Source organism: Sinohyriopsis cumingii, chromosome 6, assembly GCF_028554795.1.
Source record: "Sinohyriopsis cumingii isolate HCF-2022 chromosome 6, ASM2855479v2, whole genome shotgun sequence".
NCBI lineage: Eukaryota > Metazoa > Mollusca > Bivalvia > Unionida > Unionidae > Sinohyriopsis > Sinohyriopsis cumingii.
Genome location: NC_142966.1, coordinates 75,808,743 through 75,952,921, shown reverse-complemented (window position 1 = coordinate 75,952,921; position 144,179 = coordinate 75,808,743). Strand labels below are relative to the sequence as shown.

The following is a 144,179-nucleotide window of genomic DNA, read 5'->3' as shown; positions in this document are numbered from 1 at the left end:
ATATATATATATATATATATATATATATATATATATATATATATATATATATATATATATATATATATATATATATATATATATATATATATATATATATATATATATATATATATATATATGACTTTCCACTCAGGAACATTTTCAGTTTTCATGACGGATGCCATATAACTATAGTGGACATCAGACCAGCACCATGTTCATATAGTATCAACCAGACATTATAACACATGTTTTAGTGAAACCCCCATTCACACAACCATCTACTCAGAAGGAGCAGTGGTACGATTTTCAAGATGGTAGCTGCAGTGAACATACTGAATGTCTGAGCAGCACTTTGTTCATTTAGGACCTTCTAGACATCAATACGTGTCAAGTTTCATGGCAATCCTCCAAAAAGTTTAGGAATAGGACTAATAAACTTGTTCTACTGGACACGTTGACAAACAACAGGCCATCCCATAAGCTCTTCAAGTCCATGACCAGTAGAACGAAAAACTGCAATCAAGTTTCATTCAGAAGATTCTAATATATTATTCAGCTGCAGGTCGAATATGGTAATATATGCAACAACACATCGAGGAAGCATAGCGGTTTCTTGATGGCAGACATCTTCATATGACTGCCAACACATGTACAAAGTTTCATGATGAGCCACTAAAACCAGACAAGATTCTGTCATATACTAAAGACAACTCCAAGTCGAAAAGAGTAATAACTGGGGAAAAATAATTAAAACAATAATCTGTCTAGATGTGCATCTTTATATGATAACAATATGTAAAAAGTTTCAGTGATCAATCAGAAACTGAGACCAGTTGAAATCATAAGATTCTGTCAGACAACGTATTCAGCTGCAATGTGATTTTTTTCTTGTACACATCTTATGAGGAGGACCATAAAATTCTCGAAGTATCATTCTGATCCATCAAGAAAATCCAGGGCATTGGTCAAAACCCCACGTCACAATGTTCATCCATTCATCGGGAGTAGCGATATTAGACATAAAACTGGAACCATTTTCAGTTAGGACCAACCAGGCATCAGAAGAAGACTACTACTGAAAACTGCACACTGATATAGCCATCCATTTGAGAGTAGAGATCAACAATATGCTTAGGATAGCTAACATGGTGTCCATATTAAGGGTTAGTCAATTTCATTTAGGACCAAGCCGACACCATGAGAGCTCTTTGATAAAAATCCCAGGCCATACCAACTTTCCCTTGAAGAAGAGTACTTACAAGATTTTCAGACAGCCACATATAGGATGTCAGATCAGAGCCTTTTTAATTTAAGATCAAGAAAATAATGTCTGTTAGTGAAAGCCACATGATGAGATGACCATTCATTCGGAAGATAAGAATTTCAAGCTGGCGATTGTTGTAGCCATGTTACACATACATTAAGCACCAATCTCAGTTAGAACCAAGTAAATATCATAAGAAGACTTTCAGCAAAACCCCATGTTGATATGACCATCAAAGTAGGAGTAGTGACAACAAGATTTTCAAGATGGCCATTAAGGCCGCAATGTGAGATTTGCAAGCAGTATCATTTTCATCCAGAACCAACTAGACCATGGCATGAATGCGTGAAAACCTTCATGGCAAACCTTCAAGTAGTTTGGAGAAGTAGTGATAATAAACTTGGGCTAATGGACAGATGATGGACAATATACCATCCCATCAGCTCTTTAGGTCTAAAGCTAAGGCAAAATAGGACACTGCTACTATACTTATTTTGTTCTTTAAACTTGAAAAAGGGGAACTTAAGGGACCTTTTATCTTGGAAAACTAAAGAAGACACTGTAAACTACTTTCCTTACAGAGGCTGGGTAATAGATGATCCAAATAGCTTCCTAAGGTGAAGAAAAAATGGGAGGTTTTGTCATTACCTCCTGAATATGACTGGAATGAACTGTGACTGGCATCAATAGCTACGGAAATTGGACCAATATTAGCAACAGCTTGCTGCAAGGCTGATTCACTGCCACTCTCGATATCCACACAGCCAGTGTCCTTTGCGGCTACCTTGGAGGAACTATACTTGCATTTTTGATCCTGTTAAAAATATAAAGAAACATTGATGGTAAAGATATCAAAGATTTTCATTTCAAATCTTCACTGGTGTGATGAGTTACATTTCAAACTTGTCTGTGTGAAATTCCCTCTAAGGATTAGCACTTTACTGGCAAAAAATAATTTCCAGGAAAACAAAGATAGGACTGTTTCTTTGTTTTCATGGCCAAAAATTCTTCAGCAATAACAAGATTTCCAAGCTGGATGTAAAATCTGCACCGTTTTCAGTTAAGTCAATGCAGACATCATTAGAAGTCTTGTAGTGAGAACCTATATTCACCGGGTAAACTATTAAGAAGAAGCAATAACAAGATTTTCAAGATGGCCACCATATCAAGATGTCTGCCAAATTAAGCAGTTTTGCAAAAAAAATTATGCAATTCTAAAAACAAAACAGATTAGTTGCGAAACATATATCCCAACATTAGCAGGGTAGATCCAGATCTGCTGTTGCATTATGTAACAGCTGATCAGGGTCATTGTTGTACATGTTATTAATGATTTCCAAAATAAAGTAAGCACTAAACACCATACATGTTCAATTGCTTTTGTATACGTGTATACTACTATGAGCTCTGATATTGTTGTACAATATAAACATGGATTATGATGACTGTTGAACACTCTATTCATATTTACAATGGAGTACTGGACCTTGACCTGCTGTTCACACTGGGTGTGTATAATAAAAAGATAAAGTGCTGTTCCATTTGATCACACATGGTATCCAGAGAAGGCTCAAACAGGGTACTCAGATTAATCAATCAGTTCAATATGACAATCCAAAAGAAATTTGACATTGCATCATTGGAAGACTACTCCACAATATAAGTGCCTTCCCTGTGTCCAAAGTATGTTTTATTGGAACAGCCCTAACACAATTTCAGACAGGTACCACATGACACAGTGTTCACAGAGTTTTTACCATTTTGTACTCTTGCTGGTGAAAAGTGTTCTTGAGTGGAATTAAGAGAGATATTGCTTGGACTCAGGAAAAATATGGATTCATATGCAATACACAAATCGCTGTCTCATCTGCAACATGTACTACCACATAATCTTCCTGGAGATACCTATAATAAACCTTTTACACAGAATGTTATGCTGCATGATAGCTGATCATATGTTGTGATACATATGTTCAGCCATTTCCTAGTGAAGGCAAGACAATTAAATATATATTTATACCTTGGCTTTGTATGGGTATGCCTCCCCTGTCTCTATATCATACTTCTTGATGTACTCAAAGGCCTGGTCCATCCAACCGCCACTACAGCCCTGGGTTCCGAAGTCACCAGAGCAATCGACCAGCTGCTGTTCACTAAGACTGATCAGCTTACCGGTCTTGTGGAAGTTCTGACCCTCCAGTGAACCTGTCTGAGAAAGAGAAGAGCAAAGCAATTTAAACCCTTTAGTTTTGTCCCATAATTCAGACATTTGTCAAGAAAAGAATATCATTAAATCCCCTCTCCCACATATAATATTCTTTTTTAATATTCTTTTTAATGTCAAAGTCTTTGAAACTTGTTTGCCCTTGTTCTCATTTCATATCCTCAGTGGCTCAAAGTCTAGACTTGACTTACTACCCCATAATATATGGCAGGTTGGCTGGGAAAATAACTCAAATGGCTGACTGATACGAGTCAAAAACACTGCAAAACTGCCTATGCTGTAAATCACCAATCATTTACATGTCATTTGTTTAAACTGATTGTCCATATGGACCAAAAAAATCCTCATTCATTATAACTGATATTCTGAATAACGGATTTTTGGACAAAATAATCGTCACCTGAGGAGTCTAAAAAACTGGAAATTTAATCAATTTTTGTGCATAGTAACAGTGAAACAACTTCAGGAAATGGAAACTATCACGTTTCTGATGTAAGAATCCAGAACTGCAAACATGTACTGTAAAAATACTTACTGTGCTGAATGACCAGCATGAGCCACACTGACCCTGAAAAGGGAAAGATAGTAAATATTAAGAACAGGCTGAAAACCCAGATTTATCTCAAACTGTAATTTATCAGACCTGGGCATGATTGGCTTCTTTTCAATGTGAAATATATATAAAACTGCACACATTTTTATTTACAAGTTGGTAAACAGAAAGTGTCCGATATGGCAGAAAGATGTCAAGGCTGCCATGCTGAAATGCATTCAAAAGCCAAATCAAGCGTGTTCTCCTACGCACCACCAATGGTGACAAAATATAAACATGGTTTTGTATGTATTACATAACTCATATTTTACACTTTTGGAATATTCATAGCTTTAAACAATTTGGGATTTGTGAAAGTCTGATTCACTGTATCTAAACATATTAACATGAAGTTGTCAAAGAGACACCAATTAAGCTCCAATCTGGGTATGTGATACAGAAGCAGACTAATTATCTGAATAAAAATACCAGATCAACCATGTTACGGTTAAATGGGTACGAAATAATAATGTATACTGCTTGACTTTTACATTTAATAGATAATCTATAAGGAAACAAAGTATGAAGTGTGCAAGCTTAACTGGGAAGAAATTGTTTTTATAAATATATTCAACTAGTGTCCAACTCACATTCTAGGATTTCACAAAATTGTTTTTAAAACATTTTATTGTGAGAATCTTGTACATGCCACAAAATTTATACGAGGACTTTACTCTGCATGTTTCATAACTGCAAGAACTCTAATCCTAACCTTAGTTCTAACACTAGTCAAATAAGAATGTCTTAAATTCCATCACAAGAAGAGAGTAACACTCCTTAGAGGCAGCATTTCTTAATGTTCTGGTTTAGCTAGAAAGGGTGAGAATGCGACAGGTTGAGGAAATGAAGTTTAATTATCTATCCATATTAAACATGGTGTACAAAACAGTATCCATTAGTTTACTTTTTCCTAGTAATGTTGACTAATTAGCCTACTTACAGTCACTTGGCACAAGCAAAATACTTTATCATGTCATTCACTGTGCTGGGGAGTTACCAAAGTCAACCCACCAAATAGACCACAATACAGAGCTACTTTCTTCAATGACATCTCAATTTAGACTCATGCTAAATTAAAATCTCTCTTTAAATAATTAATCTCTTAACTTTTAAAGTCAGGGTTTCAAAACCAACAAGTCAGACCTGTGTAAAAATGATACTAAGCATATTTATAACTTTTTCAAAATAATTAGGCGTAAAACTGATCAAAGTGGTGGACCTTCAGATGTCCGTTTCCCCTCCACATTTCTGCGAGAAAATTACAGTTTATTTAATCCTCACTTTGTTCTTAAATTCACTCTATCTTTAGAGTTAAAAGTTAATGATGATGATTATTCAAACAACACTTTTAGTAACAGCGATGCTAATCTCTGCTATGTGTCCTACACGTGCGACAACAAAAGACTTGCTATTCTTAAATTAACAAGATGGTTATAACTCGTTAATATGTACTTTCACGATGCCTGACCCATGTAAAACGCATTTTTCTTGGCAGGTAAGTGGTTCTAAAACTTTATCATGTCCAAAAATATGCCAGTGGTCATGTAATCCAATCTCTGAACCCTTGAACATGCAGCAATTACATGTCCTTGGATGTCATCATGAGTGAATTAAATTTTTGTTCTGTTCTGCACTCCAGCAAATGTTTTCACACAGTAAACCAAGAATAACAACAACAGTCCCAGCATACCTGGTCCTTAACAGGTGTTACATATCCCTTCTCTCTCCAGTCGACTTTATCAGGCAGCATCACATTATGTGGGGGTAGGAATGTACTGCAGGTAGTATCTGTTAGATTGACTTTCATCTTTACACATCCACTATGCAGTGCTTTGAACTCTTCTGCTTTCTGAAAAAGAGAATACCATTCATAAACATTATATGAACGTATAGCATAGCTCTGAGTTGTGAGATTGCCAGCATCTAACCCTTCAAAGTTTGTTTCTAAAATCTATTAGTTAGCGAGGCATCCTTGTCCTGCAGTTTTTAAGATAGGATATTGTACCTTAATAACTGAATTTCCAATAAGATGTTTTCTGTGAACTGTCCAAAATCCAAATAAAATCTGATCACCAATTTTATTTTACATTCTATATAGACAGGACAATTTTAAGAAGTATGCATAGGTATCCAGAAGAAACTTGGGTAGCTGAAACTTTTCAATTCAATTCATTATATCTGAAAAAGGTATTGCTGAGAAGCAAGTACAAAAACATTCAGTGACCTATATTGTATAGTGTGTGTATGATTTTTATTTTTATTGTAGCTTTAAAAAAATAAATCAGTCATATCACTACAATGTCTGCAGTGTGGCCATTTATAGTGATGTTTAGCACTGGGGCATCATGCTGCAGACATGTAGCATGATGTTACACCCAGTCACATTATCCTGACACCAGGCCAACCAGTCCTAACACTAACCTCTTAATGCTGAGTGCCTAGCGAGACAGCTGTAAGGACCATTCTAATAAGTCTTTTGTATGACTCGGCCAGGGTTCAAACCCACGACCTCCCACATCTGAGGCGGAGGCTCTAACCACGAGGCCACTGCAGTGGTCATATGGTGTAGTTGAAGGTTATTAATTTTCCTCCGCTTAGTCAACATTTGGTCTAGTATTCTATCCAGTCCTATTTACTATCACAGTCCGGATTTGCTATTTCGGCCACGTTGCTTTTGAATCCTCCAATATGCTTTTATGCTATTTTGTTTTCAGCTAACCTCTAAAAGACGTTCTGTTAAATAAGCATTCTGTACCTGATTCCAGGCTGCATCACTCAATGATACATTTTCTTACAACTTCCTGGATAAGTATTTAAGATAATCGAGGATAATTGCCCCGCTACTTAGCCATTATCTTCATACCAGGATTGAGCAAACTGCTGGTGAGCAACCTATAATGCTGGTTGAAACATGACATTCATGTGATCAGCCTAAAAAGATGTTGGGGGTGGGTGGGTTGTTTGATGGGGGCCTACTGATAGTGTGTGCTATATTACAGTCATTTCCACTATCAGCTCAATAGGTATGGTACATACTGCCTTTCAAGTTGGTAAAATTCTCCAAAATGGTTCATCTATGGATGTTCCCTTACAAGACAGTGACCTTTCTTTTTCGCTTTTTGCACAAGAAAGTTCCCCCATAGCATCCATTAAAAACCCCATAAAGATAAACAAATCACCACAGCTGATTTTAGACTGATTCCAAGCTTACTGAATAGACCGATCATAGCAAAACAAGCATAACAAATAATTTTCATTCACTCACAGAAACATCTTATAAGCTGATTTTACAATAACCAAATCAAAGCATATAACTTCTATAAAAAAATTGATGGAAAGGAATATTCCTGAAGTCAATTATGTTTCTTAAACAATCAACTAACACAGGAAGCACGTGTTTTACTCTGACAGAAGTTAAGGTTTATTGACAGCCTCTTGAATGTCAACAAATTCCGTCCTAAAAAGCCCTGATCAATTAATTACAATTTTCAACTTCCTTGCATACAAATCTTATTTAAACCACACAGTGAGCTTCACTAAATAAGTTTGCAAATAGGGCCTACAAATAATCCATAAAACAGATATTTTGTTGGAATACAGGATGTAATGCCAAGCTGCAGGTTAACTTTTCTAGGTAAAACAAATTCTCTAACAAATTTTACATTATACTGCATCATCAGAAAATACTTTACCAGATCTGAAAAATTGTTCACTCCCATCCAGTAACTTTTCTCTCCTTTCTTGTATTTCTGGTTGTGGATCTCAATTTTCTTCATGTTCTCAGTAAAAACAGAGCGCCTGTAGGCTTCCTCTTCTATGCTCTCATACTGTTTGTCTAAAAAGGTAGAATAAACCAATACTAAAATCTACAGATCTAAGAAAAGGAGAGATTTCCTAGTACCCATAGGCTATAAATAGGCTCTGTCCAAGTAAGAAATATTTTAAAATCACCCTGAATTTCTAATTTTAGCGATTAACACCCCTCCATGTATTCTGTTGTTTTTACTTGCTCAATACAATGCCCCCTTCATATTCACCTCTCAATACAATGATGGCTGTTGTATTAGTCATACTAGATACAAGTCTGGCACCCTTTTCATTTAGGCCATTCAAAAGAAATAATGAAAGCCATTCAAAAGGAGTAGTGATAGCCATTCAAAAGGACTAGTGATAGGATTTTCAAGATGGCTGTTGTATTAGTCATACTAGATACAAGTCTGGCACCCTTTTCATTTGGGCAGTTCAAAAGGTAGTAATAGGATTTTCAAGATGGCCATTGTATCAGTCATATATCGATGTAAGACTGGCACCATTTTCATTTTGGACAACATAGACATCATAATAAGTCTTCTGGTGAAAACTTCATGTTGTTATGACTTTTCATTCAGTAGGAATGGCAAAACAATATTTTCAAGATGGATGCTATGGTGGCTATATTGGATGCCAAGCTAGTGCCATCTGTATTTAGGACAAACCGGATACCTAACGAATGCTTTGTTGTAAACACTTTGACAATATGAGCAAGATGGCTGCCAAGTAGGTCAGATCAGCGCTATTTTCATTTAGAACCATGTAAACACCATAAGAAGACTTCTGATGAAGACCCCATGTCAATAGAACTTTCTGTTTAGGATAAGTGGGACTAACAAGATTTTCAAGATGGATGACAGTGACTATATTTGAAGTCAGAATGGCAACATTTCCTTTCAAAGTAACCAGACATCGCAAGGAGTCTTTTGGTGAAACCCCATGTCAATACAACTTTCCATGCTGGAGGAGATCAAGCAAGAGGCTTTACAAAATGGCCATCATGGTGTCAATATTTGAAGTCATATTGGCGCAATCCTTATTTACAACAAACTAACCATAATAAATCTTCTGGAGAAACCCATGAAAATATGAAGAACAACAATAACAGGATCTTGTGCCAGCAAACTTCAAACTTAGGATCTTTTTCAGTCTTCAGTTTGTGAATGTGTAGAATTATAACAAACATAATTTTAATATTTCAATTCTGAAGATTGCCTAACAATGCTGACATGTCAAGCACTGAAAAAGTAAAACTGGTTAATGCTAATAAACATTATAGCATGCAATTTTTCTGATGCTCAAGTTCACTTTTGATGGAGTTAGATATACATGTATGTAACTAATGGACAAAATTTGTATACAAAAACGGATAAAACGTCTGACAGTACATTTCAGAATACTGACAAAGCAATTCAACTTTCTGTTGGTAAACAAAACCAACAACCTATACATGAGCAACCAATGATTTGTTACGCCTTTGTGATCCATATCCAATATGAAGTTCGGACTATCACTGGTTGTGATCTCTCTATTAATTTAAAAACATTTTCATGATTTTGGTACGGTCTGCACTGCCATAAATATATGTGAATGAATTTCACCACAGTGAATGGAATCGCCAAATAATGTCTTAATTGCAAGTCAAAATGGTAAAGTGAAAAGAACATGATGTCTTAGAGCTGTGCATTCTTGTCATTCCAACTGGATGGGTTCAGCTGTTTCAATGTCTACACGTGCAGTGGCCTTTTTGTGTAGTATGCAGATTTACCCTACACTACATGTAGCGAGCATTGGTGGTATAGATTACAGACCCTTCAAAAGCAAATCAATTAAAGGATATTTCCTCTCACCAACTCTCTCACTTGGAGTCGGTTAAGTGATTAAGTGATTACTTCCCAATTTTATCATGAGACATTGTGTGACAATGGTACAATTAAATCACTCACAGAAAATTGTTTCCCTCACTGATCTGTCACTGATACATGATGGTTAGTCAATTATATTCTCCCTCTGAGAATGGACACAATAAACTGCCACACTGCAAATATCATAGCGATATGATTGAAAAATTGTTAAAGCTATGATAAAATCCCAAATCACACACACACATGTTAAACATGTAATCACTGTTTTACACTGTAACGTAATGTACAGGTATGCATTAAATTACACTACAAACTATCAGTTAAACACATGCATTGAATGCGATCCCAACTCTTTACATATAACCTGAAGGATGTCAACCGAACATTTTCTTCAGTTAACTGACCTTTCTTGATAATGTATTTATTGTTTGACACGGCCACACACTGTGGTCCCTGTCCTCTGTAAGTTACAACTTGTTTTCACATATTAACATAATATGCACCATGTCTGGTGAATTTTAGCTTGACAACCTCCTAGCATCTATGCAAGAGAGTCAAGTTACAGGCAGACAGTGATCAAAGAAAAACAAATTGACAAAGGCGCAGGGCAGGTGACATTTACGAAATACACAAGTGCTGACTCAGATTCCACAACCACTGACTTCAGGTAAAGTATCCCCAAAATTTCCACTTTTTGAATATTATTTGTCACACATTGTAGCAATTACTACACTTCAAATATAAATTTCGTAGGGTTCTAAGGTAATGCAAGTGTCATTGGTCTCCTCACTACATTCAATAGATATGGACTAATACTAGAGATCAAATTTCAATGGATCCTCCAAGTCACTCTTGTCAAAACTGTGATGCAGTCTGAGAATAAAGTATTCTCATCTTTTTAGAAAAAAGAATACACATCACATTTGGGCCTGATCTATTGACTGGGTAAGTCGGGGATAATATTTTCAACTTTAATGAGGCTTTACAGGTAATACAGCAGTCACAAATGCATCTGTACAGTACAGGTGTCAATACTTTATCAACACATATAAACTTTGCAAACAAGCGTGTGCTTATTATTGTTTTGCAGTCATTGTCAGGGCTATAATCAACATGAGAAACATAGGTCAATGAATGGTTAGTATTTTAACAAGATAATAATAAAGAGAACAAATATGACCGTTCAATTCAGCGTGGTGCTCCTATTCCACTATGAGATCTTGCCTATGCAAATTAACCAAATGCGATCATCCACTAGAGTCTCCAAACACATCTCACCAGCTATTGTCAGCCAGTTCAGTAATATGTAAACTTGTGCTTTATATCTGACCTCTATGCCTTTTCATTGTTGCTATTTAAACTGCCCAAATGATAGTTTTACATCAGCTCCAATCACGACTATTTACCATTTATGCATACTAATGTAATAGGCATACACTCAAGAGGTGGGGTTTATTTTTCTTTCTATATTCAAATATTACTGAAAACTGTTTTTTAAACATGATCCTGTCAGGAGGTTTGAGAATTCAAAATTAATTTTATATCTTGATACGCCATGTTACAATCTGATTAAAATCGTATCTCCACTTCATGTAGGACAATGAAGATCTAATTTCAATAAGATTGCACAAGGTTAGGACAGGTATATCAACATCTTGAAAATACATTCTGGATTTCAGTGTGATCAAAGTTTTCAAAGTCAAATAACTTTTTATACACTGACAAGCCTGACAGGCACCACACTTAGAATACAGGAGGGTCCCAATATGAAATTAGAGGGGGACCAGGCATTGGGCTACTGATGTTACAGCAATGGACAGACAAAGGTTATCAAATATTCCCTAGCCAAAACTTAAAGCAAATTTGACTTACTGTATTTTGTCTTGAACAGCTCCCATGACTCTACAATTATCTGTACATGGATTTCATTGGCTGGCTCAGTTTCTAAAAACAAATGTACATAACTGAGATCTCCTGGTGCTGCTGCCACCAAATATGCTGCCACAACAAATGTCAGAATACTTGCATACATCATTATGGTTTTCAATTCCAAGACTCTGAAAATACAAAAAAATAATATTTTAAGTTTTATGCCTTCTGTACATGAGAATAGCAAATGAACTATACCTTTTACCAAAAGATTTTTACCATCTTGACAAAAAACAACAAGTTATGCTGACTTTCCATGTACTCGGTACCACACAGAACAAAATTAACAATTAATTTAGCAGTCATTGTTCAAACACTTGTCCAAATTTTCATGTCAAACTGTATCCAAAAGTGACATTTCAAAAAATGCCCGATTGTTGCATCAGAAACTAAAATAAATTTTGTATACAGTGGAATGCATAAAGTCTATTTGCAGTACCAGGGTTCTCAACAGAGTATAAAATCTAAAGTTCATGACTCCCTCCTTGAAACAAATAAAGAGTCCCAGCTCTGAAAATACGAGACCCAATGATAATGCATTTATTTCCCTTGCAATTATTCAGAAAATTATGAGTGTATTGTTCGACCACTAACACAGAAGTCATCAGACTGCTAATTCTCATTAACTGTACCAAATTTTGTACTACTGTATAGAATGAAAAACTAGGCAACTGAGAACAGTGATAATTATCTTGTGATGCAACAACTAGAAGGAATCCACTAAGAGATTTCACTTTAGTTTGAAAAAATATCTGATTTTCATGAAGATTTATGACAATTAACATGGGAATTTGTATATCATTGACAACTGGTACTATTTTTCTTAATATGGTCAATGATAAAATGCAAGTGTTCCAAACACCACGGATAGGTTAAGCTTACTCAAGTTAGGTGTTTAATGTCTTTTGGATATGTCTTTTGCTCAAATTAATATGTGCCAGCAATCAATTAACAGGTGTCTTAACTTCCTTGTCTGCTAAGATCTAACCTGTTCATCTTTACCTTCATCCTTTAAAATCACTAGACCGTTGTTTGATAGTCAACACACTACATGACTGATACTTGCTCTCTATAAATGGGTCAAATGCAAGAGAAGTGTTCCAATCCCATAACTTGTATGACTTGGCAGTTGGATTTTTCATGCATCCAAAATCAAAATCTGGCATACCTTTATGCAGATTTCTGTGTCTCAGAGAACCTCATGTACTCACATATTTGTAGCAAAAGCTGCATATGAAATAATATATATCATTAACTCTCACAACTATCATAATGATGCTTATACAACTACTGTATACACCGTCAAAGGCAACTTCTCATCAAATCCGAGTGCAGACTAAAGCTTTATCTACAAATCAGTTTCTGGACAATTTACAATACGGAAGCCAATGTCATAAATAAGTGTTACATCCAACAAGGTTTCCCAAAATTTTCGTCCTTATTACAAGTTGCCCACGTTACTCAATTCTGATACAGCAGACTGGGTGCAATTTATTTCCATATAACGCAGCTAGTTTCTTGTTGTTACTGTGTAAATAAGATGAACATTTTGGGGATGAAGAAAAGTATGCAACACATGACACCAATGGGTTCTTTGACCTACTAAATTCTCAATGCCAATAAAATATATCCACCTGAGGTCAAAGAAAACCAATATTACTAGCTTGAAGAATAAGAACAATGCATAAAAACAAATGACGAATCCCAAAAGAATGAAAAGCAAAGTTCCGACTGAATCAAGTAACAACAGAAAGCATTTAAATAGCTTTTACTTAACAGTGGATGACACTATTACCACGTGACCAGCCTAGCCAATGAATCCTGCTCACGATTCCCACTCCCTAGGCTACTAAAAGTGCATATCAGTACCTACTGTCACAATAACGGTATACGGTCTTGTGACTTCACTTTATAGGCACCTCACATGATGAACAAATTAAGAACATCACATGAGTGTCACACAGTATGTATTAAACGATCTTTTTTTAAATTATTCCAATACATTTAAACTCTCAACAAGCAAAGTTGAATTGCCCTCTTATCCGTCATCATTTGTTCTTTGGGCGTCAGTCAGTGCTCGAACACACGTTTGTTATCGCTACTCGTATTAAACTACTTCGAGGATTGTCACGAAAAGTTCACAACTCAACTTTCATCCCAAAATGAAACTGGTTCTGAAAGAAATGCGTGCATTAAGACATCCAATATGGCCACCACACGGGCCCCCTTGGCAACCTTGTGATCGCTACTCCTTCTAAATGGATGATCAAAAAAAACATGGAATTCTGACACAAATTGAAGCCATCTTTATAATTATTGTTATCATTACTCCTCAAGGACGGAACTGCGATATGGGGTTTCCCTATAAGGACTTTTATGATGTCCATTTAGTCCTAAATAAAAATGGTGCCGATTGGACAGCCATTGTGGTCACCTGCCTAGCCATCTTGAAAATCCTGCTACAGCTACTCCTCCTAAACGGAAAGTCATTATACCTGTGATAATATGACATTTTCACCGAAAGACTTCTTGGGATTTTTGTTGGTCAAAATATTAAAAATGGTGCCGATCTGGTTCTAGTATGGCCTCCATATTTCCACTAAACTTCTTATGACGTCTTGTTGAATCTGTAAAATGGGTTCTAATCAGAAATCCAATATGGCCAGTGAAGCAGCCATTTTAATAATCTTGTTAGCACCACTCCCCTTAAATAGTGTGATTTTGATTTTTAAAGTAGCTTTAACAATTTTTAAGTCATATCGCTACGATTTCTGCAATGTGGCAGTTTATAGTGATGCATAGCACTAGGGCATCATGTCGCATGATGTCCCACCCAGTCACATTATCCTGACACCAGGCCGACCAGTCCTAACACTAACCTCTTAATGCTGAGCGCCAAGCGAGGCAGCTGTTAGTACCACTTTTGTAAGTCTTTGGTATGACTCGGCCGGGCATCGAACCCATGACCTTTCGCATCCGAGGTGGACGCTCTAACCACTAGGTCACCGGAGCGTCCCCCCCCCCAAATAGATGGGCGTATCGACAATGTGTTTTCTCAAATAGGCATCTCACGGGAATCGAACCCACGATCTCCCGCATCCGAGGAGGACGCTCTAACTATTAGGCTACCGGAGCGGTCCCCCTCCCCCCAAAAACAAAAAAGGAAGGGCGTATCGACATGGTGTTTTCTCAGAATGGCGTCTCACTGTGTCTAGTTGGCGCAATTTGAAAATGTTGATCAGTTAAAATGAATAAATATTCTTATATTGGATTCCTGGAATTTCTTTTCGGTCAGTAATGTGTTGATCCCTTCTACAGAGATTTGTTCCACAATATGGATCACAACCATAAATATATTCGACTGAAATATTTATACTAATAATAAGCAGCAGAGGGGGAGAACAGACCGAAACTAACTTTTTAAACAAAAACCCTTTATGAAACTATTCTTCGATTTTGACGAAATAAACCCTTCTATTCAGAATACAGGACAAAAAAAAATGTCCCCCGAAAACTCGAAGAGTTTCCAGGGACAAACTCGTTGAGTTTGCACTGACAACTTGGGTTACTTCAATAAATCTGAAACAGTTTCCGTGGCGGGGTCGTTATTGAAAAATCCATGGGTCGGGTCCATCCCCTCTGCTGCTCTACGAAATGAGTTTCCAAGGAAAAACATTTTTATGTTAGCGGAATTAAATCATTGACAAATAAATAATGGCAAATATTGGAGAAGCACATACGACTAGATTAGCTCGAGAACGTCTCGAAGCAATTCAGAAATTTCTTCCTGTCCGTGATAGTGTCAGACAAAAATTACAACTAAGACAGCAAGCACGGGAAGGCTTTGCAGAGACTACGGAGGAATTATTTAAACCCGTGACCAAAGCTACTGAAAAATCCGCAGCTGTTACCAAAGAGGCTTTAATAGAGCAAAGGAAAATTTTACAGGATATTTCAGCTGGACTTAAACCCCCGCCTCCACCCGATGAAGTTGTTGTGTCAGTACCTGCTGGTAAGCGAGTAACAGGGAGAATTACTGACCCCGCCAAAAGATTTACGCCGGATTATATTGAACTTCTTAAAAATGTACCAGAAGAGAAATTACCTGAGACAATACTGTTAGGATTGATTAGAAGAGATGTGTCTTTAAACCCAGAACACGGTTCTATGACAGATGATAATTTTATCAAATATTCGTATCGTATACGTGAAAATAAAAAACAAATCAGCAGGGACGATACAAAATACGATAGACTTGTAGATGCTATACGTAAACTTGAAATTCCACCATCGCAACCTCAAGAAGAAAAATCACCGTTGCAACACACAGAACGACAACAATATCCTTCACGGCGAAGAGCAATAGATCCTGACCTAACTCCGTTAAGTGAATACGAGGCTGCATCTGAAGGAAGTCCGCGGGGCCAAAAATTCAAACAAACTAGGTCGCCGATAATTAGCTTAACAACATCTTCTGAAAGTTTGCCTCAAGACATTTTATCCCCAAGAATTGTACCATCAACAGGGGAGGGTTTAGGATCCGGTTTTATTGCCTGCCCTAATAATATCATCGATGATGTATCACGGTTGGAAGTTCTCATCGGAGGAAGACGTGCCGGAAACAATTCTCCGGAAATTATAAATGAAGCCGCAGATATCTGTCAGAGACTATTTCAGCGTGGCATCATGGATATCAGCATCTACCGGGGGCTCATTGATGAACTCGCAGACGGTTACCACAGCGACTAATAATTAAATTTGCTAGCAAATTCAGTTAGATAAACAATAATTAAATAAAATGATACTACACGATTCTTTTCGCAGACCAAGAAGTGTCAGAGTAGTAAACTCACGATTACCAGTATACGAGGTTGTTTACGGAGATGGAGTCGGTGATGTTGTTAGGGATTTAGTCACAAGAATCGCTCCGAAAGCTGGACCGTTAGCAAAACAATTCGCGATGAAAGCCGCTGATGTTGTCAAGGATAAAGCCATTGGCACTGTTGGTAGTCTTGCCGGGAAAGCATTTCAATCAATCAAGGATCGACTAGCACAGCTGATACGAAAAAAAAACCCAGTCGAGAGGTTGGTGCCAGTAAAACTACCATCCACTGAAGCTATGCCGGCAAATGTTAGTAGCGTAGTAAATAAGGCCGTAAATCAGAAATTAGCTGAGATCGCAACAGCAGGAATTACCTCCAAAGCGTTGCAAGATAGTGTAACTGCTAATTTGATAGCTGGTAGTGGTTTCCGGTGACGATAACATTTTAATTAGATCATCACAAATAATAATAATGTTTGCACGAAAATCCAATGACGCGTTTGATATGTCCAAACCAGTACTTAAAGATGATTCTGTACGTGATTTTCAATATTATTCTTATGAAGCACGTGATCCTAACCAACGCGGAAGAATTGAACTACAGGTCCAGGATACAAGTAGATACTTCTTGCCCGCTGAGGCCTTCATCGAAGTTGAAGGTAGGCTTTTAAAGAATGATAACACTAACTACGGAATCGGCGACCGAGTTGGATTTGTTAACAACGGCATCATGGCGTTATTTAAATCCGCTATTTACATGATAGATGGAAAAGAAATTGAAACAATTCATGATAACGTCGACGTTGCCACAACAATTCTCGGGTTGGCGAGATACTCGGATGATTACACCAGATCAGCCGGACCATCAATGATGTTTGCAAAGGATATAACCGACAGCCCCGAGAACAGGAATGTAACAATGAATAATGCCGGTGACGCAGTTGCATCGATGAACGAAAATTTTAATTTGGGTTTTGCAACACGTAGATCGATGTTAAGTGGAGATGAAGAGTTCTCAGGTGTGATTCCATTGTCTCACATCTTTGGATTCTGCAGAGATGTCCACAAGGTCATATTCGGTGCCAAACACACAGTTGTACTTGTGCGAAAACCTGATGATAATGACGCTATCTGGCGAGATGCTGCTGTTGCCCCTGGTCAGGTAATACTAACTAAACTGTGGTTGTGGATGCCAGTGTTGTCTCCGTCAATCACCGAAGAACAACGACTGTTGTCTTTCATGGACACGGGCGGTAAATCACTGCTATCCTGGAAAACAACAACCACAGACGTTATTCAGGGTGATAATGGTGGGTTGTTTACATGGCATATATCATCGCAACAAGGAGTATCAGCACCACGACATATTTTCATTGCATTTCAATACCGTGCTAGAACAGATAGCCAGGAAAGAAATCCAATGGTATTTGATACACTTGGAGTTTCTGAAGTTTCGTTGAGAATAAATGGGCATCAGGAGCCATCTGAGGATATATTAATAGATTTCGAACATCATCGTGTCGCACGCGCGTATCATCGTCTGATGTCATTTATGGGGCGCGACCTTAATGTAGACACTGGCCTGCAAATATCACAGCGAGACTTTATGAGTTTATATCCGATTTATTACTTTTCGCTGGAACATCTTGATCTGGTTAAACAATCTGTTGTCGACCTACATTTCCGAGCTCGTGTAGGTGTTCCTGCTGGTGGTTACAGAGCGATTGCTGTCATACTCTCCGATAAAGCAATGCTGCTTGAAGGTGTTGGCGGACGAATGAGGGTCATCGACGCTCCAATCGAGAATATGTAACGCAATTAAAATCAAACTTAGGATATAATGTCATACAGTCATGTTAATGTCACCTTGACTTCCGGTCAAACGAAGAAATTGCAATCAAAGAACGCAAGCACGTGCGGGACATCAATAACACTAAAACGAGATCAGATTACTGGTGGTCCAAACAAATTGTCGTTGACTAATACTCAGCTTAAACATTTTAATAAGGCACTAACAGCAAAAACCGGTGTCCGACTTGATTTCTCTGCTGCAGCTATCAAGGACATGACTAAAACCGGTGGAATATTTCCTCTTCTCGCAGCAATACCGGCGTTGATTGCCGCGGCAGCACCAGCCGTAGCAAAAGCCGCAGCACTCGGTGCAGTTGGAACTGTAGCTGGAATGGCACTAAAAAAGGCAACGGGAAAAGGATACAAGAAAAAAAAGGGACGCGGTCTAAGACTACCAGGAACTCCACCATCATGGTATCCAAAAAAATTCTAACGCCGTTGAGCAATTTTGATTTACTCGATGCTGTTAAAAAATTGCGTGTAAAACATTTCAGAGGCGTATTTATGCGAGATCAATTACCGCAACGACCGAATAATCCAGAAACTGGCATTATCAATCTCGACAACAAAGATGGTCCGGGAACTCACTGGGTTGCTTACGCGATCGATCCACGTGGAATTATCTATTTTGATTCGTACGGTTTAGCACCGCCAGTTGAGTTTCTCAAGTATGTCAGCAGATTTTCTAATGTTCCAGTGTGGCAGTCGACGTTACCAACACAAACATTAATTGATCCGCCCATTTGTGGGAGGGAGGTTTTAAATGTTCTTGATGCAATCTCAAGAAATCCAGCAACTCCTCCTCATAAAGTAGTGTATGAATATACCGCATCGAGAAATGCTAGCATTTGAAAAACAGCAATAAGAATAATGGTGGATATTTACGGAAGACCTTTCACACGAGGAGGTAAACCAAGCACAGATGCTGATCTCTCAAAATATGCGACCAAAGATGAAGTCGATAATCTTTTGAATATAGCTGGAGTTGACCCAGATGAAGTTGCTATTTTCCAAGACAGGCAAGGAAAACTAAGAACGAGCAACATTAAGTGGAATGATATAATTCGCAGAGTTCTTGGAGCTACCAAGGATAACTTCGTTGCATTTAGTGATGGCGGCCGGATCAAGGACTCGAATATATCAATCGCAAGCATCAAAGACAGTATTGATAAAGGTGTTGATAAATGTGTGAAAAAAGCCGGTGACACGATGACAGGCGAACTCAGCATGAGCGGCAACAAAATAACCGCGTTAGCGAATCCCGAATCCGACCAGGATGCGTCAAACAAACAATACGTGGACATCGTCAACGGTAAACTAAATACGCTGCGTGCAGAGCATGATGTTCACGTGGGCGCGTTTACAAGATTTCGAAGAAACTTCGTAAAAACTGATGAGGTCGTGGATAAGTTCTTTGGGACTCCTCCAGTCGTCGATGTAAAACTCGCTGATGTAAAGACCGACATTAACACGATCAAACAAACACAGCAGGATATCGTATCGGGTATTCCTGATATCGTTAACAAAACCAGTTTGATTAAAGTTCCCACTGGAGTTACTCCGGGGCATATCACCAACATCGTATTCACGGTATCATCGGGATTCGCAACATGGTCACGACAAAATAACACTATCAAATATACAGCAACAGCCACCGGTGTTTACAGGTTGTCTGTGTTTTCAGCCGCTAAATTTGAAATCTTCACAACATATCCTTGGAGACATTCCACCGATAAGTATTCCGGGGTTTGCACTGTAATACTAAACAGCGGAACCGAGGAAACATTTATGCTTGAAGCCGAGGACGATAGTTTAACAGCAACATCTTACTGGTTTTGTTTGGAATTCGTCGCTGCAACGCCTCAATTGGTTACCGCGTAATTGAATAATGTCAACGACGCCAGATGCTCAACAATATCGATACAATCAAGTCCGTGAGTGGCAATCTGAGTTAAAAACTGTCATCGAAGTAACTAGTCAAAAAGTAAAAAAATACAAGCGCCGCATAACAGTGCTGGATATTATGGTTTATTCAGTATCTGCCGTTGTTGCATCTGCCGGAGCAATACTATCAGCGGTCACTCCGGTAACTGCAGCAGTCGCCGCCACGATCTGTGTTTCCGCGGCCACAACAACAGCTGGAGTTTTCGGCATCATAGCAAAAAAAATATCATCATGTGCTAACACAAAATTACACGATTACACGACAAAATTAAATACAGCCACGACCGCATATCAGAAATTATCATCGCTGATATCATCATCGTTAGACGTGCAAAGTAGCGACGCTACGATATCAGATTCTGAATTCAAACTAATGTCAGATGCGTACAATGACTATTTGAAAACTAAACAAATAAATAATGTCAATAGAACTGCTTCAACAAATAGTCACAAACACAACACCGGTAAGGACCACAATGATCTCAGTGTCCTCGACGACACCAGAATTCGGTATTAATTTTCGAACTCCAATTCCAGTGAGTGAAATCGCGTTAGCAAAGCTCAGTGTGTATCACAGCTGGCCCAATGTTAGGTCGGCATCATTTGGTGGTCTGCAGCCAAATAATTCATTCGTGTTCGGGAAAAGCAAAGCCGACTCCGGCGAACAGGGTGAACTTGACTGGAATACAATTACACTTCCCACTGGGAGTTATCAGATCGAAGAAATCAATAATGAGATACAACGCCAAATAAAACGAATCACCGGCAAGGAAGCCAAAATATCTATAACAGCTCATGAACCAACGCTGTCTGCGGTCATTGAAATCTCAACGCCAGGATACGCCGTGGATATTTATAACAGCTCAATCCGAACATTATTAGGATGGCCAAAGGCCCCCGAGGTTAAACCTCGTCCACCAAAACCTGAAAAATCGGATTTTATGACCTATAAAGAAGCACTACACGACCTCGAGTACAATTATTATTTACTCCTTGCAGATCAATTACTAGCAAGAAAAAGTACTTTAATGCCCGATACTTGGAGTATAGAAGCTCCACGTGTTAAGGGGGGGCAGGAGCTCCGTGTTTACCGTCTAGATGATATAGAATCTGAATTATTTATTCCGATCAATCTAGTACATAAACAACAGCTACAACTGCTGCGAGTATATTTCCAAGATTATATTTCTGATTTAACAAGTCCGCGTGATAATATTATCACAACCATAGAAAAACTAAACAAACTCGCATCGGCCATGGAAACTATAAATCTAAGAATAATTCAGGCTTTACTGGATCTTAAAGACTATATCGATGATAATTATAGACAGATAGCCAGAGCAGATTTTGCAATTAAATATGGTATTCAAGTGAATGATATTTCAGATTTTAAATTTCCTGGATATAACGTGCCCGAGCTGAGAAAATCAGTCTCTGATCTCATCGATCAATCTTTCGAAGATATTCTTGCCGCGTACGAACGAATAAAACCACAACCTGTTATTCTCAAGCACGACAACAGTACAGCATCCGATGGCAGACACATCTCACCCGGGATCGTAAATATCACAGATGTTATTGCGGTCAATCTTGTATGTGACGTCATCGATGGCAGTTACAGCGCATCAGATACTACGACGGCACAACAGGGGTTTATCCTGTATACGTTCACACCAAGAGACCCCCCTGGTTTTCTGATTGTGCAAGAACCAATCAATCCGGTCTATCTACGGTGTCATAACCCGTGGTTGTCAACGATAAATTTCAAACTCACCGACCAGAGGGGGAATTTGTTGGACCTGCGTGACGAGACTGTTAGTATAAACTTACTGGTGAAGTCCTAAGTCAAGGGATCCATAATATTTATAATAGTTTTTTTTTCTGCACTGATCCATTTTCGTCATTTTATCGTGCAAATACCCTATCAAAACCAGCATAAGTTATCGTTGAAAGTGCTAGCACGCATTTAAAAAAAAACGGTTGTGTATAATGTATCAACCCGAGTACATTCATGCACGAGTTCATATTCATGATAAGCAAATTCTTTACGAGGCAATAAAAACCGCATTTCAAATACAGACATTCCCAGAACAGTATTTCCCCGTTAAAATAGTTATTGACGTGTATGGTGACGAAGACTTCTTGTTAACTCCGTCACAATTAACAGAGCTACAGCAAAATCATATGATCATAGTTTGGTGTCAACGAGAACAGATTATGAACTATTCTCATTCCTGTATTGATGTTGAAACGCTTAAGCAAATCCTGAAAATCTGAAAGCGCCCTTCACTTGAGAAACTCTTTGAGTTTCCAAGGGCAAAAAAAATAATACACTTTTTTTTTTACCCGTGGAAATGTGCTTTACACTCCAAGCGGGGGGGGGGGGGCGCTAGCGTTCTCAGGTTCTACTTTCACTTTGTGCTGTGAGTCACACGCTATGCGGTTTATACTTCCTTGTCGGCCTCGTAGTCAGAAACACTAGTATTTTTGTCAGAAATGCAAGGCATTTCCGTGTCTAGATTCTTTATATAACCTTTTAACCGTCTCACCCTGGTGCTAATTAATTTTCGAGTCTCATACTCTTGTGACAATCCAAGACGAATCTTCTCAACTGCACGGCACAGTGGAATAAATTCAGATACCTGATTTTCAGTTATCCCGGCAAGTGATCTGTAAACACGATCTTGCAAACCCTTAATGAACCTATAACGAGCAGGGAGATTGTTCTTCCCCAAGCGTGATAGCTCATTCAAGGATTCAAAATCTGACATAATTGTTTCAGTGTCTAGTAAAATATTAAAACCTCGCTGTTGTAATTCTTTAATTTCAACAAGTATGGTATTTATATTTTCGTGATTCATATTATTATATATTTTTATATTTTTAATAGAAACACTTTGCATGAGAAACGCTAGCTTTCCAAAACAAAACGAGACAGTCGGAAACATTTATCCCCTGCAAGGGCCTAGATCGTCAAATAACGTTCTAGAACCCCACGAGGACTGCTTCCGACATGACAATACAACATGTAACACGAAACACTTTATCCCCTGCAAGCCTCTAGATCGTCAAATAACGTTCTATAGGCTCAAGAAGACGTGTTTAGTGAATTGACAAGGACAAACATATAACACGTAACTTATCCTAAGGACGGACCCCTCTGACTGCCAAGTGACTCAGAGGCACATTTATTTACAAGACGAGACAGCCCTGGCTTCTAGGATCGAGTTCTCTAGCAGGCCCGGCAAACATTTATTTGACAACACAAACAACCTTTACCTCTGATTCGAGTATGACAGCAAGTAAAGGCACAATGAACATGTAATCTTATCCTAAGAGACGGTACAGAACAGACAACCTTTACCTCTGATTCGAGTATCACAGCAAGCAAAGGTACAATGAACATGTAATCTTATCCTAAGAGACGGTACAGAACAGACAACCTTTAACCTCTGATTCGAGTATGACAGCAAGTAAAGGCACAATGAACATGTAATCTTATCCTAACTTATCCTAAGACCTTATCCTATGACGACACAAACATACACAGGTGGGTCATTTTCTACGGTCAGCAGCAGAGCAAAACCATCCATTGAATCGACCATTGGATGGTGCACAAAAGACACCCGCCATTGGCGGATTAAATTTATGGTTTTGCTTGCGCGTGCTGACTTTCGATCGACCCAAAGGTCTTAGGGAGCGATTTCGTATATAACCCAACTGTTACTTGCGAGTTGGAAATTCGCTCTAGCAGTGGGCGGGACTTGTTTAAAATATTTTAATTGTATGTTTTCTTAAGCGCGGTCATATAACAAGCACAGAAGAGCAAAACAGTCGGATATATTCAGTAAAACGAGGATATTGTTTGTAAAAAAATATATATTCTACGGTAAATAAATGATTACATGTTATGAACTCGATAAAATATTTTATCAAGGTGGCTTTCTTAGGGGGAGCAAATCCTCTGACCAGCAACGACAACTCTGCAAAGCGTTACACACTCTCGGAGGAGTTATCGTCGTTTGTGTCAACGATAAGAGTTATATAACAGAATGAAATCTTCTGTTTGAGCTTCTTTGAAAATGCTGTTTTGTAGATCCCATCTGCGACATGCTGTACAGAAGGTGGACAAATACCGAAATACCTACCGGCGGCGTTTATTGACTGGAATACAATTTCTTCACCTGTAATTGCGTTTATAGATTTAATAGCTCTTCTTGCAACTGTTTTACAACGCCCTGTGTTACCCAGTAGGCAGTTCTTGCTCTGAGTGACCACGCGAAGATTGTTTATAGAGTTATCAAGTATGTTACCGTTAATGTGATCAATGACAAAACCCTTAGGGATCACTCCAAAGAAACATTCGTAAATAAAACGATGACATAAATACCTCTTTCCGCACGTGGCAGTAAATCTTGAATAACCACCATTATCAACTCCACCAACTGGTCGTCTTCGCGTGCAGTGTCGTACTATGCCATCTCGGTTTGCCTCATAATTTGGAATAGTTGGATGTCGGACGAATTCTTGATTCATTATACTATAAGCAAATCATTTGTCTAATTCATAATTTGTCTGAAAACTTATTTATGTAATCACGCTCCGAGAGAGCGTTATCACAGTCTGGATTTTTTTTATCATAATACCGTTTTAGTTCTCGATAGCGTTTTCCCCCACACGCTGAACATAATTGCGTTTTTCCTCGTACTCCAATGCCGCATCTGATACACGGTATCGGTCCTAGACTCCCACCGCGGACCTGTTGAGCATGTTGTCCACAGTATTCGCCTCTGCAGGGTTTGCTACACGGCGCTGATGAATTTAGTTTGATCCACTTGCATGAGAAACTCTTTGAGTTTTCGTTCATTATATATAATATTTTTGTCTATTTAAATACTTGTCTTAATTATAATATGGAGGAATTTGAAAGACTATCCAGAATAAAACCCATATCAGGTTCTCGATTCGATCTTGACCGGTTAACCGCTGATCCACGACGAAGAGAGTTAGCAACGGTAATTGGTGTTATCAAGAATGCCAAAGAAGAGTTTCGTCGTGATGGTGCCGCACACACGTGGTCTTCGTATAAAATTATCCCCGACGCGGGCATTTCTCGTGACCGTATCATTGATGCTACCATGAACGATACAATCGCGCGTAACATAATTGGGTATCTCGACGATAGAAGATATTTCATACAGATAAAATTTATTGTTGGAGTCGACGACGGAAAGTGGATTATCAGAGACAAACTAGACCCTGTTCTTGATGCCAGAGGCGTTCGTGGAAAAACCATTCTGTTAAGTAAAGACTCAAAACCGGGAGTACTTGTTGGGATTGATATACCATATTATGCCAGAGCGTATCCTGTGACCGCAGTTGTTTATGGAATTTATCCGATGAAGAAACCACGCGTTGATAAACTCAAACCGATGAAGGTGTCGCCGTTGACAGAGTCAAGGATGAATTGTGTAGCTGAGCGAGTAATGGAACATTTTAAAAATGCAATGCGAGGAAACGGCCTAACACCGCTAAGACAAACTAAAATAACAGCGTGGGCGACACGAGTAGCGGATAAAGGAGCGTCAATAAATGATGTTGCTGAGCTAGAGCGATTACTAAAATTTCCTATAACGGTTTCATCGTTAACCGGTGAGGTATTGTATGAGTGTAAATACAATTCCCGTGGAACACCAATAACTATTATCGATCATAACAGTCACGCCTGGACTGACTCGGTTAGGATATTTCCGCAAGACCGTGTTGTGAAGTATTATCCGGAATTGCAAAGCAATTCTGGGAGCATGTTTGATTTTATTTATCAGATAAGTAAAACCGATCCAGTGTCTGTGTGGTTATTCAGAAGTAGCGAAGATGGAGAATATGATCAGTTTGTGAGACCCAACGGGGAAATATACAGAACAATGGCGTTACAGCAGGAAATGAAAAAACTCGCAGAAAAATATCATGCTGGCAACACTGATACGTTACTGACACACTGTTTTACTGTCCCGGGTGTTGTCGCGCATGTAGCCCGGGAACGAAATTCATGGAGACCAACTCCGAAAAGTTTTCTTGCTGATATCCAGCAGAGCTGTGTCGAATACGGACACGGCGGTTTGTGGAATACTCAGTATGATCACCGCGGTATGATATCCGTGGACATGACGGCGTGTTATCCAGGAAGTTTCCTTGGGCGTGGAGAATGCAGCGAATATTTTAAACGGTTTGGCCACGCTGGCAATACCATGACAAGAGTAGCTGTCAACGGTGTTTTACCCGATTTTGACTTGACCGGATTTGCTTGTGTGTCGTCGTTTAAATTCGCTAAGGATTTACATCCTGTGTGTTATGTTTGGTTTGGCAGACATTTCGTTGAGAAGCGATGGGCACCGATAGTGTTATTGCGATACATGCTTGACAGTCGAATACTGTTGTCGCTGACGGTCAGCGAAGCGATTATATGTTATTGTCGTCAAACCGAAGTTTGGTTGCCAACTCCAACGCCGGTTACGTTAGAAGAAGTCATCGAAGATTGGTCACGAGAATATCCAGAAACTTCTATCGACGCTATCATCAAGAAAGCTCCTGAAGTACTTAAAAGCAAACTCAGAAATGATGAAAGCACAGCAAAAGATCTAGGACGAAGAATAATAGGGAAATTCACTCAAGGTGGAGCGTATGATCATAAACAACATCACAGTCGATTAATCATGGACAAGACTGAATTGGATCTTATTGTCGCTGATGCAGCCACGAACAACATGTTCTGTAACCGCAAAGATGTGTTTCTGTCAAACGGGGAAAAACTAGGGACTGTTTTTAGTTATATTGACGGAGAATCATCTCAGTACATACATTTGAGATCTTCGATGCTGGCTTATGTATCCATAAATTTGTTGTCGATGATCAATAGATTCCCTGTTGCCGCAGTGAGAGTTGCAACGGATTCATTTTATATTGATAAAAAACACTCAGCGCTGTTGGATAATGTTATATCGGATGATCCATCGTGGGGCTCGTGGAGAATAAAGAATGAAATGTTACACGGATATTGTAAATCGGCTGATGTTGAAATCGAGGATGAGTATCGCAGCGCAGAAATATCTTCGATGGTTTCGTCGGGGGCAACTTCGTTGTTGCCGCCGGTGCACGATCCTGTTACAAGACACAAAACAGTTTATCTGAACGGTCCTGGTGGTTCTGGTAAAACAACTCGAGCGATTGAATTATTTAGAAACTCTGACATGATTGTGCTAACACCCACACACAGACTTGCCAGGGAGATGAGACAACGGGATGTTAACGCGTGCACGTATCACAGTTTTTTCAAATACAGCGGCGGCACGTGGACACCTGAACGAATGGGAACGAAATATATTCCCGAGAAAATCATCTGGGATGAGATAGACACTGTGCCGTTGGATACATTAAAACAGTTTCTGGATTGGCTGCTAAAGAAAAATACCGCAGTGGTGATGTGCGGCGATCATGGTCAACCACCCCCATTTACAGGTGAATCTCCACACGAGTGGCTGAAAACTTTTGTAGATTATTATGAGGAAATAACTAACGATGTTAGAGCACTCGATGAAACGCTGAAAGAGTTTAAGGCACTGATCAGGCTACAAACCAATAAAGTCCAGTGTGAGATAATGCGTGAAATAATTCCAGAGACTTCGCTGAGCGACTTTTGGGAAACGTGGAAACCAGGTGATTTAATTGTGGCAAGTAGAAAGATAGTCAGGGACACACTTCAGCAGCGGTTATTTCAGTTACATCAGAAGAAATTTCCCATGTTGCCAGTGCCGTTGTGTTATAGACCAGCTGATACGCGATTGCAGAATATTGATGTTGATATTCCAGGGCGCCTGACTGCGTCGGGTCCGGAGAAACAGAATTTAGTATTAAATGATATTGTCACAGTTGATGTTGATGCTGTTGAACAGGCACTGAAAATGAGCAAATCCCCGTGGACGCTAGGATACGCTATGACCATCCACAGTTCGCAGGGACTAACTATTTCAGATACAACAGTTTGGATTGTTGATGATCGCATCGAGTGGTCAAATTTAGTTTATTTAGCCGTGTCAAGAGTAAGAAGGATAGGTCAGTTACGAAGAATTGTATTAGATGATGTTGTCAACGACAGCTCAATCGCTGATGACACAATAAGAAAGAAATTAGCCGGTTACAAACAGAGCGACAAAAAAAATGGTAGAGAGTTTGATCCCAAACAAAGTTTGGATGTTGAATTTGTAATACAATTACAACAACAGCAGAATAATCACTGTGCGAGTTGTAATTGTTTATTGCTGTGGCAGTATTCGAAAAACGACCCAAGGCAATTCACCGTAGATAGAATAGATAGCAGTCGCGGTCATACACGTGAAAATGTGATGTTGACCTGTCTTGAGTGTAACCGACGCAGAGGTGTTGCTGCAGTTATTTAAATGATTGAATCACTTCAGTGAGGATCACTTTAGTGATCGGGGTGGTAATTGTGTATCCTCGGGAATCACCTGAAGTTGCTCGCGTTTAAATCCGCGTTGAGGAGCAGTTGAATCTAATCTGTAGATTGCGTTTCTCCCAGTTGATCTTGTTATGCTGGATATCTTATGTGTAGTAACACTCCATGTGGGATCGGTTGCTCTTTTTTTTCCTCCTTCTAGTTCGCCTGGTTCGTATAAATACCTAACGGTGACATTACCCAGCAGTGGGGACGCTAGCGTCCCTGGCTGCGTTGAAACATTTTGTTGCTGTTGTCCGCGTTCACTGACGCGGGGTATATATTTTTTTGTGATTGCATTTACAGGTCTCATGTTTGTTGTTCTGGTAATTTCATTATTCAGTGCGGCTATCACGTTTGGCAGTCTTGCAACCCATTCACGAGATCTCGTATCGTAAATGAATTCCCTCGCGTACTGGTATCCGAATAATCTCTCAGCGAGTGTTCTATTAAATCGCTCAACAATTGCCTGATCCCGATGAATTTCAGTATGTCCTCGTCGTATGGTAACGTTATGCTGCTTTGTCAGTGATGACACCGCGCCCTGAAATTCCTTGCCAGGATCAACTTGTAATAATCGTGGCCAGTTTAGAGGTCCTCGTTGATAAATTCGTTTAAACGCAGAGGCGACTTCGGACGCTGTTTTAGTCGCTAACGGTTCTGCTTCTTTGTATCTACTGGCAACATCAACTACTGTTAGCGCGTATTTGTATATTTTTCTACGGACAGTATCATGAGGCAGGAATAGTATGTCAGCCTGATGAACTTCATTGGGCACACTAACATCAAAATGTGCAAAGTTGATTTGTCGAGGTGGTGGTAAGTAGATTTGCCATATTGCTTGTTTTGATAGCCAATTTTTGGCAACCTCGCGTGTTACTGATGCCGCGTTGGCGAGTTTATTAATTGCTGAGTTACCTCTCCAGTATCCGATTGGGGAATAATAAATCGCTTGCATTTTTATTTAATTATCCAGCGCCTAATACTAATTTAGATTTCATCGCTGATCTTACTAACCAATTAGCGAGTGACTCCTTAAATGATTTATTTTTTATGGCGCTTAGTGCATGAATTAATTTCACATCCGCGATATGCCTGTCTTGTAGATCTTTACTTCGATAAGCAACATCATGTATGTGACACGCTGCGTCGATAGCGTTTATCGGATACTCTCCCGGTTTTGGTTTAGATTGTTCATCAAGTCTGATATCTAGTCGGGTCCCTGGACCGCAGTAATTGTATCCTGGGAGATGTTTTTCTCCGGGATACTTTGCCCAGGGAGTTCCGGGGAGCTTTCCAAGTTTGGCTGCAATGTCACCTCCGCTAAATTCTCGCTTTTTTTTTGAAATCTAAATTTTTTTGTGCCACATCGCGTACACTTACCAGAAAGTGCTTGTCTGTTATTTTTTGTTGTAATGGTTGTTAGATCATTCGTAGGGGTTCGTGCCTTACACTTCACACAATATAGATCCATAATTATTATTCTTTATATACAAATGGAAATTACAGATTTTTCTGCGACAAAAAAGAAAGAGCCAGTTAAGCATAATTCAGTGCTACCAAACTCTATCCGCGCGATTATAATTGGGCCATCCGGTTCAGGTAAAACACAGCTGTTGCTGAACTTGATAATGAAGTGGATGAAATGGGATAAACTGTATTTGATAGCTCCATCTGTAGATGATCAACGATGCTATAACGTTATAAAAGATTTTAATGAGAGTGCAAGCGCGCTGAGTAAAGACGGTGAGGATGTTGTTGAATTTATCACTGATATCGAAGAAGCCCCCAGCGTCGAGGATCTTGATGAATCAATTAACAACCTAGTAGTGTATGATGATGTTATGTTGGACAAGCAAAAAAATCCCGCAAGAATATTTTCCCGGGGACGTCACAAAAACACTGATGTGATTTATGTTACTCAGCGTTATACACAAATTCCTAAAGTAATCAGGGATAATTGTAATCTTCTTGCGATATTCAATGGAGTTGATACACATACACTGAGAAATATTCATCAAACCTGGTGTGGTGGCGATATGGATTTAAATAAATTTAAAAATTTCTTCAGTCATGCTCAAAGAAAACCTCACGGATTTGTGACAATAAATTTACACGATCCCAGAACAAGATACCGTATTGGACTTGATACACTATTTGCATAAAAATGTTTTTCCTTGGAAACTCATTTCGTAGAGCAGCAGAGGGGCTGGACCCGACCCATGGATTTTTCAATAACGACCCCGCCACGGAAACTGTTTCAGATTTATTGAAGTAACCCAAGTTGTCAGTGCAAACTCAACGAGTTTGTCCCTGGAAACTCTTCGAGTTTTCGGGGGACATTTTTTTTTGTCCTGTATTCTGAATAGAAGGGTTTATTTCGTCAAAATCGAAGAATAGTTTCATAAAGGGTTTTTGTTTAAAAAGTTAGTTTCGGTCTGTTCTCCCCCTCTGCTGCTTAATAAATGCAGAGTTTTACTGTAAGGGGGATGCGACAATTGACAGGCGGGTAGAAAATCAACAATTAAAGCTTAGAAAACCGAATAGCATTGTTTGCCAAGTTAATATAGAGTGACAATTGTAGTAGACGTTTGCAGTTGTATAGCACATCCCAAATCTTCAAGGCTCATTAGTGAAATCATAAAAGTACCCTTTTGGCATATCTGAGACTTAACGTCTGGTCCCAATAACGCAATGCAGAAACTGGAAACATGTGTTGGCTAACCTATACATTTTTAACTCATTTTCTTGTACCATCGTGGTCAGCTTATTTGCCTTTTACAACACTATCTTGCCCACAATGTGCTTCACTTCAATGCATGAGAGAGTACCCTGAATAGTATATTTTATGCCTACCCCAATAGCCCATTTCATACCGAATTTAACCGAGTTGCTCCGAAATTATCCGAATAACCTCCCGAGTTACTTTATACTCCAGCCAATCAAACGTTCGTGGGTACATGTACATAACAAAATGGCGTCCATTGATGTTTAGAAATATTTCAGAAATAAAATTAATTAAATGATTGAAATTTATAGGTAAATTAACCACAGACTTTCAAAAACAAATCTGATAAACTCGTATGAAACGCATTTTATTATAGTGACGTTTCGGATGCACAGAAATAGTTTGAACAACTTGCTCTTTGATTGTCAGGATTAAATTTACTTCGACACCGTTTCCTTACTTACATGTACATGTCCACTGTACATGTCCAGATGTAAACAGATCAAAGCTACTCTCTCGTATGGGTTTCAAATCCGTCCTAGTTTCCAGAAAATAAGACAGGATGGTTCCAATATTAAATTTCGTCCATATCTGCGGCAGCATCGCTGTTGAATATGCATTTCTCAACTTGATAAACGATGTTGAAGTAGTTACAGAAATTGATGCTGATGCTAAAGCATTAGCCATATTTTGACAACCACCTCTAGAGTAGCTATTACGATCAGCTGACCACCCGCCACGTGATCAAAGTTCAGAGCAAATTGAAGTCTGCATGAAATGGGCTATGGTCCTCTTTGAAGGCAATAGTAAGAACTGGATGACTCTGGAGATTCCTAACGAAAAGCTCTGAATGACCTTCACCTTTTTTATAGGCACTTGGTCTTAAACTTAACATGCTGTGCAGAAACCATTATTTTTGTATCAGTCTCTCCTAGACTTTGACAAATGACCTTTCGACTCCCATTTTATTTCTTGCTCCATGTGCAACCCATTATTCAATGAGTCACAGTAACTCTTGACATTTGACTTTAAAATCGCATGGCCTTTTCCTTCAAATGCAAGCCATCCACAGGCTTTGGTCACAGCACAAAGTCTAAACCAATTTACTGAACATAAACAATTTTTCTTCTTTAACTTTCAGAAATCACGACCTCTGAATTTTTATTAGGCTTCATAAGTGCAAGCCTTCCACAATCTTTGGTGAAAGTGCAAGATAAAAAACTGAATGAGCAAAACTCATTTTTAGATAGGTGACCTCAAAGTGTGAACCATCTACAGTCCCGGTCTTAAATAATGATGTAAAACCAAAGTTGTCATGCAGAAATTATGCGACCGTAACCAAAAACCATAAGACCCAGATATCAAGGCACTTATTCCTGCCGCAAAGTCAAGACAATATATTTACAAAGTTTGGTAATGGTAGATGGAGAACTAGATTTATCATGCGGTAATGAAATAGTTAAGAGAGACATATAGATGTTTGTCACAATCTACATTTCACTGTATGTCAGTGATATGAAAAGTAACCAGTTTCTTCAAAGCCAGGTCATAGTCATCAGAACCTAACAAGGTATTGGGCCATTCTCAAGATATCTGCATACAGAATCACACATTATTTCCATCATGGTAATCTCTAAGTTTTGTTTACAAACTCCAACATCTTGCACCTTCTTAAAGTCCATCATATGGTCAATTGTTACAGGAACAAATAAATACAACTGGGTGATGGATAGAGAGAAAGAAAACAAAAGTAATGTGAAATTAAGTAAAAATTTTAATTTGGTTCATCACAGCTCAAAACTCATAAAATATAATTTATCCTTAATTGTGAACTAAAACAGCTTTAAATAATTTTACATTGGGAATCTCACACATACAAACACGCATTACATATCCAGTTTTTTTTTACATCTACACAGGAGATTCACAAAATTCAGAGCTATATAATTCTACATATACAAAATGTTTCTAAAGGAGAAAATAACTGCACTTAAAAAGATAACTTTGCTACAACCAGCAGACTAGAATATGGAGTATTTCATCTGTTTATATAAAAAAGACATACTTTATGAACTCTATATAATATGACAAAATGACAGATACACTACTTCTAATTGTTTATGTGGCAGCATTTACTACAGTCCACAAATCAGTGCCAATTCCTGCTATCTTTTCGGGTCTTGAAAATCTTTTCTCATAAAGGTTACTTCTCCATGGACAAAGAAATATTAGACTATTACATTCGTTCATACGCATCTTAACAATAAACATGTTCTGTTAAGATTACCATATTAATTTTCACCTCAAGTAAAACACAACACATAAAATCTATTGCATGTTTTAGTCCTATGATTATGAACTATGAGATATGTTGCCCAAATGGTACTTCTATATCTTATCTTTACCAATGGATATGCCATATCAATATAATTTCTTTCTCATGTAAAAATTAAAATGTCCCAGTCGATGGGCAATGGGAATTCTTGATGGCTGACAATTTATTTGCAAATCAAGGCTTGTAATGACACAAATTAATTACTGGAATAATATGGAAGCATCACTTGGTGTTCTATATATAAAAAAAAACTTTTTATAAGGAAACAATTCAAAGACGAACACAACACATATCCATGGATGTACTTATTCAGATGATGAATCCTATATAAAAGGAGATCAACTGTGCGAGTCCACAGGTATGAAGAAACATTTAATTTAGAGAATTCATGTTAAATTACCATCCCTGAAACCTAAACTGAATGTTCTGCAAAATACACAAAACAGAAAATTTACATCAAATATTCAGTTATATGCATACAAAGGTATAACATTATTTAAATTAAAATATTAAAGGTTTTGAAAATATTAGCAAAGAAGCTGAGAGTATAATTCTTTATTATGTGGCATCACAAAGTTTAAGATATAAACACAACTCTCTTGTAGAAATGCAGAAATTTCAAAAAATGGTGCCATATTATCAGTTTATCGATGAAATAAACCAATATGCAATATTCTGATAATGGTGAAATTTTTTAATATCTTAAGATCATCCAAAACTAGTAAAGACTGGTAGTATTCACATCGAAAATGGTCCTAATTGTAAGATCTATTAATTATAAATGAAATTTTAGAAACAAGATCTTTAATGCAATAATTCTCATCCTTAATGATGTTCTTTGTTGTCTGAATATGAAGATCATTTATTTTTCAGAACGTCTCAGCAGCTTCAACAGTTTTTCATCCAAAAAATGCACCAAACAAATACAGGATCTACACTTGAACATAGGGGCTTGCTTCCGGAACAAACGATGTTTAAGGAACTTCATCTTAGCTTTCGGTAGTAGCTCTTGGAATTAGGCCATAGTTTAAATCTTCAAGTGATACACGTGACACTGTTCTCATCTGAAAAATATCAAAACAGAGATGTCTTAATACAAATCCTTCAGTAATTCTTAATGGGAAAGTCCATGAGAATGTTTACTCCATCTGATAGATATTAGCTTCTAAAATAGTGAACATGTAAATTAAGCTAACAAAAGTTTGCGCTTATTAAATATTTTTCCTCCAACTTTTGAAAATCTAGCTTATCAATACCATGCTGGCAATTGCACAAATTGTCATGGTAACATGTATGAATGATATGAAAGCATCCAAGTATCTCAGGCTGGTTCGTTGGTCAGTTTGTGTTAAAAAATAGTGAATAAATAAAACAACAAATTTAACCACATAAATTTTCAAGGTTTGTTTGTTATTAATCCAAGTTTTATTTACCAAAACGGACCTAGTTTGTGAGTGAAAGTACAAAGATGACATGATTGCTGGAACAATCACTTCAAAACATATAAATCGTACCAAAATTTAAAAGCATCAGCACAGCACCTATTTAGCATCAGCATCAGGAATGTCAACTAGCATCTAAACAGTTTGTAATGTTCAGCATGTAAGTACTGTAATCCCATCCATTAAATGTGTAGCAAAGTGAACAATACTTAGTCATGTCATTGGTAGTATCCAATGAAAGTCAAAGTGACAGTGATAATTTCTTACCTTCAAGCAATTTACTTTATAGAACATATTTTCCATTCTAGAATTGAAACAACAGGTCTCCTAAATATGATATATGTAAATTATTAAATGCAACATTATCTTTTTCTTTCAAGATTCCATTACTAGTGAAAAGCATCATGCCCCCACCCCCAAATCGATGGGTTCTATCAAAATAGCTTGTTATACACAGGTTGCCAACTAACAGGTAAAAAATAATTTGTTGATGATAAACTTTTTAAAATAAAAGATACATGTATCTGTACGATTGTAAATACTGGAGAGCAGACATTTGTTTATCTTAAAGTTCTAAATGGGATCTATGGTGTGATTGCTACATTCAAACCCACCATGTAGTGATTTATGCTATAATGAAGGAGAAATGTTGTACATCACTCCCACTATGAATTAACACTCACCTCTCATCTTTCGTCTACATTAATGGATAGCTGGATGATGTTGCTATACCACACATATTTTGCTTATTTCTGGCCATCTTGATGTAGCCATGGTCTCCCCAGCTTTCACCCCAGCTGTAAAGAAAATACACAAATTGATGAATTTGCTTCCCTGCTTATTATATATAGTGAAGCCATGAAAATTCACAACCGTGAGATCTATGATCTTGAAGAAAGTGCTATAGAGTTACAGTGCAGACATCAAAAGAAACCATGTTTTAATTGTTGTATCTTAAACATCATAGGAGAAAAAGTGCAGAAAAGGTTGGGTTTAAAAAAATAAATTAACTGACCTTGAAGATAAAACTTTTACTCTTTTACTGTGATGAAGGAGATGCCAACAAAATGAAATGCATAAACACACTATGGTTAATCCCTGTACCTCAAACAACTTTAATCATATAAAGGAGAAACAAAAGAAACCTTAATATTTTGGGGTGTGGCCTTGACCCTTGACCCTGAACAAGCAATGCAAACATATCCTAGTGACAATAAACAAATATACCATGCTTTGTCCATTTATCTTAACAAAGCTGTTAAGTCAGAAAGCACAAGTGCAAATTTGACTTGCACAATGTGACCTTAACCCCGAAAACATGATGCACAATGTGGTACACGAGATATCTTCTAGTCATACATTTCTGACCTGTGACCTTTAAGACAGCACCAAAATGTGGTATGTGACACCTAGCAATGATGCACATTTATACCAAGTTTCATCCACTGATCGCAAACTGCTGTAAAGTTATGGAGTAGCATACTGAGCTGTTTCCTTGACCATGAAGATAAACTAACCCTTCTAAATATACCAAGACTGATCTCTTAGTTTTAAAAAATTATAGTTACGCAGCAGAAAGGAAAGTGAGACAAGTTATGATACTAGTGTGCTTCACGTTTCTTTGAAAAAGCAGGGAACAAAATGAGAAAAATTACAGTGGTTATGTTACTGTACAAGTCTTTTTTTCTTCAAATATTTGAATGAAAGCTTAGGTGAATAAATAATTTCTGACAATTTCTTGTGACATTATTACAAAATCATCAAGATATGCCAAATATGAATATACAATTTTCAGAAATGAGGAGAACTCTTGTCTGAGACTCTTTTTCATGATACAAATACATACCATGTTTTATGAAGATATCTCAAATGGTTCACAAGATATAGCTGAACAAGTGTATGATGGATTGACTGACCCAGTTTGTAATAAAAATGGGAATAACATTTTTACAACGTCCGGTCATGATAGAAAATCATGCAGAGTCTCAAAAAGATATCTTGATGATTCAGGAGAAATTAATTAATCAAAAGCATGACAGACAAATGGAAAAGCCACCCATTCATGTATACTCCCCAAAACGTTGTTGGAGGGTGGGATGGGTATGAATAAAGTCCAATCAACGTAGTGTATTGGTATTTTAATTCCCAAACCCTGAATTTGACCAAAACAATAAAAAATAAACTTTAGTTTTCCCCACAAGATATATGCATCTTCCTTTTCTTTTCATCCTGCCACCATTTTTACATACTAACAGTCGTTTTCTTGCAATGAATATTCTGATTTATACATGAGATACATGTATCACACTGATGCTACATATAAAACTGCTGCTAAAAAAAAATTCGTAAATAATTTTTATTTGTAAGGCTTTTGGCAAAATGAAGAATTTTCGCAAAAATTTCATAATTCTGCAAAATCTGAAATTGTTGTCTTCTCTGCATTTCAGATAAAGAGTTTAGTGATTCCAATCTAATATTTTAAGTACTGTAAAAATGCCTTAAAATGCACAGCTGTAACCCAGCTTAAGCAGACTGGATAAATGTCTTTTTCCCCACATGTGCTTCGTAATGATTTCAGAACTAATGCTGATAAGCATCATGACAGCTCCCATTCCACCCACCCCTGAATTACTGACCACCTGCCTACACTTGGGACCATGTGTCAATATTCTTAGATGAACCAAATCAAACTGGTATAAATTTGTTTTGAATTAAACCGACACTGAACAGTTAAAATGATCTGGAAAGTGTTAAAATATTAATAATACAAAACTACATTTTTGTTTTGTTCGAAGACAGCTGAAAGAACTGGTTTGATAAAGTGTATATTCCTATGTCATAAATCTTGTTTACACTAGCTCAAAACAAGATATGTATTTACTTGTGTGCATGTCTCGTCCAGGAAAAGTTTGAGTAATACAGAAATGTTTGCGGTATTATACCAAACATTTGTAGGATATGGTGCTAGATCTGGATGAACCAAACTCGTTTGGGATGTGGTGCTGGTATTGGATTACCAAATATTGTAGGATGTGTTGAGGGTATTGTATGTACCAAATATCAGTGGATATTGTGCTGGTATTGAACGTAACAAACCTTTGTTGAATGTGGTGCTGGCATTGGACATACCAAACATTTGGATAACTGATAATAAACATTTGGATAACATAAACTACACTGTACATCATATTCATACCTATTTTTCACAAGCCAGTAATCTTTACCATCCTCTGTGCCATATCCCACAGCTAGGACACCATGGTCCAAGTCTGTACTGCTGCATTCATCCTCCTCATACACTCCTAAAATGTAAAATAAAACACCTATGTGCTTTTTCTTGTTTAAGACAGAAGGTATTGGATCAACCTGGAATTTTTTTATTTCCAGTCTGGATTGTTACAGCAGAAATAATTTTATGAGTTAATGTCCATTTGGTAAAAATCCTTCTTGATATGACAGAACCATTCATAAGAATTAGGGACCAGATTATCAATTCGTTCATTGTGGCAGCCACATTAAGGACCAACCTGATATCATAATATGTCTTCTGGTGAAAGCCCCACACCAATATAACTTTCCATTTGGAAGAGAGAGAGAGAATGTGTGCATGTGTGTTCTTTGGATTTTTAATGTACCTTTACCAATTTTCCAGTCATATCACTACTATGCCTGCCATGTGGCAGTTTATAGTGATGTTTAGCACTGGGGTATCATGCTGCTGGCATGTAGCATTATGTTCCACCCAATCACATTATCCTGACATCATGCCGACCAGTACTAACACTAAAATTTTAATGCTGAGCACCAAACAAGCGAGATCACAACCTCCTGCATCTGAGATGGACACTCTAACCACTTTGGCAACTGGAATGGTCCATTTGGGAGAAGCAGAGATAACATTATTATCAAGATGGCTGCCATGCCAGCCATAATGATGTCATGTCAGCATAATTTTCATTTAGGACCAACCAGACATCATAACAAGTCTTTTACTGAAAACCCTGTGTTGATATGACAATCCATTCTTCTGGAGTAGTGATAACACTTTCAACATGACAGCAAAACCATTTGAATTTAGGACAATCTTGACACCATAAGATGTTGTCTCGTGAAAACCCACTCTCTCTCTCTCATCTCTGTCTCTCTGTCTCTCTCTGTCTCTCTGTCTCTCTGTCTCTCTCTCTCTCTCTCTCTCTCTCTATATATATATATATATATATATATATATATATATATATATATATATATATATATATATATATATATATATATATATATATATATATATATATATATTACTATATATGACTTTCCACTCAGGAACATGACGGATGCCATATAACTATAGTAGACATCAGACCAGCACCATGTTCATGTAGTATCAACCAGACATTATAAGACATGTTTTAGTGAAATCCCCATTCACACAACCATCTACTCAGAAGGAGCAGTGGTATGATTTTCAAGATGGCAGCTGCAGTGAACATACTGAATGTCTGACTAGCACTTTGTTCATTTAGGACCTTCTAGACATCAATCTGTGTCAAGTTTCATGGCAATCCTCCAAAAAGTTTAGGGATAGGAATAATAAACTTGTTCTACTGGACACGTTGACAAACAACAGGCCATCCCATAAGCTCTTCAAGTTCATGACCAGTAGAACGAAAAACTGCAATCATGTTTCATTCAGAAGATTCTTATATATTATTCAGCTGCAGGTCAAATATGGTAATATATGCAACAACACATCGAGGAAGCATAGCGGTTTCTTGATGGCAGACATCTTCATATGACTGCCAACACATCTACAAGGTTTCATGATGAGCCATTAAAACCAGACAAGATTCTCCAAGTAGTTTGGAGAAGTAGTGATAATAAAATTGGGCTAATGGACAGATGATGGACAATATACCATCCCATCAGCTCTTTAGGTCTAAAGCTAAGGCAAAATAGGACACTGCTACTATACTTATTTTGGTCTTTAAACTTGACAAAAGGGGAACTTAAGGGACCATTTATCTTGGAAAACTAGAGAAAACACTGTAAACTATTTTCCTTACAGAGGCTTTCTTATAGATGATCCAAATAGCTTCCTAAGGTGAAGAAAAAAATGGGAGGTTTTGTCATTACCTCCTGAATATGACTGGAATGAACTGTGACTGGCATCAATAGCTACGGAAATTGGACCAATGGTAGCAACAGCTTGCTGCAAGGCTGATTCACTGCCACTCTCGATATCCACACAGCCAGTGTCCTTTGCGACTACCTTGGAGGAACTATACTTGCATTTTTGATCCTGTTTTAAATATTAAAAAATCATTGATGGTAAAGATATCAAAGATTTGTCATTTCAAATCTTCACTGGTGTGATGAGTTACATTTCAAACTTGACTGCGTGAAATTTTCTCAAAGGACTAGCACTTTACTGGCAAAAAATAATTTCCAGGAAAACAAAGATAGGACTGTTTCTTTGTTTTCATAGCCAAGAATTCTTCAGCAATAACAAGATTTCCAAGCTGGATGTAAAATCTGCACCGTTTTCATTTAAGTCAATTCAGACATCATTAGAAGTCTTGTAGTGAGAACCTATATTCACCGGGTAAACCATTAAGAAGAAGCAATAACAAGATTTTCAAGATGGCCACCATATCAAGATGTCTGCCAAATTGAGCAGTTTTGCACAAAAAAATTGGTGCAATTCTAAAAACAAAACAGATTAATTGCGAAACATATATCCCAACATTAGCAGGGTAGATCCAGATCTGCTGTTGCATTATGTAACAGCTGATCAGGGTCATTGTTGTACATGTTATTAATGATTTCCAAAATAAAGTAAGCACTAAACACCATACATGTTCAATTGCTTTTGTATACGTGTATACTACTATGAGCTCTGGTATTGTTGTACAATATAAGTATGGATCATGATCACTGTTGAACACTATTCATATTTCCAAGGGAGTACTGGACCTTAACCTGCTGTTCACACTGGGTGTGTATATTAAAAAGATAAAGTGCTGTTCCATTTGATCACACATGGTATCCAGAGAAGGCTCAAACAGGGTAGTCAGATTAATCAATCAGTTCAATATGACAATCCAAAGGAAATTTGACATTGCATCATTGGAAGACTACTCCACAATATAAGTCCCTTCCATGTGTCCAAAACATGTTTTATTGGAACAGCCCTAACACAATTTCAGACAGGTACCACAGGACACAGTGCTCACAAAGTTTGTACCATTTTGCAGTCTTGCTGGTGAAAAGTGTTCTTGAGTGGAATTAAGAGATATTGCTTGGACTCAGGAATAATATGGATTCACATGCAATACATAAATCGCTGTCTCATCTGCAACATGTACTACCACATAATCTTCCTGGAGATACCTATAATAAACCTTTTACACAGAATGTTATGCTGCATGATAGCTGATCATATGTTGTGATACATATGTTCAGCCATTTCCTAGTGAAGGCAAGACAATTAAATATATATTTATACCTTGGCTTTGTATGGGTATGCCTCCTCTGTCTCTATACCATACTTCTTGATGTACTCAAAGGCCTGGTCCATCCAACCGCCACTACAGCCATGGGTTCCGAAGTCACCAGAGCAATCGACCAGCTGCTGTTCACTAAGACTGATCAGCTTACCGGTCTTGTGGAAGTTCTGACCCTCCAGTGAACCTGTCTGAGAAAGAGAAGAGCAAAGCAATTTAAACCCTTTAGTTTTGTCCTATAATTCAGACATTTGTCAAGAAAAGAATATCATTAAATCCCCTCTCCCACATATAATGTTCTTTTTAATATCAAAGTCTTTGAAACTTGCTTGTCCTTGTTCTCATTTCATATCCTCAGTGGCTTAAAGTCTAGACTTGACTTACTACCCCATAATATATGGCAGGTTGGCTGGGAAAATAACTCAAATGGCTCACTGATACGAGTCAAAAACACTGCAAAATGCCTATGCTGTAAATCACCAATCATTTACATGTCATTTGTTTAAACTGATTGTTCATATGGACCAAAAACATCCTCATTGATTAAAACTGATATTCTGAATAACGGATTTTTGGACAAAATAATCACCATCTGAGGAGTCTAAAAAGCTGGAAATTTAATCAATTGTTGTGCATAGTAAAAGTGAAACAACTTCAGGAAATGGAAACTATCTCGTTTCTGATGTAGGAATCCAGAACTGCAAAATATACTGTAAAAATACTTACTGTGCTGAATGACCAGCATGAGCCACACTGACCCTGAAAAGGAACAGATAGTAAATATTAACAACAGGCTGAAAAACCCGATTTATTTCAAACTGTAATTTATCAGACCTGGGCATGATTGGCTTATTTTCAATGTGAAATATATATAAAACTGCACACACGTTTATTTACAAGTTGGTAAACAAAAAGTGTCCGATATGGCAGAAAGATGTCTAGGCTGTCATGCTGAGATGCATTCACAAGTAAAATCAAGTGAATTCTCCTCCGCACCACCAATGGTAACAAAATATAAACATGGTTTTATACTTGTTATATAACTCATATTTTACACTTTTGGAATATTCATAGCTTTAAAAAAAATTGGGATTTATGAATGTCTGATTCACTGTATCTAAACATATTAACATGAAGATGTCAAAGAGACACCAATGAAGTTCCAATGATTGACTTTTACATTTAATAGTTAATCTATAAGGAACAAAGTATGAAGTGTGCAAGCTTAACTGGGAAGAAATTTTTTTTAATAAATATATTCAACTAGTGTCCAACTCACATTCTAGGATCTCACAAAATTGTTTTTAAAACATTTTATTGTGAGAATCTTGTACATGCCACAAACTTTCAACTAGGACTTTACTCTGCATGTTTCATAGCTGCAAGAACTTTAATCCCAACCTCAGTTCTAACACTAGTCAAATAAGAATGTCTTAAATTCCATCACAAGAAGACAGTAACACTCCTTAGAGGCAGCATTTGTTAATGTTCTGGTTTAGCTAGAAAGGGTGAGAATGTGACTGGTTGAGTAAATGAAGTTTAATTATCTATCCATATTAAACATGGTGTACAAAACATTATCCATTAGTTTATTTTTTCCTATTAATGTTGACTAATTAGCCTACTTACAGTCACTTGGCACAAGCAAAATACTTTATTATGTTATTCACTGTGCTGGGGAGTTACCAAAGTCAGCCCACCAAATAGACCACAATACAGAGCTACTTTCTTCAATGACATCTCAATTTAGACTCATGCTAAATTAAAATCTTTCTTTAAATAAATAATCTCTTAACTTTTAAAGTCAGGGTTTCAAAACCAACAAGTCAGACTTGTGTACAAATGATACTAAACATATTTATAACTTTTTCAAAATAATTAGGCGTAAAACTGATCAAAGTGGTGGACCTTCAGATGTCCGTTTCCCCTCCACATTTCGGCAAGAACATTACAGTTTATTTAATTCTCACTTTGTTCTTAAATTCACTCTATCTTTAAAGTTAAAAGTTAATGAGGATGATTATTCAAACATTACTTTTAGGAACAGCGATGCTAATCACTGCTATGTGTCCTACACGTGAGACAACAAAATACTTGCTATTCTTAAATTAACAAGGTGGTTATAACGCGTTAATATATACTTTCATGATGCCTGACCCATGTAAAACGCATTTTGCTTGGCAGGTAAGTGGTTCTAAAACTTTTTCATGTCCCTAATAATGGCAGTGTACATGTAATCCAAACTCTGAACCCTTGAACTTGCAGCAATTACATGTCCTTGGATGTCATCATGAGTGAATTAAATTTTTGTTCTGTTCTGCACTCCAGCAAATGTTTTCACACAGCAAACCAAGAATAACAATAATGGTCCCAGCATACCTGGTTCTTAACAGGTGTTACATATCCCTTCTCTCTCCAGTCGACTTTATCAGGCAGCATCACATTATGTGGGGGTAGGAATGTACTGCAGGTAGTATCTGTTAGATTGACTCTCATCTTTACACATCCACTATGCAGTGCTTTGAACTCTTCTGCTTTCTGAAAAAGAGAATGCCATTCATAAACATTAGATGAACGTATAGCATAGCTCTGAGTTGTGAGATTGCCAGCATCTAACTTTTCAAAGTTTGGTTCTAAAATCTATCTGTTAGCGAGGCATCCTTGTCCTGCAGTTTTTAAGATAGGATATTGTACCTTAATAACTGAATTTCCAATAAGATGTTTTCTGTGAACTGTTAAATGTCCAAATAAAATCTGATCACCAATTTTATTTTACATTCTATGGAGACAGGACAATTTTAAGAAGTATGCATAGGTATCCCGAAATCTGGGTAGCTAAAACGTTTCAATTCAATTCATTATATCTGAAAAAGGTATTGCTGAGAAGCAAGTACAAAAACATTCAGTGACCTATTTTGTATAGTGTGTGTATGATTTTTACTTTTATTGTAGCTTTAAAAAATAAATCAATCCTATCATTACAATGTCTGCAGTGTGGCCATTTATAGTGATGTCTAGCACTGGGGCATCATGCTGCAGACACATGATGTTATACCCAGTCACATTATCCTGACAACCTCTTAATGCTGAGTGCCTAGCGAGACAACTGTAAGGACCATTTTTATAAGTCTTTTGTATGACTCGGCCAGGGTTCGAACCCATGACCTCCCACATCTGAGGCGGAGGCTCTAACCACGAGGCCACTGGAGTGGTCATATGGTGTAGTTGAAGGTTATTAATTTTCCTCCGCTTAGTCAACATTTGGTCTAGTGTTCTATCCAGGCCTATTTACTATCACAGTCCGGATTTGCTATTTCGGCCACTATGCTTTTGTATCCTCCAATATGCTTTTATGATATTTTTTTTTCAGCTAACCTCTAAAAGACGTTATGTTAAATAAAAATTATGTACCTGATTCCAAGCTGCATCACTCAGTGATACATTTTCTTACAACTTCCTGAATAAGATAATCGAGCATAATTACCCTGCTACTTAGCCATTATCTTCATACCTGGATTGAGCAAACTGCTGGTGAGCAGCCTATAATGTTGGTTGAAGCATGACATTCATGTGATCAGCCTTACAAGATGTGGGGGTGTGTTTGATGGGGGTCTTCTGATAGTGTGTGCTATATTTCAGTCATTTCCACTATCAGCTCAATAGGTATGGCATATACTGCCTTTCAAGTTGGTAAAATCCTCCAAAAGGGTTCATCTGTGGATGTTCCCTTATAAAACAGTGACCTTTATTTTTCGCTTTTTGCCCTAGAAAGTTCACTCCATAGCATCCATTAAAAACCCCATAAAGACAAAATATCACCACAGCTGATTTTAGACTGATTCCAAGCTTACTGAATAGACCGATAATAGCAAAACAAGCATAAAAAATAATTTTCATTCACTCACAGAAACCAACTTATAAGCTGATTTTACAATAACCAAGTCAAAGTGCATAATTTCTATAAAAAATTGATGGAAAGGAATATTCCTGAAGTCAATTATGTTTCTTAAACAATCAACTAAGAGAGGAAGCACATGTTTTACTGTGACAGAAGTTAAGGTTTACTGACAGCCTCTTGAATGTGAACAAATTCAGTCCTAAAAAGCCCTGATCAATTAATTACAATTTTCAACTTCCTTGCATACAGAACATTTTCCAGATCTTATTAAATTCACACAGTGAGCTTCACTAAATAAGTTCGCAAATAGGGCCTACAAATAATCCATAAAACAGATGTTTTGTTGGAATACAGGATGCAAGGCCAAGCTGCAGGTTATCTGGCCTAGGTAAAAAAAAATTTCTAACAAATCTTACATTATACTGCATCATCAGAAAATACCTTACCAGATCTGAAAAGTTGTTCACTCCCATCCAGTAACTTTTCTCTCCTTTCTTGTATTTCTGGTTGTGGATCTCAATTTTCTTCATGTTCTCAGTAAATATAGAGCGCCTGTAGGCTTCCTCTTCTGTGCTCTCATACTGTTTGTCTGAAAAGGTAGAATAAACCAATACTAAAATCTACAGATCTAAGAAAAGGAGAGATTTCCTAGTACCCATAGGCTATAAATAGGCTCTGTCCAAGTAAGAAATATTTTAAAATCACGCTGAATTTCTAATTTTAGCGACAAACACCCCTCCGTGTGTTCTGTTGTTTTTACTTGCTCAATGCTATGCCCCCTTCATATTCACCTCTCAATACAATGATGGCTGTTGTATTAGTCATACTAGATACAAGTCTGCCACCCTTTTCATTTAGGCCATTCAAAAGGAATAATGATAGCCATTCAAAAGGAGTAGTGATAGCGATTCAAAAGGACTAGTGATAGGATTTTCAAGATGGCTGTTGTATTAGTCATACTAGATACAACTCTGGCACCCTTTTCATTTAGGCAGTTCAAAGGGTAGTAATAGGATTTTCAAGCTGGCCATTGTTTCAGTCGTATTTCGATGTAAGACTGGCACCATTTTCATTTTGGACAACACAGACATCTTAATAAGTCTTCTGGTGAAAACTCCATGTTGTTATGACTTTCCATTCAGTAGGAATGGCAAAAACAATATTTTCATGATGGATGCTATGGTGGTTATATTGGATGCCAAGCTGGCGCCATCTGTATTAAGGACAAACAGGATACCATAACGAGTGCTTTGGTGTAAACACTATGACAATATGAGCAAGATGGCTGCCAAGTAGGTCAGATCAGCGCTATTTTCGTTTAGAACCATGTAAACACCATAAGAAGTCTTCTGATGCAGACCCCATGTCAATAAAAATTTCTGTTTAGGAGAAGTGGGACTAACAAGATTTTCAAGATGGATGACAGTGATTATATTTGAAGTCAGAATGGCAACATTTCCTTTCAAAGTAACCAGACATCGCAAGGAGTCTTTTGGTGAAACCCCATGTCAATACAACTTTCCATGCTGGAGGAGATCAAACAAGAGGCTTTACAAAATGGCCATCAGGGTGTCAATATTTGAAGTCATATTGGCGCAATCTTTATATACAACAAACTAACCATAATAAATCTTCTGAAGAAACCCATGAAAATATGAAGAACAACAATAACAGGATCTTGTGCCAGCAAACTTCAAACTTAGGATCTTTTTCAGACTTCAGTTTGTGAATGTGTAGAATTATAACAAACAGAATTTTAATATTTCAATTCTGAAGATTGCCTAACAATGCTGACATGTCAAGCACTGAAAAAGTAAAACTGGTTAATGCTAAGAAACATTATAGCATTCATACTTTCTGATGCTCAAGTTCACTTTTGATGGAGTAAGATATACATCTATGTAACTAATGGACAAAATTTGCATACAAAAACGGATAAAACGTCTGACAGTATATAGCAGAATACTGACAAAGCAATTCAACTTTCTGTTGGTAAACACAACCAACAACCTCTACATGAGCAACCAATGATTTGTTACGCCCTTGTGATCTATATCCAATATGAAGTTCGGACCATCACTGGTTGTGATATCTGTATTAATTTAAAAACATTTTCATGATTTTGGTACGGTCTGCACTGCCATAAATATATGTGTATTAATTTCACCACATTGAATGGAATCGCCAAATAATGTCTTAATTGCAAGTCAAAATGGCAAAGTGAAAAGAACATGATGTCTTAGAGCTGTGCATTCTTGTCATTCCAACTGGATGGGTTCAGCTGTTTCAATGTCTACACGTGCAGTGGCTTTTTTGTAAAGTATGCAGATTTACCCTACACTACATGTAGCGAGCATTGGTGGTATAGATTACAGACCCTTTAAAAGCAAATCAATTAAAGGATATTTCCTCTCACCAACTCTCTCACTTGGAGTCGGTTAAGTGATTAAGTGATTACTTCCCAATTTGATCATGAGACATTGTGTGACAATGATACAATTAAATCACTCACAGAAAATTGTTTCCCTCACTGATGCACAATTATATTCACCCTCTGAGAATGGACACAATAAACTGCCACACTGCAAATATCATAGCGATATGATTGAAAAATTGTTAAAGCTATGATAAAATCCCAAATCACACACACACACACACACACACATATTAAATATGTAATCACTGCTTTACACTGTAACGTAATGTACAGTGGTATGCATTAAATTACACTACAAACTATCAATTAAGCACATGCATTGAATGCGATCCCAACTCTTTACATATAACCTGAAGGATGTCAACCGAACATTTTCTTCAGTTAACTGACCTTTCTTGATAATGTATTTATTGTTTGACACGGCCACACACTGTGGTCCCTGACCTCTATAAGTTATAACTTGTTTTCACATATTAACATGATATGCACCATGTCTGGTGAAATTTAGCTTGACAACCTCCTAGCATCTATACAAGAGAGTCAAGTTACAGGCAGACAGTGATCAAAGAAAAAAAAATTGACAAAGGCGCAGGGCAGGTGACATTTACGAAATACACAAGTGCTGACTCAAATTCCACAACCACTGACTTCAGGTAAAGTATCCCCAAAATTTCCACTTTTTGAATATTATTTGTCACACATTGTAGCAATTACTACACTTCAAATATAAATTTCGTAGGGTTCTAAGGTAATGCAAGTGTCATTGGTCTCCTCACTACATTCAATAGATATGGACTAATACTAGAGATCAAATTTCAATGGATCCTCCAAGTCACTCTTGTCAAAACTGTGATGCAGTCTGAGAATAAAGTATTCTCATATTTTTAGAAAAAAGAATACACATCACATTTGGGCCTGATCTATTGACTGGGTAAGTGGGGGATAATATTTTCAACTTTAATGAGGCTTTACAGGTAATACAGCAGTCACAAATGCATCTGTACAGTACAGGTGTCAATACTTTATCAACACATATAAACTGTGCAAACAAGCGTGAGTTATTATTGTCTTGCAGTCATTGTTAGGGCTATAATCAACATGACAAACATAGGTCAATGAATGGTTAGTATTTTAACAAGATAATAATAAAGAGAACACATCTGACCGTTCAATTCAGCGTGGTGCTCCTATTCCACTCTGAGATCTTGCCTATGCAAATTAACCAAATGCGATCATCCACTAGAGTCTCCAAACACATCTCACCAGCTATTGTCAGCCACTTCAGTAATATGCAAAATTGTGCTTTATATCTGACCTCTATGCCTTTTCATTGTTGCTATTTAAACTGCCCAAATGATAGTTTTACATCAGCTCCAATCACGACTATTTACCATTTATGCATGCTAATGTAATAGGCATACACTCAAGAGGTGGGATTTATTTTTCTTTCTATATTCAAATATTACTGAAAACTGTTTTTTAAACATGATCCTGTCAGGAGGTTTGAGAATACAAAATTAATTTTAAATCATGATACGCCATGTTACAATCTGATTAAAATCGTATCTGCACTTCATGTAGGACAATGAAGATCTAATTTCAATAAGATTGCACAAGGTTAGGGCAGGTATGTCAACATCTTGAAAATACATCCTGGATTTCAGTGTGGTCAAAGTTTTCAAAGTCAAATAACTTTTTATACACTGACAAGCCTGACAGGCACCACACTTAGAATACAGGAGAATCCCAATATGAAATTAGAGGGGGACCAGGCATTGGGCTATTGATGTTACAGCAATGGACAGACAAAGGTTATCAAATATTCCCTAGCCAAAACTTAAAGCAAATTTGACTTACTGTATTTTGTCTTGAACAGTTCCCATGATTCTACAATTATCTGTACATGGATTTCATTGGCTGGCTCAGTTTCTAAAAACAAATGTACATAAGTGAGATCTCCTGGTGCTGCTGCCATCAAATATGCTGCCACAACAAATGTCAGAATACTTGCATACATCATTATGGTTTTCAATTCCAAGACTCTGAAAATACAAAAACATAATATTTTAAGTTTTTTGCCTATTGTACTTGAGAATGGCAAATGAACTATACCTTTTACCAAAAGTCTTTTACCATCTTGACAAAAAACAACAAATTATGCTGACTTTCCATGTACTCGGTACCACATAGAACAAACGTAACAATTAATTTAGCAGTCATTGTTCAAACACTTGTCCAAATTTTCATGTCAAACTGTATCCAAAAGTGACATTTGAAAAAATGCCCGATTGTTGCATCAGAAACTAAAATAAATTTTGTATACAGTGGAATGCATAAAGTCTATTTGCAGCACCAGGGTTCTCAACAGAGTATAAAATCTAAAGTTTATGACTCCCTCCTTGAAACAAATAAAGAGTCCCAGCTCTGAAAATACGAGACCCAATGATAATGCATTTATTTCCCTTGCAATAATTCAGAAAATTATGAGTGTATTGTTGGTCCACTAAGACAGAAGTCATCAGACTGCTAATGCTCATTAACTGTACCAAATTGTGTACTACTGTATAGAATGAAAAACTAGGCAACTAAGAACAGTGATAACTATCTTGTGATGTAACAGCTAGAAGGAATCCACTAAAAGATTTCACTTTAGTTTGAAAAAATATCTGATTTTGATGAAGATTTATGACAATTAACATGGGCATTTGTATAATATTGACAACTGGTACTATTTTTCTTAATATGGTCAATGATAAAATGCAAGTGTTCCAAACACCACGGATAGGTTAAGCTTACTCAAGTTAGGTGTTTAATGTCTTTTGCATATGTCTTTTGCTCAAAACAATATGTGCCAGCAATCAATTAGCATGTGTCTTAACTTCCTTGTCTGCTAAGATCTAACCTATTCATCTTTACCTTCGTCCTTTACAATCACTAGACTGCTTGTTTGATAGTCAACACACTATATGACTGATACTTGCTCTCTATAAATGGGTCAAAACCAAGAGAAGGGTGCCAATTCCATAACTTGTATGACTTGGCAGTTGGATTTTTCATGGATCCAAAATCAAAATATGGCATACTTTTATGCAGATTTCTGTGTCTCAGAGAACCTCATCTACTTACATATTTGTAACAAAAGCTGCATATGAAATAATATATATCATTAACTCTCACAACTATCATAATGATATTTATACAACTACTGTATACACCGTCAAAGGCAACTTCTCATCAAATCCGAGTGCAGACTAAAGCTATATCTACAAGTCAGTTTCTGGACAATTTACAATACGGAAGCCAATGTCATAAATAAGTGTTACATCCAACAAGGTTTCCCAAAATTTTCATATTTATTTCAAGTTGCCCACGTTACTCAATTCTGATACAGCAGACTGGGTGCAATTTATTTCCATATAACGCAGCTAGTTTCTTGTTGTTACTGTGTAAATAAGATGAACATTTAGGGGTTGAAAACAATTATGCAACACAAGACACCAATTTGTTCTTTGTCCTACTAAATTCTCAATGCCAATAAAAAATATCCACCTGATGTTTAAGTAAACCAATATTACTAGCTTGAAGAATAAGAACAATGCATAAAAACAAATGACTAATTAGTTTGTAGCTGGAGATGTAACTAGACAATGTTTTAACAATAAATCATGAAATGCATTTGAGGATCCTCCAAATCAATCATCATCTTCAAACATATGAATGCTGGCACAACATTTTAATGGTCTGTGGTTATAAACAAATATTCAGATATCGTATATCTCATGCAATAGCAAGCACTTTGATAGACATAACACTGTCTTTCATTTGTAAATATCAATCAAAACATTCAACTTACCCAGTCCCAAAAGAATGAAAAGCAAAGTTCCGACTGAATCAGGTAACAACAGAAAGCATTTAAATAGCTTTTACTAGTCAGTGGATGACACAATTACATACGTGACCAGCCTACGCACCTCACATGATAAACAAATTAAGAACATCACATGAGTGTCACACAGTATGTATTAAACGATCTTTTTTAAATTATTCCAATACATTTACACTCTCAACACGCAAAGGTGAGTCGCCCTCTTAACCGTCATCATTTGTTCTTTGGCCGTCAGTCGGTGCTCGAACACACGTTTGTTATCGCTACTTGTATTAAACTACTTCGAGGATTGTCACGAAAAGTTTACAAGGCAACATTCATCCCAAAATTAAATTAGTTCTGAAAGAAATGCGAGAATACAGACATCCAATATGGCCACCACACGGGCCCCCTTGGCAACCTTGAGATCGCTACTCCTTCTAAATCGATGATCAAAACAACATGGAATTCTAACAGAAATTGCAGCCATCTTTATAATTATTGTTATCATTACTCCTCAAGGACGGAACTGCGATATCGATATGGGGTTTCCCTATAAGGACTTTTATGATATCCAGTTAGTCCTAAATAAAAATAGTGCCGATTGGACAGCCATTGTGGAAACCAGCCTAGCCATCTTGAAAACCCTGCTACAGCTACTCCTCCTAAACGGAAAGTCATTATACTGTGATAATGTGACATTTCCACCAAAAGACTTCTTGTGTATTTTGTTGGTCAAAATATTAAAAATGGTGCCGATCTGGTTCTAGTATGGCCTCCATTTTTCACTAGACATATTATGACGTCTTGTTGAATCTGTAAAATGGGTTCTAATCAGAAATCCAATATGGCCAGTGTAGCAGAAATTGTAATAATCTTGTTAACGCCACTACCCCTAAATAGTGTGAGTGTGTGATTTTGATTTTTAACGTAGCTTTAACAATTTTTCAGTCATATCGCTACGATGTCTGCAATGTGACAGTTTATAGTGATGCCTAGCACTGGAAAATCATGTCGCATGATGTCCCACCCAGTCACATTATTCTGACACCGTGCCGACCAGTCCTAACACTAAAATCTTAATGCTGAGCGCTAAGCGAGGCAGCTGTTAGTACCACTTTTGTAAGTCTTTAGTATGACTCGGTCGGGGATCGAACCCACGACCTCTCGCATCCAAGGTGGACGCTCTAATTACTAGGTCAACGGAGCGGTCCCGCCAGCCCCCACCCCCACCCCCAAATAGAAGGGCGCATCGACATGGTGTTTTCTCAAAACAGCGTCTCATGGGATCTCCCGCATCCGAGGCGGACGCTCTAACCATTAGGCTACCGGAGCGGTCCCCCCACCAAGAAAGGAAGGGTGTATCGACATGGTGTTTTCTCAGAACGGCGTCTCACTGTGTCTAATTGGCGCAATTTGAAAATGTTGATCAGTTAAAATGAATAAATATTCTTATATTGGATTCATGGAATTTCTTTTCGGTCAGTAATGTGTTGATCCCTTACATAGAACTTTGTTCCACAATATCGATCACAACCATAAATATATTCGACTGAAATATTTATACTAATAATAAATGCAGAGTTTTAATGTACGGGGGATGCGACAATTGACAGTGTAGAAAATCAACAATTAAAGCTTAGAAAACCAAATAGCGTTGTTTGCCAAGTTAATATAGAGTGCCAATTATAGTAGACGTTTGCAGTTGTATAGCACATCCCACCACTTCAAGGCTCATTAGGGAAATCATAAAAGTAGCCTTTCGGTATATCTGAGAAATATTTCAGAAATAAAATTAATTAAATGATTGAAATTTATAGGTAAATTATCCACAGACTTTCAAGAACAAATCTGATAAACTCATATGAAACGCATTTTATTATAGTGACGTTTCGGATGCACAGAAATAGTTTGAACAACTTGCTTTTTGATTGTCAGGATTAAATTTACTTCGACACCGTTTCCTTACTTACATGTACATGTCCAGATGTAAACAGTTCAAAGTTCCTCTCTCGTATGGGTTTGAAATCCGCCCTAGTTTCCAGAAATTAAGACAGGATGGTTTTAATATTAAATTTCGTCCATATCTGAGGCAGCATCACTGTTGAATATCTATTTTTCAACTCGACAAACGATGTTGAAGTAGTAACAGAAGTTCATGCTGATGCTAAAGCGTTAGCCATATTTTGCCCACCACCTATCGAGTGGCTAAAACTGTCAGCTGACCACCCGCCACGTGATCAAAAGTCCGAGACAATTACGAAGTTCACCGAAGTCTTCATGAAATGGGCTAATGACTTGACCTTTTTTTATAGGCACTTGGTCTTGAACTTAACATGCTGTGCAGAAACCATTATTTTTCTATCAGACTCTCCTCGACTTTGACAAATGACCTTTTCACTCCCATTTTATTTCTTCCTCCATGTGCAACCCATGCAGAATTTTGTCAAGAAATTTACTAAAAAACAAATTGTGGCAAACCCATTATTCATTGAGTCACAGTAACTCTTGACATTTGCCTTGTTGGCTTTAACATTGCATGGCCGTTTCCTTCAAATACAAGCCATCCACAAGCTTTGGTCACATCATAAAGTCTAAACCAATTTACTGAACATAAACAATGTTTCTTCTTTAACTTTCAGAAATAACGACCTCTGAATTTTTATTTATCTTCATAAGTGCAAGCCTTCCACAAACTTTGCTGAAAGTGCAAGATAAAAAACTGAATGAGCAAAACTCATTTTAGATAGGTGACCTCAAAGTGTGAACCATCTACAGTCCCGGTCTTAAACAAAGATGTAAAACCAAAGTTGTCATGCAGAAAGTATGTCCCTCTTTGCCACCACTGCGACCGTAACCAGCAACCTTAAGACCCAGATATCAAGGCACTTCTTCCTGCCGCAAAGTCAAGACATTATATTTACAAAGTTTGGTAATGGTAGATGGAGAACTAGATTTATCATGCGGTAATGAAATAGTTAAGAGAGACATATAGATGTTTGTCACAACCTACGTTTCACTGTATGTCAGTAATATGAAAAGTAACCAGGTTTTTCAAGGCCGAGTAAAAGTCATCAGAACCTAAGAAGGTATTGGGCCATTCTCAAGGTATCTGCATACAGAATCACACATTATTTCCATCATGGTAATCTCTAAGTTTTGTTTACAAACTCCAACATCTTGTACCTTCTTAACGTCCATCATGTGCTCAATTGTTACAGGAACAAATAAATACACACTGGGTGATGGATAGAGAGAAAGAAAACAAAAGTAATGTGAAATTAAGTAAAAATTTTAATTTGGATCATCACAGCTCAAAACTCGTAAAAAATAATGTATCCTTAATTGTGAACTAAAACAGATATAAATAACTTCACATTGGGAATCTCAGATATACAAACACGCATTACATATCCATTTGTTTTTACACCAATGCAGGAGATTCACAAAATTCAGAGCTATATAATTCTACATATACAAAATGTTTGTAAAGGAGAAAATAACTGCACTTAAAAAGATAACTTTGCTAAAACCAGCAGACTAGAATATGGAGTATTTCATCTGTTTATATAAAAAAGACATACTTTATGAACTCTATATAATATGACAAAATGATAGATACACTACTTCTAATTGTTTATGTGGCAGCATTTACTACAGTCCACAAATCAGTGCCAATTCCTGCTATCTTTTCGGGTCTTGAAAATCTTTTTTCATAAAGTTTACTTCTCCATGGACAAAGAAATATTAGACTATTACATTCGTTCATACGCATCTTAACAACAAACATGTACTATTAAGATTACCATATTAATTTTCACCTCAAGTAAAACACAACACATAAAATCTATTGCATGTTTTAGTCCTATGATTATGAACAATGTTTGATATATGTTGTCCAAATGGTACTTCTATATCTTATCTTTACCAATGGATATGCCATATCAATATAATTTATTTCCCATGTAAAAATTCAATTGTCCCAGTCGATGGGCAATGGGAATTTTTAAAGGCTGGCAATTTATTTGCAAATCAAGGCTTGTAATGACACAAATTAATTATTGGAATAATATGGAAGCATCACTTGGTGTTCTATAAAAAAAAATCCTTTTAATAAGGAAACAATTCAAAGACGAACACAGCAAATATTTATACATGGATGTACTTATTCAGATGACGAGTCCTAAATAAAAGGAGATTAACTGTGCAAGTCCAAAGGTATGAAGAAACATCTAATTTAGAGAATTCATGTTAAATTACCATCCCTGAAACCTAAACTGAATGTTCTGCAAAATACACGAAACAGAAAATTTACATCAAATATTCAGTTATGCATACAAAGGAATAACATTATTTAAATTAAAATATTAAAGGTTTTGAAAATATTAGCAAAGCTGAGAGAATTATTCTTTATTATGTGGCATCACAAAGTTTAAGATATAAACACAACTCTCCTGTTGAAAGGCAGAAATTTCTAAAAATGGTGCCATATTATCATTTTATCGATGAAATAAACCAATATGCAATATTCTGAGAATGTTGAATATTTTTAATATATTAAGACCATTTAAAACTAAGCAGTAAAGATGGGTAGTATTTACATCGAAAGTGGTCCTAATTGTAAGATCCATTAATTATAAATGAAATTTTAAAAACAAGATCTTTAATATAATAATTATCATTCTTAATTATGTTCTTCGTTTTCTGAATATGAAGATCATTTATTCTTCGGAAGGTCTTAGCAGCTTCCACAGTTTTCCATCCAATAAAAGCACCAAACAAATACAGGATCTACACTTGAACGTAGGGGCTTGCTTCCGGAACAAACGATGTTTAAGGAACTTCAACTTAGCTTTCGGTAGAAGCTCTTGGAATGAGGCCATAGTTTAAATCTTCAAGTGATACACATGACACTGTTCTCATCTGAAAAATATCAAAACAGAGATGTCTTAATAAAAATCCTTCAGTAATGTTTAATGGGAAAGTCCATCAGAATGTTCACTCCATCTGATAGATATTAACTTTTAAAATAGTGAACATGCAAATTAAGTTCCCAAAAGTTTGCGCTTATTAAATAGTTTAGCTCCAACTTTTGAAAATCTAGCTTACCAATGTCATGCTGACAATTGCACAAATTGTCATGGTAACATATAAGAATGATATGAAAGCATCCAAGTCAATCAGGCTAGTTCGTTGGTCAGTTTGTGTTAGAAAAAGTGAATAAATAAAACAACAAATTTAACCACATAAATCTTTAAGGTTTGTTTGTTATTAATCCAACAGTTTTATTTACCAAAAAGGACCTAGTTTGTGACAATTTCCAATCTGAGTGAAAGTACAAAGATGACATGATTGCTAGAACAATCACTACAAAACATATAAATCGTACCAAAATTTCAAAGCATCAGCACAGCACCTATTTAGCATCAGCATCAGGAATGTCAACTAGCATCTAAACAGTTTGTAATGTTCAGCATGTAAGTACTTTATTTTATAGAAGAACATATTTTCCATTCTAGAATTGAAACGATAGGTCTTCTAAATATGATATATGTAAATTATTAGATGCAACATTATCTGTTTCTTTCAAGATTACATTACTAGTGAAAATCATCATGCTCCCACCCACCAACATAGATGGATTTTATCGAAATATCTTCTTATTAAACACAATGGCTCGCATCGGTCATATACACAGGTTGCCAACTAACAGGTAAAAAATTAATTTGTTGATGAGTAGCGTTTTGAAATAAAAGATACATGTATCTGTAAGATTGTCAATACTGGAGAGCAAAGATTTGTTTATCTTAAAGTTTTAAATGGGATCTATGGTGTGATTGCTACATTCAAACCCACATGTAGTGAACTATGCTAAAATAAAGGAGAACTGTACATCACTCCCACTATGAATTAACGCTCACCTCTCATCTTTCCTCTACACTAATGGATAGCTGGATGATGTTGCTATACCACACATATTTCCCTTATTTCTGGCCATCTTAATGTAGCCATTGTCTCCCCAGCTTTCACCCCAGCTGTAAAGAAAATACACAAATTGATGAATTTGCTTCCAGTGCTTATTATAGTGCAGTCATGAAAATTCACAATCCTGAAATCTATGATCTTGAAGAAAGTGTTATAGAGTTACAGTGCAGACATTAAAAGAAACCATGTTTTAATTGTTGTATTTTAAAGATCATAGGAGAAAAAGTGCAGAAAAGGTTGGGTTTAACAAACAATTTTTTTATCTGACCTTGAAGATAAACTTTTAATGTGATGAAGGACATGCCAACAAAATGGAATACATAAACACACTATGGTTAATCCCTGTACCTCAAACAACTTTAATCATATCAAGGAGAAACAAAAGAAACCTTAATTGGGGTGTGGCCTTGACCATTGACCCTGAAGACCTCAAACATCTCCTGGTGACAATAAACAAATATACAGTGCTTTGACCATTTATCTTAAAAAAGCTGTTAAATTAGAAAGCACAAGTGCAAATTTGACTTGAACAATGTGACCTTAACCCCGAAAACATGATGCATAATGTGGTACACGACATATCTTCTAGTCATAAATTACTGACCTGTGACCTTTAAGACAGCACCCAAATATGCTATGTGGCACCTAGAAATGATGCACATTTATACCAAGTTTTAGCCATATATCGAAACTGCTGTAAAGTTATGGAGAAGCATACTGAGCTGTTTCCTTGACCCCGAAGATAAACTAACCCTTCTAAATATACCAAGACTGATCTCTTAGTTTTAAAACATTATAGTTACGCAGCAGAAAGGAAAGTGAGACAAGTTATGATACTAGTGTGCTTCACATTTCTTTGAAAAACAGGGAACAAAATGAGAAAAATGACAATGGTTACGTTACTGTACACGTCTGTTTTTTTTTTCTTTAGATATTTGAATAAAAGCTTAGGTAAGGAAATAATTTCTGACAATTTCTTGTGACATTACAAAATCATGACGATATGCAAAATATGAATATACAATTTTCAGAAATGAGGAGACAACTCTTGTCTGAGACTATTTTTCATGATACAAATACATACCATGTTTTATGAAGATATCTCAAATGGTCCACAAGATATAGCTGAACAAGGGTATGATGGAGTGACTGACCCAGTTTGTAATAAAAATGGGAATAACATTTTTACAACGTCCGGTCATGATACAAAAGCATGCAGCCTCAAAAAGATATCTTAATGATTCAGGAGAGATTAATTAATCAAAAGCATGACAGACAAATGGAAAAGCCACCCATTCATGTATACTCCCCCAAAACGTTGTTGGAGGGTGGGATGGGTATGAATAAAGTCCAGTCAACGTAGTGTATTGGTATTTTCATTCCCAAACCACGAATTTGAACAAAACAATACAAAAATAAACGTTAGTTTTCCCCGCAAGATATATGAACCTTCCTTTTCTTTTCATCCTGCCACCATTTTTACATACTAACATTCGTTTTTTTGCAATGAATATTCTGATTTTTATACATGAGATACATGTATCACACTGATGCTACATATAAATCTGCTGCTAAAAAAATCTTACGGAATTTTTATTTGTAAGGATTTTGGAAAAAATGAAGAATTTTCACAAAAACTTTATATCAATTTTGCAAAATCTGAAATTGTTGCCTTCTCTGCATTTCAGATAAAGAGTTTATCGATTTCAATCTAATTTTTTAAGTACTGTAAAATGCCTTAAAATGCACAGCTATAACCCGAGCCTAAGCAGACTAGATAAATGTCTTTTTCCCCACATGTACTTCTTAATGATTTCAGAACTAATGTTGAAAAGCATCATGACAGTCCCTATTCCACCCACCTCTGAATTACTGACCATCTGCCTACACTTGGGACCATGTGTCAATATTCTTAGATGAACCTAATCAAACTGGTATAAATTTGTTTTGAATGAAACCGACACTTAACAGTTAAAATGATCTGGAAAGTGTTAAAATATTAATAATACAAAACTACATTTTTGTTTTGTTCGAAGACAGCTGAAAGAACTGGTTTGATAAAGTATATATTCCTATGTCATAAATCTTGTTTACACTAGCTCAAAACAAGATATGTATTTACTTGTGTACATGTCTCTTCTAGGAAAAGTTTGAGTAATACAGAAATGTTTGCGGTATTATACCATACATTTGTGGGATATGGTGCTAGTTTTGGATAAACCAAACTCATTTGGGATGTGGTGCTGGTATTGGATGTACCAAATATTGTGGAATATTTTGCAGGTATTGGTTGTACCAAATATTTGTGGAATGTGGTGCTGGTATTATATGTACCAAATATCAGTGGATATCGTGTTGGTATTGAATGTACGAAACATTTGTTGGATCTGGTGCTGGCATTGGATCTACCAAACATTTGGATAACTGATAATAAACATTTGGATAACATATACAACAATGTACATCATATTCATACCTATTTTTCACAAGCCAATAATCTTTACCATCCTCTGTGCCATATCCCACTGCTAGGACACCATGGTCCAACTCTGTACTGCTGCATTCCTCCTCCTCATACACTCCTGAAATGTAAATAAAACATCTATGTGCTTTTGCTTGTTTAAGACAGAAGGAATCGGATCAACCTGGAATTTTTTTATTTCCAGTCTGGATTGTTACAGCAGAAATAATTTTATGAGTTAATGTCCATTTGGTAAAAATCCTTCTTGATATGACAGAACCATTCATAAGAATTAGGGACCAGATTATCAATACGTTCATTGTGGCAGCCACATTAAGGACCAACCTGATATCATAATATGTCTTCTGGTGAAAGCCCCACACCAATATAACTTTCCATTTGGAAGAGAGAGAGAGAATGTGTGTATGTGTGTTCTTTGGATTTTTAATGTACCTTTACCAATTTTCCAGTCATATCACTACTATGTCTGCCATGTTGCAGTTTATAGTGATGTCTAGCACTGGGGTATCATGCTGCTGGCATGTAGAATTATGTTCCACCCAATCCCATTATCCTGACATCATGCCGACCAGTACTAAAACAACAATCTTAATGCTGAGCACCAAACAAGCAAGCCCACACCCTCTTGCATCTGAGACGGACACTCTAACCACTGTGGCAACTGGAATGGTCCATTTGGGAGAAGCAGAGATAACATTATTATCAAGATGGCTGCCATGCCAGCCATAATGATGTCAGATCAGCATAATGTTCATTTAGGACGAACCCAAACATCATAATAAGTCTTTTACTGAAAACCTTGTGTTGATATGACAATCCATTCTTCTGGAGTAGTGATAACATTTTTGACATGACAGCAAAACCATTTGAATTTAGGACAATCTCGACACCATAAGATTTAGTCTGGTGAAAACCCACTCTCTCTCTCTCTCTCTCTCTCTCTCTCTCTCTCTCTCTCTCTCTCTCTCTCTCTATATATATATATATATATATATATATATATATATATATATATATATATATATATATATATATATATATAACTTTCCACTCAGGAACATTTTCAGTTTTCATGACGGATGCCATATAACTATAGTGGACATCAGACCAGCACCATGTTCATATAGTATCAACCAGACATTATAAGACATGTTTTAGTGAAACCCCCATTCACACAACCATCTACTCAGAAGGAGCAGTGGTATGATTTTCAAGATGGCAGCTGCAGTGAACATACTGAATGTCTGAGCAGCACTTTGTTCATTTAGGACCTTCTAGACATCAATATGTGTCAAGTTTCATTGCAATCCTCCAAAAAGTTTAGGAATAGGACTAATAAACTTGTTCTACTGGACACGTTGACAAACAACAGGCTCTCCCATAAGCTCTTCAAGTCCATGACCAGTAGAACGAAAAACTGCAATCAAGTTTCATTCAGAAGATTCTAATATATTATTCAGCTGCAGGTCGAATATGGTAATATATGCAACAACACATCGAGGAAGCATAGCGGTTTCTTGATGGCAGACATCTTCATATGACTGCCAACACATGTAAAAAGTTTCATGATGAGCCACTAAAACCAGACAAGATTATGTCATATACTAAACACAGCTCCAAGTCAAAAAGAGTAATAACTGGGGAAAAATAATTAAAACAATAATCTGTCTACATGTGCATCTTTATATGATAACAATATGTAAAAAGTTTCAGTGATCAAATCAGAAACTGAGACCAGTTGAAATCATAAGATTCTGTCAGACAACGTATTCAGCTGCAATGTGATTTTTTTCTTGTACACAGCTTATGAGGAGGACCATAAAATTCTCGAAGTATCATTCTGATCCATCAAGAAAATCCAGGGCATTGGTCAAAACCCCACGTCACAATGTTCATCCATTCATCGGGAGTAGCGATATTAGACATACAACTGGAACCATTTTCAGTTAGGACCAACCAGGCATCATAAGAAGACTACTACTGAAAACTGCACACTGATATAGCCATCCATTTGAGAGTAGAGATCAACAATATGCTTAAGATAGCTAACATGGTGTCCATATTAAGGGTTAGTCAATTTCATTTAGGACCAAGCCGACACCATGAGAGCTCTTTGATAAAATGCCAGGCCATAGCAACTTTTCCTTGAAGAAGAGTACTTACAAGATTTTCAGACAGCCACATATGGGATGTCAGATCAGAGCCTTTTTAATTTAAGATCAAGAAAATAATGTCTGTTAGTGAAAGCCACATGATGATATGACCATTCATTCGGAAGATAAGAATTTCAAGCTGGCCATTGTTGTAGCTATATTACACATACATAAGCACCAATCTGAGTTAGAACCAAGTAAATATCATAAGAAGTCTTTCAGCAAAACCCCATGTTGATATGACCATCAAAGTAGGAGTAGTGACAACAAGATTTTCAAGATGGCCACTAAGGCCGCAATGTGAGACTTGCAAGCAGTATCATTTTCATCCAGAACCAACTAAACCATGGCATGAATGCGTGAAAACCTTCATGGCAAACCTCCAAGTAGTTTGGAGAAGTAGTGATAATATAGTTGGGCTAATGGACAGATGATGGACAATATACCATCCCATCAGCTCTTTAGGTCTAAAGCTAAGGCAAAATAGGACACTGCTACTATACTTATTTTGGTCTTTAAACTTGAAAAAAGGGGAACTTAAGGGACCATTTATCTTGGAAAACTAGAGAAAACACTGTAAACTACTTTCCTTACAGAGGCTGGGTAATAGATGATCCAAATAGCTTCCTAAGGTGAAGAAAAAATGGGAGGTTTTGTCATTACCTCCTGAATATGACTGGAATGAGCTGTGACTGGCATCAATAGCTACGGAAATTGGACCAATGGTAGCAACAGCTTGCTGCAAGGCTGATTCACTGCCACTCTCGATATCCACACAGCCAGTGTCCTTTGCGGCTACCTTGGAGGAACTATACTTGCATTTTTGATCCTGTTAAAAATATAAAGAAACATTGATGGTAAAGATATCAAAGATTTTCATTTCAAATCTTCACTGGTGTGATGAGTTACATTTCAAACTTGTCTGTGTGAAATTCCCTCTAAGGATTAGCACTTTACTGGCAAAAAATAATTTCCAGGAAAACAAAGATAGGACTGTTTCTTTGTTTTCATGGCCAAAAATTCTTCAGCAATAACAAGATTTCCAAGCTGGATGTAAAATCTGCACCGTTTTCAGTTAAGTCAATGCAGACATCATTAGAAGTCTTGTAGTGAGAACCTATATTCACCGGGTAAACTATTAAGAAGAAGCAATAACAAGATTTTCAAGATGGCCACCATATCAAGATGTCTGCCAAATTAAGCAGTTTTGCAAAAAAAATTATGCAATTCTAAAAACAAAACAGATTAGTTGCGAAACATATATCCCAACATTAGCAGGGTAGATCCAGATCTGCTGTTGCATTATGTAACAGCTGATCAGGGTCATTGTTGTACATGTTATTAATGATTTCCAAAATAAAGTAAGCACTAAACACCATACATGTTCAATTGCTTTTGTATACGTGTATACTACTATGAGCTCTGATATTGTTGTACAATATAAACATGGATTATGATGACTGTTGAACACTCTATTCATATTTACAATGGAGTACTGGACCTTGACCTGCTGTTCACACTGGGTGTGTATAATAAAAAGATAAAGTGCTGTTCCATTTGATCACACATGGTATACAGAGAAGGCTCAAACAGGGTACTCAGATTAATCAATCAGTTCAATATGACAATCCAAAAGAAATTTGACATTGCATCATTGGAAGACTACTCCACAATATAAGTGCCTTCCCTGTGTCCAAAGTATGTTTTATTGGAACAGCCCTAACACAATTTCAGACAGGTACCACATGACACAGTGTTCACAGAGTTTTTACCATTTTGTACTCTTGCTGGTGAAAAGTGTTCTTGAGTGGAATTAAGAGAGATATTGCTTGGACTCAGGAAAAATATGGATTCATATGCAATACACAAATCGCTGTCTCATCTGCAACATGTACTACCACATAATCTTCCTGGAGATACCTATAATAAACCTTTTACACAGAATGTTATGCTGCATGATAGCTGATCATATGTTGTGATACATATGTTCAGCCATTTCCTAGTGAAGGCAAGACAATTAAATATATATTTATACCTTGGCTTTGTATGGGTATGCCTCCTTTGTCTCTATACCATACTTCTTGATGTACTCAAAGGCCTGGTCCATCCAACCGCCACTACAGCCCTGGGTTCCGAAGTCACCAGAGCAATCGACCAGCTGCTGTTCACTAAGACTGATCAGATTACCGGTCTTGTGGAAGTTCTGACCCTCCAGTGAACCTGTCTGAGAAAGAGAAGAGCAAAGCAATTTAAACCCTTTAGTTTTGTCCCATAATTCAGACATTTGTCAAGAAAAGAATATCATTAAATCCCCTCTCCCACATATAATATTCTTTTTAATGTCAAAGTCTTTGAAACTTGTTTGCCCTTGTTCTCATTTCATATCCTCAGTGGCTCAAAGTCTAGACTTGACTTACTACCCCATAATATATGGCAGGTTGGCTGGGAAAATAACTCAAATGGCTGACTGATACGAGTCAAAAACACTGCAAAACTGCCTATGCTGTAAATCACCAATCATTTACATGTCATTTGTTTAAACTGATTGTCCATATGGACCAAAAAAATCCTCATTCATTATAACTGATATTCTGAATAACGGATTTTTGGACAAAATAATCGTCACCTGAGGAGTCTAAAAAACTGGAAATTTAATCAATTTTTGTGCATAGTAACAGTGAAACAACTTCAGGAAATGGAAACTATCACGTTTCTGATGTAAGAATCCAGAACTGCAAACATGTACTGTAAAAATACTTACTGTGCTGAATGACCAGCATGAGCCACACTGACCCTGAAAAGGGAAAGATAGTAAATATTAAGAACAGGCTGAAAACCCAGATTTATCTCAAACTGTAATTTATCAGACCTGGGCATGATTGGCTTCTTTTCAATGTGAAATATATATAAAACTGCACACATTTTTATTTACAAGTTGGTAAACAGAAAGTGTCCGATATGGCAGAAAGATGTCAAGGCTGCCATGCTGAAATGCATTCAAAAGCCAAATCAAGCGTGTTCTCCTACGCACCACCAATGGTGACAAAATATAAACATGGTTTTCTATGTATTACATAACTCATATTTTACACTTTTGGAATATTCATAGCTTTAAACAATTTGGGATTTGTGAAAGTCTGATTCACTGTATCTAAACATATTAACATGAAGTTGTCAAAGAGACACCAATTAAGTTCCAATCTGGGTATGTGATACAGAAGCAGACTAATTATCTGAATCAAAATACCAGATCAACCATGTTATGGTTAAATGGGTACGAAATAATAATGTATACTGCTTGACTTTTACATTTAATAGATAATCTATAAGGAAACAAAGTATGAAGTGTGCAAGCTTAACTGGGAAGAAATTGTTTTTATAAATATATTCAACTAGTGTCCAACTCACATTCTAGGATTTCACAAAATTGTTTTTAAAACATTTTATTGTGAGAATCGTGTACATGCCACAAAATTTATACGAGGACTTTACTCTGCATGTTTCATAACTGCAAGAACTCTAATCCTAACCTTAGTTCTAACACTAGTCAAATAAGAATGTCTTAAATTCCATCACAAGAAGAGAGTAACACTCCTTAGAGGCAGCATTTCTTAATGTTCTGGTTTAGCTAGAAAGGGTGAGAATGCGACAGGTTGAGGAAATGAAGTTTAATTATCTGTCCATATTAAACATGGTGTACAAAACAGTATCCATTAGTTTACTTTTTCCTAGTAATGTTGACTAATTAGCCTACTTACAGTCAACTTGGCACAAGCAAAATACTTTATCATGTCATTCACTGTGCTGGGGAGTTACCAAAGTCAACCCACCAAATAGACCACAATACAGAGCTACTTTCTTCAATGACATCTCAATTTAGACTGATGCTAAATTAAAATCTCTCTTTAAATAATTAATCTCTTCACTTTTAAAGTCAGGGTTTCAAAACCAACAAGTCAGACTTGTGTAAAAATGATACTAAGCATATTTATAACTTTTTCAAAATAATTAGGCGTAAAACTGATCAAAGTGGTGGACCTTCAGATGTCCGTTTCCCCTCCACATTTCTGCGAGAAAATTACAGTTTATTTAATCCTCACTTTGTTCTTAAATTCACTCTATCTTTAGAGTTAAAAGTTAATGAGGATGATTACTCAAACAACACTTTTAGTAACAGCGATGCTAATCTCTGCTATGTGTCCTACACGTGCGACAACAAAAGACTTGCTATTCTTAAATTAACAAGATGGTTATAACTCGTTAATATGTACTTTCACGATGCCTGACCCATGTAAAACACATTTTTCTTGGCAGGTAAGTGGTTCTAAAACTTTATCATGTCCAAAAATATGCCAGTGATCATGTAATCCAAACTCTGAACCTTGAACATGCAGCAATTACATGTCCTTGGATGTCATCATGAGTGAATTAACTTTTTGTTCTGTTCTGCACTCCAGCAAATGTTTTCACACAGTAAACCAAGAATAACAACAACAGTCCCAGCATACCTGGTCCTTAACAGGTGTTACATATCCCTTCTCTCTCCAGTCGACTTTATCAGGCAGCATCACATTATGTGGGGGTAGGAATGTACTGCAGGTAGTATCTGTTAGATTGACTCTCATCTTTACACATCCACTGTGCAGTGCTTTGAACTCTTCTGCTTTCTGAAAAAGAGAATACCTTTCATAAACATTATATGAACGTATAGCATAGCTCTGAGTTGTGAGATTGCCAGCATCTAACCCTTCAAAGTTTGTTTCTAAAATCTATTAGTTAGCGAGGCATCCTTGTCCTGCAGTTTTTAAGATAGGATATTGTACCTTAATAACTGAATTTCCAATAAGATATTTTCTGTGAACTGTCCAAAATCCAAATAAAATCTGATCACCAATTTTATTTTACATTCTATATAGACAGGACAATTTTAAGAAGTATGCATAGGTATCCAGAAGAAACTTGGGTAGCTGAAACTTTTCAATTCAATTCATTATATCTGAAAAAGGTATTGCTGAGAAGCAAGTACAAAAACATTCAGTGACCTATATTGTATAGTGTGTGTATGATTTTTATTTTTATTGTAGCTTTAAAAAAATAAATCAGTCATATCACTACAATATCTGCAGTGTGGCCATTTATAGTGATGTTTAGCACTGGGGCATCATGCTGCAGACATGTAGCATGATGTTACACCCAGTCACATTATCCTGACACCAGGCCAACCAGTCCTAACACTAACCTCTTAATGCTGAGTGCCTAGCGAGACAGCTGTAAGGACCATTCTAATGAGTCTTTTGTATGACTCGGCCAGGGTTCAAACCCACGACCTCCCACATCTGAGGCGGAGGCTCTAACCACGAGGCCACTGCAGTGGTCATATGGTGTAGTTGAAGGTTATTAATTTTCCTCCGCTTAGTCAACATTTGGTCTAGTATTCTATCCAGCCCTATTTACTATCACAGTCCGGATTTGCTATTTCGGCCACGTTGCTTTTGAATCCTCCAATATGCTTTTATGCTATTTTGTTTTCAGCTAACCTCTTAAAGACGTTCTGTTAAATAAGCATTCTGTACCTGATTCCAGGCTGCATCACTCAATGATACATTTTCTTACAACTTCCTGGATAAGTATTTAAGATAATCGAGGATAATTACCCCGCTACTTAGCCATTATCTTCATACCTGGATTGAGCAAACTGCTGGTGAGCAACCTATAATGCTGGTTGAAGCATGACATTCATGTGATCAGCCTAAAAAGATGTTGGGGTGGGTGGGTTGTTTGATGGGGGCCTACTGATAGTGTGTGCTATATTACAGTCATTTCCACTATCAGCTCAATAGGTATGGTACATACTGCCTTTCAAGTTGGTAAAATTCTCCAAAATGGTTCATCTATGGATGTCCCCTTACAAGACAGTGACCTTTCTTTTTCGCTTTTTGCACAAGAAAGTTCCCTCCATAGCATCCATTAAAAACCCCATAAAGATAAAAAAAATCACCACAGTTGATTTTAGACTGATTCCAAGCTTACTGAATAGACCGATCATAGAAAAACAAGCATAACAAATAATTTTCATTCACTCACAGAAACCATCTTATAAGCTAATTTTACAATAACCAAATCAAAGCATATAATTTCTATATAAAAAATTGATGGAAAGGAATATTCCTGAAGTCAATTATGTTTCTTAAACAATCAACTAACACAGGAAGCACGTGTTTTACTCTGACAGAAGTTAAGGTTTATTGACAGCCTCTTGAATGTCAACAAATTCAGTCCTAAAAAGCCCTGATCAATTAATTACAATTTTCAACTTCCTTGCATACAGATCTTATTTAAACCACACAGTGAGCTTCACTAAATAAGTTTGCAAATAGGGCCTACAAATAATCCATAAAACAGATATTTTGTTGGAATACAGGATGTAATGCCAAGCTGCAGGTTAACTTGTCTAGGTAAAAAAAAATCTCTAACAAATTTTACATTATACTGCATCATCAGAAAATACTTTACCAGATCTGAAAAATTGTTCACTCCCATCAAGTAACTTTTCTCTCCTTTCTTGTATTTCTGGTTGTGGATCTCAATTTTCTTCATGTTCTCAGTAAAAACAGAGCGCCTGTAGGCTTCCTCGTCTGTGCACTCATACTGTTTGTCTAAAAAGGTAGAATAAACCAATACTAAAATCTACAGATCTAAGAAAAGGAGAGATTTCCTAGTACCCATAGGCTATAAATAGGCTCTGTCCAAGTAAGAAATATTTTAAAATCACACTGAATTTCTAATTTTAGCGATTAACACCCCTCCATGTATTCTGTTGTTTTTACTTGCTCAATACAATGCCCCCTTCATATTCACCTCTCAATACAATGATGGCTGTTGTATTAGTCATACTAGATACAAGTCTGGCACCCTTTTCATTTAGGCCATTCAAAAGAAATAATGAAAGCCATTCAAAAGGAGTAGTGATAGCCATTCAAAAGGACTAGTGATAGGATTTTCAAGATGGCTGTTGTATTAGTCATACTAGATACAAGTCTGGCAACCTTTTCATTTGGGCAGTTCAAAAGGTAGTAATAGGATTTTCAAGATGGCCATTGTATCAGTCATATATCGATGTAAGACTGGCACCATTTTCATTTTGGACAACATAGACATCATAATAAGTCTTCTGGTGAAAACTTCATGTTGTTATGACTTTTCATTCAGTAGGAATGGCAAAAACAATATTTTCAAGATGGATGCTATGGTGGCTATATTGGATGCCAAGCTAGTGCCATCTGTATTTAGGACAAACCGGATACCTAACGAATGCTTTGTTGTAAACACTTTGACAATATGAGCAAGATGGCTGCCAAGTAGGTCAGATCAGCGCTATTTTCATTTAGAACCATGTAAACACCATAAGAAGACTTCTGATGAAGACCCCATGTCAATAGAACTTTCTGTTTAGGATAAGTGGGACTAACAAGATTTTCAAGATGGATGACAGTGACTATATTTGAAGTCAGAATGGCAACATTTCCTTTCAAAGTAACCAGACATCGCAAGGAGTCTTTTGGTGAAACCCCATGTCAATACAACTTTCCATGCTGGAGGAGATCAAGCAAGAGGCTTTACAAAATGGCCATCATGGTGTCAATATTTGAAGTCATATTGGCGCAATCCTTATTTACAACAAACTAACCATAATAAATCTTCTGGAGAAACCCATGAAAATATGAAGAACAACAATAACAGGATCTTGTGCCAGCAAACTTCAAACTTAGGATCTTTTTCAGACTTCAGTTTGTGAATGTGTAGAATTATAACAAACAGAATTTTAATATTTCAATTCTGAAGATTGCCTAACAATGCTGACATGTCAAGCACTGAAAAAGTAAAACTGGTTAATGCTAATAAACATTATAGCATGCAATTTTTCTGATGCTCAAGTTCACTTTTGATGGAGTTAGATATACATGTATGTAACTAATGGACAAAATTTGTATACAAAAACGGATAAAACGTCTGACAGTACATTTCAGAATACTGACAAAGCAATTCAACTTTCTGTTGGTAAACAAAACCAACAACCTATACATGAGCAACCAATGATTTGTTACGCCTTTGTGATCCATATCCAATATGAAGTTCGGACTATCACTGGTTGTGATCTCTCTATTAATTTAAAAACATTTTCATGATTTTGGTACGGTCTGCACTGCCATAAATATATGTGAATGAATTTCACCACAGTGAATGGAATCGCCAAATAATGTCTTAATTGCAAGTCAAAATGGTAAAGTGAAAAGAACATGATGTCTTAGAGCTGTGCATTGTTGTCATTCCAACTGGATGGGTTCAGCTGTTTCAATGTCTACACGTGCAGTGGCCTTTTTGTGTAGTATGCAGATTTACCCTACACTACATGTAGCCAGCATTGGTGGTATAGATTACAGACCCTTCAAAAGCAAATCAATTAAAGGATATTTCCTCTCACCAACTCTCTCACTTGGAGTCGGTTAAGTGATTAAGTGATTACTTCCCAATTTGATCACGAGACATTGTGTGACAATGGTACAATTAAATCACTCACAGAAAATTGTTTCCCTCACTGATCTGTCACTGATACATGATGGTTAGTCAATTATATTCTCCCTCTGAGAATGGACACAATAAACTGCCACACTGCAAATATCATAGCGATATGATTGAAAAATTGTTAAAGCTATGATAAAATCCCAAATCACACACACACATGTTAAACATGTAATCACTGTTTTACACTGTAACGTAATGTACAGGTATGCATTAAATTACACTACAAACTATCAGTTAAACGCATGCATTGAATGCGATCCCAACTCTTTACATATAACCTGAAGGATGTCAACCGAACATTTTCTTCAGTTAACTGACCTTTCTTGATAATGTATTTATTGTTTGACACGGCCACACACTGTGGTCCCTGTCCTCTGTAAGTTATAACTTGTTTTCGCATATTAACATAATATGCACCATGTCTGGTGAATTTTAGCTTGACAACCTCCTAGCATCTATGCAAGAGAGTCAAGTTACAGGCAGACAGTGATCAAAGAAAAAAAAATTGACAAAGGCGCAGGGCAGGTGACATTTACGAAATACACAAGTGCTGACTCAGATTCCACAACCACTGACTTCAGGTAAAGTATCCCCAAAATTTCCACTTTTTGAATATTATTTGTCACACATTGTAGCAATTACTACACTTCAAATATAAATTTCGTAGGGTTCTAAGGTAATCCAAGTGTCATTTGTCTCCTCACTACATTCAATAGATATGGACTAATACTAGAGATCAAATTTCAATGGATCCTCCAAGTCACTCTTGTCAAAACTGTGATGCAGTCTGAGAATAAAGTATTCTCATCTTTTTAGAAAAAAGAATACACATCACATTTGGGCCTGATCTATTGACTGGGTAAGTCGGGGATAATATTTTCAACTTTAATGAGGCTTTACAGGTAATACAGCAGTCACAAATGCATCTGTACAGTACAGGTGTCAATACTTTATCAACACATATAAACTTTGCAAACAAGCGTGTGCTTATTATTGTTTTGCAGTCATTGTCAGGGCTATAATCAACATGAGAAACATAGGTCAATGAATGGTTAGTATTTTAACAAGATAATAATAAAGAGAACAAATCTGACCGTTCAATTCAGCGTGGTGCTCCTATTCCACTATGAGATCTTGCCTATGCAAATTAACCAAATGCGATCATCCACTGCAGTCTCCAAACACATCTCACCAGCTATTGTCAGCCAGTTCAGTAATATGTAAACTTGTGCTTTATATCTGACCTCTATGCCTTTTCATTGTTGCTATTTAAACTGCCCAAATGATAGTTTTACATCAGCTCCAATCACGACTATTTACCATTTATGCATGCTAATGTAATAGGCATACACTCAAGAGGTGGGGTTTATTTTTCTTTCTATATTCAAATATTACTGAAAACTGTTTTTTAAACATGATCCTGTCAGGAGGTTTGAGAATTCAAAATTAATTTTATATCATGATATGCCATGTTACAATCTGATTAAAATCGTATCTCCACTTCATGTAGGACAATGAAGATCTAATTTCAATAAGATTGCACAAGGTTAGGACAGGTATATCAACATCTTGAAAATACATTCTGGATTTCAGTGTGATCAAAGTTTTCAAAGTCAAATAACTTTTTATACTCTGACAAGCCTGACAGGCACCACACTTAGAATACAGGAGGGTCCCAATATGAAATTAGAGGGGGACCAGGCATTGGGCTACTGATGTTACAGCAATGGACAGACAAAGGTTATCAAATATTCCCTAGCCAAAGCTTAAAGCAAATTTGACTTACTGTATTTTGTCTTGAACAGCTCCCATGACTCTACAATTATCTGTACATGGATTTCATTGGCTGGCTCAGTTTCTAAAAACAAATGTACATAACTGAGATCTCCTGGTGCTGCTGCCACCAAATATGCTGCCACAACAAATGTCAGAATACTTGCATACATCATTATGGTTTTCAATTCCAAGACTCTGAAAATACAAAAACATAATATTTTAAGTTTTATGCCTTCTGTACATGAGAATAGCAAATGAACTATACCTTTTACCAAAAGATTTTTACCATCTTGACAAAAAACAACAAGTTATGCTGACTTTCCATGTACTCGGTACCACACAGAACAAAATTAACAATTAATTTAGCAGTCATTGTTCAAACACTTGTCCAAATTTTCATGTCAAACTGTATCCAAAAGTGACATTTCAAAAAATGCCCGATTGTTGCATCAGAAACTAAAATAAATTTTGTATACAGTGGAATGCATAAAGTCTATTTGCAGTACCAGGGTTCTCAACAGAGTATAAAATCTAAAGTTCATGACTCCCACCTTGAAACAAATAAAGAGTCCCAGCTCTGAAAATACGAGACCCAATGATAATGCATTTATTTCCCTTGCAATTATTCAGAAAATTATGAGTGTATTGTTCGACCACTAACACAGAAGTCATCAGACTGCTAATTCTCATTAACTGTACCAAATTTTGTACTACTGTATAGAATGAAAAACTAGGCAACTGAGAACAGTGATAATTATCTTGTGATGCAACAACTAGAAGGAATCCATTAAGAGATTTCACTTTAGTTTGAAAAAATATCTGATTTTCATGAAGATTTATGACAATTAACATGGGAATTTGTATATCATTGACAACTGGTACTATTTTTCTTAATATGGTCAATGATAAAATGCAAGTGTTCCAAACACCACGGATAGGTTAAGCTTACTCAAGTTAGGTGTTTAATGTCTTTTGGATATGTCTTTTGCTCAAATTAATATGTGCCAGCAATCAATTAACATGTGTCTTAACTTCCTTGTCTGCTAAGATCTAACCTATTCATCTTTACCTTCATCCTTTACAATCACTAGACCGTTGTTTGATAGTCAACACACTACATGACTGATACTTGCTCTGTATAAATGGGTCAAATGCAAGAGAAGTGTTCCAATCCCATAACTTGTATGACTTGGCAGTTGGATTTTTCATGCATCCAAAATCAAAATCTGGCATACCTTTATGCAGATTTCTGTGTCTCAGAGAACCTCATGTACTCACATATTTGTAACAAAAGCTGCATATGAAATAATATATATCATTAACTCTCACAACTATCATAATGATGTTTATACAACTACTGTATGCACCGTCAAAGGCAACTTCTCATCAAATCCGAGTGCAGACTAAAGCTTTATCTACAAATCAGTTTCTGGACAATTTACAATACGGAAGCCAATGTCATAAATAAGTGTTACATCCAACAAGGTTTCCCAACATTTTCGTCCTTATTACAAGTTGCCCACGTTACTCAATTCTGATACAGCAGACTGGGTGCAATTTATTTCCATATAACGCAGCTAGTTTCTTGTTGTTACTGTGTAAATAAGATGAACATTTTGGGGATGAAAAAAAGTATGCAACACATGACACCAATGGGTTCTTTGACCTACTAAATTCTCAATGCCAATAAAATATATCCACCTGAGGTCAAAGAAAACCAATATTACTAGCTTGAAGAATAAGAACAATGCATAAAAACAAATGACGAATCCCAAAAGAATGAAAAGCAAAGTTCCGACTGAATCAAGTAACGACAGAAAGCATTTAAATAGCTTTTACTTAACAGTGGATGACACTATTACCACGTGACCAGCCTAGCCAATGAATCCTGCTCACGATTCCCACTCCCTAGGCTACTTAAAGTGCATATCAGTACCTACTGTCACAATAACGGTATACGGTCTTGTGACTTCACTTTATAGGCACCTCACATGATGAACAAATTAAGAACATCACATGAGTGTCACACAGTATGTATTAAACGATCTTTTTTTAAATTATTCCAATACATTTAAACTCTCAACAAGCAAAGTTGAATTGCCCTCTTATCCGTCATCATTTGTTCTTTGGCAGTCAGTCAGTGCTCGAACACACGTTTGTTATCGCTACTCGTATTAAACTACTTCGAGGATTGTCACGAAAAGTTCACAACTCAACTTTCATCCCAAAATGAAACTGGTTCTGAAAGAAATGTGTGTATTAAGACATCCAATATGGCCACCACACGGGCCCCCTTGGCAACCTTGTGATCGCTACTCCTTCTAAATGGATGATCAAAAAAAAACATGGAATTCTGACACAAATTGAAGCCATCTTTATAATTATTGTTATCATTACTCCTCAAGGACGGAACTGCGATATGGGGTTTCCCTATAAGGACTTTTATGATGTCCATTTAGTCCTAAATAAAAATGGTGCCGATTGGACAGCCATTGTGGTCAACTGCCTAGCCATCTTGAAAATCCTGCTACAGCTACTCCTCCTAAACGGAAAGTCATTATACCTGTGATAATATGACATTTTCACCGAAAGACTTCTTGGGATTTTTGTTGGTCAAAATATTAAAAATGGTGCCGATCTGGTTCTAGTATGGCCTCCATATTTCCACTAAACTTCTTATGACGTCTTGTAGAATCTGTAAAATGGGTTCTAATCAGAAATCCAATATGGCCAGTGAAGCAGCCATTTTAATAATCTTGTTAGCACCACTCCCCTTAAATAGTGTGATTTTGATTTTTAAAGTAGCTTTAACAATTTTTAAGTCATATCGCTACGATTTCTGCAATGTGGCAGTTTATAGTGATGCATAGCACTAGGGCATCATGTCGCATGATGTCCCACCCAGTCACATTATCCTGACACCAGGCCGACCAGTCCTAACACTAACCTCTTAATGCTGAGCGCCAAGCGAGGCAGCTGTTAGTACCACTTTTGTAAGTCTTTGGTATGACTCGGCCGGGGATCGAACCCACGACCTTTCGCATCCGAGGTGGACGCTCTAACCACTAGGTCACCGGAGCGTCCCCCCCCCGCAAATAGAAGGGCGTATCGACAATGTGTTTTCTCAAATAGGCATCTCACGGGAATCGAACCCACGATCTCCCGCATCCGAGGAGGACGCTCTAACCATTAGGCTACCGGAGCGGTCCCCCTCCCCCCCAAAAGAAAAAAGGAAGGGCGTATCGACATGGTGTTTTCTCAGAACGGCGTCTCACTGAGTCTAGTTGGCGCAATTTGAAAATGTTGATCAGTTAAAATGAATAAATATTCTTATATTGGATTCCTGGAATTTCTTTTCGGTCAGTAATGTGTTGATCCCTTCTACAGAGATTTGTTCCACAATATTGATCACAACCATAAATATATTCGACTGAAATATTTATACTAATAATAAATGCAGAGTTTTACTGTACGGGGGATGCGACAATTGACAGGCGGGTAGAAAATCAACAATTAAAGCTTAGAAAACCGAATAGCATTGTTTGCCAAGTTAATATAGAGTGACAATTGTAGTAGACGTTTGCAGTTGTATAGCACATCCCAAATCTTCAAGGCTCATTATTGAAATCATAAAAGTACCCTTTTGGCATATCTGAGACTTAACGTCTGGTCCCAATAACGCCATGTACAAACTGGAAACATGTGTTGGCTAACCTATACATTTTTAACTCATTTTCTTGTACCATCGTGGTCAGCTTATTTGCCTTTTACAACACTATCTTGCCCACAATGTGCTTCACTTCAATGCATGAGAGAGTACCCTGAATAGTATATTTTATGCCTACCCCAATAGCCCATTTCATACCGAATTTAACCGAGTTGCTCCGAAATTATCCGAATAACCTCCCGAGTTACTTTATACTCCAGCCAATCAAACGTTCGTGGGTACATGTACATAACAAAATGGCGTCCATTGATGTTTAGAAATATTTCAGAAATAAAATTAATTAAATGATTGAAATTTATAGGTAAATTAACCACAGACTTTCAAAAACAAATCTGATAAACTCGTATGAAACGCATTTTATTATAGTGACGTTTCGGATGCACAGAAATAGTTTGAACAACTTGCTCTTTGATTGTCAGGATTAAATTTACTTCGACACCGTTTCCTTACTTACATGTACATGTCCACTGTACATGTCCAGATGTAAACAGATCAAAGCTACTCTCTCGTATGGGTTTCAAATCCGTCCTAGTTTCCAGAAAATAAGACAGGATGGTTCCAATATTAAATTTCGTCCATATCTGCGGCAGCATCGCTGTTGAATATGCATTTCTCAACTTGATAAACGATGTTGAAGTAGTTACAGAAATTGATGCTGATGCTAAAGCATTAGCCATATTTTGACAACCACCTCTAGAGTAGCTATTACGATCAGCTGACCACCCGCCACGTGATCAAAGTTCAGAGCAAATTGAAGTCTGCATGAAATGGGCTATGGTCCTCTTTGAAGGCAATAGTAAGAATTGGATGACTCTGGAGATTCCTAACGAAAAGCTCTGAATGACCTTCACCTTTTTTATAGGCACTTGGTCTTAAACTTAACATGCTGTGCAGAAACCATTATTTTTGTATCAGTCTCTCCTAGACTTTGACAAATGACCTTTCGACTCCCATTTTATTTCTTGCTCCATGTGCAACCCATTATTCATTGAGTCACAGTAACTCTTGACATTTGACTTTAAAATCGCATGGTCTTTTCCTTCAAATGCAAGCCATCCACAGGCTTTGGTCACAGCACAAAGTCTAAACCAATTTACTGAACATAAACAATTTTTCTTCTTTAACTTTCAGAAATCACGACCTCTGAATTTTTATTAGGCTTCATAAGTGCAAGCCTTCCACAAACTTTGCTGAAAGTGCAAGATAAAAAACTGAATGAGCAAAACTCATTTTTAGATAGGTGACCTCAAAGTGTGAACCATCTACAGTCCCGGTCTTAAATAATGATGTAAAACCAAAGTTGTCATGCAGAAATTATGCGACCGTAACCAAAAACCATAAGACCCAGATATCAAGGCACTTATTCCTGCCGCAAAGTCAAGACAATATATTTACAAAGTTTGGTAATGGTAGATGGAGAACTAGATTTATCATGCGGTAATGAAATAGTTAAGAGAGACATATAGATGTTTGTTACAATCTACATTTCACTGTATGTCAGTGATATGAAAAGTAACCAGTTTCTTCAAAGCCAGGTCATAGTCATCAGAACCTAACAAGGTATTGGGCCATTCTCAAGATATCTGCATACAGAATCACACATTATTTCCATCATGGTAATCTCTAAGTTTTGTTTACAAACTCCAACATCTTGCACCTTCTTAAAGTCCATCATATGGTCAATTGTTACAGGAACAAATAAATACAACTGGGTGATGGATAGAGAGAAAGAAAACAAAAGTAATGTGAAATTAAGTAAAAATTTTAATTTGGTTCATCACAGCTCAAAACTCATAAAATATAATTTATCCTTAATTGTGAACTAAAACAGCTTTAAATAATTTTACATTGGGAATCTCACACATACAAACACGCATTACATATCCAGTTTTTTTACATCTACACAGGAGATTCACAAAATTCAGAGCTATATAATTCTACATATACAAAATGTTTCTAAAGGAGAAAATAACTGCACTTAAAAAGATAACTTTGCTATAACCAGCAGACTAGAATATGGAGTATTTCATCTGTTTATATAAAAAAGACATACTTTATGAACTCTATATAATATGACAAAATGACAGATACACTACTTCTAATTGTTTATGTGGCAGCATTTACTACAGTCCACAAATCAGTGCCAATTCCTGCTATCGTTTCGGGTCTTGAAAATCTTTTCTCATAAAGTTTACTTCTCCATGGACAAAGAAATATTAGACTATTACCTTCGTTCATACGCATCTTAACAATAAACATGTTCTGTTAAGATTACCATATTAATTTTCACCTCAAGTAAAACACAACACATAAAATCTATTGCATCTTTTAGTCCTATGATTATGAACTATGAGATATGTTGCCCAAATGGTACTTCTATATCTTATCTTTACCAATGGATATGCCATATCAATATAATTTCTTCCTCATGTAAAAATTAAAATGTCCCAGTCGATGGGCAATGGGAATTCTTGATGGCTGGCAATTTATTTGCAAATCAAGGCTTGTAATGACACAAATTAATTACTGGAATAATATGGAAGCATCACTTGGTGTTCTATATATAAAAAAATCTTTTAATAAGGAAACAATTCAAAGACGAACACAACACATATCCATGGATGAACTTATTCAGATGATGAGTCCTATATAAAAGGAGATCAACTGTGCGAGTCCACAGGTATGAAGAAACATTTAATTTAGAGAATTCATGTTAAATTACCATCCCTGAAACCTAAACTGAATGTTCTGCAAAATACACAAAACAGAAAATTTACATCAAATATACAGTTATATGCATACAAAGGTATAACATTATTTAAATTAAAATATTAAAGGTTTTGAAAATATTAGCAAAGAAGCTGAGAGTATAATTCTTTATTATGTGGCATCACAAAGTTTAAGATATAAACACAACTCTCTTGTAGAAATGCAGAAATTTCAAAAAATGGTGCCATATTATCAGTTTATCGATGAAATAAACCAATATGCAATATTCTGATAATGGTGAAATTTTTTAATATCTTAAGATCATCCAAAACTAGTAAAGATTGGTAGTATTCACATCGAAAATGGTCCTAATTGTAAGATCTATTAATTATAAATAAAATTTTAGAAACAAGATCTTTAATGCAATAATTCTCATCCTTAATGATGTTCTTTGTTGTCTGAATATGAAGATCATTTATTTTTCAGAACGTCTCAGCAGCTTCAACAGTTTTTCATCCAAAAAATGCACCAAACAAATACAGGATCTACACTTGAACATAGGGGCTTGCTTCCGGAACAAACGATGTTTAAGGAACTTCATCTTAGCTTTCGGTAGTAGCTCTTGGAATTAGGCCATAGTTTAAATCTTCAAGTGATACACGTGACACTGTTCTCATCTGAAAAATATCAAAACAGAGATGTCTTAATACAAATCCTTCAGTAATTCTTAATGGGAAAGTCCATGAGAATGTTTACTCCATCTGATAGATATTAACTTCTAAAATAGTGAACATGTAAATTAAGTTCCCAAAAGTTTGCGCTTATTAAATATTTTACCTCCAACTTTTGAAAATCTAGCTTATCAATACCATGCTGGCAATTGCACAAATTGTCATGGTAACATGTATGAATGATATGAAGCATCCAAGTATCTCAGGCTGGTTCGTTGGTCAGTTTGTGTTAAAAAATAGTGAATAAATAAAACAACAAATTTAACCACATAAATTTTCAAGGTTTGTTTGTTATTAATCCAAGTTTTATTTACCAAAACGGACCTAGTTTGTGAGTGAAAGTACAAAGATGACATGATTGCTGGAACAATCACTTCAAAACATATAAATCGTACCAAAATTTAAAAGCATAAGCACAGCACCTATTTAGCATCAGCATCAGGAATGTCAACTAGCATCTAAACAGTTTGTAATGTTCAGCATGTAAGTACTGTAATCCCATCCATTAAATGTGTAGCAAAGTGAACAATACTTAGTCATGTCATTGGTAGTATCCAATGAAAGTCAAAGTGACAGTAATAATTTCTTACCTTCAAGAAATTTACTTTATAGAACATATTTTCCATTCTAGAATTGAAACAGCAGGTCTCCTAAATATGATATATGTAAATTATTAAATGCAACATTATCTTTTTCTTTCAAGATTCCATTACTAGTGAAAAGCTTCATGCCCCCACCCCCAAATCGATGGGTTCTATCAAAATAGCTTGTTATACACAGGTTGCCAACTAACAGGTAAAAAATAATTTGTTGATGATAAACTTTTTAAAATAAAAGATACATGTATCTGTACGTTTGTAAATACTGGAGAGCAGACATTTGTTTATCTTAAAGTTCTAAATGGGATCTATGGTGTGATTGCTACATTCAAACCCACCATGTAGTGATTTATGCTATAATGAAGGAGAAATGTTGTACATCACTCCCACTATGAATTAACACTCACCTCTCATCTTTCGTCTACATTAATGGATAGCTGGATGATGTTGCTATACCACACATATTTTGCTTATTTCTGGCCATCTTGATGTAGCCATGGTCTCCCCAGCTTTCACCCCAGCTGTAAAGAAAATACACAAATTGATGAATTTGCTTCCCTGCTTATTATATATAGTGAAGCCATGAAAATTCACAACCGTGAGATCTATGATCTTGAAGAAAGTGCTATAGAGTTACAGTGCAGACATCAAAAGAAAACATGTTTTAATTGTTGTATCTTAAACATCATAGGAGAAAAAGTGCAGAAAAGGTTGGGTTTAAAAAAATAAATTAACTGACCTTGAAGATAAAACTTTTACTCTTTTACTGTGATGAAGGAGATGCCAACAAAATGAAATGCATAAACACACTATGGTTAATCCCTGTACCTCAAACAACTTTAATCATATAAAGGAGAAACAAAAGAAACCTTAATATATTGGGGTGTGGCCTTGACCTTGACCCTGAACAAGCAATGCAAACATATCCTAGTGACAATAAACAAATATACCATGCTTTGTCCATTTATCTTAACAAAGCTGTTAAGTCTGAAAGCACAAGTGCAAATTTGACTTGCACAATGTGACCTTAACCCCGAAAACATGATGCACAATGTGGTACACGACATATCTTCTAGTCATACATTTCTGACCTGTGACCTTTAAGACAGCACCAAAATGTGGTATGTGACACCTAGCAATGATGAACATTTATACCAAGTTTCATCCACTGATCGTAAACTGCTGTAAAGTTATGGAGTAGCATACTGAGCTGTTTCCTTGACCATGAAGATAAACTAACCCTTCTAAATATACGAAGACTGATCTCTTAGTTTTAAAAATTATAGTTACGCAGCAGAAAGGAAAGTGAGACAAGTTATGATACTAGTGTGCTTCACGTTTCTTTGAAAAAGCAGGGAACAAAATGAGAAAAATTACAGTGGTTACGTTACTGTACAAGTCTTTTTTTCTTCAAATATTTGAATGAAAGCTTAGGTGAATAAATAATTTCTGACAATTTCTTGTGACATTATTACAAAATCATCAAGATATGCCAAATATGAATATACAATTTTCAGAAATGAGGAGAACTCTTGTCTGAGACTCTTTTTCATGATACAAATACATACCATGTTTTATGAAGATATCTCAAATGGTTCACAAGATATAGCTGAACAAGTGTATGATGGATTGACTGACCCAGTTTGTAATAAAAATGGGAATAACATTTTTACAACGTCCGGTCATGATAGAAAATCATGCAGAGTCTCAAAAAGATATCTTGATGATTCAGGAGAAATTAATTAATCAAAAGCATGACAGACAAATGGAAAAGCCACCCATTCATGTATACTCCCCAAAACGTTGTTGGAGGGTGGGATGGGTATGAATAAAGTCCAATCAACGTAGTGTATTGGTATTTTAATTCCCAAACCCTGAATTTGACCAAAACAATAAAAAATAAACTTTAGTTTTCCCCACAACATATATGCATCTTCCTTTTCTTTTCATCCTGCCACCATTTTTACATACTAACAGTCGTTTTCTTGCAATGAATATTCTGATTTATACATGAGATACATGTATCACACTGATGCTACATATAAAACTGCTGCTAAAAAAAATTCCTAAATAATTTTTATTTGTAAGGCTTTTGGCAAAATGAAGAATTTTCGCAAAAACTTCATAATTCTGCAAAATCTGAAATTGTTGCCTTCTCTGCATTTCAGATAAAGAGTTTAGTGATTCCAATCTAATATTTTAAGTACTGTAAAAATGCCTTAAAATGCACAGCTGTAACCCAGCTTAAGCAGACTGGATAAATGTCTTTTTCCCCACATGTGCTTCTTAATGATTTCAGAACTAATGCTGATAAGCATCATGACAGCTCCCATTCCACCCACCCCTGAATTACTGACCACCTGCCTACACTTGGGACCATGTGTCAATATTCTTAGATGAACCAAATCAAACTGGTATAAATTTGTTTTGAATTAAACCGACACTTAACAGTTAAAATGATCTGGAAAGTGTTAAAATATTAATAATACAAAACTACATTTTTGTTTTGTTCGAAGACAGCTGAAAGAACTGGTTTGATAAAGTGTATATTCCTATGTCATAAATCTTGTTTACACTAGCTCAAAACAAGATATGTATTTACTTGTGTGCATGTCTCTTCCAGGAAAAGTTTGAGTAATACAGAAATGTTTGCGGTATTATACCAAACATTTGTAGGATATGGTGCTAGATCTGGATGAACCAAACTCATTTGGGATGTGGTGCTGGTGTTGGATGTACCAAATATTGTAGAATGTGTTGATGGTATTGTATGTACCAAATATCAGTGGATATTGTGCTGGTATTGAATGTAACAAACCTTTGTTGAATGTGGTGCTGGCATTGGACATACCAAACATTTGGATAACTGATAATAAACATTTGGATAACATAAACTACACTGTACATCATATTCATACCTATTTTTCACAAGCCAGTAATCTTTACCATCCTCTGTGCCATATCCCACAGCTAGGACACCATGGTCCAAGTCTGTACTGCTGCATTCCTCCTCCTCATACACTCCTAAAATGTAAAATAAAACACCTATGTGCTTTTTCTTGTTTAAGACAGAAGGTATTGGATCAACCTGGAATTTTTTATTTCCAGTCTGGATTGTTACAGCAGAAATAATTTTATGAGTTAATGTCCATTTGGTAAAAATCCTTCTTGATATGACAGAACCATTCATAAGAATTAGGGACCAGATTATCAATTCGTTCATTGTGGCAGCCACATTAAGGAGCAACCTGATATCATAATATGTCTTCTGGTGAAAGCCCCACACCAATATAACTTTCCATTTGGAAGAGAGAGAGAGAGAATGTGTGTATGTGTGTTATTTGGATTTTTAATGTACCTTTACCAATTTTCCAGTCATATCACTACTATGTCTGCCATGTGGCAGTTTATAGTGATGTCTAGTACTGGGGTATCATGCTGCTGGCATGTAGCATTATGTTCCACCCAATCACATTATCCTGACATCATGCCGACCAGTACTAACACTAAAATTTTAATGCTGAGCACCAAAAAAGCGAGCCCACAACCTCCTGCATCTGAGATGGACACTCTAACCACTTTGGCAACTGGAATGGTCCATTTGGGAGAAGCAGAGATAACATTATTATCAAGATGGCTGCCATGCCAGCCATAATGATGTCAGATCAGCATAATTTTCATTTAGGACCAACCAGACATCATAACAAGTCCTTTACTGAAAACCCTGTGTTGATATGACAATCCATTCTTCTGGAGTAGTGATAACACTTTCAACATGACAGCAAAACCATTTGAATTTAGGACAAACTTGACACCATAAGATGTTGTCTGGTGAAAACTCACTCTCTCTCTCTCATCTCTGTCTCTCTCTCTCTCTGTCTCTGTCTCTGTCTCTCTCTCTCTCTCTCTCTCTCTCTCTCTCTCTATATATATATATATATATATATATATATATATATATATATATATATATATATATATATATATATATATATATATATATATATATATATATATATATATATATATATATATATTACTATATATGACTTTCCACTCAGGAACATGACGGATGCCATATAACTATAGTAGACATCAGACCAGCACCATGTTCATGTAGTATCAACCAGACATTATAAGACATGTTTTAGTGAAATCCCCATTCACACAACCATCTACTCAGAAGGAGCAGTGGTATGATTTTCAAGATGGCAGCTGCAGTGAACATACTGAATGTCTGAGTAGCACTTTGTTCATTTAGGACCTTCTAGACATCAATCTGTGTCAAGTTTCATGGCAATCCTCCAAAAAGTTTAGGGATAGGAATAATAAACTTGTTCTACTGGACACGTTGACAAACAACAGGCCATCCCATAAGCTCTTCAAGTTCATGACCAGTAGAACGAAAAACTGCAATCAAGTTTCATTCAGAAGATTCTTATATATTATTCAGCTGCAGGTCAAATATGGTAATATATGCAACAACACATCGAGGAAGCATAGCGGTTTCTTGATGGCAGACATCTTCATATGACTGCCAACACATCTACAAGGTTTCATGATGAGCCATTAAAACCAGACAAGATTCTCCAAGTAGTTTGGAGAAGTAGTGATAATAAAATTGGGCTAATGGACAGATGATGGACAATATACCATCCCATCAGCTCTTTAGGTCTAAAGCTAAGGCAAAATAGGACACTGCTACTATACTTATTTTGGTCTTTAAACTTGACAAAAGGGGAACTTAAGGGACCATTTAACTTGGAAAACTAGAGAAAACACTGTAAACTACTTTCCTTACAGAGACTGGGTTATAGATGATCCAAATAGCTTCCTAAGGTGAAGAAAAAATGGGAGGTTTTGTCATTGTCTCCTGAATATGACTGGAATGAACTGTGACTGGCATCAATAGCTACGGAAATTGGACCAATGGTAGCAACAGCTTGCTGCAAGGCTGATTCACTGCCACTCTCGATATCCACACAGCCAGTGTCCTTTGCGACTACCTTGGAGGAACTATACTTGCATTTTTGATCCTGTTTTAAATATTAAAAAATCATTGATGGTAAAGATATCAAAGATTTGTCATTTCAAATCTTCACTGGTGTGATGAGTTACATTTCAAACTTGACTGCGTGAAATTTTCTCAAAGGACTAGCACTTTACTGGCAAAAAATAATTTCCAGGAAAACAAAGATAGGACTGTTTCTTTGTTTTCATAGCCAAGAATTCTTCAGCAATAACAAGATTTCCAAGCTGGATGTAAAATCGGCACCGTTTTCATTTAAGTCAATTCAGACATCATTAGAAGTCTTGTAGTGAGAACCTATATTCACCGGGTAAACCATTAAGAAGAAGCAATAACAAGATTTTCAAGATGGCCACCATATCAAGATGTCTGCCAAATTAAGCAGTTTTGCACAAAAAAATTGATGCAATTCTAAAAACAAAACAGATTAATTGCGAAACATATATCCCAACATTAGCAGGGTAGATCCAGATCTGCTGTTGCATTATGTAACAGCTGATCAGGGTCATTGTTGTACATGTTATTAATGATTTCCAAAATAAAGTAAGCACTAAACACCATACATGTTCAATTGCTTTTGTATACGTGTATACTACTATGAGCTCTGGTATTGTTGTACAATATAAGCATGGATCATGATCACTGTTGAACACTCTATTCATATTTCCAATGGAGTACTGGACCTTAACCTGCTGTTCACACTGGGTGTGTATATTAAAAAGATAAAGTGCTGTTCCATTTGATCACACATGGTATCCAGAGAAGGCTTAAACAAGGTAGTCAGATTAATCAATCAGTTCAATATGACAATCCAAAGGAAATTTGACATTGCATAATTGGAAGACTACTCCACAATATAAGTCCCTTCCATGTGTCCAAAACATGTTTTATTGGAACAGCCCTAACACAATTTCAGACAGGTACCACAGGACACAGTGCTCACAGAGTTTTTACCATTTTGCAGTCTTGCTGGTGAAAAGTGTTCTTGAGTGGAATTAAGAGATATTGCTTGGACTCAGGAATAATATGGATTCACATGCAATACATAAATCGCTGTCTCATCTGCAACATGTACTACCACATAATCTTCCTGGAGATACCTATAATAAATCTTTCACACAGAATGTTATGCTGCATGATAGCTGATCATATGTTGTGATACATATGTTCAGCCATTTCCTAGTGAAGGCAAGACAATTAAATATATATTTATACCTTGGCTTTGTATGGGTATGCCTCCTCTGTCTCTATACCATACTTCTTGATGTACTCAAAGGCCTGGTCCATCCAACCGCCACTACAGCCATGAGTTCCGAAGTCACCAGAGCAATCGACCAGCTGCTGTTCACTAAGACTGATCAGCTTACCGGTCTTGTGGAAGTTCTGACCCTCCAGTGAACCTGTCTGAGAAAGAGAAGAGCAAAGCAATTTAAACCCTTTAGTTTTGTCCTATAATTCAGACATTTGTCAAGAAAAGAATATCATTAAATCCCCTCTCCCACATATAATGTTCTTTTTAATGTCAAAGTCTTTGAAACTTGCTTGTCCTTGTTCTCATTTCATATCCTCAGTGGCTTAAAGTCTAGACTTGACTTACTACCACATAATATATGGCAGGATGGCTGGGAAAATAACTCAAATGGCTGACTGATACGAGTCAAAAACACTGCAAAATGCCTATGCTGTAAATCACCAATCATTTACATGTCATTTGTTTAAACTGATTGTTCATATGGAAAAAAACATCCTCATTGATTAAAACTGATATTCTGAATAACGGATTTTTAGACAAAATAATCACAATCTGAGGAGTCTAAAAAGCTGGAAATTTAATCAATTGTTGTGCATAGTAAAAGTGAAACAACTTCAGGAAATGGAAACTATCTCGTTTCTGATGTAGGAATCCAGAACTGCAAAATATACTGTAAAAATACTTACTGTGCTGAATGACCAGCATGAGCCACACTGACCCTGAAAAGGAAAAGATAGTAAATATTAAGAACAGGCTGAAAACCGCGATTTATTTCAAACTGTAATTTATCAGACCTGGGCATGATTGGCTTATTTTCAATGTGAAATATATATAAAACTGCACACACGTTTATTTACAAGTTGGTAAACAAAAAGTGTCCGATATGGCAGAAAGATGTCTAGGCTGTCATGCTGAGATGCATTCTCAAGTCAAATCAAGTGAATTCTCCTCCGCACCACCAATGGTAACAAAATATAAACATGGTTTTATACTTGTTATATAACTCATATTTTACACTTTTGGAATATTCATAGCTTTAAAAAAATTGGGATTTATGAATGTCTGATTCACTGTATCTAAACATATTAACATGAAGATGTCAAAGAGACACCAATGAAGTTCCAATGATTGACTTTTACATTTAATAGTCAATCTATAAGGAACAAAGTATGAAGTGTGCAAGCTTAACTGGGAAGAAATTTTTTTTATAAATATATTCAACTAGTGTCTAACTCACATTCTAGGATTTCACAAAATTGTTTTTAAAACATTTTATTGTGAGAATCTTGTACATGCCACAAACTTTCAACTAGGACTTTACTCTGCATGTTTCATAGCTGCAAGAACTTTAATCCCAACCTCAGTTCTAACACTAGTCAAATAAGAATGTCTTAAATTCCATCACAAGAAGAGAGTAACACTCCTTAGAGGCAGCATTTGTTAATGTTCTGGTTTAGCTAGAAAGGGTGAGAATGTGACTGGTTGAGTAAATGAAGTTTAATTATCTATCCATATTAAACATGGTGTACAAAACATTATCCATTAGTTTATTTTTTCCTATTAATGTTGACTAATTAGCCTACTTACAGTCACTTGGCACAAGCAAAATACTTTATTATGTTAGTCACTGTGCTGGGGAGTTACCAAAGTCAACCCACCAAATAGACCACAATACAGAGCTACTTTCTTCAATGACATCTCAATTTAGACTCATGCTAAATTAAAATCTTTCTTTAAATAAATAATCTCTTAACTTTTAAAGTCAGGGTTTCAAAACCAACAAGTCAGACCTGTGTACAAATGATACTAAACATATTTATAACTTTTTCAAAATAATTAGGCGTAAAACTGATCAAAGTGGTGGACCTTCAGATGTCCGTTTCCCCTCCACATTTCGGCAAGAACATTACAGTTTATTTAATTCTCACTTTGTTCTTAAATTCACTCTATCTTTAAAGTTAAAAGTTAATGAGGATGATTATTCAAACATTACTTTTAGGAACAGCGATGCTAATCTCTGCTATGTGTCCTACACGTGAGACAACAAAAGACTTGCTATTCTTAAATTAACAAGGTGGTTATAACGCGTTAATATATACTTTCATGATGCCTGACCCATGTAAAACGCATTTTGCTTGGCAGGTAAGTGGTTCTAAAACTTTTTCATGTCCCTAATAATGGCAGTGTACATGTAATCCAAACTCTGAACCCTTGAACTTGCAGCAATTACATGTCCTTGGATGTCATCATGAGTGAATTAAATTTTTGTTCTGTTCTGCACTCCAGCAAATGTTTTCACACAGTAAACCAAGAATAACAATAATGGTCCCAGCACACCTGGTTCTTAACAGGTGTTACATATCCCTTCTCTCTCCAGTCGACTTTATCAGGCAGCATCACATTATGTGGGGGTAGGAATGTACTGCAGGTAGTATCTGTTAGATTGACTCTCATCTTTACACATCCACTATGCAGTGCTTTGAACTCTTCTGCTTTCTGAAAAAGAGAATGCCATTCATAAACATTAGATGAACGTATAGCATAGCTCTGAGTTGTGAGATTGCCAGCATCTAACTTTTCAAAGTTTGGTTCTAAAATCTATCTGTTAGCGAGGCATCCTTGTCCTGCAGATTTTAAGATAGGATATTGTGCCTTAATAACTGAATTTCCAGTAAGATGTTTTCTGTGAACTGTTAAATGTCCAAATAAAATCTGATCACCAATTTTATTTTACATTCTATGGAGACGGGACAATTTTAAGAAGTATGCATAGGTATCCCGAAATCTGGGTAGCTAAAACGTTTCAATTCAATTCATTATATCTGAAAAAGGTATTGCTGAGAAGCAAGTACAAAAACATTCAGTGACCTATTTTGTATAGTGTGTGTATGATTTTTATTTTTATTGTAGCTTTAAAAAATAAATCAATCCTATCATTACAATGTCTGCAGTGTGGCCATTTATAGTGATGTCTAGCACTGGGGCATCATGCTGCAGACACATGACGTTATACCCAGTCACATTATCCTGACAACCTCTTAATGCTGAGTGCCTAGCGAGACAACTGTAAGGACCATTTTTATAAGTCTTTTGTATGACTCGGCCAGGGTTCGAACCCACGACCTCCCACATCTGAGGCGGAGGCTCTAACCACTAGGCCACTGGAGTGGTCATATGGTGTAGTTGAAGGTTATTAATTTTCCTCCACTTAGTCAACATTTGGTCTAGTGTTCTATCCAGGCCTATTTACTATCACAGTCCGGATTTGCTATTTCGGCCACTATGCTTTTGAATCCTCCAATATGCTTTTATGATATTTTGTTTTCAGCTAACCTCTAAAAGACGTTATGTTAAATAAAAATTATGTACCTGATTCCAAGCTGCATCACTCAGTGATACATTTTCTTACAACTTCCTGGATAAGATAATCGAGCATAATTACCCTGCTACTTAGCCATTATCTTCATACCTGGATTGAGCAAACTGCTGGTGAGCAACCTATGATGCTGGTTGAAGCATGACATTCATGTGATCAGCCTTACAAGATGTGGGGGTGTGTTTGATGGGGGTCTTCTGATAGTGTGTGCTATATTTCAGTCATTTCCACTATCAGCTCAATAGGTATGGCATATACTGCCTTTCAAGTTGGTAAAATCCTCCAAAAGGGTTCATCTGTGGATGTTCCCTTATAAAACAGTGACCTTTCTTTTTCGCTTTTTGCCCTAGAAAGTTCACTCCATAGCATCCATTAAAAACCCCATAAAGACAAAATATCACCACAGCTGATTTTAGACTGATTCCAAGCTTACTGAATAGATCGATAATAGCAAAACAAGCATAAAAAATAATTTTCATTCACTCACAGAAACCAACTTATAAGCTGATTTTACAATAACCAAGTCAAAGTGCATAATTTCTATAAAAAATTGATGGAAAGGAATATTCCTGAAGTCAATTATGTTTCTTAAACAATCAACTAAGAGAGGAAGCACATGTTTTACTGTGACAGAAGTTAAGGTTTATTGACAGCCTCTTGAATGTCAACAAATTCAGTCCTAAAAAGCCCTGATCAATTAATTACAATTTTCAACTTCCTTGCATACAGAACATTTTCCAGATCTTATTAAATCCACACAGTGAGCTTCACTAAATAAGTTCGCAAATAGGGCCTACAAATAATCCATAAAACAGATGTTTTGTTGGAATACAGGATGCAAGGCCAAGCTGCAGGTTAACTGGCCTAGGTAAAAAAAAATTTCTAACAAATCTTACATTATACTGCATCATCAGAAAATACCTTACCAGATCTGAAAAGTTGTTCACTCCCATCCAGTAACTTTTCTCTCCTTTCTTGTATTTCTGGTTGTGGATCTCAATTTTCTTCATGTTCTCAGTAAATATAGAGCGCCTGTAGGCTTCCTCGTCTGTGCTCTCATACTGTTTGTCTGAAAAGGTAGAATAAACCAATACTAAAATCTACAGATCTAAGAAAAGGAGAGATTTCCTAGTACCCATAGGCTATAAATAGGCTCTGTCCAAGTAAGAAATATTTTAAAATCACGCTGAATTTCTAATTTTAGCGACAAACACCCCTCCGTGTGTTCTGTTGTTTATACTTGCTCAATGCTATGCCCCCTTCATATTCACCTCTCAATACAATGATGGCTGTTGTATTAGTCATACTAGATACAAGTCTGCCACCCTTTTCATTTAGGCCATTCAAAAGGAATAATGATAGCCATTCAAAAGGAGTAGTGATAGCGATTCAAAAGGACTAGTGATAGGATTTTCAAGATTGCTGTTGTATTAGTCATACTAGATACAAGTCTGGCACCCTTTTCATTTAGGCAGTTCAAAAGGTAGTAATAGGATTTTCAAGCTGGCCATTGTTTCAGTCGTATTTCGATGTAAGACTGGCACCATTTTCATTTTGGACAACACAGACATCTTAATAAGTCTTCTGGTGAAAACTCCATGTTGTTATGACTTTCCATTCAGTAGGAATGGCAAAAACAATATTTTCATGATGGATGCTATGGTGGTTATATTGGATGCCAAGCTGGCGCCATCTGTATTAAGGACAAACCGGATACCATAACGAGTGCTTTGGTGTAAACACTTTGACAATATGAGCAAGATGGCTGCCAAGTAGGTCAGATCAGCGCTATTTTCGTTTAGAACCATGTAAACACCATAAGAAGTCTTCTGATGCAGACCCCATGTCAATAAAAATTTCTGTTTAGGATAAGTGGGACTAACAAGATTTTCAAGATGGATGACAGTGATTATATTTGAAGTCAGAATGGCAACATTTCCTTTCAAAGTAACCAGACATTGCAAGGAGTCTTTTGGTGAAACCCCATGTCAATACAACTTTCCATGCTGGAGGAGATCAAACAAGAGGATTTACAAAATGGCCATCAGGGTGTCAATATTTGAAGTCATATTGGCGCAATCTTTATTTACAACAAACTAACCATAATAAATCTTCTGGAGAAACCCATGAAAATATGAAGAACAACAATAACGGGATCTTGTGCCAGCAAACTTCAAACTTAGGATCTTTTTCAGACTTCAGTTTGTGAATGTGTAGAATTATAACAAACAGAATTTTAATATTTCAATTCTGAAGATTGCCTAACAATGCTGACATGTCAAGCACTAAAAAAGTAAAACTGGTTAATGCTAAGAAACATTATAGCATTCATATTTTCTGATGCTCAAGTTCACTTTTGATGGAGTAAGATATACATCTATGTAACTAATGGACAAAATTTGCATACAAAAACGGATAAAACGTCTGACAGTATATAGCAGAATACTGACAAAGCAATTCAACTTTCTGTTGGTAAACACAACCAACAACCTCTACATGAGCAACCAATGATTTGTTACGCCTTTGTGATCTATATCCAATATGAAGTTCGGACCATCACTGGTCGTGATATCTGTATTAATTTAAAAACATTTTCATGATTTTGGTACGGTTAGGAATTGCCATAAATATATGTGTATTAATTTCACCAGAGTGAATGGAATCGCCAAATAATGTCTTAATTGCAAGTCAAAATGGTAAAGTGAAAAGAACATGATGTCTTAGAGCTGTGCATTGTCGTCATTCCAACTGGATGGGTTCTACACGTCCAGTGGCTTTTTTGTAAAGTATGCAGATTTACCCTACACTACATGTAGCGAGCATTGATGGTATAGATTACAGACCCTTCAAAAGCAAATCAATTAAAGGATATTTCCTCTCACCAACTCTCTCACTTGGAGTCGGTTAAGCGATTAAGTGATTACTTCCCAATTTGATCATGAGACATTGTGTGACAATGATACAATTAAATCACTCACAGAAAATTGTTTCCCTCACTGATCTGTCACTGATACATGATGGATAGTCAATTATATTCTCCCTCTGAGAATGGACACAATAAACTGCCACACTGCAAATATCATAGCGATATGATTGAAAAATTGTTAAAGCTATGATGAAATCCCAAATCACACACACACACACACACACACACACACACACACATATTAAATATGTAATCACTGCTTTACACTGTAACGTAATGTACAGTGGTATGTATTAAATTACACTACAAACTATCAATTAAACACATGCATTGAATGCGATCCCAACTCTTTACATATAACCTGAAGGATGTCAACCGAACATTTTCTTCAGTTAACTGACCTTTCTTGATAATGTATTTATTGTTTGACACGGCCACACACTGTGGTCCCTGACCTCTGTAAGTTATAACTTGTTTTCACATATTAACATGATATGCACCATGTCTGGTGAATTTTAGCTTGACAACCTCCTAGCATCTATACAAGAGAGTCAAGTTACAGGCAGACAGTGATCAAAGAAAAAAAAATTGACAAAGGCGCAGGGCAGGTGACATTTACGAAATACACAAGTGCTGACTCAAATTCCACAACCACTGACTTCAGGTAAAGTATCCCCAAAATTTCCACTTTTTGAATATTATTTGTCACACATTGTAGCAATTACTACACTTCAAATATAAATTTCGTAGGGTTCTAAGGTAATGCAAGTGTCATTTGTCTCCTCACTACATTCAATAGATATGGACTAATACTAGAGATCAAATTTCAATGGATCCTCCAAGTCACTCTTGTCAAAACTGTGATGCAGTCTGAGAATAAAGTATTCTCATCTTTTTAGAAAAAAGAATACACATCACATTTGGGCCTGATCTATTGACTGGGTAAGTCGGGGATAATATTTTCAACTTTAATGAGGCTTTACAGGTAATACAGCAGTCACAAATGCCTATGTACAGTACAGGTGTCAATACTTTATCAACACATATAAACTGTGCAAACAAGCGTGTGCTTATTATTGTTTTGCAGTCATTGTTAGGGCTATAATCAACATGACAAACATAGGTCAATGAATGGTTAGTATTTTAACAAGATAATAATAAAGAGAACACATCTGACCGTTCAATTCAGCGTGGTGCTCCTATTCCACTCTGAGATCTTGCCTATGCAAATTAACCGAATGCGATCATCCACTAGAGTCTCCAAACACATCTCACCAGCTATTGTCAGCCAGTTCAGTAATATGCAAAATTGTGCTTTATATCTGACCTCTATGCCTTTTCATTGTTGCTATTTAAACTGCCCAAATGATAGTTTTACATCAGCTCCAATCACGACTATTTACCATTTATGCATGCTAATGTAATAGGCATACACTCAAGAGGTGGGGTTTATTTTTCTTTCTATATTCAAATATTACTGAAAACTGTTTTTTAAACATGATCCTGTCAGGAGGTTTGAGAATACAAAATTAATTTTAAATCATGATACGCCATGTTACAATCTGATTAAAATCGTATCTGCACTTCATGTAGGACAATGAAGATCTAATTTCAATAAGATTGCACAAGGTTAGGGCAGGTATGTCAACATCTTGAAAATACATTCTGGATTTCAGTGTGATCAAAGTTTTCAAAGTCAAATAACGTTTTATACACTGACAAGCCTGACAGGCACCACACTTAGAATACAGGAGGGTCCCAATATGAAATTAGAGGGGGACCAGGCATTGGGCTATTGATGTTACAGCAATGGACAGACAAAGGTTATCAAATATTCCCTAGCCAAAACTTAAAGCAAATTTGACTTACTGTATTTTGTCTTGAACAGCTCCCATGACTCTACAATTATCTGTACATGGATTTCATTGGCTGCCTCAGTTTCTAAAAACAAATGTACATAACTGAGATCTCCTGGTGCTGCTGCCACCAAATATGCTGCCACAACAAATGTCAGAATACTTGCATACATCATTATGGTTTTCAATTCCAAGACTCTGAAAATACAAAAACATAATATTTTAAGTTTTTTGCCTATTGTACTTGAGAATGGCAAATGAACTATACCTTTTACCAAAAGTCTTTTACCATCTTGACAAAAAACAACAAATTATGCTGACTTTCCATGTACTCGGTACCACATAGAACAAACGTAACAATTAATTTAGCAGTCATTGTTCAAACACTTGTCCAAATTTTCATGTCAAACTGTATCCAAAAGTAACATTTGAAAAAATGCCCGATTGTTGCATCAGAAACTAAAATAAATTTTGTATACAGTGGAATGCATAAAGTCTATTTGCAGCACCAGGGTTCTCAACAGAGTATAAAATCTAAAGGTTATGACTCCCTCCTTGAAACAAATAAAGAGTCCCAGCTCTGAAAATACGAGACCCAATGATAATGCATTTATTTCCCTTGCAATAATTCAGAAAATTATGAGTGTATTGTTGGTCCACTAAGACAGAAGTCATCAGACTGCTAATGCTCATTAACTGTACCAAATTGTGTACTACTGTATAGAATGAAAAACTAGGCAACTAAGAACAGTGATAACTATCTTGTGATGTAACAGCTAGAAGGAATCCACTAAAAGATTTCACTTTAGTTTGAAAAAATATCTGATTTTGATGAAGATTTATGACAATTAACATGGGCATTTGTATAATATTGACAACTGGTACTATTTTTCTTAATATGGTCAATGATAAAATGCAACTGTTCCAAACACCACGGATAGGTTAAGCTTACTCAAGTTAGGTGTTTAATGTCTTTTGCATATGTCTTTTGCTCAAAACAATATGTGCCAGCAATCAATTAGCATGTGTCTTAACTTCCTTGTCTGCTAAGATCTAACCTATTCATCTTTACCTTCGTCCTTTACAATCACTAGACTGCTGTTTGATAGTCAACACACTATATGACTGATACTTGCTCTCTATAAATGGGTCAAAACCAAGAGAAGGGTGCCAATTCCATAACTTGTATGACTTGGCAGTTGGATTTTTCATGGATCCAAAATCAAAATATGGCATACTTTTATGCAGATTTCTGTGTCTCAGAGAACCTCATCTACTTACATGTTTGTAACAAAAGCTTCATATGAAATAATATATATCATTAACTCTCACAACTATCATAATGATATTTATACAACTACTGTATACACCGTCAAAGGCAACTTCTCATCAAATCCGAGTGCAGACTAAAGCTATATCTACAAGTCAGTTTCTGGACAATTTACAATATGGAAGCCAATGTCATAAATAAGTGTTACATCCAACAAGGTTTCCCAACATTTTCATATTTATTACAAGTTGCCCACGTTACTCAATTCTGATACAGCAGACTGGGTGCAATTTATTTCCATATAACGCAGCTAGTTTCTTGTTGTTACTGTGTAAATAAGATGAACATTTAGGGGTTGAAAACAATTATGCAACACAAGACACCAATGGGTTCTTTGTCCTACTAAATTCTCAATGCCAATAAAAAATATCCACCTGATGTTAAAGTAAACCAATATTACTAGCTTGAAGAATAAGAACAATGCATAAAAACAAATGACTAATTAGTTTGTAGCTGGAGATGTAACTAGACAATGTTTTAACAATAAATCATGAAATGCATTTGAGGATCCTCCAAATCAATCATCATCTTCAAACATATGAATGCTGGCACAACATTTTAATGGTCTGTGGTTATAAACAAATATTCAAATATCGTATATCTCATGCAATAGCAAGCACTTTGATAGACATAACACTGTCTTTCATTTGTAAATATCAATCAAAACATTCAACTTACCCAGTCCCAAAAGAATGAAAAGCAAAGTTCCGACTGAATCAGGTAACAACAGAAAGCATTTAAATAGCTTTTACTAGTCAGTGGATGACACAATTACATACGTGACCAGCCTACGCACCTCACATGATGAACAAATTAAGAACATCACATGAGTGTCACACAGTATGTATTAAACGATCTTTTTTAAATTATTCCAATACATTTACACTCTCAACAAGCAAAGGTGAGTCGCCCTCTTAACCGTCATCATTTGTTCTTTGGCCGTCAGTCGGTGCTCGAACACACGTTTGTTATCGCTACTTGTATTAAACTACTTCGAGGATTGTCACGAAAAGTTTACAAGGCAACATTCATCCCAAAATTAAATTAGTTCTGAAAGAAATGCGAGAATACAGACATCCAATATGGCCACCACACGGGCCCCTTTGGCAACCTTAAGATCGCTACTCCTTCTAAATCGATGATCAAAACAACATGGAATTCTAACAGAAATTGCAGCCATCTTTATAATTATTGTTATCATTACTCCTCAAGGACGGAACTGCGATATCGATATGGGGTTTCCCTATAAGGACTTTTATGATATCCAGTTAGTCCTAAATAAAAATAGTGCCGATTGGACAGCCATTGTGGAAACCAGCCTAGCCATCTTGAAAATCCTGCTACAGCTACTCCTCCTAAACGGAAAGTCATTATACTGTGATAATGTGACATTTCCACCAAAAGACTTCTTGTGTATTTTGTTGGTCAAAATATTAAAAATGGTGCCGATCTGGTTCTAGTATGGCCTCCATTTTTCACTAGACATATTATGACGTCTTGTTGAATCTGTAAAATGGGTTCTAATCAGAAATCCAATATGGCCAGTGTAGCAGAAATTGTAATAATCTTGTTAACGCCACTACCCCTAAATAGTGTGAGTGTGTGATTTTGATTTTTAACGTAGCTTTAACAATTTTTCAGTCATATCGCTACGATGTCTGCAATGTGACAGTTTATAGTGATGCCTAGCACTGGAAAATCATGTCGCATGATGTCCCACCCAGTCACATTATTCTGACACCGTGCCGACCAGTCCTAACACTAAAATCTTAATGCTGAGCGCTAAGCGAGGCAGCTGTTAGTACCACTTTTGTAAGTCTTTAGTATGACTCGGTCGGGGATCGAACCCACGACCTCTCGCATCCAAGGTGGACGCTCTAACCACTAGGTCAACGGAGCGGTCCCGCCAGCCCCCACCCTCACCCCCAAATAGAAGGGCGCATCGACATGGTGTTTTCTCAAAACAGCGTCTCATGGGATCTCCCGCATCCGAGGCGGACGCTCTAACCATTAGGCTACCGGAGCGGTCCCCCCACCAAGAAAGGAAGGGTGTATCGACATGGTGTTTTCTCAGAACGGCGTCTCACTGTGGCGCAATTTGAAAATATTGATCAGTTAAAATGAATAAATATTCTTATATTGGATTCATGGAATTTCTTTTCGGTCAGTAATGTGTTGATCCCTTACATAGAACTTTGTTCCACAATATCGATCACAACCATAAATATATTCGACTGAAATATTTATACTAATAATAAATGCAGAGTTTTAATGTACGGGGGATGCGACAATTGACAGTGTAGAAAATCAACAATTAAAGCTTAGAAAACCAAATAGCGTTGTTTGCCAAGTTAATATAGAGTGCCAATTATAGTAGACGTTTGCAGTTGTATAGCACATCCCACCACTTCAAGGCTCATTAGGGAAATCATAAAAGTAGCCTTTCGGTATATCTGAGAAATATTTCAGAAATAAAATTAATTAAATGATTGAAATTTATAGGTAAATTATCCACAGACTTTCAAGAACAAATCTGATAAACTCATATGAAACGCATTTTATTATAGTGACGTTTCGGATGCACAGAAATAGTTTGAACAACTTGCTTTTTGATTGTCAGGATTAAATTTACTTCGACACCGTTTCCTTACTTACATGTACATGTCCAGATGTAAACAGTTCAAAGCTCCTCTCTCGTATGGGTTTGAAATCCGCCCTAGTTTCTAGAAATTAAGACAGGATGGTTTTAATCTTAAATTTCGTCCATATCTGAGGCAGCATCACTGTTGAATATCTATTTTTCAACTCGACAAACGATGTTGAAGTAGTAACAGAAGTTCATGCTGATGCTAAAGCGTTAGCCATATTTTGCCCACCACCTATCGAGTGGCTAAAACTGTCAGCTGACCACCCGCCACGTGATCAAAAGTCCGAGACAATTACGAAGTTCACCGAAGTCTTCATGAAATGGGCTATTGTTGTCTTTGAAGGAAATAGTAAGAATTGGTTGAATCTGGAGATTCCTAACGAACAGCTCTGAATGACTTGACCTTTTTTATAGGCACTTGGTCTTGAACTTAACATGCTGTGCAGAAACCATTATTTTTCTATCAGACTCTCCTCGACTTTGACAAATGACCTTTTCACTCCCATTTTATTTCTTCCTCCATGTGCAACCCATCCAGAAATTTGTCAAGAAATTTACTAAAAAACAAATTGTGGCAAACCCATTATTCATTGAGTCACAGTAACTCTTGACATTTGCCTTGTTGGCTTTAACATTGCATGGCCGTTTCCTTCAAATACAAGCCATCCACAAGCTTTGGTCACATCATAAAGTCTAAACCAATTTACTGAACATAAACAATGTTTCTTCTTTAACTTTCAGAAATAACGACCTCTGAATTTTTATTTATCTTCATAAGTGCAAGCCTTCCACAAACTTTGCTGAAAGTGCAAGATAAAAAACTGAATGAGCAAAACTTATTTTAGATAGGTGACCTCAAAGTGTGAACCATCTACAGTCCCGGTCTTAAACAAAGTTGTAAAACCAAAGTTGTCATGCAGAAAGTATGTCCCTCTTTGCCACCACTGCGACCGTAACCAGCAACCTTAAGACCCAGATATCAAGGCACTTCTTCCTGCCGCAAAGTCAAGACAATATATTTACAAAGTTTGGTAATGGTAGATGGAGAACTAGATTTATCATGCGGTAATGAAATAGTTAAGAGAGACATATAGATGTTTGTCACAACCTACGTTTCACTGTATGTCAGTGATATGAAAAGTAACCAGGTTTTTCAAGGCCGAGTAAAAGTCATCAGAACCTAAGAAGGTATTGGGCCATTCTCAAGGTATCTGCATACAGAATCACACATTATTTCCATCATGGTAATCTCTAAGTTTTGTTTACAAACTCCAACATCTTGTACCTTCTTAACGTCCATCATGTGCTCAATTGTTACAGGAACAAATAAATACACACTGGGTGATGGATAGAGAGAAAGAAAACAAAAGTAATGTGAAATTAAGTAAAAATTTTAATTTGGATCATCACAGCTCAAAACTCGTAAAAAATAATGTATCCTTAATTGTGAACTAAAACAGCTATAAATAACTTCACATTGGGAATCTCAGATATACAAACACGCATTACATATCCATTTGTTTTTACACCAACGCAGGAGATTTACAAAATTCAGAGCTATATAATTCTACATATACAAAATGTTTCTAAAGGAGAAAATAACTGCACTTAAAAAGATAACTTTGCTAAAACCAGCAGACTAGAATATGGAGTATTTCATCTGTTTATATAAAAAAGACATACTTTATGAACTCCATATAATATGACAAAATGATAGATACACTACTTCTAATTGTTTATGTGGCAGCATTTACTATAATCCACAAATCAGTTCCAATTCCTGCTATCTTTCCAGGTCTTCAAAATCTTTTTTCATAAAGTTTACTTCTCCATGGACAAAGAAATATTAGACTATTACATTCGTTCATACGCATCTTAACAACAAACATGTACTATTAAGATTACCATATTAATTTTCACCTCAAGTAAAACACAACACATAAAATCTATTGCATGTTTTAGTCCTATGATTATGAACAATGTTTAATATATGTTGTCCAAATGGTACTTCTATATCTTATCTTTACCAATGGATATGCCATATCAATATAATTTCTTTCCCATGTAAAAATTCAATTGTCCCAGTCGATGGGCAATGGGAATTTTTAAAGGCTGGCAATTTATTTGCAAATCAAGGCTTGTAATGACACAAATTAATTATTGGAATAATATGGAAGCATCACTTGGTGTTCTATAAAAAAAAATCCTTTTAATAAGGAAACAATTCAAAGACGAACACAGCAAATATTTATACATGGATGTACTTATTCAGATGACGAGTCCTAAATAAAAGGAGATTAACTGTGCAAGTCCAAAGGTATGAAGAAACATTTAATTTAGAGAATTCATGTTAAATTACCATCCCTGAAACCTAAACTGAATGTTCTGCAAAATACACGAAACAGAAAATTTACATCAAATATTCAGTTATGTATACAAAGGAATAACATTATTTAAATTAAAATATTAAAGGTTTTGAAAATATTAGCAAAGCTGAGAGAATTATTCTTTATAATGTGGCATCACAAAGTTTAAGATATAAACACAACTCTCCTGTAGAAAGGCAGAAATTTCAAAAAATGGTACCATATTATCATTTTATCGATGAAATAATTCAATATGCAATATTCTGAGAATGTTGAATATTTTTAATATATTAAGACCATTTAAAACTAAACAGTAAAGATGGGTAGTATTTACATCGAAAGTGGTCCTAATTGTAAGATCCATTAATTATAAATGAAATTTTAAAAGCAAGATCTTTAATATATTAATTATCATTCTTAATTATGTTCTTCGTTTTCTGAATATGAAGATCATTTATTCTTCGGAAGGTCTTAGCAGCTTCCACAGTTTTCCATCCAATAAAAGCACCAAACAAATACAGGATCTACACTTGAACGTAGGGGCTTGCTTCCGGAACAAACGATGTTTAAGGAACTTCAACTTAGCTTTCGGTAGAAGCTCTTGGAATGAGGCCATAGTTTAAATCTTCAAGTGATACACATGACACTGTTCTCATCTGAAAAATATCAAAACAGAGATGTCTTAATACAAATCCTTCAGTAATTTTTAATGGGAAAGTCCATCAGAATGTTCACTCCATCTGATAGATATTAACTTTTAAAATAGTGAACATGCAAATTAAGTTCCCAAAAGTTTGCGCTTATTAAATAGTTTAGCTCCAACTTTTGAAAATCTAGCTTACCAATGTCATGCTGACAATTGCACAAATTGTCATGGTAACATGTAAGAATGATATGAAAGCATCCAAGTAACTCAGGCTGGTTCGTTGGTCAGTTTGTGTTAGAAAAAGTGAATAAATAAAACAACAAATTTAACCACATAAATCTTTAAGGTTTGTTTGTTATTAATCCAACAGTTTTATTTACCAAAAAGGACCTAGTTTGTGACAATTTCCAATCTGAGTGAAAGTACAAAGATGACATGATTGCTGGAACAATCACTACAAAATATATAAATCGTACCAAAATTTCAAAGCATCAGCACAGCACCTATTTAGCATCAGCATCAGGAATGTCAGCTAGCATCTAAACAGTTTGTAATGTTCAGCATGTAAGTACTTTATTTTATAGAAGAACATATTTTCCATTCTAGAATTGAAACGATAGGTCTTCTAAATATGATATATGTAAATTATTAGATGCAACATTATCTGTTTCTTTCAAGATTACATTACTAGTGAAAATCATCATGCTCCCACCCACCAACATCGATAGATTTTATCGAAATATCTTCTTATTAAACACAATGGCTCGCATCGGTCATATACACAGGTTGCCAACTAACAGGTAAAAAATTAATTTGTTGATGAGTAGCGTTTTGAAATAAAAGATACATGTATCTGTAAGATTGTCAATACTGGAGAGCAGAGATTTGTTTATCTTAAAGTTTTAAATGGGATCTATGGTGTGATTGCTACATTCAAACCCACCATGTAGTGAACTATGCTAAAATAAAGGAGAACTGTACATCACTCCCACTATGAATTAACGCTCACCTCTCATCTTTCCTCTACACTGATGGATAGCTGGATGATGTTGCTATACCACACATATTTCCCTTATTTCTGGCCATCTTAATGTAGCCATTGTCTCCCCAGCTTTCACCCCAGCTGTAAAGAAAATACACAAATTGATGAATTTGCTTCCAATGCTTATTATAGTGAAGTCATGAAAATTCACAATCCTGAAATCTATGATCTTGAAGAAAGTGTTATAGAGTTACAGTGCAGACATTAAAAGAAACCATGTTTTAATTGTTGTATTTTAAAGATCATAGGAGAAAAAGTGCAGAAAAGGTTGGGTTTAACAAACAATTTTTTTATCTGACCTTGAAGATAAACTTTTAATGTGATGAAGGACATGCCAACAAAATGGAATGCATAAACACACTATGGTTAATCCCTGTACCTCAAACAACTTTAATCATATAAAGGAGAAACAAAAGAAACCTTAATTGGGGTGTGGCCTTGACCATTGACCCTGAAGACCTCAAACATCTCCTGGTGACAATAAACAAATATACAGTGCTTTGACCATTTATCTTAAAAAAGCTGTTAAATTAGAAAGCACAAGTGCAAATTTGACTTGAACAATGTGACCTTAACCCCGAAAACATGATGCATAATGTGGTACACGACATATCTTCTAGTCATAAATTACTGACCTGTGACCTTTAAGACAGCACCCAAATATGCTATGTGACACCTAGAAATGATGCACATTTATACCAAGTTTTAGCCATATATCGAAACTGCTGTAAAGTTATGGAGAAGCATACTGAGCTGTTTCCTTGACCCCGAAGATAAACTAACCCTTCTAAATATACCAAGACTGATCTCTTAGTTTTAAAACATTATAGTTACGCAGCAGAAAGGAAAGAGAGACAAGTTATGATACTAGTGTGCTTCACATTTCTTTGATAAACAGGGAACAAAATGAGAAAAATGACGTTACTGTACACGTCTGTTTTTTTTTTTCTTTAAATATTTGAATAAAAGCTTAGGTAAGGAAATAATTTCTGACAATTTCTTGTGACATTACAAAATCACGACGATATGCAAAATATGAATATCCAATTTTCAGAAATGAGGAGACAACTCTTGTCTGAGACTATTTTTCATGATACAAATACATACCATGTTTTATGACGATATCTCAAATGGTCCACAAGATATAGCTGAACAAGGGTATGATGGAGTGACTGACCCAGTTTGTAATAAAAATGGGAATAACATTTTTACAACGTCCGGTCATGATACAAAAGCATGCAGTCTCAAAAAGAAATCTTAATGATTCAGGAGAGATTAATTAATCAAAAGCATGACAGACAAATGGAAAAGCCACCCATTCATGTATACTCCCCCAAAACGTTGTTGGAGGGTGGGATGGGTATGAATAAAGTCCAATCAACGTAGTGTATTGGTATTTTCATTCCCAAACCCCGAGTTTGAACAAAACAATGCAAAAATAAACGTTAGTTTTCCCCGCAAGATATATGAACCTTCCTTTTCTTTTCATCCTGCCACCATTATTACATACTAACATTCGTTTTTTTGCAATGAATATTCTGATTTTTATACATGAGATACATGTATCACACTGATGCTACATATAAAACTGCTGCTAAAAAAATCTTACGTTATTTTTATTTGTAAGGATTTTGGAAAAAATGAAGAATTTTCACAAAAACTTTATATCAATTTTGCAAAATCTGAAATTGTTGCCTTCTCTGCATTTCAGATAAAGAGTTTATCGATTCCAATCTAATTTTTTAAGTACTGTAAAATGCCTTAAAATGCACAGCTATAACCCGAGCCTAAGCAGACTAGATAAATGTCTTTTTCCCCACATGTACTTCTTAATGATTTCAGAACTAATGTTGAAAAGCATCATGACAGTCCCTATTCCACCCACCTCTGAATTACTGACCATCTGCCTACACTTGGGACCATGTGTCAATATTCTTAGATGAACCTAATCAAACTGGTATAAATTTGTTTTGAATGAAACCGACACTTAACAGTTAAAATGATCTGGAAAGTGTTAAAATATTAATAATACAAAACTACATTTTTGTTTTGTTCGAAGACAGCTGAAAGAACTGGTTTGATAAAGTATATATTCCTATGTCATAAATCTTGTTTACACTAGCTCAAAACAAGGTATGTATTTACTTGTGTGCATATCTCTTCTAGGAAAGTTTGAGTAATACAGAAATGTTTGCGGTATTATACCAAACATTTGTGGGATATGGTGCTAGTTTTGGATAGACCAAACTCATTTGGGATGTGGTGCTGGTATTGGATGTACGAAATATTGTGGAATATGGTGCAGGTATTGGTTGTACCAAATATTTCTGGAATGTGGTACTGGTATTGTATGTAGCAAACATCAGTGGATATCGTGTTGGTATTGAATGTACGAAACATTTGTTGGATCTGGTGCTGGCATTGGATGTACCAAACATTTGGATAACTGATAATAAACATTTGGATAACATATACAACAATGTACATCATATTCATACCTATTTTTCACAAGCCAGTAATCTTTACCATCCTCTGTGCCATATCCCACTGCTAGGACACCATGGTCCAACTCTGTACTGCTGCATTCCTCCTCCTCATACACTCCTGAAATGTAAATAAAACATCTATGTGCTTTTCCTTGTTTAAGACAGAAGGAATCGGATCAACCTGGAATTTTTTTATTTCCAATCTGGATTGTTACAGCAGAAATAATTTTATGAGTTAATGTCCATTTGGTAAAAATCCTTCTTGATATGACAAAACCATTCATAAGAATTAGGGACCAGATTATCAATACGTTCATTGTGGCAGCCACATTAAGGACCAACCTGATATCATAATATGTCTTCTTGTGAAAGCCGCACACCAATATAACTTTCCATTTGGAAGAGAGAGAGAGAATGTGTGTATGTGTGTTATTTGGATTTGTAATGTACCTTTACCAATTTTCCAATCATATCACTACTATGTCTCCCATGTGGCAGTTTATAGTGATGTCTAGTACTGGGGTATCATGCTGCTGGCATGTAGAATTATGTTCCACCCAATCACATTATCCTGACATCATGCCCACCAGTACTAACACAACAATCTTAATGCTGAGCACCAAACAAGCAAGCCCACACCCTCTTGCATCTGAGACGGACACTCTAACCACTGTGGCAACTGGAATGGTCCATTTGGGAGAAGCAGAGATAACATTATTATCAAGAAGGCTGTCATGCCAGCCATAATGATATCAGATCAGCACAATGTTCATTTAGGACCAACCCAAACATCATAATAAGTCTTTTATTGAAAACCTTGTGTTGATATGACAATCCATTCTTTTAACATTTTTAACATGACAGCAAAACCATTTGAATTTAGGACAATCTCCACACCATAAGATTTAGTCTGGTGAAAACCCACTCTCTCTCTCTCTCTCTCTCTCTCTCTCTCTCTCTCTCTCTCTATATATATATATATATATATATATATATATATATATATATATATATATATATATATATATGACTTTCCACTCAGGAACATTTTCAGTTTTCATGACGGATGCCATATAACTATAGTGGACATCAGACCAGCACCATGTTCATATAGTATCAACCAGACATTATAACACATGTTTTAGTGAAACCCCCATTCACACAACCATCTACTCAGAAGGAGCAGTGGTACGATTTTCAAGATGGTAGCTGCAGTGAACGTACTGAATGTCTGAGCAGCACTTTGTTCATTTAGGACCTTCTAGACATCAACATGTGTCAAGTTTCATGGCAATCCTCCAAAAAGTTTAGGAATAGGACTAATAAACTTGTTCTACTGGACACGTTGACAAACAATTCTAAAAACAAAACAGATTAAATGTGAAACATATATCCCACCATTAGCAGGGTAGATCCAGATCTGCTGCTGCATTATGTAACAGCTTATCAGGGACTTTGTTGTACATCTTCTTAATGATTTCCAAAATAAAGTAAGCACTAAACACCATACATGTTCAATTGCTTTTGCATACGTGTATACTACTATGAGCTCTGGTGTTGTTGTACAATATAATCATGGATTATGATCACTGCTGAACACTCTATTCATATTTCCAATGGAGTACTGGACCTTGACCTGCTGTTCACACCGGGTGTGTATAATAAAAAGATAAAGTGCTGTTCCATTTAATCACACATGGTATCCAGAGAAGGCTCAAACAGGGTACTCAGATTAATCAATCAGTTCAATATGACAATCCAAAAGAAATTTGACATTGCATCATTGGAAGACTCCTCCACATTATAAGTGCCTTCCCTGTGTCCAAAGTATGTTTTATTGGAACAGCCCTAACACAATTTCAGACAGGTACCACACGACACAGTGCTTACAGAGTTTTTACCATTTTGCAATTTCCTGGCGAAAAGTGTTCTTGAGTGGAATTAAGAGAGATATTGCTTCAACTGACTAAATAAAATACACTTGGACTCAGGAAAAATTTGGATTCACATGCAATACATAAATCACTGTCTCATCTGCAACATGCACTACCACATAATCTTCCTGGAGATACCTATAATAAACCTTTTACACAGAATGTTATGCTGCATGGTAGGTGATTTACTAGTGAAGGCAAGACAATTAAATATATATTTATACCTTGGCTTTGTATGGGTATGCCTCCTCCGTCTCTATACCATATTTCTTGATGTACTCAATGGCCTGGTCCATCCAACCGCCACTACAGCCCTGGGTTCCGAAGTCACCAGAGCAATCGACCAGCTGCTGTTCACTAAGACTGATCAGCTTACCGGTCTTGTGGAAGTTCTGACCCTCCAGTGAACCTGTCTGAGAAAGAGAAGAGCAAAGGAATTTAAACCCTTTAGTTTTGTCCCATAATTCAGACATTTGTCAAGAAAAGAATATTATTAAATCCCCTTTCCCTTATATAATATTGTTTATAATGTCAAAATCTTTGAAGCTTGTTTGCCCTTGTTCTCATTTCATATCCTCAGTGGCTCAAAGTCTAGACTTGACTTACTACCCCATACAATATATCAGGTTGGCTGGGAAAATAATTCAAATGGCTGACTGATACGACTCAAAAACACTGCAAAATGCCTATGCTGTAAATCGCCAATCATTTACATGTCATTTGTTTAAACTGATTGTCCATATGGAACAAAAAAAATCCTCATTGATTATAACTGATATTCTGAATAACCGATTTTTGGACAAAATAATCATCACCTGAGGAGTCTAAAAAACTGGAAATTTAATCAATGTTTATGCATAGTAAAAGTGAAACAACTTCAGGAAATGGAAACTATCTCGTTTCTGATGTAAGAATCCAGAACTGCAAATATATACTGTAAAAATACTTACTGTGCTGAATGACCAGCATGAGCCACACTGACCCTGAAAAGGGAAAGATAGTAAATATTAAGAACAGGCTGAAAACCCAGGTTTATCTCAAACTGTAATTTATCAGACCTGGGCATGATTGGCTTATTTTCAATGTGAAATATATATAAAACTGCACACATGTTTATTTACAAGTTGGTAAACAGAAAATGTCCGATATGGCAGAAAGATGTCTAGGCTGTCATGCTGAAATGCATTCAAAACCCAAATCAAGCGTGTTCTCCTACGCACCACCAATAGCGACAAAATATAAACATGGTTTTGTATGTATTACATAACTCATATTTTACACTTTTGGAATATTCATAGCTTTAAAAAATTTGGGATTTATGAAAGTCTGATTCACTGTATCTAAATATATTATCATGAAGATGTCAAAGAGACACCAATGAAGATCCAATCCGGGTATGTGATACAGAAGCAGACTAATTATCTTAATCAAAATATCAGATCAACCATGTTATGGTTAAATGGGTACGAAATAATAATGTATACTGCTTGACTTTTACATTTAATAGTTAATCTATAAGGAAACAAAGTATGAAGTGTGCAAGCTTAACTGGGAAGAAATTGTTTTTATAAATATATTCAACTAGTGTCCAACTCACATTCTAGGATTTCACAAAATTGTTTTTAAAACATTTTATTGTGAGAATCTTGTACATGCCACAAAATTTATACGAGGACTTTACTCTGCATGTTTCATAACTGCAAGAACTCTAATCCTAACCTTAGTTCTAACACTAGTCAAATAAGAATGTCTTAAATTCCATCACAAGAAGAGAGTAACACTCCTTAGAGGCAGCATTTCTTAATGTTCTGGTTTAGCTAGAAAGGGTGAGAATGTGACTGGTTGAGTAAATGAATTTTAATTATCTATCCATATTAAATATGGTGTACAAAACAGTATCCATTAGTTTATGTTTTCCTAGTAATGTTGACTAATTAGTCTACTTACAGTCACTTGGCACAAGCAAAATACTTTATCATGTCATTCACTGTGCTGGGGAGTATCTAAAGTCAGTCCGCCAAATAGACCACAATACAGAGCTACTTTCTTTAATGACATCTCAATTTAGACTCATGCTAAATTAAAATTTTCTTTAAATAATTAATTTCTTAACTTTTAAAGTCAGGGTTTCAAAACCAACAAGTCAGACCTGTGTACAAATGATACTAAGCATATTTATAACTTTTTCAAAATAATTAGGCGTAAAACTGATCAAAGTGGTGGACCTTCAGATGTCCGCTTCCCCTCCACATTTCTGCGAGAAAATTACAGTTTTTTTAATCCTCACTTTGTTCTTAAATTCACTCTGTCTTAGTGAAATGTTAATGAGGATGATTATTCAAACAACACTTTTAGGAACAGTGATGCTAATCTCTACTATGTGTCCTACACGTGCGACAACAAAAGACTTGCTATTCTTAAATTAACAAGATGGTTATAACTCGTTAATATGTACTTTCATGATGCCTGACCCATGTAAAACGCATTTATCTTGGCAGGTAAAAGGTTCTAAAGCTTTTTCATGTCCAAAAATATACCAGTGCACATATAATCCAAACTCTAAACCCCTGAACATACAGCAATTACATGTCCTTGGATGTCATCATGAGTGAATTAACTTTTTGTTCTGTTCTGCACTCCAGCAAATGTTTTCACACAGTAAACCAAGAATAACAACAACAGTCCCAGCATACCTGGTCCTTAACAGGTGTTACATATCCCTTCTCTCTCCAGTCGACTTTATCAGGCAGCATCACATTATGTGGGGGTAGGAATGTACTGCAGGAAGTATCTGTTAGATTGACTCTCATCTTTACACATCCACTATGCAGTGCTTTGAACTCTTCTGCTTTCTGAAAAAGAGAATACCATTCATAAACATTAGATGAACGTATAGCATAGCTCTGAGTTGTGAGATTGCCTACATCTAACCCTTCAAAGTTTGGTTCTAAAATCTATCAGTTAGTGAGGCAACCTTGTCCTGCAGTTCTTAAGAAAGGGTTTTATACCTTAATAACTGAATTTCCAATAAGACGTTTTCTTTGAACTGTCCAAAGTCCAAATGTAATCTGATCACCAATTTTATTTTACATTCTATGGAGACGGGACAATTTTGAGAAGTTGGCATAGGTATCCCAAAGAAACTTGGGTAGCTGAAACTTTTCAATTCAATCCATTTTATGTGAAAAAGGTATTGCTGAGAGGCAAGTACAAAAACTTTCAACAACCTATTTTGTAGAGTGTGTGTGAATTGGATATTTATTGTAGCTTTAACAATTGCTCAGTCATATCACTTCAATGTCTGCAGTGTAGCAGTTTATAGTGATGTCTAGCACTGGGGCATCATGCCCCAGACATGTAGCATGATGTCTCACCCAGTCACATTATTCTGACACCAGGCCAACCAGTCCCAACACTTAACACTTTATAAGTCTTTTGTATGACTCGGCCAGGGTTCAAACCCATGACCTCCAACATCAGAGGTGGAATCTCTAACCACTAGGCCACTGGAGTAGTCATATTGTGCAGGTGAAGGTTCTTAATTATCCTCTGCTTAGTCAACATTTGGTCTAGTGCTTTAATGCTGTTTTGTTTCCAGCTAATCTCTAAAAGATGTTCTGTTAAATAAACATTCTGTCACTCAATTCCAAGCTGCATCACTCAATGACACATTTTCTTACCACTTCCTGGAGAAGTACTCAAGATAATCAAAGATAATTGCCCCACTACTTAGCCATTATCTTCATACCTGGATTGAGCAAACTGCTGGTGAGCAACCTCTGATGCTGGTTCAAGCATAACAGTCGTGTGATCAGCCTAAAAAGATGGGGTGGGTGGGGTGAGGGTTGGGAGGGGTCTACTGATAGTGTGTGCTATATTTCAGTCATTTCCACTATCAGCTCAATAGGTATGGCATATACTGCTTTTCAAGTTGGTAAAATCCTGCAACAGGGTTCATCTATGGATGTCCCCTTAAAAGCCAGTGACCTTTATTTTTCACTTTTGGCACAAGAAAGTTCCCTCCATAGCATCCATTAAAACCCCCATTAAGATTAAAGATCACCACAGATGATTTTAGACCGATTCCAAGCTTACTGAATAGACCAATCGTAGCCAAAGAAGCATAAAAAATAATTTTCATTCACTCACAGAAACCATCTTATCGGCTGAATTTACAATAATAATTTCTATAAAAAAATTCAAAGAAAGGAATATGCCTGCAGTCAGTTAAGTTTTTTTAAACAAGCAACTAACACAGGAAGCACATGTTTTACTGTGACAGAATTTAAGGTTTACTGATAACATATTCAGTAACAAAAAGCCCTGATCTGCTTCCTTGCATGCAGAACATTTTCCAGATCTTATTAATATTACAACCACACAGTGAGCTTCACTAAATAAATTTGCAAATAGGGCCTACAAATAATCCATAAATCATACATTCTTGGAATACAGGATGCAGGGCCAAGCTGCAGGTTAACGTGACCAGGTAAAAAAAATCTCTAACAAATTTTGCATTATACTGCATCATCAGAAAAGACTTTACCAGATCTGAAAAGTGGTTCATTCCCATCCAGTAACTTTTCTCTCCTTTCTTGTATTTCTGGTTGTGGATCTCAATTTTCTTCATGTTCTCAGTAAAAACAGAGCGCCTGTAGGCTTCCTCTTCTGTGCTCTCATACTGTTTGTCTGAAAAGGTAGAATTAACCAAGACTAACATCTACAGATCTAAGAAAAGGAGAGATCTCCTAGTACCCATAGGCTATAAATAGGCTCTGTCCAAGTAAGAAATATTTTAAAATCACACTGAATTTCTAATTGTAGCAATACCCCCCCACCCATGTGTTCTGTTGTTTTTACTTGCTCAATACAATGCCCACTTTCCATTCACCTCTCAATACCATGCCCCCTTCCCATTCACCTCAACAACAAAAAAAAACTTGTCATTTTTTAGAATGATCAGCACATTTACAACTCTTCAAGTTCCAAGCAAAGAGCATTGGCAGCATAAATTCAGAATTAAGTGAAAATAATCTACAGGCCTCTGTCAAATGTTATAATCATAATATAGCAACAAAAACAGAGGAAGAATTTCCAGGAATCCAAGATAAGACTATTTCTTCTATATTCGGAGTTGTGGTAACTGTGCTGGTAGAGCACTGGATTCATAAACCAATGTCTTCAAAACCACACAGTCCACACAAGGTAGGATGCCTTGGTGTGTCCATGGAAAAGGCACTTGCATGTTCCCTGTAGCTCCCATTTCATCCGTAAAATGTTGCCTAGAATGTGTTAAATGTACCATTAAAACTAACAAAACCAAACCAAATCATTTTTGCCTAATGAATTTTGATGTCATTTCCGAGTCAAGTGATAACAAGATTTTCAAACCATCCATTGTGCTGGCCGTTATGGATGTCAGATTAACATCATTTTCATTTAGGCCATTCAAAAGGAGTAGTGATAGGATTTTCCAGATGTCTGTTGTGTCAGTCATACTAGATATAAGACTGGCACGCCTTTCATTTAGGCCATTCAAAAGATGTAGCGATAGGATTTTCAAGATGTTTGTTGTATAAGTCATACTAGATACAAGAATGGCACCGTTTTCATTTAGGCCATTCAAAAAGGAGCAGTGATATAATTTTCAAGATGGCCATTGTATCAGACATGCTAGATGCAAGACTGGTATCCTTTTCATTTAGGCCATTCAAAATGAGAAGTGACAGGATTTTCAAGATGGCCATTGTATCAGTCATATTTGATGTACGACTGGCACCATTTTCATTTAGGTCAACATAGACATCATAATATGTCTTCTGGTGAAAACTCCATGTTGTTATGACTTTCCATTCAGTAGGAATGGCAAAACAAGATTTTCAAGATGGATGCGATTGTGGCTATATTGGATGCCAAGCTGGCGCTATCTGCATTTAGGACAAACTGGACACCATAATGAGTGCTTTGGTGAAAACACTGACAATATGAGCAAGATCGCTGCCAAGTAGGTCAGAGGTCAGATCAGCACTATTTTCATTTACAACCATGAAAATACCACAAGAAGTATTTTGGTGAAAACCCCTAGTCAATACAACTTTCCATTCTGGAAGAGATCAAACAAGAGGATTTACAAAATGGCCATTATGGTAACCATATTTGAAGTTATATTGGTGTAATTTTTATTTACAAGAAACTAATCAAAATAAACCTTCTGGAGAAACCCTAGAAAATATGAAGAACAACAATAACAGGATCTTCAAGATAGCTGCACTGCCAGCAAACTTCAAACATGGGATCTTTTTCAGTTTGTGAATGTGTAGACTTATAACAAAAAGAATTTTAATATTTCAATTCTGAAGACTGCCTAACAATGCTGACATGTCAAGCACTGAAAAGTAAAACTGGTTAATGCTAATAAACATTATAGCATTCATATTTTCTGATGCTCAAGTTCACTTATTGATAGAGTTAGAGATACATGTATGTAACTAATGGACAAAATTTGCATACAAAAACGGACAAAAAGTATTACAGTATATGGCAGAATACTGACAAAGCAATTCAACTTTCTGTTGGTAAACACAACCAACAACCTATACATGAGCAACCTACGATTTGTTATGCCTCTGTGAGCCATATCCAATATGAAGTTCGGACCATCACTGGTTGTGATCTCTGTAAAAACATTTTCATGATTTTGGGAAGGTCTGCACTGCCATAAATATAGGTATATTAATTTCATCACAGTAAATGGAATCGCCAAATAATGTCTTTAATTGCAAGTCAAAATGATAAAGTGAACAGAACATGATGTCTTCGAGCTGTCCATTGTTGTCATTCCAACTGAATGGGTTCAACTGTTTCAATGTCTACACGTGCAGTGGCCTTTTTGTGCAGTCTGCAGATTTACCCTACACTACATGTAGCGAGCATTGGTGGTACAGATTACAGACCCTTCAAAAGCAAATCAATTAAAGGATATTTCCACTCACCAACTCTCTCACTTGAAGTCGGTTAAGTGATTAAGTGATTACTTCCCAATTTGATCATGAGACAGTGTGTGACAATGATACAATTAAATCACTCACAGAAAATTGTTTCCCTCACTGATGCAGTCAATTATATTCTCCCTCTGAGAATGGACACAATAAACTGCCACACTGCAGATATCATAGCGATATGATTGAAAAATTGTTAAAGCTACGATAAAAACCCAAATGACACACATACATTAAATATGTAATCACTGTTTTCACATTGTAATGTAATTTACAGTGGCATGCATTAAATTATACTATAAACTATCAATTAAACACATGATCCCAACTCTTTACATGTAACCTGAAGGATGTCAACTGGAACATTTTCTTCAGTTAACTGACCTTTCTTGATAATGTATATACTGTCTGACACGGCCACACAATGTGGTCTCTGACCACTGAGTAACAATTATAGCTTGTTTTCCCATATGAACATACTATGCACCATGTCTGGTGAATTTTAGCTTGACAACCTCCTAGCATCTATGGAAGAGAATCAAGTCACAGGCAGACAGTGATCAAAGAAAAATAATTTTTGACAAAGGCACAGGACAGTGACATTTACAAAAAGCACAAGCGCTGACTCAAATTCCACAAGCACTGGCTTCAGATAAAGTATCCACAAAATTCCCCATTTTAAATATTATTTGACACACAATGTAGCAATTACTACACTTCAAATATAAATTTCATAGGGTTTAAAGGTAATGCAAGAGTCATTGGTCTCCTCACTACATTCAATAGATATGGACTAATAATAGTGTTCAAATTTCAATGGATCCTCCAAGTGACTCTTGTCAAAACTGTGATGCAGTCTGAGGATGAAGTATTCTCGTTATAGAAAATGAATACACATCACATTTGGGAATGATCATTTGATTGGGTGGGTGGGGGATAATATTTTCAACTTTAATGAGGCTTTACAGGTAATACAGCAGTAACAAATGCCTCAGTATGGGTGTTAATATGTACTTATTAAGACATATCAACTGGGCAAACACAAGTGTGTGCTTATTATTGTCTTTCAGTCAATTTCAGGGCTAAAATCAATATGACAAACATAGGTCAATGAATGGTTATCATTATACCAAGGTAATAATAAAACGAACTAATCTGACCGTTCAATTCAGCGTGTTGCTCCTATTTCAAGAGACATTGTATAAAAACACAAACTACGTATGTCAATATGTTGCTTGCAGTACATGCCAAGAATTAAATGCCCCCCACCCCTTTTACTGATGTGTTTCACGAAAGTAAAATTCGGCCAATGTGGAGTTCTGAAATTAATTTGTGCTGGGCTTGGTATGCTTTGCTGATACATAACTGCTTCCTAATCGCCTTAAAAAAATCAAATCAGACTTTAACACTATTCTGACAATGAAATAAGCAATCTTTGATTTTTTTAAAATATAATGCAGAGTAAAATCCAGCTTCAAAGAAATGCTGACATGGTTCACAAACTTGTTAATAATCAATAACACAGATGGCCTAAACATTCTCATTCAGGGCAATGACGCGTAATAACTTGTTCTCCTACATGCATCTAGCATATCTTTGATTTACTTATACTGGGTTGTTCCACTCCGAGATCTTATCTATGCTAAATAATACAATGGGATCACCCACTGCAGTCTCCAAACACATCTCACTAGCTACTGTCAGCCAATTCCGTAATATGTAAAATTGTGCTTTATGTCTGACCACTATGTCTTTTAATTGTTGCTATTTATACTGCCCAAATGATAGTTTTACATCAGCTCCAATCATAACTATTTATCATTTATGCATGCTAATATAATAGGCATACACTCAAGAGGTGTTTTTTTTCTTCTTTCTATATTCAAATATTACTGAAAACTGTTTTTTAAACATGATCCTGTCAGGATGTTTTGAGAATACAAAATCATTTATATATCATGATACGCCATGTTACAATCTGATTAAAATCGTATCTCCACTTCATGTAGGACAATGAAGATCTAATTTCAATAAGATTGCACAATATTAGGGCAGGTATGTCAACATCTTGAAAATACATCCTGGATTTCAGTGTGATTAAAGTTTACACAGTCAAATAAGTTATATACTATGACAAGCCTGACAGGCACCACACTTAGAATACAGGAGGGTCCCAATATGAAATTAGAGGGGGACCAGGCATTTTGCTACTGATTTTACAGCAATAGACAGACCAATATTATCAAATATTCCCTGCTATGGTATATAGATAGTTTGCCCTAGCCAAAACTTAAAGCAAATTTGACTTACTGTATTTTGTCTTGAACAGCTCCCATGACTCTACAAATATCTGTACATGGATTTCATTGGCTGGCTCAATTTCTAAAGAAAAATGTACATAACTGAGATCTCCTGGTGCTGCTGCCACCAAATATGCTGCCACAACAAATGTCAGAATACTTGCATACATCATTATGGTTTTCAATTCCAAGACTCTGAAAATACAAAAACATAATATTTTAAGTGTTTTGCCTACTGTACATGAGAATGGCAAATGAACTATACGTTTTACCAAAAGATTTTCACCATCTTGAAAACAAAACAACAAATTATGTTGACTTTACATGTACTCGGTACCACACAGAACCAAAGTGGCAATTAATTTAGCGGTCATTGTTCAAACACTTGTCCAAATTTTCATGTCAAACTGTATCCAAAAGTAACATTTGAAAAAATGCCCGATTGTTGCATCAGAAACTAAAATAAAATTTTATATACAGTGGAATGCATAAAGTCTATTTGCAGCACCAGGGTTCTCAACAGAGTATAAAATCTAAAGTTCATGATTCCCTCCTTGGAAACATAAAGCGTCCCAGCTCTGAAAATACGAGACCTAATGATAATGTATTTTTTCCCTTGCAATAATTCAGAAAATTATGAGTATATTGTTGGACCACTAACACAGAAGTCATCAGACTTTTACTGCTGATTAACTGTACCAAATTTTGTACTACTGTATAGAATGAAAAACTAGGCAACTGAGAACAGTGATAACTTACTTGTGATGCAACAGCTAGCAGGAGTCCACTAAGAGACTTCACTTTAGTTTGAAATAAATATCTGATTTTGATGAAGATTTATGACAAGTAACATGGGAATTTGTATACCATTGACAACTGGTACTATTTTTCTCAATATGGGCAATGATAAAATGCAAGTGTTCCAAACACCACAGATAGGTTAATCTTTACTCAAGTTAGGCGTTTAATGTCTTTTGCATATGCCTTTTCCTCAAAACAATATGTGCCAGCAATCAATTAACATGTCTTAACTTCCTTGTCTGCTAAGATCTAACCTATTCATCTTTACCTTCATCCTTTACAATCACTAGACCGTTGTTTGAAAGTCAACAAACTACATGACTGATACTTGCTCTCTATAAATGGGTCAAATGCAAGAGAAGTTTGCCAATGCCATATCTTGCATGACTTGGCAGTTGGATTTTTCATGCATCCAAAATCAAAATCTGGTATACTTTTACGCAGATTTCTGTGTCTCAGAGAACTTCATGTACTTACATATTTGCAACAAAAGCTGCATATGAAATAATATATATCATTAACTCTCACAACTATCATAATTATATTTATACAACTACTGTATACACCGTCAAAGGCAACTTCTCATCAAATCCGAGTGCAGACTAAAGCTATATCTACAAATCAGTTTTTGGACAATTTACATTACAGAAGCCAATGTCATAAATAAGTGTTACATCCAGCAAGGTTTCCCAAAATGTTCATCCTTATTACAAGTTGCTCACGTTCCTAATTCTGATACAGCAGACTGGGTGCAATTTATTTCCATTAACGCATTTAGTTTCTTGTTGTTACTGTGTAAATAAGATGAACATTTTGGGGTTGAAAACAATTATGCAACACAAGACACCAATGGGATTTTTGTCCTACTAAATTCTAAATGCCAATAAAAAAATATCCACCTGATGTTAAAGAAAACCAATATTACTAGCTTGAAGAATAAGAACAATGCATAAAAACAAATATCGAATTAGTTGGTAGTTGGAGATGTAACTGGACAATGTTTTCACAATAAATCATGAAATGCATTTGAGGATCCTCCAAATCAATCATCAACTTCAAACATGTATATGCTGGCACAAAATTTTAATGGTATGTGGTTATAAACAAATATTCAAATATCGTATATCTCATGCAATAGCAAGCACTATGGTGGATATTCCACTGTCTTTCATTTGTAAATATCAATCAAAACATTCAACTTACCCAGTCCCAAAAGAATGAAAAGCAAAGTTCCGACTGAATCAGGTAACACAAGAAAGCATTTAAATAGCTTTTACTTATCAGTGGATGACACAATTACCACGTGACCAGACTAGCCATTGAATCCTGCTCATCATTCCCATTCCCTAGGCTACTAACAATGCACATCGGTACCTACTGTCACAATAACGGGATAAGGTCTTGAGATCTCACTTTATAGGCACCTCACATAATGAACAACTCTAGATCACATGAATGTCACACAGTATGTATTAAACGATGTTATTTTAAATTATTCCAATACATTTGCACTCTCAACAAGCAAATGTGAGTCGCCCTCTGATCCGTCATCATTTGTTCTTTGGCCATCACTCGGTGCTCGAACACAAGTTTGTTATCGCTACTCCTATTAAACTATTTCGAGGATTGTACGCTACTCCTTCTAGATGGATGATCAAAACAACATGGAATTCTAACAGAAATTGCAGTCATCTTTATAATTATTATTATCATTACTCCTCAAGGACGGAACTGCGATATCGATATGGAGTTTCCTTATATGGCCTTTTATGATTTCCAGTTGGTCCTAAATAAAAATGGTGTCGATTGGACAGCCATTGTGGTCACCTGCCTAGCCATCTTGAAAATCCTGCAACAGCTACTCCTCCTACACGGAAAGTCATTGTACTGTGATAATGTGACATTTTTACCAAAAGATTTCTTGTGATTTTTGTTGGTCAAAATATTAAAAATGGTGCCGATCTGGTTCTAGTATGACCTCCATTTTTCCACTAGACTTCTTATGACATCTTGTTGAATCTGTAAAATGGGTCCTAATCAGAAATCCAATATAGACAGTGTAGCAGCCATTTTAATAATCTTGTTAACGCCACTCCCCCTAAATAGTAGTGTGTTATTTTGATTTTTAGCGTAGTATTTAACAATTTTTCAGTCATATCGCTACGATGTCTTCGGTGTGACAGTTTATAGTGATGTCTTGCACTGGGGCATCATGCCGCAGACATGAAGCATGATGTCCCACCCAGTCACATTATCCTGACACCAGGCCGCCCAGACCTAACACTAACCTCTTAATGCTGAGCGCTAAGCGAGGCAGCTGTTAGCACCATTTTTGTAAGTCTTTGGTATGACTCGGCTGGGGATCGAACCCACGACCTCTCGCATCCGAGGTGGACGCTCTAACCACTAGGTCACCGGAGCGGTCCCCCCCCCCCCCGACCACGAAATAAAAGGGTGTATCGACATAGTGTTTTCTCAAAACGGCGTCTCACGGGAATCGAACCCATGATCTCCCGCATCCGAGGCGGACGCTCTAACCATTAGGCTACCGGAGCGGTCCCACCCACCAACCCCCCAAAAAAAGGAAGGGTGTATCGACATTGTGTTTTCTCACAACGGCGTCTAACTGTCTAGTTGGCGCAATTTGAAAATGTTGATCAGTTAAAATGAATAAATATTCTAATATTGGATTCCTGGAATTTCTTTTCGGTCATTAATGTGTTGATCCCTTCTACAGAGATTTGTTCCACAATATCGATCACAACCATAAATATATTCGACTGAAATATTTATACTAATAATAAATGCAGAGTTTTAATGTACGGGGGATGCGACAATTGACAGCAGGGTAGAAAATCAACAATTAAAGCTTAGAAAACCAAATAGCATTGCTTGCCAAGTTAATATAGAGTGACAATTATAGTAGACGTTTGCGGTTGTATAGCACATCCCACCACTTCAAGGCTCATTAGGGAAATCGTGAAAGTAGTCTTTTGGCATATCTGAGACTTTACGTCTGGTCCCAGTAACGCCATGTAGAAACTAGAAACAAGTGTTGGCTAACCTATACATTTTTAACTCATTTTCTTGTACCATCGCTGGTCAGCTTATTTGCCTTTTACAACACTATGTTGCCCACAATGTGCTTCACTTCAATGCATGAGAGAGTACCATGATTAGTATATTATACGCCTACCCCAATATCCCATTTCATACCGAATTTAACCTGGTTCCTCCGTAATTATCCAAATAACCTCCCGATTTACTTTATACTCCAGCCAATCAAACGCCGGTGGGTACATGTACATAACAAAATGTCGTCCATTTCTGTTTAGAAATATTTCAGAAATAAAATTAATTAAATGATTGAAATTTATAGGTAAATTATCCACAGACTTTCAAAAACAAATCTGATAAACTCATATGAAACGCATTTTATTATAGTGACGTTTCGGATGCACAGAAATAGTTTGAACAACTTGCTCTTTGATTGTCAGGATTAAATTTACTTCGACAACGTTTCCTTACTTATATGTACATATCCAGATGTAAACAGCTCAAGGCTACTCTCTCGTATGGGTTTGAAATCCGCCCTAGTTTCCAGAAAATAAGACAGGATGGTTCCAATAATAAATTTCGTCCATATCTGCAGCAACATCGCTGTGGAATATGCATTTTTCAACTCGATAAACTATGTTCAAGTAGTTACAGAAGTTCATGCTGATGCTGAAGCGTTAGCCATATTTTGCCCACCACCTATGGAGTGGATATTACAGTCAGTTGACCACCCGCCACGTGATCAAAATTCCGAGACAATTACGAAGTTCATCGAAGTCTGCATGAAATGGGCTATAGTTTTCTTTGAAGGCAATAGTAAGAATTGGATGACTCTGGAGATTCCTAACGAACAGCTCTGAATGACTTGACCTTTTTTATAGGCAATTGGTCTTGAACTTAACATGCTGTGCAGAAACCATTATTTTTGTATCAGACTCTCCTAGACTTTGACAAATGACCTTTCGACTCCCATTTTATTAGACAAATTGTGGCAAGCCCATTATTCACTGAGTCACAATAACTCTTTACATTTGACGTTTTGGCTTTAAAATCGCATGGCCGTTTCCTTCAAATACAAGCCATCCACAAGCTTTGGTCACAGCACAAAGTCTAAACCAATTTACTGAACATAATGTTTCTTCTTTAACTTTCAGAAATAACGACCTCTGAATTTTTATTAGGCTTCATAAGTGCAAGCCTTCCACAAACTTTGCTGAAAGTGCAAGATAAAAAACTGAATGAGCAAAACTCATTTTTAGATAGGTGACCTCAAAGTGTGAACCATCTACAGTCCCGGTCTTAAACAAAGATGTAAAACCAAAGTTGTCATGCAGAAATTATATCCCTCTTTGCCATTACTGCAATCGTAACCAACAACCTTCAGACCCAGATATCAAGGCACTTATTCCTGCCCCAAAGTCAAGACAATATATTTACAAAGTTTGGTAATGGTAGATGGAGAACTAGATTTATCATGCGGTAATGAAATAGTTAAGAGACATATAGATGTTTATCACAACCTATGTTTCACTGTATGTCAGTGATATGAAATTAACCAGTTTTTCCACAGCTGAGTCAAAGTCATCAGAACCTAACAAGGTACTGGGCCATTCTCAAGGTATCTGCATACAGAATCACACATTATTTCCATCATGGTAATCTCTAAGTTTTGTTTACAAACTCCAACATCTTGTACCTTCTTAAAGTCCATCATATGGACAATTGTTACAGGAACAAATAAATACACACTGGGTGATGGATAGAGAGAAAGAAAACAAAAGTAATGTGAAATTAATTAAAAATTTTAATTTGGTTCATCACAGCTCAAAACTCATAAAAAATAATGTATCCTTAATTGTGAACTAAAACAGCTTTAAATAATTTTACATCGGGAATCTCACACATACAAACATGCATTACATATCCAGTTGTTTTTACATCAATGTAGGAGATTCACAAAATTCAGAGCTATATAATTCTACATATACAAAATGTTTCTAAAGGAGAAAATAACTGCAATTAAAAAGATAACTTTGCTACAACCAGCAGACTAGAATATAGAGTATTTCATGTTTACATAAAAAAAGACATACCTTATGAACTCTATATAATATAACAAAATGATAGATACACTACTTCTAATTGTTTATGTTGCAGAATTTACTACAATCCACAAATCAGTGCCAATTCCTGCTATCTTTTCGGGTGTTGAAAATCTTTTTTCATAAAGTTTACTTCTCCATGGACAAAGAAATATTAGACTATTACCTTCGTTCATACGCATCTTAACAATAAACATGTTCTGTTAAGATTACCATATTAATTTTCACCTCAAGTAAAACACAACACATAAAATCTATTGAATGTTTTAGTCCTATGATTATGAACTATGAGATATGTTGCCCAAATGGTACTTCTATATCTTATCTTTACCAATGGATATGCCATATCAATATAATTTCTTCCTCATGTAAAAATGAAATTGTCCCAGTCAATCGGCAATGGGAATTCTTGATGGCTGGCAATTTATTTGCAAATCAAGGCTTGTAATGACACAAATTAATTACTGGAATAATATGGAAGCATCACTTGGTGTTCTATAAAAAAAAATCCTTTTAATAAGGAAACAATTCAAAGACGAACACAACAGATTTATCCATGGATGTACTTAGTCAGATGATGAGTCCTATATAAAAGGAGATCAACTGTGCAAGTCCACAGGTATGAAGAAACATTTAATTTAGAGAATTCATGTTAAATTACCATCCCTGAAACCTAAACTGAATGTTCTGCGAAATAGACAAAACAGAAAATTTACATCAAATATTCAGTTATGCATTCAAAGGTGTAACATTATTTAAATTAAAATATTAAAGGTTTTGAAAATATTAGCAAAGAAGCTGAGAGTATAATTCTTTATTATGTGGCATCACAAAGTTTAAGATATAAACACAACTCTCTTGTAGAAAGGCAGAAATTTCAAAAAATGGTGCCATATTATCAGTTTATCGATGAAATAAACCAATATGCAATATTCTGATAATGGTGAAATATTTTAATATCTTAAGATCATCCAAAACTAGTAAAGATGGGTAGTATTTACATCGAAAATGATTCTAACTGTAAGATCTATTAATTATAAATGAAATTTTAGAAACAAGATCTTTAATGCAATAATTCTCATTCTTAATGATGTTCTTCCTTGTCTGAATACGATGATCATTTATTTTTCAAAAGGTCGTAGCAGCTTCAACAGTTTTTCATCCAAAAAATGCACCAAACAAATACAGGATCTACACTTGAACACAGGGGCTTGCTTCCGGAACAAACGATGTTTAAGGAACTTCAACTTAGCTTTCGGTAGGAGCACTTGGAATGAGGCCATAGTTTAAATCTTCAAGTGATACACATGACACTGTTCTCATCTGAAAAATATCAAAACAGAGATGTCTTAATACAAAATCCTTCAGTAATTTTTAATGGGAAAGTCCATGAGAATGTTTACTCCACCTGATAGATATTAACTTTTAAAATAGTGAACATGTAAATTAAGTTAACAAAAGTCTGCGCTTATTAAATATTTTTGCTCCAACATTTGCAAATCTAGCTTATCAATACCATGCTGGCAATTGCACAAATTGTCATGGTAACATGTATGAATGATATGAAAGCATCCAAGTATATCAGGCAGATTCGTTGGTCAGTTTGTGTTAAAAATACTGAATTAATAAAACAACAAATTTAACCACATAAATCTTCAAGGTCTGTTTGTTATTAATCCAACAGTTTTATTTACCAAAAAGGACCTAGTTTGTGACAATTTCCAATCTGAGTGAAAGTACAAAGACATCAGGAATGTCAACTAGCATCTAAACAGTTTGTAATGTTCAGCATGTAAGTACTTTATTTTATAGAAGAACATATTTTCCATTCTAGAATTGAAATGATAGGTCTCCTAAATATATATGTAAATTATTAAATGCAACATTATCTGTTTCTTTCAAGATTACATTACTAGTGAAAATCATCATGCTCCCACCCACCAATATCGATGGATTTTATCGAAATACCTTATTAAACACAATGGCTCGCATCGGTCATATACACAGGTTGTCAACTAACGGGTATACAATAATTTGTTGATGATAAACTTTTTAAAATAAAAGATACATGAATCTGTAAGCTTGTAAATACTGGCGAGCAGAGATTTGTTTATCTTAAAATTTTAAATGGGATCTATGGTATGATTGCTACATTCAAACCCACCATGTAGTGAACTATGCTACAATGAAGGAGAACTGTAGATCATTCCCACTATGAATTAACGCTCACCTCTCATCTTTCCTCTACACTAATGGATAGCTGGATGATGTTGCTATACCACACATATTTCCCTTATTTCTGGCCATCTTAATGTAGCCTTTGTCTCACCAGCTTTCACCCCAGCTGTAAAGAAAATACACAAATTGATGAATTTGCTTCCAGTGCTTATTATAGTGAAGTCATGAAAATTCACAATCCTGAAATCTATGATCTTGAAGAAAGTACTATATAGTTACAGTGCAGACATTAAAAGAAACCATGTTTTAATTGTTGTATCTTAAAGATGATAGAAGAAAAAGTGCAGAAAAGGTCGGGTTTAACAAACAAATTTTTGATCTGACCTTGAAGATAAACTTTTAATGTGATGAAGGACATGCCAACAAAATGAAATGCATAAGCACGCTATGGCTAATCCCTGTACCTCAAACAACTCTAATCATATAAAGGAGAAACAAAAGAAACCTTAATTGGGGTGTGGCCTTGACCATTGACCCTGAAGACCTCAAACATCTCCTGGTGACAATAAACAAATATACAGTGCTTAGACCATTTATCTTAAAAAAGCCGTTAAATTAGAAAGCACAAGTGCAAATTTGACATCCACAATGTGACCTTAACCCCTAAAACATGATCCACAGTGTGGAACACGACATATCTTCTAGTCATAAATTACTGACCTGTGACCTTTAAGACAGCACCCAAATATGCTATGTGACACCTAGAAATGATGCACATTTATACTAAGTATTATCCATATATCGAAACTGCTGTGAAGTTATGAAGTAGCATACTGAGTTGTTTCCTTGACCCCGAAGATAAACTAACCCTTATAAATATATCTCCTAGTTTTAAAACTTTATGGTTATGCAGCAGAAAGGAAAGTAAGACAAGTTATGATACTATTGTGCTTCACATTTGTTTGAAAAAATAGGGAACAAAATGAGAAAAATGACAGTGGTTACGTTACTGTTCAAGTCTGTTTTTCTTCTTCAAATATTTGAATGAAAGCTTAGGTAAATAAATAATTTCTGATAATTTCTTGTGACATTACAAAATCATGACGATATGCAAAATATGAATATACAATTTTCAGAAATGAGGAGACAACTCTTGTCTGAGACTCTTTTTCACGATAGAAATAGATACAATGTTTTATGAAGATATCTCAAATGGTTCACAAGATATACCTGAACAAAGGTATGATGGAGTGACTGACCCAGTTTGTAATAAAAATGGGAATAACATTTTTACAACATCCCGTCATGATAGAAAAGCATGCAGTCTCAAAAGATATCTTGATGATTCAGGAGAAATTAATTGATCAAAAGCATGACAGACAAATGGAAAAGCCACCCATTCATGTATACTCCCCCAAAACGAAGTTGGAGGGCGGGATGGATATGAATCAAGTCCAATCAACGTAGTGTATTGGTATTTTAATTCCCAAGCCCTGAATTTGACCAAAACAATAAAAAATAAACTTAAGTTTTCCCCACAAGATATTTGCATCTTCCTTTTCTTTTCATCCTGCCACCATTTTTACATTCTAACAGTCATTTTTTTGCAATGAATATTCTGATTTATACATCAGATACATGTATCACACCGATCCTACATATAAAACTGCTGCCACAAAATTCCAAAGAAATTTTATTTGTAAGGAGTTCGGAAAAATAAAGAATTTTCAAAAAATTTTTATAATTTAGCAAAATCTGAAATTGTTGCCTTCTCTGCATTTCAGATAAAGAGTTTAGCTATTCCAATCTAATATTTTAAGTACTGTAAAAATGCCTTAAAATGCACAGCTGTAACCCAGCTTAAGCAGACAAGATAAATGTCTTATTCCCCACATGTGCTTCTTAATGATTTAAGAACTAATGTTGAAAAGCATCATGACAGCCCCCATTCCACCCACCTCTGAATTACTGACCACCTGCCTACACTTGTGACCATGTGTTAATATTCTTAGATGAACCAAATCAAACTGGTATAAATTTGTTCTGAATTAATCCAACACTGAACAGTTAAAATGATCTGGAAAGTGTTAAAATATTAATAATACAAAACTACATTTTTGTTTTGTTCGAAGACAGCTGAAAGAACTGGTTTGATAAAGTGTATATTCCTATGTCAAAAATCTTGTTTACACTAGCTCAAGGTATGTATTTACTTGTGTGCATGTCTCTTCTAGGAACAGTTTGAGTAATACAGAAATGTTTGCGGTATTATACCATACATTTGTGGGATATGGTGCTAGCTTTGGATAAACCAAACTCATTTGGGATGTGGTGCTGGTATTGGATGTACCAAATATTGTGGAATATTTTGCAGGTATTGGTTGTACCAAATATTTGTGGAATGTGGTGCTGGTATTCTATGTACCAAACATCAGTGGATATCGTGTTGGTATTGAATGTACCAAACCTTTGTTGGATCTGGTGCTGGCATTGGATGTACCAAACATTTGGATAACTGATAATAAACATTTTCGATAACATATACAATAATGTACATCATATTCATACCTATTTTTCACAAGCCAGTAATCTTTACCATCCTCTGTGCCATATCCCACAGCTAGGACACCATGGTCCAACTCGGTACTGCTGCATTCATCCTCCTCATACACTCCTGAAATGTAAATAAAACATCTATGTGCTTTTTCTTGTTTAAGAACAAGGAATTGGATCAGCCTGGAATTTTTTATTTCCAGTCTGGCTTGTTACAGCAGAAATAATTTTATGAGTTAATGTCCATTTGGTAAAAATCCTTCTTGATATGACAAAACCATTCATAAGAATTAGGGACCAGACTATCAATACGTTCATTGTGGCAGCCACATTAAGGACCAACCTGATATCATAATATGTCTTCTGGTGAAAGCCCCACACCAATATAACTTTCCATTTGGATGAGAGAGAATGTGTGTATGTGTGTTATTTGGATTTTTAATGTACCTTTACCAATTTTCCAGTCATATCACTATGTCTGCCATGTGGCAGTTTATACTGATGTCTAGCACTGGGGTATCATGCTCCTGGCATGTAGCATTATGTTCCACCCAATCACATTATCCTGACATCATGCCAACCAGTACTAACACAAAAATCTTAATGCTGAGCACCAAACAAGCGAGCCCACAACCTCCTGCATCTGAGACGGACACTCTAACCACTGTGGCAACTGGAATGGTCCGTTTGGGAGAAGCAGAAATAACATTGTTATCAAGATGGCTGTCATGCCAGCCATAATGATGTCAGATCAGCATAACGTTCATTTAGGACCAACCCAGACATCATAATAAGTCTTTTACTGAAAACCCTGTGTTGATATGACAATCCATTCTTCTGGAGTAGTGATAACATTTTTGACATGACAGCAAAACCATTTGAATTTAGGACAATCTCGACACCATAAGATTTAGTCTGGTGAAAACCGACTCTGTCTCTCTCTCTCTCTCTCTCTCTCTCTCTCTCTCTCCTCTCTCTCTCTCTCTCTCTCTCTCTCTCTCTCTCTCTCTCTCTCTCTCTCTATATATATATATATATATATATATATATATATATAACTTTCCACTCAGGAACACTTTCAGTTTTCATGACGGATGCCATATAACTATAGTGGACATCAGACCAGCACCATGTTCATGTAGTATCAACCAGACATTATAAGACATGTTTTAGTGAAACCCCCATTCACACAACCATCTACTCAGAAGGAGCAGTGGCATGATTTTCAAGATGGCTGCTGCAGTGAACATACTGAATGTCTGAGTAGCACTTTGTTCATTTAGGACCTTCTAGACATCAATATGTGTCAAGTTTCATGGCAATCCTCCAAAAAGTTTAGGAATAGGACTAATAAATTTGTTCTACTGGACACGTTGACAAACAACAGGCCATCCCATAAGCTCTTCAAGTCCATGACCAGTAGAACGAAAAACTGCAATTAAGTTTCATTCAGAAGATTCTATAATATTATTCAGCTGCAGGTCGAATATGGTAATATATGCAACAACACATCGAGGAAGCATAGCGGTTTCTTGATGGCAGACATCTTCATATGACTGCCAACACATGTACAAAGTTTCATGATGAGCCACTAAAACCAGACAAGATTCTGTCATACACTAAACACAGCTCCAAGTCAAAAAGAGTAATAACTGGGGAAAAATAATTAAAACAATAATCTGTCTAGATGTGCATCTTTATATGATAACAATATGTAAAAAGTTTCAGTGATCAAATCAGAAACTGAGACCAGTTGAAATCATAAGATTCTGTCAGACAACGTATTCAGCTGCAATGTGATTTTTTTCTTGTACACATCCTATGAGGAGGACCATAAAATTCTCGAAGTATCTTTTTGATCCATCAAGAAAATCCAGGGCATTGGTCAAAACCCCACGTCACAATGATCATCCATTCATCGGGAGTAGCGATATTAGACATACAACTGGAACCATTTTCAGTTAGGACCAACCAGGCATCATAAGAAGACTACTACTGAAAACTGCACACTGATATAACCATCCATTTGAGAGTAGAGATCAACAATATGCTTAAGATAGCTAACATGGTGTCCATATTATGGGTTAGTCAATTTCATTTAGGACCAAGCCGACACCATGAGGGCTCTTTGATAAAAATCCCAGGCTATAGCAACTATCCCTTGAAGAAGAGTACTTACAAGATTTTCAGACAGCCACATATGGGATGTCAGATCAGAGCCTTTTTAATTTAAGATCAAGAAAATAATGTCTGTTAGTGAAAGCCACATGATGATATGACCATTCATTCGGAAGATAAGAATTTCAAGCTGGCCATTGTTGTAGCCATATTACACCATACATAAGTACCAATCTCAGTTAGAACCAAGTAAATATCATAAGAAGTCTTTCAGCAAAACCCCATGTTGATATGACCATCAAAGTAGGTGTAGTGACAACAAGATTTTCAAGATGGCCACTAAGGCCGCAATGTGAGACTTGCAAGCAGTATTGTTTTCATCCAGAACCCACTAGACCATGGCATGAATGAGTGAAAACCTTCATGGCAAACCTCCCAGTAGTTTGGAGAAGTAGTGATAATAAACCTGGGCTAATGGACAGATGATGGACAATAAACCATCCCATCAGCTCTTTAGGTCTAAAGCTAAGGCAAAATAGGACACTGCTACTATACTTATTTTGGTCTTTAAACTTGAAAAAAGGGGAACTTAAGGGACCCTTTATCTTGGAAAACTGGAGAAAACACTGTAAACTACTTTCCTTACAGAGGCTGGGTAATAGATGATCCAAATAGCTTCCTAAGGTGAAGAAAAAATGGGAGGTTTTGTCATTACCTCCTGAATATGACTGGAATGAACTGTGACTGGCATCAATAGCTACGGAAATTGGACCAATGGTAGCAACAGCTTGCTGCAAGGCTGATTCACTGCCACTCTCGATATCCACACAGCCAGTGTCCTTTGCGACTACCTTGGAGGAACTATACTTGCATCTTTGATCCTGTTAAAAATATAAAGAAACATTGATGGTAAAGATATCAAAGATTTTCATTTCAAATCTTCACTGGTGTGATGAGTTACATTTCAAACTTGTCTGCGTGAAATTCCCTCTAAGGATTAGCACTTTACTGGCAAAAAATAATTTCCAGGAAAACAAAGATAGGACTGTTTCTTTGTTTTCATGGCCAAAAATTCTTCAGCAATAACAAGATTTCCAAGCTGGATGTAAAATCGGCACCGTTTTCATTTAAGTCAATGCAGACATCATTAGAAGTCTTGTAGTGAGAACCTACATTCACCGGGTAAACTATTAAGAAGAAGCAACAACAAGATTTTCAAGATGGCCACCATATCAAGATGTCTGCCAAATTAAGCAGTTTTGCACAAAAAAATTGATTCAATTCTAAAAACAAAACAGATTAGTTGCAAAACATATATCCCAACATTAGCAGGGTAGATCTAGATCTGCTGTTGCATTATGTAACAGCTTATCAGGGTCATTGTTGTACATGTTATTAATGATTTCCAAAATAAAGTAAGCACTAAACACCATACATGTTCAATTGCTTTTGTATACGTGTATACTACTATGAGCTCTGATATTGTTGTACAATAAAACCATGGATTATGATGACTGTTGAACACTCTATTCATATTTACAATGGAGTACTGGACCTTGACCTGCTGTTCACACTGGGTGTGTATAATAAAAAGATAAAGTGCTGTTCCATTTGATCACACATGGTATCCAGAGAAGGCTCAAACAGGGTACTCAGATTAATCAATCAGTTCAACATGAAAATCCAAAAGAAATTTGACATTGCATCATTGGAAGACTACTCCACACTATAAGTGCCTTCCCTGTGTCCAAAGTATGTTTTATTGGAACAGCCCTAACACAATTTCAGACAGGTACCACATGACACAGTGTTCAAAGAGTTTTTACCATTTTGCACTCTTGCTGGTGAAAAGTGTTCTTGAGTGGAATTAAGAGAGATATTGCTTGGACTCAGGAAAAATATGGATTCATATGCAATACACAAATCGCTGTCTCATCTGCAACATGTACTACCACATAATCTTCCTGGAGATACCTATAATAAACCTTTCACACAGAATGTTATACTGCATGATAGCTGATCATATGTTGTGATACATATGTTCAGCCATTTACTAGTGAAGGCAAGACAATTAAATATATATTTATACCTTGGCTTTGTATGGGTACGCCTCCTCTGTCTCTATACCATACTTCTTGATGTACTCAAAGGCCTGGTCCATCCAACCGCCACTACAGCCCTGGGTTCCGAAGTCACCAGAGCAATCGACCAGCTGCTGTTCACTAAGACTGATCAGCTTACCGGTCTTGTGGAAGTTCTGACCCTCCAGTGAACCTGTCTGAGAAAGAGAAGAGCAAAGCAATTTAAACCCTTTAGTTTTGTCCCATAATTCAGACATTTGTCAAGAAAAGAATATCATTAAATCCCCTCTCCCACATATAATATTCTTTTTATGTCAAAGTCTTTGAAACTTGTTCACCCTTGTTCTCATTTCATATCCTCAGTGGCTCAAAGTCTAGACTTGACTTACTACCCCATAATATATGGCAGGTTGGCTGGGAAAATAACTCAAATGGCTGACTGATACGAGTCAAAAACACTGCAAAACTGCCTATGCTGTAAATCACCAATCATTTACATGTCATTTGTTTAAACTGATTGTCCATATGGAACAAAAAAATCCTCATTGATTATAACTGATATTCTGAATAACGGATTTTTGGACAAAATAATCGTCACCTGAGGAGTCTAAAAAACTGGAAATTTAATCAATTTTTGTGCATAGTAACAGTGAAACAACTTCAGGAAATGGAAACTATCACGTTTCTGATGTAAGAATCCAGAACTGCAAACATGTACTGTAAAAATACTTACTGTGCTGAATGACCAGCATGAGCCACACTGACCCTGAAAAAGGAAAGATAGTAAATATTAAGAACAGGCTGAAAACCCAGATTTATCTCAAACTGTAATTCATCAGACCTGGGCATGATTGGCTTCTTTTCAATGTGAAATATATATAAAACTGCACACATGTTTATTTACAAGTTGGTAAACAGAAAGTGTCCGATATGGCAGAAAGATGTCAAGGCTGCCATGCTGAAATGCATTCAAAAGCCAAATCAAGCGTGTTCTCCTACGCACCACCAATGGTGACAAAATATAAACATGGTTTTGTATGTATTACATAACTCATATTTTACACTTTTGGAATATTCATAGCTTTAAACAATTTGGGATTTGTGAAAGTCTGATTCACTGTATCTAAATACATTAACATGAAGATGTCAAAGAGACACCAATTAAGTTCCAATCTGGGTATGTGATACAGAAGCAGACTAATTATCTGAATAAAAATATCAGATCAACCATGTTATGGTTAAATGGGTACGAAATAATAATGTATACTGCTTGACTTTTACATTTAATAGCTAATCTATAAGGAAACAAAGTATGAAGTGTGCAAGCTTAACTGGGAAGAAATTGTTTTTATAAATATATTCAACTAGTGTCCAACTCACATTCCAGGATTTCACAAAATTGTTTTTAAAACATTTTATTGTGAGAATCTTGTACATGGCACAAAATTTATACGAGGACTTTACTCTGCATGTTTCATAACTGCAAGAACTCTAATCCTAACCTTAGTTCTAACACTAGTCAAATAAGAATGTCTTATATTCCATCACAAGAAGAGAGTAACACTCCTTAGAGGCAGCATTTCTTAATGTTCTGGTTTAGCTAGAAAGGGTGAGAATGCGACAGGTTGAGTAAATGAAGTTTCATTATCTATCCATATTAAACATGGTGTACAAAACAGTATCCATTAGTTTACTTTTCCTAGTAATGTTGACTAATTAGCCTACTTACAGTCACTTGGCACAAGCAAAATACTTTATCATGTCATTCACTGTGCTGGGGAGTTACCAAAGTCAACCCACCAAATAGACCACAATACAGAGCTACTTTCTTTAATGACATCTCAATTTAGACTGATGCTAAATTAAAATCTCTCTTTAAATAATTAATCTCTTAACTTTTAAAGTCAGGGTTTCAAAACCAACAAGACAGACCTGTGTACAAATGATACTAAGCATATTTATAACTTTTTCAAAATAATTAGGCGTAAAACTGATCAAAGTGGTGGACCTTCAGATGTCCGTTTCCCCTCCACATTTCTGCGAGAAAATTACAGTTTATTTAATCCTCACTTTGTTCTTAAATTCACTCTATCTTTAGAGTTAAAAGTTAATGATGATGATTATTCAAACAACACTTTTAGTAACAGCGATGCTAATCTCTGCTATGTGTCCTACACGTGCGACAACAAAAGACTTGCTATTCTTAAATTAACAAGATGGTTATAACTCGTTAATATGTACTTTCACGATGCCTGACCTATGTAAAACGCATTTTTCTTGGCAGGTAAGTGGTTCTAAAACTTTATCATGTCCAAAAATATGCCAGTGGTCATGTAATCCAAACTCTGAACCCTTGAACATGCAGCAATTACATGTCCTTGGATGTCATCATGAGTGAATTAAATTTTTGTTCTGTTCTGCACTCCAGCAAATGTTTTCACACAGTAAACCAAGAATAACAACAACAGTCCCAGCATACCTGGTCCTTAACAGGTGTTACATATCCCTTCTCTCTCCAGTCGACTTTATCAGGCAGCATCACATTATGTGGGGGTAGGAATGTACTGCAGGTAGTATCTGTTAGATTGACTCTCATCTTTACACATCCACTATGCAGTGCATTGAACTCTTCTGCTTTCTGAAAAAGAGAATACCATTCATAAACATTATATGAACGTATAGCATAGCTCTGAGTTGTGAGACTGCCAGCATCTAACCCTTCAAAGTTTGTTTCTAAAATCTATTAGTTAGCGAGGCATCCTTGTCCTGCAGTTTTTAAGATAGGATATTGTACCTTAATAACTGAATTTCCAATAAGATGTTTTCTGTGAACTGTCCAAAATCCAAATAAAATCTGATCACCAATTTTATTTTACATTCTATATAGACAGGACAATTTTAAGAAGTATGCATAGGTATCCAGAAGAAACTTGGGTAGCTGAAACTTTTCAATTCAATTCATTATATCTGAAAAAGGTATTGCTGAGAAGCAAGTACAAAAACATTCAGTGACCTATATTGTATAGTGTGTATGATTTTTATTTTTATTGTAGCTTTAAAAAAATAAATCAGTCATATCACTACAATGTCTGCAGTGTGGCCATTTATAGTGATGTTTAGCACTGGGGCATCATGCTGCAGACATGTAGCATGATGTTACACCCAGTCACATTATTCTGACACCAGGCCAACCAGTCCTAACACTAACCTCTTAATGCTGAGTGCCTAGCGAGACAGCTGTAAGGACCATTCTAATAAGTCTTTTGTATGACTCGGCCAGGGTTCAAACCCACGACCTCCCACATCTGAGGCGGAGGCTCTAACCACGAGGCCACTGCAGTGGTCATATGGTGTAGTTGAAGGTTATTAATTTTCCTCCGCTTAGTCAACATTTGGTCTAGTATTCTATCCAGGCCTATTTACTATCACAGTCCGGATTTGCTATTTCGGCCACGTTGCTTTTGAATCCTCCAACATGCTTTTATGCTATTTTGTTTTCAGCTAACCTCTAAAAGACGTTCTGTTAAATAAGCATTCTGTACCTGATTCCAGGCTGCATCACTCAGTGATACATTTTCTTACAACTTCCTGGATAAGTATTTCAGATAATCGAGGATAATTACCCCGCTACTTAGCCATTATCTTCATACCAGGACTGAGCAAACTGCTGGTGAGCAACCTATAATGCTGGTTGAAGCATGACATTCATGTGATCAGCCTAAAAAGATGTTGGGGGGGTGGGTTGTTTGATGGGGGTCTACTGATAGTGTGTGCTATATTACAGTCATTTCCGCTATCAGCTCAATAGGTATGGTACATACTGCCTTTCAAGTTGGTAAAATTCTCCAAAATGGTTCATCTATGGATGTCCCCTTACAAGACAGTGACCTTTCCTTTTCGCTTTTTGCACAAGAAAGTTCCCTCCATAGCATCCATTAAAAACCCCATAAAGATAAAAAAAATCACCACAGCTGATTTTAGAAAGATTCCAAGCTTACTGAATAGACCGATCATAGCAAAACAAGCATAACAAATAATTTTCATTCACTCACAGAAACCATCTTATAAGCTGATTTTACAATAACCAAATCAAAGCATATAATTTCTATAAAAAAATTGATGGAAAGGAATATTCCTGAAGTCAATTATGTTTCTTAAACAATCAACTAACACAGGAAGCACGTGTTTTATTCTGACAGAAGTTAAGGTTTATTGACAGCCTCTTGAATGTCAACAAATTCAGTCCTAAAAAGCCCTGATCAATTAATTACAATTTTCAACTTCCTTGCATACAGATCTTATTTAAACCACACAGTGAGCTTCACTAAATAAGTTTGCAAATAGGGCCTACAAATAATCCATAAAACAGATATTTTGTTGGAATACAGGATGTAATGCCAAGCTGCAGGTTAACTTGTCTAGGTAAAAAAAAATCTCTAACAAATTTTACATTATACTGCATCATCAGAAAATACTTTACCAGATCTGAAAAATTGTTCACTCCCATCCAGTAACTTTTCTCTCCTTTCTTGTATTTCTGGTTGTGGATCTCAATTTTCTTCATGTTCTCAGTAAAAACAGAGCGCCTGTAGGCTTCCTCGTCTGTGCTCTCATACTGTTTGTCTAAAAAGGTAGAATAAACCAATACTAAAATCTACAGATCTAAGAAAAGGAGAGATTTCCTAGTACCCATAGGCTATAAATAGGCTCTGTCCAAGTAAGAAATATTTTAAAATCACACTGAATTTCTAATTTTAGCGATTAACACCCCTCCATGTATTCTGTTGTTTTTACTTGCTCAATACAATGCCCCCTTCATATTCACCTCTCAATACAATGATGGCTGTTGTATTAGTCATACTAGATACAAGTCTGGCACACTTTTCATTTAGGCCATTCAAAAGAAATAATGAAAGCCATTCAAAAGGAGTAGTGATAGCCATTCAAAAGGACTAGTGATAGGATTTTCAAGATGGCTGTTGTATTAGTCATACTAGATACAAGTCTGGCAACCTTTTCATTTGGGCAGTTCAAAAGGTAGTAATAGGATTTTCAAGATGGCCATTGTATCAGTCATATATCGATGTAAGGCTGGCACCATAGTAGTTAGGGGGGATACCCTAGCCTCAATGGGAATTATCATTACAGGACCCCCTGGGACAATCTAGCCTCAATGGAAATTTAACATGGAGAAAAATCGTGGGACAATCTAGCCTCAAGGGGAATTTAACATGTGAAAAAGTCTTGGGTCACTCTAGCCTCAAGGGGAATTGAACATGGTGAAAAATCGTGGGTCACTCTACGTACAAAGGGGAATTTAACATGGGGGAATAGAGTTTGGGTTTGTCTATGGACAAGGGGAATTGAATATGGGATTTTTTTTTAAATTTAAATGTAAATTTAAATTTAAATTTAAATTTAAAAAAAGGGGTAGGCAATGGAAAGGCTATCTCTTTTCGAGAAATATGGCTGGCCCTGAAAAGGGCCTTTGGGTTTTCTTCTTCTTCTGCTTCTAATTTCTTCTTTTTCTCCACCAAGTTCTTATTTTATCTCCTACACTCTTTCTCTTCTTCTCTTTCTTTTTTTTTCTCCTGCTCTTCTTTCTTCTTCTCTTCCTCCTCTTCTTTCTTCCTCTTCTAATTTTCTTCTTCTTTTTCAATTTTTTCGTTCCATTTGCTTATTCTTATTCTTTCCTCTTCATCCTCCTTCTCCTCCTTTATCTCTTTCATCACACCACTAATCTTGTCCTTAACCTTTTTTAAGTTATTAATTTCCATCTTTACACGATGGGGACTATAGGAATAATGGTCTTCAACGAGTTTTATTAACATCTGCTCCATCATTCCTAAGTTGTCTAAAACGTCTTGCAATGTTTGTATTTTGTCCATTTGGTTAGAAGCCATCTTTTTTGTAGAATGGTTTGAACGACGAATACTGTGGGTTCTTATAGTGAAAGCGCGGACGTGAAGGAAAACATCCCCCTAAAACATAAAATTGATCTTACCTAGATCATGACCCAACAACGCGCGGACGTGAAGGAAAACATCCCCCACTTTTCTCATTTCATATAATCAAACCCAAACTATACTCTCCACATACGCTAAGAAACAATAAAGAAACCCATAATCTACTATTCACACAAACGTCCTTGAACATTTACAAACAAAAACACACAAACACATACACTCTCACTAATAATAAAGAGTTAGTGTTTATATTCACACTACTCTACCTATACACATTGGCAAATTAATAGTTATTTCTTTTCTAGAGTATTGGGGTAGCCCTGAAAAGGGCTGGGTTTTTTTTGAACTTCATGGACACCTGGTTAATGGTGACACCTTCCAGGCCTGGCGCCACATACACATCTTGTCCCCCAGTTACTTTTTACCTTTTTGGAGGAGAGAGCAGAGGCAGGATATGTGGCTTCAGAATCCCAATTTTCGGTTTCCGGGATTCTGAAATTTCTTCTTCTCTCCTTTTCCTCCTCCTCCTCTTCTTTGTATCTTCTCTCCTCCTCTTTGTATCTTCTTTCCTCTTCTTTATATCTTCTCTCCTCCTCTTCTTTGTTTCTTCTTTCCTCCTCCTCTCTTATCCTTCCCTCCTCCACAATGGCTTCCGCGGCCACTTCATTTAATATGCGCCTGGCATATTCCAGATGCACATGAAGTTCCAACAGTTCCTCCAGTCTCGTGTTCATTTTTGGTGTTGATCAATCAACAAGGGTAGCTAGACTGCCGAGCGAGTTTCAATTTATAGTGAAAGCGCGGACGTGATGGAAAACATCCCCTAAAAACATAAAATTGATCTTACCTAGATCATGACCAAAAACAACAACGCGCCGACCTAAAAGAAACACTCACTCACTTTTTTATGCTGCCCATCACTATTTTAAAATTTTTTATAAATCACTTCAATAGACTATTTACATACGCAAAGCAATCCAATCTAACTCCAAATATACACCTCAAACACCAAAAAACATGATTTTAATCTACTATCCACACCAACGTACGTGAGCACTTACAAACACACAAACACATACACTCTCACTATCAATAAAGAGTTAGTGTTTATATTCACACTACTCTACCTACACACATTGGCAAATGGATCGTTATTTCTTTTCTAGAGTATTGGGGTAGCCCTGAAAAGGGCTGTTTTTTTGTTTGCTATGGCAATCTTTTTTAGTTTCTAAGAATGCGATGTCCTCTGAGGATAGACTTTCTGGCGATAGGTCTGCTTCTTCGGAAAGAGAAGAAGAACTCTTTGGTGTCGATACGACAATCGACAAAGCCTCTGTCAGCTTCAGGTTGCTGCTGCTGCTGCTGTTGCTGCTGTTGCTGCTGTCTCTGAAGTCTGTACTTCTCCGTCCATTCTTCTTTTTACCTGTTCATTTCTTCTCTGAAGAGCTCTTCTATCAGGTCTTCAGTGATTTTTAACATTCTCACATTCTCTATTTCTTCTGGCTTCGGTATCAGACTGTGTCTGACCCTATGCAAATTCACGTAGGCTTCGTTGAGCTTAGCTAGTTTGGAACACATCTTCTTAGGAGGATGAGTCGACAATGGATGGTTAGACTGGAAACAACCCCGGTTCTTAAAGTCAAAGCGCGGACGTGAAGGAAAACATCCCCCACACGGTTTTCGAGCCGCAACGTTCAGTGAGTGTCATGAGAGGGATAGTAAGAAATTAAAGAGCATCAATCCAACATTCTTATGGCTAAACAAAAGACAAAGGCATTTTTTTTCAAAACACAACATTTTTTATTCAAAAATCACTTAACACTAAACAACAACTCTAACATTTTTAACAATAATCCAACATGATAACATCAAACATTTTTTCAAATCACAAACATTTTTTTCTCAATTGGCAATCTACTTTAAACAGGGCTGACAACGTTGTGAATGAAATTGTGATTTCCACTGTTGGAAATCATTAGGCCATTGATGGACACTACGTTTCCTAGCTTGAGACAAAAGATAAGCATAATGGTCACAGAACCATCGATCTACTTTCACATCGTTTCTAAAAGAAGAACGAGGATCAAAATGAGTTACTAAATGTTCTAAGGAATAGCCCAGGCTGCGATGATGCAGAAAATACACACAGTACTGTCCACACACCAAGGAATCTGTGCCTTGTAATTTCACATTATTGAATCGGGTGGTTTAAGCATTTCTTCTCATAAAGTCGATGATATCGTCTTCCAAAGGGGGCAATCCGTACGAATCGAAATATTCCACACATCCTTCTTGAGGAAAGTAGACGGCTACCCAGTGGGTTCCTGGGAGATGACTTTCGTCCGTGTTGATGACGTAAGCTTGATGGTCTTTAGGTTTGCGATGAGGGAGTTCATCTTTAGCACAGACGACAGGATTCCAAGAAGCCGTATACGAACTGTGGTTCAAAAGGTAATAAAGTTCCCAGGTATCCATTGATTTGTGTGTTTTCTTCTTCACAGGTAATAATAAGTCGTCAATTCGATCCTGACTTTTTGCTTAAAAATGTCTGACGAGTAACCGTTTCTTCGTTTCGTCTCCTCACTCTGATTCAGGAGAGCTTCGATACGATGGATCTCTTGAGTGGTTAATGGTGGACAAGAATGTTCACGCAAGTCTTTATACCACTGGTGCAACACGTCTTTGTTCCAGATGAGACTCCAAGCTTCGTCCAGATACTCGTCCAATTTTTCTTCTTGACTCAGCATCAGGCATTTATCGTGTTGAATTTGACTGGGATGATCGTTTTGACATCCATAGCAATTTTTCTTGATCAATTCCGTCATTTTGTCGACCAAGTGTTTGGCAAAACAGGAGACTAAATGGGCTTCTTGTTCTGGCCATCTTGACTTCATCATGAACACTTCTTCTTTTTCCACACTCTCCTCACATTTCATGTCTAAAGTTTCTCCACTAGGTAAAGAGGGATAACAGTCTTCCATGGCTTCTAGTAATCTAGAATGACTTCTCTCAAACTGTTGATTTCTATCGTATTATCGAATTCTGCATACAGGATGCATACGAATCTGGCCGGATTTTATAGGGTGGAAATGTCCCTCGTCGCTGCCTTGGTCTATAGTGAAATCAAAAGCCCACAAAGCATAGCCTCCTGCATAATCCTCGTACGTAATACCGTGACTAGTATTGGTTCCTAACTGTCCGGTGGCTTCGTACAAGGACAAGTACGATCTCAAGTAATTCTTCTTTTTAAAGTCAGGTTCGAAAGGTCGGGTACACAAGGTTTTGCCATCGCGACTGACTTCGATTTTGGACACGCCAAAGTGTTGAAAGTAGAAAGGATTTTTTTCGGCAGCTCCGTTGAAGGCTGTATTCTCGACGATACCAACGATCAAACGTTTGGGTAACTGTCCTTGGAACAGATAATCTTCGATCATGGATCGCTGTCCCTTGGGAATGGTGAAGGTTTTCACTTCCACGCGTCGTATGGGATACTTGGCGGTCGTTCTGCTCAACGTCTGACTGATGTCGTTTCCCACTTTAGGTAACACTTCCACACGGCGTACGTAGAGTCTGGCTTCTTGGATTTTGGTTTTGTAACCGTCACTATCAGCCATTAAATGGAAAGCGGTACTGCTCCGATTCAGTCTCAGGCGGACATCCACCCCGTTCAGCAAATACTTTTCTTGCAACCACATGTCCAAATGCAAACGATCCATCAGTTCTAAACTTGTGTCGACTCCCGTGATTCTCTTTCTTCGTTCTACAAATCCATCATTGTTGTCTTTTTTTTCATCAGTTTCCAATATTTCAAACTTGGTAGGTTCGTCAGCTTCCCATACCACACAGGCATTGAGATGAGTGTTCTTGGTATCTATTCCGTACGTCAAGAGATTTTCCAGGTAGGCACGATAAGGGTAAGTATCCATGCTGCTACTGACCAATTTGTTATTCAAGTACAAGTCCACTCCACTGAACAAGGAATGCATGAAATTGTTGACGGGAGCTACTGCTTCATCGTCTATAGCACCTCCAGTCTTATCTAGAATTTTGACTTTCAGGTACAAGTAACTGCTATTCAGATCGATGTAATCTTCGGGCTGTCCTTTGATTTCAAACTCGATGGGAGCGGAATCGGTCAGTGAGGAGACGGGGTGAGATTCCACCCATTGGGATTCTTGCATCGTCATCATGGTGGGGGGCATGGCAAACAGGTCCAGTTCCGTCTTGGAACAAGCACAAGATTCTCGGTGCATCATTTTTTTTCTCTGTGTCTCAATAATCGAAAACGTCTAAGTCTCGAACGGTTCTTCTTTTCTTGGCCTTTCTAGCTTGAAGTCTGGTGAAAGGGTGTTTTCTGCGTCGTCTCTTTCTGCTTTGTCCTTGCTGAATGCCTGCAGGGCAGGGCATTTATAGGTGTTTCTCGTCGACCCAAAAGGTCTTTGCCCGTTTGCAGCAAGACATTTTTGCCTGCCCTCATGAAGGCTTCTTTAGGGTTTTGTTTGTCGATGATGACATTTTGGAGAAATTCTTTGCCTTGCGTCAGTGCCGCATCTTTCAAGGCGTGCAATCCGCGTGTCACCATCGGTTTCAACACCGGGGCCACCGAATGAAAGGCCGATTTTAACATATCTCCTAAACCGTGTCCTCGCTGTCGAGCAACCCCTCGGTACACTGGATACATGACTTAAGAGTCGTGAGAAAACCGTTTCCGAAAATGGAGTTTCACCGTGACTTTTCCTTTGGTGAATGGAATATTTTGTCCCAAATCTCCTTTTATAGCAATGTTGACCGTGTCCAAATACGACTTGCTGACCGGCAAATAGTGAGGATGGACAAATTCGCGGTGGACGTGGTAAGTGTTTCCACCTTCCTCGTCAGCGTTCGTGGCAGAATCTACTTTGAAAGGAATGACACGCAGTAACGGTACGGAGGTGTGTCCCACCACGTTGTACTCCACCACATCGGAATACACAAACATCAAATTCAGTCCTTGGTTCAGTTCTACCGGGGCACGAAATAACTTGCTAAAAGACTCGTTGTCGTAAACGATTGGTAATTCGTTTTTCTTAATCATGGCCTTTCTCATGTCCATGTCTCCGCCCAACATGTCAAACAATTCATGACAAAATAAAATGGACATGATTTTACTTCGTTCAAATTTCATCAAGAAGCGACGAGCTGCTTTGTGGTACTCCATGGTGACACTTTTGTTGACATGCTCCAAAGCTTTCAGAAACACGACATTAAACCTGGAGGTTATGGTGCTGACCAAATGTTGACCACTAAAATAATAGCCTGGGGGAATGAACAAGTGATAGGTGGTGTACTTTTGATTTTGTGTACGGGTTTTCTTGTCATATTTGACATTGCTATCCATCCACTGTTGCATTTGCTCGTCATGAACTTCCACATCAAAAAAATTTTGATTGGGAAGGACATTGAGGACTTGGGTCGGGTGAATCATTTCTACTAAAGCCACTTCCCAATGGGCTTCGTGATCTAACTGGATGGCTTGAGGTAATTTGGCCGTGTAACAGCACAACGTGTTCTTGGGAAACACCTCCATGGAACTGTCACTGGGTAAAGTTAAGTAAAATTGGTTTTGGAGACTCATAATTCCAGAGTTCTGTAGCTGTCCGAGGGGATATTACTGGATGTCAGAGGCGTGTCTCCGCCCAAAATGGGGTTCTGGTTGTGGTTGTTGGAGTGGTGACTGACACTGGCACTGGACACAAGGTTCCCGTGGTTCCCGTTCGAGGAGAATTTCAGGGAGGGATTGGGAAGCAGGTAACCGATGCAACTGCTCAATAAAATGGTCCACAATTGTTTGTCTCCTTGTTGCAAACTCAGATTGGCAATGGCTGCCCCGATGACACAATACACCACGAAGATTTGGCAGAAAAAGACGATTTGCGTTTTAGGCACACGTTCTCCACACCACACCCACAAGGGTTGTTTTTGTAAATCTTGCACAGAAGAACTAGGTGAAGCAGGAGTGGTCGACGTAGCTGCGTCTGCTGTGTGAAAGGGCATGATGGTCACTTCTTTTTATAGTCGATGACTTGTGAAGCGTCGATCCAAGAATCAAAACTTGGTGGATATCCTTTCCAACGTACTTTGACTTCTTTGACACGTCGTTTGCCCACTTTACGGGTTCTGCGTTCGAGAATGCTTTCGATGTCGTACACGTCGTCTTCTTTTTTGGTGACACCTTGTAACTCGGGCAAATAAAACGTTCCTTTGAGCACTTCTCCGTTCATGTCTTCCAATTTATAGACGGCAGGATGACGGCCATGCACTCGTCCAGTGACGCGAAACAATTCGGTCGTCCAGTTAGGTAAGTAACCTTTGTCAAAAGTGCGTTTGGTTTTGCCAATGCGCACCCAATCT

At 36.5% G+C, this 144,179-nt stretch overlaps 6 protein-coding genes and 1 long non-coding RNA gene across 7 annotated transcripts in view; all 7 read right to left on the bottom strand.

Moving 5' to 3' along the window:
• Nucleotides 1–13,409, bottom strand: part of LOC149797243 (procathepsin L-like) — an 18,168-nt gene extending 4,759 nt beyond the window's left edge. Inside the window, exons 1-7 of the mRNA XM_089961944.1 lie at nt 13,304–13,409; nt 11,613–11,797; nt 7,758–7,900; nt 5,756–5,914; nt 4,009–4,041; nt 3,270–3,458; nt 1,898–2,063 (exon numbers count right to left, since the gene is read on the bottom strand). Of these exons, the coding sequence (XP_089818070.1) occupies nt 1,898–2,063; nt 3,270–3,458; nt 4,009–4,041; nt 5,756–5,914; nt 7,758–7,900; nt 11,613–11,775 (853 nt within the window). The 5' untranslated portion in view covers nt 11,776–11,797; nt 13,304–13,409. The remainder of the gene's footprint in view (nt 1–1,897; nt 2,064–3,269; nt 3,459–4,008; nt 4,042–5,755; nt 5,915–7,757; nt 7,901–11,612; nt 11,798–13,303) is intronic.
• A 9,805-nt stretch (nt 13,410–23,214) lies between these two features.
• On the bottom strand, nt 23,215–23,947 carry LOC149797242 (uncharacterized). The gene is made up of 2 exons (XR_016421505.1): nt 23,737–23,947; nt 23,215–23,565 (listed from the first exon to the last, which is right to left on the bottom strand). It is a non-coding gene; the product is annotated as an uncharacterized LOC149797242 (long non-coding RNA).
• Nucleotides 23,948–33,279: 9,332 nt separating this feature from the next.
• On the bottom strand, nt 33,280–52,073 carry LOC149797241 (procathepsin L-like). Its single transcript, XM_089961940.1, has 10 exons — nt 51,989–52,073; nt 49,993–50,177; nt 46,145–46,287; nt 44,180–44,338; nt 42,527–42,559; nt 41,803–41,991; nt 40,431–40,596; nt 38,497–38,602; nt 35,984–36,097; nt 33,280–34,922 (listed from the first exon to the last, which is right to left on the bottom strand). The coding sequence occupies exons 2-9, from the start codon at nt 50,153–50,155 to the stop codon at nt 35,998–36,000; spliced, it is 1,059 nt and encodes a 352-aa protein (XP_089818066.1). The 5' UTR covers nt 50,156–50,177; nt 51,989–52,073; the 3' UTR covers nt 33,280–34,922; nt 35,984–35,997.
• A 3,242-nt stretch (nt 52,074–55,315) lies between these two features.
• LOC149797240 (procathepsin L-like) lies at nt 55,316–74,782 on the bottom strand. Its single transcript, XM_089961939.1, has 10 exons — nt 74,681–74,782; nt 72,990–73,174; nt 69,134–69,276; nt 67,129–67,287; nt 65,382–65,414; nt 64,656–64,844; nt 63,284–63,449; nt 60,462–60,567; nt 57,922–58,035; nt 55,316–56,923 (listed from the first exon to the last, which is right to left on the bottom strand). Exons 2-9 carry the CDS (start codon nt 73,150–73,152, stop codon nt 57,936–57,938), a joined length of 1,059 nt encoding a protein of 352 aa, XP_089818065.1. The 5' UTR covers nt 73,153–73,174; nt 74,681–74,782; the 3' UTR covers nt 55,316–56,923; nt 57,922–57,935.
• A 3,670-nt stretch (nt 74,783–78,452) lies between these two features.
• LOC149797239 (procathepsin L-like) lies at nt 78,453–97,284 on the bottom strand. Its single transcript, XM_089961938.1, has 10 exons — nt 97,193–97,284; nt 95,198–95,382; nt 91,329–91,471; nt 89,364–89,522; nt 87,713–87,745; nt 86,990–87,178; nt 85,618–85,781; nt 83,664–83,771; nt 81,153–81,266; nt 78,453–80,092 (listed from the first exon to the last, which is right to left on the bottom strand). Exons 2-9 carry the CDS (start codon nt 95,358–95,360, stop codon nt 81,167–81,169), a joined length of 1,059 nt encoding a protein of 352 aa, XP_089818064.1. The 5' UTR covers nt 95,361–95,382; nt 97,193–97,284; the 3' UTR covers nt 78,453–80,092; nt 81,153–81,166.
• A 4,674-nt stretch (nt 97,285–101,958) lies between these two features.
• LOC149797237 (procathepsin L-like) overlaps nt 101,959–144,179 on the bottom strand; it is a 59,493-nt gene continuing 17,272 nt past the window's right edge. Inside the window, exons 3-10 of the mRNA XM_089961936.1 lie at nt 136,304–136,446; nt 134,303–134,461; nt 132,557–132,589; nt 131,832–132,020; nt 130,458–130,623; nt 105,714–105,819; nt 103,183–103,296; nt 101,959–102,183 (exon numbers count right to left, since the gene is read on the bottom strand). Of these exons, the coding sequence (XP_089818062.1) occupies nt 103,197–103,296; nt 105,714–105,819; nt 130,458–130,623; nt 131,832–132,020; nt 132,557–132,589; nt 134,303–134,461; nt 136,304–136,446 (896 nt within the window). The 3' untranslated portion in view covers nt 101,959–102,183; nt 103,183–103,196. The remainder of the gene's footprint in view (nt 102,184–103,182; nt 103,297–105,713; nt 105,820–130,457; nt 130,624–131,831; nt 132,021–132,556; nt 132,590–134,302; nt 134,462–136,303; nt 136,447–144,179) is intronic.
• LOC149797238 (digestive cysteine proteinase 2-like) lies at nt 107,854–119,073 on the bottom strand. Its single transcript, XM_089961937.1, has 6 exons — nt 118,938–119,073; nt 116,944–117,128; nt 112,182–112,324; nt 110,329–110,487; nt 108,586–108,618; nt 107,854–108,048 (listed from the first exon to the last, which is right to left on the bottom strand). The coding sequence occupies exons 2-6, from the start codon at nt 117,104–117,106 to the stop codon at nt 107,854–107,856; spliced, it is 693 nt and encodes a 230-aa protein (XP_089818063.1). The 5' UTR covers nt 117,107–117,128; nt 118,938–119,073.

Excerpts from the sequence above, each read along its gene's own strand:
- LOC149797241 (XM_089961940.1), bottom strand. The coding sequence starts at position 50,155 with ATGATGTATGCAAGTATTCTGACATTTGTTGTGGCAGCATATTTGATG. Across the intron at positions 40,597-41,802 it reads CATACCCATACAAAGCCAAG|GATCAAAAATGCAAGTATAG; the intron begins GTATAAATATAT and ends TATTTAAAACAG. Across the intron at positions 36,098-38,496 it reads TACTGGCTTGTGAAAAATAG|CTGGGGTGAAAGCTGGGGAG; the intron begins GTATGAATATGA and ends TTTTCTTTACAG.
- LOC149797240 (XM_089961939.1), bottom strand. The coding sequence starts at position 73,152 with ATGATGTATGCAAGTATTCTGACATTTGTTGTGGCAGCATATTTGGTG. Across the intron at positions 67,288-69,133 it reads TGAACAATTTTTCAGATCTG|AAAGCAGAAGAGTTCAAAGC; the intron begins GTAAAGTATTTT and ends TCTCTTTTTCAG. Across the intron at positions 65,415-67,128 it reads TAACACCTGTTAAGGACCAG|GGTCAGTGTGGCTCATGCTG; the intron begins GTATGCTGGGAC and ends TTCCCTTTTCAG.
- LOC149797239 (XM_089961938.1), bottom strand. The coding sequence starts at position 95,360 with ATGATGTATGCAAGTATTCTGACATTTGTTGTGGCAGCATATTTGGTG. Across the intron at positions 87,746-89,363 it reads TAACACCTGTTAAGAACCAG|GGTCAGTGTGGCTCATGCTG; the intron begins GTGTGCTGGGAC and ends TTTCCTTTTCAG. Across the intron at positions 83,772-85,617 it reads TCATTCCAGTCATATTCAGG|AGGAGTGTATGAGGAGGAGG; the intron begins AGACAATGACAA and ends ATTTTACATTTT.
- LOC149797238 (XM_089961937.1), bottom strand. The coding sequence starts at position 117,106 with ATGATGTATGCAAGTATTCTGACATTTGTTGTGGCAGCATATTTGGTG. Across the intron at positions 110,488-112,181 it reads TGAACCACTTTTCAGATCTG|AAAGCAGAAGAGTTCAAAGC; the intron begins GTAAAGTCTTTT and ends TCTCTTTTTCAG. Across the intron at positions 108,049-108,585 it reads CATGCTGGTCATTCAGCACA|ACAGGTTCACTGGAGGGTCA; the intron begins GTAAGTATTTTT and ends TCTCTTTCTCAG.